Source organism: Crotalus tigris, unplaced genomic scaffold (genome assembly GCF_016545835.1).
Source record: "Crotalus tigris isolate CLP2741 ecotype Arizona unplaced genomic scaffold, ASM1654583v1 scf7180000017865.1625608, whole genome shotgun sequence".
In the NCBI taxonomy this organism is placed as follows: Eukaryota; Metazoa; Chordata; class Lepidosauria; order Squamata; family Viperidae; genus Crotalus; species Crotalus tigris.
Genome location: NW_024096686.1, coordinates 1366519 through 1510697, shown reverse-complemented (window position 1 = coordinate 1510697; position 144179 = coordinate 1366519). Strand labels below are relative to the sequence as shown.

At 40.0% G+C, this 144179-nt stretch overlaps 5 protein-coding genes across 17 annotated transcripts in view; 1 reads left to right on the top strand and 4 right to left on the bottom strand.

Annotated features, from left to right (window-relative positions):
* Positions 1-15863, bottom strand: part of LOC120308102 (rhomboid-related protein 3-like) — a 123795-nt gene extending 107932 nt beyond the window's left edge. For 2 of the 3 annotated variants that reach the window (XM_039343623.1, XM_039343624.1), the window contains exons 1-3: positions 14217-15863; positions 9691-9837; positions 1506-1529 (exon numbers count right to left, since the gene is read on the bottom strand). In XM_039343623.1, the coding sequence (XP_039199557.1) occupies positions 1506-1529; positions 9691-9837; positions 14217-14573 (528 nt within the window). In that variant the 5' untranslated portion in view covers positions 14574-15863. The remainder of the gene's footprint in view (positions 1-1505; positions 1530-9690; positions 9838-14216) is intronic. The other variant, XM_039343626.1, reaches the window with a different exon arrangement.
* A 31280-nt stretch (positions 15864-47143) lies between these two features.
* RHOT1 (ras homolog family member T1) lies at positions 47144-99030 on the bottom strand. 10 transcript variants are annotated; one of them, XM_039343613.1, is made up of 21 exons: positions 98783-99030; positions 91735-91793; positions 90549-90630; positions 88977-89020; positions 86809-86862; positions 85056-85108; positions 83337-83445; positions 80213-80314; positions 76650-76748; positions 75531-75639; positions 74683-74803; positions 73663-73747; positions 72795-72940; positions 71587-71687; positions 71312-71442; positions 69076-69159; positions 65767-65886; positions 64382-64584; positions 60934-61056; positions 49352-49495; positions 47144-47577 (listed from the first exon to the last, which is right to left on the bottom strand). In XM_039343613.1, the coding sequence occupies exons 1-21, from the start codon at positions 98817-98819 to the stop codon at positions 47460-47462; spliced, it is 2124 nt and encodes a 707-aa protein (XP_039199547.1). In that variant the 5' UTR covers positions 98820-99030; the 3' UTR covers positions 47144-47459. The 10 variants fall into 10 exon arrangements, 9 of the variants coding, with proteins under 9 accessions (XP_039199547.1, XP_039199548.1, XP_039199550.1 ...); XM_039343614.1 differs by lacking the exon at positions 49352-49495 and having other exon boundaries at positions 47145-47577; positions 60913-61056; positions 98783-99029; XM_039343616.1 differs by lacking the exon at positions 49352-49495 and having other exon boundaries at positions 47146-47577; positions 98783-99029.
* Positions 99031-104866: 5836 nt separating this feature from the next.
* On the bottom strand, positions 104867-115588 carry RNF135 (ring finger protein 135). The gene is made up of 6 exons (XM_039343612.1): positions 115046-115588; positions 111340-111546; positions 110721-110853; positions 109045-109128; positions 108074-108175; positions 104867-105571 (listed from the first exon to the last, which is right to left on the bottom strand). The coding sequence occupies exons 1-6, from the start codon at positions 115571-115573 to the stop codon at positions 105048-105050; spliced, it is 1578 nt and encodes a 525-aa protein (XP_039199546.1). The 5' UTR covers positions 115574-115588; the 3' UTR covers positions 104867-105047.
* Positions 115589-119967: 4379 nt separating this feature from the next.
* TEFM (transcription elongation factor, mitochondrial) lies at positions 119968-129099 on the top strand. The gene is made up of 4 exons (XM_039343611.1): positions 119968-120254; positions 125250-125677; positions 127716-127862; positions 128632-129099. Exons 1-4 carry the CDS (start codon positions 120218-120220, stop codon positions 129070-129072), a joined length of 1053 nt encoding a protein of 350 aa, XP_039199545.1. The 5' UTR covers positions 119968-120217; the 3' UTR covers positions 129073-129099.
* A 702-nt stretch (positions 129100-129801) lies between these two features.
* ATAD5 (ATPase family AAA domain containing 5) overlaps positions 129802-144179 on the bottom strand; it is a 35045-nt gene continuing 20667 nt past the window's right edge. For both annotated transcript variants that reach the window (XM_039343609.1, XM_039343610.1), the window contains exons 17-23: positions 143348-143441; positions 139060-139124; positions 136963-137128; positions 133839-134011; positions 132173-133005; positions 131442-131606; positions 129802-130903 (exon numbers count right to left, since the gene is read on the bottom strand). In XM_039343609.1, coding sequence (XP_039199543.1) covers positions 130831-130903; positions 131442-131606; positions 132173-133005; positions 133839-134011; positions 136963-137128; positions 139060-139124; positions 143348-143441 — 1569 coding nt within the window. In that variant the 3' untranslated portion in view covers positions 129802-130830. The remainder of the gene's footprint in view (positions 130904-131441; positions 131607-132172; positions 133006-133838; positions 134012-136962; positions 137129-139059; positions 139125-143347; positions 143442-144179) is intronic.

Genomic DNA, 144179 nt, shown 5'->3' with positions numbered 1-144179 from the left:
ATACTGCCTTTCAGCAATAAGGTAACAACAGCTCACTGGCAGAAAGAAATACTAATTCCTTTAGCTACAAGTGAGTCTCTGGTTAAACTTTGCATAAGAATCCATATGCTTCGTATATTCCTTCTAAATATTTATTGAGATGCTTCTATGGGTCTTGAGAGAAATTGTACCTTGAATACTACTTTTTTTTCCCACATGGGTATCTTTACATGTCAGTGTTAAAAGAGTCATAAGCACCATATGCCTCGTGTTACTAGTTAGAAAGGGGGGTCTCAACTCCATGGTAAAAACATAGCATACTGTAAGCACTACCCAATCTATAAATGCAAACAAGGAATATACAATATACAAAGGCACTGGATGGTTGCTTAAACACAGCAGAAGACCTTGTCTCATCCATTCTAAAGGCCAACTTGTAGCTTACCTGTGCACAGTGGAAATCTTGTTGCATTAGATATTCCTGAGAAATAATAGACTGTAGTGTGTTCCCTTTTCAAACTCAGGTTTCAAGATCCTCTGCTGCAGTTAACCAGCAAAAATACATTTAAGGGCTATTAATATGTTAATAAGCACCCTTACCAAATTTGTTATGACACCATGTTGTAAACATGCTGGTTATTATTGGAGCTAAAAGGCCCGAACCACCTCAATCCATCTCAAAATGGTATCCTAGAGGCTGCCAAATCCCCAGACTCTGACTGACTTCTTCATTTCAGAACTCCGCTTTCTGAACAGGTCACAAACTCCACTCGCTTATGAAACAATCATGGCTTGTCATCATGGGGTTCTTGTCTTGTGTGGAACCATAATATCCCTGTGATGGTGTTTCCATTTCTCCATGTGCAGACTGACCTTAACTGTCCCTCAGTCAGCTGCACACTATGGGATAATAAGGTTTAAAGTATTTACATACTGCTATGAAATATTTAGGCATGAGGTACCTGAACACTTAAGCCTGTATTGAGTGAACTCAGTGATCAGGTGGTCTGCCTGGTTAAATCAGAGTACTTAATATTGATCTGCTCCATGTATTACTGGAACTTCAAACATGGAAATTTTACCAGCCCATATTCTTGGCTTCATTTTGTAACAATTCTTAAATAATGTCAAGTTTAATTCAGTATCAGTATGCCCTATGAAAGAAACTGACCCCTGGAGGATGAATTTAGCTTTCCTTCTATGAGTTCTACCAAATAAGAATTCTACACAAAGACAAAAACAAACTTGAACACATTCAGCTCCTTGCTTCTTAAGGTCATCGCTCTGGAGGAAAATCTCAGTCAACAAAAGGAAACATTAAAGGGACACACAAAAACACAACAAAACAGAGAATAAAGGAAGAACCCAGGACATACAATAAACCCATCTAGTTGGTGTTGTGAACCAACCACACAAAAGGTCATACATCACTGGATACTCAGGAATCCCCCACCCTGAGGGAAAGATGCATTTGATCTCCCTTGTTCACAGGTGTTAAAACAAACATTTCCAAGTTGTTCACCTACCTGATCAAACAGAGCTTTCCAGTGCTGAGAAGTTAGAGGCAAGGCAGGAAGGAAAGAAAAAAAAGAGGAAAATGTAAGAACACCCAAATGAAATTCATGTCAGAATTCTGCAAACAAAATGCTACACAGGGAATATAGGAAAGGGAAGGTCTGCTTATTTTAGTCTAGCCTGGGCAGTGGGGGGGGGGATGTACAGTTGATATCCCTAGTTCTCAGACAATTATTTCCACCCCCACCACCCCCAAACCTCTTCATAGCCACAATCAGAAGCTTTTTTGGTAAAGCACGGCTTTCCTTTGCAGATTATTCTGCAGAGACTTAATTTCAGAAAAGCTTTATTGATTTTTTAAAAAATGGTTTATTTATATATTGCAGAGAGTTTTGTATCTTTCAGTAGGGACGCTGTGGTAAAAATGATTCTGTGTTTGCTTGCTTATTTATTTCTGTCTAAACCCCCCCCCCCGCAATCCAATAACTCTTATCAGCTTACATGATGTATAGTACAGCAACAAATTAAAACATTTGCAGAATTAAAAATAGTAATAAAATGACAGTCCTAAACTCCCAACCGAAAGACTCAGTAGAACCAAAATAAAATTTCAGAAAAAAAAAGAGAATAAAAAGGAATAAAGGATTGCAGAGAGCCTCAACTCAGAAATCAACAAAGAGGGATCTAGCCTGATCTTCAGTAGAAGACTTATTCCAAAGCAGTGGGACTTCTGTTTTCAGCTCCCTTCCCCTCTTAGAAGTGCGGGATGATGAATAGATGTTCTAAAAGTCATATCCAGCCAGAGGAGGTAACACCACTCCACTGTATATTTCAGAACCCTTTCAGCCTAGAGGTGCAAAGACCCAGAAGTATAGGTAGTCCCCACTTAATGACGATAATTAAGTCTGGTAACTCCATATAGGTATAGATAGTTAGCCTATAGGTATAGCTCAGGAGTAGGCAACCTTGGCTCTTTTATGACTCGTGGACTTCAACTCCCAGAATTCCTGAGCCAGCATGGCTCAGCTAGGAAACCTCTCCCTTCCCCCTCAGCATGGCTGGCTCAGGAGTTCTGGGAGTTGAAGTCCACAAGACATAAAAGAGCCAAGGTTGCCTACCCCTGGTATAGGTAGTCCTCACTTAATGACGGTAATTAAGACTGACAACTCCATCACTAAATGATATGCTCATATAGCACGATGTAATATGACTGTGCTGATTTATGACAGCAGTTGAAGTAGTTCTGGTTGCTGTCATTTAGCGAATCCCATACGGTCATTAAATGTGATGTCACGTGATCGTTATTTGAGACCTCCTGCCACCTTCCCCATTGCTTGTTGGAAGCTGGCAGTGAAGGCCACATATGGCTTTCATGGTACATGGGGTCCTGTGACTGTCGTGATTGTGAGCCAGTTGCCAAGTACCCAAATCACAATCACAATTGCAACTATGAAGACAGGCCATAAGTCTCTTGTTTGGTGCCGTTGTAACTTTGAATGGCTCCTGAACAAGTAGTCATTAAGCAAGTACTATCTGTATTAGGGGGAAATCCAAATTCCTTTCTTTTCCATTCTCTTATGTTTTTCTCTTAGTTCTGCAATATTTCCAGGGCTTTGGAAACCTCACACTTCCTCTTTCAATTCTTTATTATTCATTCTTTTTTTCTAGCGCTAACATACAACTCGTCAATTTTTACATAGCTGTGCGGACTCAGGAGGTGATAATTAAAGTATTATTTTTATGTTGGTTGCAAGAGGAATAGGAATAAGAACTTGCATCACCAATGAGAAAGGCCAGCAGATTCCACACTAAGAAGATCGTACAACATCTGCCAGTCAAATCTGCTAGGCGTGGTTGGCCTGCTTCAAAAAGCTGTTGGAGAATCCAGAGTTTACACATTCACAACGATCAAGTTCTTCCCTAAGTGAACATTCAATTATATAAAATTTCCACTTGTCGCTGTAAATCTTCTCGATGATTTACCATTCACTCTCAATTCTCTTTAATGTGCCTCCAAGAAGCTGCCAGATCAAGGTAGCAATATTACAGCTCAGCCTGTATTGAAAAATTTTCCTGTCCGCCAGAAGTGGTAGGGCATGTGCTGCTAGCATTACTGTCACCATCACTTTTAGTACATGTCCATAAGGCCATATTGTCTTTGGTGAAAATCCCCAGATATAGGGCTGGTTTTGGCTTACCCAAAACCTTCAATGATAACAGGCAGTCTTTGCTTAGCAACTGTTCAAAGCTACGATGGACCTCCCCAGAACTACTTATAACCTGATTTCAAAGCTGCAATTCCCCTCCCCACGGTCACGTGATACCATTTTGGATGCTTGGCAACTGGCTTGCATTTATGGCCGTTTGCAGCACCCCACGGTCACATAACCATAATTTTGGTTGGTTTCTGGCGTTTGCTTCCAGTTTCTGGCACATGGATTGAAGAAAAGGGGTTCATTTAATGACTGCAACAGAAAAGGTTATAAAATTCGGCACAGTCATGTGGTGACCCACTTAATGACTGCCATGACCTATGACTCTAAATCCAGGCTCAATTACATTCATAAGGCAAGGACTACCTGTATTTCATAAGCATTAATACAATTGGATACCACTTTGATAAACTGCATCAGTTCTTCAACATTCTCTCTCTTTCTCTTTCTCTCTCTCTCTCTCTCTCTCCCTCCCTATCTATCTATCTATCTATCTATCTATCTATCTATGTAGGTCTTTGGTTATTCGGGTTTTCTCCCGTGTAAAATTGGAAGCGTCTTGGCGACGTTACGACGAAGTCCCATTCGTCATCTTCAAGCTGGTGTTTTCGGCTTCATGCTTCTATCTATCTATCTATCTATCTATCTATCTATCTATCTATCTATCTATTTATCTATCTATCTCAATCTCTCACCATAGCATCCTTCAGTTACTGTTGACCCAGCTTCCAAAATCCTCTATTTTGTCCTGCATTCTCTTGAAATTCTGAGGAAATTTGGTCCTCACAACTTTGGAGGGTACTTTAATGCTGTCAACATACATCATTATCTTTACTATCTTCAATACCAACCTTCAAACTGAGGCCCTGTTTAATATAATTCCACTCACACGTCCATCATTCCCTTCTAGAATGAACGGAGGGAGGGGAAGCTTCCTGCAGCAGTCACAATTTTGCAGAAGAAATATTTTGATGGGGACAGCTTGCTACTCTGATATTACCCAGTTTCCATTTGCTTTTGCTATTAAAATCTGGCTCATTGATACAAACTGATAAAGAGCCAAATGCAAGTTACTTATTTTTATTCTGCCTTTATTATTTTTTATAAATAACTCAAGGCATCAATCAGGCCTAATACTGCTTCCTCCTCCTATTTTTCCCACAAAAACAGCCTTGTGGGGTGGGGCGGGCTGAGACACAGCGACTGGTCCAAATTCACCCAGCTTACTTTCATGCCTCAAGTAGTACTAGAACTCATGGTCTCCTGGTTTTTAGCCTGGTGCTTTAACCACTAGACCAGACTGGCTCTCCCAATTTATAAACTAAACTTATAACCTCCCAACTTGTAAACTAAACACAATTTGAGGGAAGACTGTCAACATTTAACGGGCATGGCAGCAGGTCCCAACTGCAAGTGCAAGAAATCTGTGACTTTTCAATAAAATATATGGATGCTAATCCTGGCTGCCATGTGGAATCTACCAGCCAGGTATTAAATCATTTAGCAAAGACTTGGCCCCTTTTCTTCCAATACACGTATTTCCAATACACGCAGAGAGCATCAGCCTGCCAAAAGCTTCGCTGGTGTGTCTTGTCAAGTAAGCAGAGAGACGGGCGAGTCACACCCACACACTGACCCAAATCAGAAGCTGAAATAAGTTCATATCGAATCCTTGTGGGACTTAATTCCTGCTGAGCTCCGTTGCTCATGCAAACTGGTTGTCTGAAGAGTAACAGAAGGTCAGATGTTTATCAATAATGGATAAACAATAATGGACCTAATGTCCTCTGGCAAGATCTGATTGCTGACTATAATAGAATAAATGAGTTCATCATTCTTAGGCTCTGGGAAAGTCAGAACCTGTATTCACATGAGCCATGCTTGCAAATACAGTACGAAAGGAGCAAGTGAGAAAGGACCTGCTGCTTGATGATGGCAGAGCACATGGTTCCCCCCCCCCCAATTTAACTATCATCCAGTGCTCCAATGCAAAAGACCAATGGAACTCCTGGAGGGCAAACTCACTTTTACAGATGTGACAGACCACGAGTTTGCAAGCACGAGTTCCAAGTGAGAAAAAGGATCTGTCACTACCTAGCAAAAAGTGCTGCCATGCTTGCTCTGTTCTAGTGTTTTTTTCTTCTTTACTGTTTCACACATCCCAAGGTTGTCCTGCTGCAGCCCACTGAATCTCCACCCTGGAACTCACATCGGGACACTCACAGGAAAGAGGGCAAGGTTCATTTGCATCCAAAATGTATTCCCCATCGATCGAACTTTCTAATCCTGAAAAGATTTTGATTCCGCAGTGAAATCCTTCTGATGGAAAAGGGACTCTGTTCCTCATCGGAAGATGTTAGGAAAGAGGCAGGGGGGGAAACACGTGCAAAACCATGTTGCCATCTCTTCTTCTTGCCAGGAAAAAAAGACTGGAACAGAATGCTAATCAAAAGATGCTTCTACTGACAGAACATCCTCTGGATCTGTCCCACAGAATCCGGCTGCCCTTGGGTCAAGCAGCCTCTATGGCTGGGCCTTTGACAGACTTCAGTGGAAGGCAATCTATATACCTTCACTGGATGATTTTGGCCAGCAAGGACCTGTCAAAAATTCCAAGAGCTCTTTTTTTTTTCCCCTTAGTCATTTATCAGCTCTAGCAATGAAGTTGTTGCAGATTTCATCCTACAATCTAACATGCTTTTAACTCCTTTGCAACGGAAAAGGAACATACCCACCGAGGCTAGCCAAGTGATTGCAAGATGGAATTAAAAAAAAACAAAACAAAATTGGAGACACTTTAAATGCTAGACATTCAAGGAGCTATAATTAGGGAGGGTTAAAAGCTGGGTTGCTTCTGAAAGGCTTGTTCCGGTCTCTTGTGTAATATTAAATGCAGCTTCTTCTCTCTAATTACATGTATTGTTAAACACAGCTTTCCCAGGTAATAATACCAGGCTTATGATTACTCCCTGGGAAAGAAATCCAGCAAGTCAAATATCTTTAAATATTAAAGATGGGTACAAGACTTAAGGAATCTGATACTTCCACTGGGACCGTGTAGAAAATCCTTCCATAATCACTATATTCCCAGGAAATCTGAATCCTGAGCCAACATGGATCTCATTCTTGCGGAGCCAGGCAGGGGAAAAAAATTAAACCATCACCCAAACCTTCCTTTTTTTAGCTAATATAAGCCTTTGAAAGGAGACTATGGGCTTCTTGCTCTCCAAGATGCACTGTGTGTCTTGAAAAATTTGAAAGCACCGCTGGGCTTTGGGGTCTTTCATACCTTATTTTTAAATGCTCTATGTTGCTGTTCTCTAAATGACAATTTTAGCTAAGCAGAGCAATAGGGCAAGTAAAACTCCCTGAACCACTGCAGGGATCTAAACCACTTATTTTGCTCACTCAACTAGAGGCTTAAGCCATTAAATGCAAATAATTGTCCTCTGTATTTTCTATCAGATCTTACTTAATTTGATGAAAGAGAACTTGCTTTCAATACTTTTTTAAAGGTGAAGATAATTTGCACAGTCTCTGAGCCTGCAGTGTTTCTCAACCTTGACAATTTTAAGGCATGTGGACTTCAACTCCCAGAATTCCACAGCCAGCAATGCTGGCTGTGGAATTCTGGGAGTTGAAGTCCACATGCCTTAAAATTGTCAAGGTTGAGAAACACTGCGAGGGGTGGGATGCCGCTTCCTTGCAGTTTATTTAGTTACAAGGTGGACTAACAGTGTATGAATAAATGTCTATGAAGATTCTCAGTCATCCAGATCATGGTTGTCCCAAAGGTGCTTTTTTCAAAAAGCCACTAATTGAAATCTAGGAAGCCAGGAAGGCTGGAGATGGCTGTAGAGTCAAGGTGTTTTTTTCAAAAGGTAACTGGACTTTGTTTCTCCTTGAAGACCTTTCCCTTCTCACCCACGAAGTTGTTTTTTTTTTTCAGTTCTGACTGAACGGTGGATAAATCCTTCCATCCTCCAACTGAAGAAGCTTCAAGGAAAAACAAAGTCCAGTTGTCTTTTGAAAAAAGCACCTTTGAGACAGTGTATAACCGTACAGCCATCTCTCTGGCAGGCAGCAGCCTTCCTAGATTTCAATAAGATCCCAGGAAAGCGATTGAAAGCAGATTCTTCAGGAGATACGAAGTAGCCAAGAAGCCTTCAAAAGGGGTTTAGCAGTAGCCACCTGTAGCAGCTCAGTCAAAAAAAAAAAAAAAAAAAGCGAGCTCAGAAACATCAAGAGACATTTTAAAAGTTGTTCTCAAGCTCCCTGAGGATGGGAGGGAAAAAAAAAATCCAGAAGCTGCTTCCACAGGGGAAGAAAAATGGAAGAAATTGCAAGGCAATAAGATGGCATCTCATCCATGTTTTGTGGCCCTTTTTCCTGTCAGTGAAGTAATCTCCAATCTTTCTGAAACGTTAACCTGCGATGTGATTATGGTTATAATCCTTCCATCCTATGGGCAACTTGCGGATTCTTTTGCCTGCACAGACTCAGCCACTTTGAGTGATGTACCCACACTAGAAGTGCAGGAAGAAATTTTTTCTATAAATAAAAATACCAATCAATAAAAGTGCCAGCAAGAGCAGCAGAAATCTAGGAGATTTACTCCTACAGACGTGTACTTAGGAGTAAATCCTATCAACTTCAGAAGAGCTATCTTAATCCATCTTTGAACCTACCTTCCATGTACTCACCCCTAATTCTCAAGCTTATTTAGCTGTTTATGTTTCAATATCTAGCTACGGGAGATGCTAGATATTCAGCATCCCATATGGGATGACAGGGTTCTTATTTAAGACTGTGTTCACACAACGCTGTTAGCCACAAACTTTAGCACAGAGGTCGCGCACACCCAACTAAGTTAATATCTGGTTCAGTGTGTTGTCCAAACCCTGAAAACGGGGTTAGCTGAATGAAGGGCAATTCATGTATTGATAGGAGAGATTATGCATCGCTCAGGGTTGAACTGTGGGGTCCTTGATGCTTCCTGAGTTATTCCTTCCCCCCCCCCCCGTCTGCTGGGTGGTTGCAGCAGGTTTTGGTCACGTCACATGACCCTGGGACACTGTGACCATCATAAATATGAATCAGTTGCCAAGCATCTGAATGTAAATCACAAGACCCCGGAGATGCTGCAACATTCCAGCTAATCGGCGCTTCTTCTGAGCTCAGCAGAAGCGCCAGGATCAGCCCACAATTTGTTTATTTAATTTTTTAAATCCCCCATCTCCCTCACAGACATTTAGCTATGGGATATGAGTCATGCCAATACAATCATTGTATAGCAATAGCACTTAGTCTTACATATCAGTTCATAATGCTTTACAGCACTCTCTGGGAGGTTTACGATGTCAGCCTATCGCCCCCAACAAACCCGGGTCCTCTTTTTAACCAACCTCAGAAGGATGGAAGGGTGAGTCAACCTTGAGCCAGTCAGGATCGAACTCCAGGCTGTGGGCAGAGTTTTTTGCCTGCAATACTGCATTCTAACCACTGCGCCATCATGGCTCAGTATAAGATCTTGGGGGCTAAAATTGCATGAGAAACAAATAGAGGGGGTTTCAATGAGATTGTGCGATGTCCTGTCCCTGAAAAATGCTGAACGTGAGTGTAATCCAATCACCCTGGGACCACAGATGAATATATCTCCACAGGAAGTGTTCAGTAATTGCTATGCATCATTGTCACATTCACTTGGGGCCGGTACACTTACCTTTCTTTTCCCTATATGAACCTGCCTTACGTTGCAGTGTAAACAGAACCAGGCCCAGAGTATTGTACAGTAGTTTAACTCAGCTTGTTACAGCCCTTTTGCCCAGCCTTCCCCATGATTCCCAATGCCCATATAATTGTGTTTTCCATTTGCCATTTTTGATTCCAGTGAGTCAAAAAAAAAAAAACAACCCCCACCCTCACCCAGCTCTGGAGACAGGGCTTTTTCACACTAAGCTCCATCTACTGCATCTGCACCTACCTTTCTGCCATGCTTCTGCCCTTTGCTTGGGTCACCCTGTGTTCTGGTCAGGAAAGGCTGATCTGCAGGGGGCTGATGACTTGGCAACTGTGGCTGTGGACCGCTGGTTGGAGTGGATGAACCTTGGTTCCTTCCCCCTCTCGGGTTCTATAATGCAGGAAGTAATGAGATGCATGGATAGGAAGAAGGTAAGAAACAGCGTATGGATTTTCTGTCTGCCACTTGGGCAGAGGTTAACTTAAAATGCCAGCAAAATACAGCAACTACTTCCTTCAATGGATAGATGCTGAATGCCTACACAATTGTCGTCACTCAAGATGTCTGTTGTAGGATCAAGCTATTCTCACTCTAGTCTATTGGATTAGAGAACGCCAGGTGGAAATCTCCCAGGGGAGAGGGTCATAGTTGAGATTTGGCTAGGAGGGGTATTTCTGATATGACTGCTAAAAATATCAATCCTGAATGAATAAACTGGCAGTTCAGAGAGTCGTCATGCAGGTGATTCCCATACATACCATAATCTGTAATGGATTCCTAAGTTTCATGTTTTTTTCAAATAGGCTGGGAAGTGAGACTTGGCTCTGGAATTCCAAAGTTCCATCAGCCAGGATTTCAAAGATGAAGGACCCTGTTGCTTCTCCAAGATAACAAACCAAGCCCAACAGATTCCATCTGAACATAGTTTATACCTGGTGGAGTGCTTTTTCACCCTACATCAGCAACATCCATGAATATTCATTTCTCTGTTGGTTTTTACCTGGCACCCTATGAGAATTCCCTTGCACCTGTGTCCTGCCCACCTCAGCCCATTTCTAACCTGCCATGACTCCAATCTGTGGAATCCTAGCAACTTGTGAAGTTGCTGCAGTCTATTCACAAAGAAACTCCAGCATCCCTTTGAGGACACCATAATCTGAAATTGCTTCCATGAAACAATCAAACCAGTTATACAAGCCTAAAAGTAAACTGCTTCTAGTAGGTTTGCCTGAAGATTACGCCACAGCCTGGTCTTCTCCAATAAAAGTGTTAATGGACTAGAATGCCAATTCCCGTAACTTCTCAATCAGCATTCAGGCCCCAAAATCAGAAAAGGCTGTTGGAAACTGTCTTTATGGTGTAGATATCTTTTCACACGTACAGGACATAACTACATTTCTTGAACTGCAAAAACATCTCTCAAGCAAAACACCTTCTAAACTTTTGGATAATGTTTGGTTTAATGTGCCAAGTTGGCTTCATTCATGAACAAGGGATGAGGTACAGTGCACAGAGACATACTCACTTAGCACAGAGACCTGGACTTGAACCATGGCTTACAGGCCTTCTATCCAAAAACAATATTTCATATTATTTTCTCAGCTGACCTCTCCCCTCCCCCCCCACTTCAGATAATAGCAGGGAGATTTTAGTTTGCAAAGAGGCCTCTTGGAGCTTCAGGATAAACTCCAGTCCCTAAAATTGTTTTTCCTGAGATGCCCTCCAAATATCTGGATTACAATGTCTGTTAAACCGAACACCCACTTTTCCTGCTTAGTGCACCTGAGGAGCATTCGTGAACCCAGCCACTGAGATGGGGGGGGGGCTAATGCAAAATGGTCAGCTAATATAATATGCACAGGAGGTCTGAGATTTTCCAAATGTTTTTCTTTCAGCTTGGAGGGGAGGATCTTTGGTTAGTTGTTATTTTTTTTTTAATTATGCCAAGCCATTTTAGCCTTAAGACTATCGCTTCCAAGCTACTAGATTGCTGACTTCTGACAATCCTGTTAATTTTTCTATAAGACTCTGAAATCTACAGAAAACAGGTTTGGGAACTGTGTGAGGCTTTAGAGTTCACAGACTTCACAGCCCTGCCCTATAGCCCATGTCAGACCTGCTGCACATTGCCAGGGAGAAAAAAAAAGAGCAGTTCTAAAGAACTCTAGTGGTGCACCATTCAGATAGTATAAACTTCCTTGAATCTTCTGATGCAGCCCATTTTCTAAAATTTATAAGAATTTGTTGAGGAGTTAGGAGAGTTTTTCACATCCCACACATGAGACAAATATGAGGAAGGTTCACACGGATTCCCCCATGAAGAAGCAGAATGGAATCACTAAAGGTATAAATATTTGGCTTGTTTTTTCTACTGGTCAGTTTTCAGAAATACATAGTACAGAGAAGAAAGGTCTTCTTTTAGAATCCCGCCAGAATGAGCATCCACAGAATTATTCCTGGGAATGAGGCAATTCATTGTACAGATGCTTAAATTTATGTGCGGTCTATCCCCGGGACCTCTTAGCAATTCATCTTGCTACAACAATGGGTTAAGAACATGGCGGGACATCTGTAAATCTTCCAGAACACAGTTGCGGAGATGAAGGGAGATGCATCCACAAACAAGGATGCTGCACTTGGTTAAATAATAAAGTTCTCTGTTTAAGAATCTTTAGAGATTAAAGCTTAAAACTAAGTTAGGCTGCTTAATAAGATTGGAAGTTCACATTTAATGCACAATGTCACAGTTAATGAAAATGAACATGCACACGGACACATTCTAAACAGATAAATGTAGTTTTGTCAAGAAGTTTCCAAAAATTCTAGAAGCCATTTCTTTTAAGGAACGTTAACATTAACTAAGTAGTAAATAAACTGGCAGAGATGAGATGAGAGTAATAATCTCTAGCTTAGGCATTCGGATCGAGGGAGAGAAGTGATAAAGCACACATCACGACACAAACCCCTTCATTTCTATATTGATATCGGAACACAAATATGAAAGAGTGAGGTTTGTGTCATGATGTCACTGCACACGGCATAGTGGCTTGCACTTATGACTTGCAGTGAAATCAATACAATTATACTGAGAATTCTCTAAAGCAGTGGTTCTCAACCTGTGGTTCGCAGACACTTGGGGAGGATGCAATGTCATCACAGGGGATCCACGAAGGCTTGAAAAAAAAGTTACGATTTAAATCTTAAGTCTTGGGGTTCCATGGCCACGGTCTGTGGCCACAAAATATATTTAAAGGGAGCCCACGGTGAAGAAAAGGTTGAGAACCAGTGCTCTAAAGAATTCAGGACTTACTCCAGACGACTTTCCAAATTATACTGAATCATGTGACATATTAATGTTTTCATGTCATCAACCAAAGTAAGGAAAGAACGTTGATGCAATGTGCAACAGGAAGCAGTCATTCAGCCAGAGGGGCAGAGTGGCAATGCCTGATAAACTTGAAGCAATTATCCAGCACTGAAGTAGGAAGCAACAATAGTCTTAGAACATTTAAACACTGATTTAGCAGGCTTTACACATGACATTAACCCTGTTTGTTTTAACCCTGCTTTATTGAATAAGCCATTATGGTTGGGTTCACATATCAGGTCACTCCAGAAGCAAACCAAATTATGGATTTTCATGAGGAATGAACCCAACCATCATTCTGTTTTTCTTGCAAATCTCTCTAATCAAGCAATTTAAGGAACGCGTTTGGTCCTCAAAGCAACTCTGCAAGGCAAGTAGGTGAGCCTGAGAGATGGGCTGGGGCCACTGGGCAAAGATCATCTAGCATGTTGGGCAGCTCAGTAGGAGCCATGCGTGGGGCCAAAATGGTCAGGTATATTAGATGTGTTGACATTCTTTTTCTTTTTTATTGCAGCTGCTCCTTCAATTCTAACTCAGCTGCTGAGACGCAGGGCAATAACAGCCCACTCTTGGACATGTATGTGCATCTATGTCCCAGACGGGTATTTCCCAATGAATGAATTTCCAGCAGTGGCCATGTTGACAGAGGAGCTCTGGAAGACCACACATCTGGAAGTTGCCTGGTTTGAGAAACACTGGCTATTTTAGGCTGGCGTTAGTAACAAGCATTTGAGAAGCCTGTGAAAAGATACATTCAATAAAAAGTGCGCCTTAAGCCTTTAGAAATGCATCGTGTTTTTTTTTTTTTTTTACTAGCCTTTCCTAAACCTGGTGCCTCCAGTTGTAAAGGACTTCAACTTCAAGTTCCCCAGGACGGCTGCTGTGCTGTTCGACATATTCAGAAGCACCAGTTGGGAAAGTTGAAATCGCTTAAATCAGTTTTTCCCAAACTTGACAATTTTAAGGCGTGGACTTCAACTCCCAGAATTCCACAGCCAGCAACGCTGGCTGTGGAATTCTGGGAGTTGAAGTCCACATGCCTTAAAATTGTCAAGTTTGGGAAACACTGGGTTAAATAAACGACAGAGGGGAAACACCATCGGCCATTATATTTATTATTCAGTGTCCCAGAGATTAAAAGGGAGAGGGGGAGAAATCCCTCTTCCCCACCCCGGCTAAAAAAAACTCGGGTCCTGTGCACACTTTCCGACTGCTGAATTCAGCCAGGCTACTTCCCGGCAACCTGCCGCAGGAAAGCCACCAAGATTCCCGGAAGGATCTCCCGACTTTCTCTTGCTAGAAAAATCCAATCCAATCCAACTTCCCTCTCTGGGGTGCCAAGGTTTACTTTTAAAGAGCTGGACGTCCAACGGAGGGGCGAGCGACCCCCATCGAAACTTACGTCCTCTGCAGCGCCGGGAAAGCCCTCCTCCGCGCTCTCCAGGACCTCGATGGCTTCTGCCTCGGAGCAGGCGGCCACGGCGGGGGAAGGCTTGGCGGCGCGGGCCGGCTCCGGCAATCCGTCTCCCATCTTCGGCAGCGGCAGACGAGGCCTCCTCGCCCGCCGATCCCCTCCCCTCCCTTCCCGCTCAGGCGCTCCTCTCGGGGGCGCGGGCGGCCGAGAAGTGACGGCGCGCCCAACTTTCAAAGCCGCCTCCGCAGCGCTCGGCCGCTGCTCCGCCGCCCTTCCATGCCGCTCGCAGCCCGGGGTCGCTTCAAGAGTAGCGGTAACTCTGCAAGGCCAGAGGCGCGGCGTCATCGGGCTCCCCCACGGGCATGATCGGGCTGGCGTGTCTCGGCTCCGAGTCCAAGGGCGGATCCGGGGAAGGGATCCGGGAACTTCTTACGGGCGGCTCGCTTTAAAAAGAGCCGGCAGGCTCGACCAAACTTTTTGTCCCTCGGGCAGCGTCTCGTCCACTCCCGTTCATGCGGGACGACCGTTCAAAGCACCTTCGGGCGCGGGGTACGCGGCGCCGCCGCCTTGGTCTCACGGGGAGCCGCGCCGCGCCACGCGGGAAAAGGACACCCGCTCTTCCGTGGCGGTCCCAGAGCCATCGCCGCCTTCATCCCCTCCCCTTTTCTGTCTAGGAAGCGGGGGCCGCGCTCCTTCCCGAGATTGGCAGGACGCCTCCCTCCCACTCCCCACTCGGGCTGGCCAACCCCTCGAGGCTGCACCCTGGGGGGGGGGGCACGCAAGGGATTTCCTAGCCTGGGGTCCTGGGAGAAGCTCGCCCGCTCAGAGTCGCCGTCCTTCCTGGCTGCGGCGTTACAGGCGCTGCAGAGGCGCACAACTTTCCGCCGGCTGTACCTTGATTGCTGCGGATCTGGAGCCCTCCCGCGTTAGGATGCCGCGGTCGGAGTCCCTCTCCGGCTGCAAAGCACTGCAACCGGCCCCAAGTCCGGCGAGGGCAGGCGTCCCTCTCTCCTTCTCTTCTCCGGTGACCTTGCAAAATAAGGTCTACCTCCCAGAGGCTCCCCGACTCCCGGCGTTGTCAGATTCGCAATCTCGACCTCCGATGAGCCGGTAACTCTGCGACCATCTCGGGACGACCGCGCCAAGCACGTCGCTCGCTGTTGCCATAAGTCCCGCTTTGCGGAAGGCGAGGCAGCCGATCTCTGCGAGAACTCAACGGCGATCGCCTCCGGCCCCGGCAGGGAAAAGCGATCAGCTCAAAGCCGGGCCGAAAACGCAGAGAGACGAAGAACCGACGCTCCGAGCCGGCCGGGGCTCTCAATAGCACGTGGGTCGCCCGGGCTGGCATCGCAAGCCCGAGGGGGGCGCTTAGAGCGGGCGAGCGAAGCGCGTCCTCGCCGCCAGCCCCGGCCGCAGGAGCGCCGTTTGCTGCATTGCTTCGCCGCCGGGATTTTTTTCTTCAGTCAATCCGAGCGCGGCTTGGCAAAGCGGAGGATTTGCGGCTCCCCGCAGGATCTGAGGGACGGGACGGGACCCGACGCGCCCTTCCTGGCAGGGAGCCCGGTAGCCTCCGTCTCTTTTCTCTGTACTGCGCGCTAAAAGCGAGGAAAGGAGAGAGAGAGAGAGCGAGAGAGAGAGACGAGTGATTTATTGGGAGGAAGTTTATTAATCACCCGCCAGATCCCCAGAGGAGTCCCGAGCTGGGAGTCCCGATTACTTTCGAGAAAGAGCGGGATCTTGATTAGCATAGCGCCGCCCCCTTGTTTACATAGGGAGAATGACGCGTTGCAGAGCGCACGTGGTCAATGCGCCAGCGGTGGAGAGGGAGAGTCCGGAGCGAGCGAGCGAGCGAGCGGGGGGGGGAGGGGGGGCTTTCCTTCGGAAATCCTCGGGCAGCTGGTGGCGTGGGGAGGCTCAATCAGGAGTAATCCCCGGGGGCTCGGCTTTTTTCCAGTAATCTCCGTCAATCATTGGTAAATGCAAATGAAGCTTTCCATCAGAATAAGGGACCTAGCTTCCTTCTCTGCTTTCGCTGCCCGGGAAGGCCAAGGGGCTGGATCCACCCCGTCTTCGAGCCAGCCGATGCCCGGGCGATCACAGGCCCTGGATCCAGCTGCAGTTGTTTCTCAATAGAAGATGGCCTTTGCCTCAGGTTGGGTATCTGCAGATCACTGGGCTATAAAGAAACAGCTGGTTGACTGTGCAGGCAGTCTTTAGTAAGGGTAGTCCTCGACTTAATTTCTGTTGCCCAGCCAGACATTTGTTAAAGTGAGTTTTGCCACATTTTACAATCTTTCTTGCCACAGTTGTTAAGTGAATCACTGCAGTTGTTAATAACACTGTTGTTAAGTGAATCTGGCTTCCCCTATTGACTTTGCTTGTCAGAAGGTCACAAAAAGGTGATCCAAATGACCCCAGGACACTGCGACCATCATAAATATGAACCGGTTGCCAAGCACCCGAATTTCGATCACTTAACTATGGGGAGGCTGCAACGGTTGTGTAAAAAACTGTCAAAAGTTCCTCGGTGCTGTTATAAGTTCAACCAGTCACTAAATGAACCGATAAGTCGAGGATTACCTGTATTCTTTTCCATACAGGTAGTCCTAGACTTAAAACCACAATTGGGACCCCAGTTTCTGTTGTTAAGCAAGGCAGTTGTTAAGTGAGTTGCCCCCAATTTTACAACCATTTTGGTCACAGTTGTGAAATGGCTCTCAAACGTGACTCTGGACCCATCACTGTAATTTAAAATGTCTGTGTTTCTAATTGGCTCTGTCCCCAGGATTTGGGATCAATTACAAAAATCAAGAATTGTGGGTTTTTCAGGAATGCATGAAAGTCAGCTGGGTGACCTGCAGCCAGTCCCTCTCTATCGGCGTAACCCACTCATAGGGTTGTTGTGGGGAAAAGAGGAGGAGAAAAGAGTATTAGATACATTCATCCCCTTGAGTTATTTATAAAAATAATAAAGGTGAGATAAAAATAAATAAGTCAAAACAGTGATCAACTTTTTTGGAGTTCTCCCAGACAGACATACCTATTACACTTTTTCTTTTGAGCAAACAAGTGCAAAATAATAAGCGTGCATGCATTTTTTTTTCTCCCTGCGGTCTGAAGGGGCACATAATTCCATCCTTTCCATGCAAATTACAGGTAGTCCTCGGCTTACAACAGTTCATTTAGTGATTGTTCAAAGTTACAAGAGCACTAAAAACAATGACTTAACGAACATTTTTTACACTTATGACTGTTGCATGGTCAGGTGATCCAAATTCAGGCATTGACAACTGGCTCATATTTATGAAGGTTGCAGTGTTCCTGGGTCATGTGACAAGCAAAGTCAATGGGGAAGCCAGATTCACTTAACAATTGTATTACTAAATAACTACAGTGATTCACTTAACAACTGTGACAAGAAAGACCTTAAAATGGGGCAAAATTTACTTAACAATTGTCTCACATAGCCACATAAATTTTGGGTTCAGTTGTGATCGTAAGTGGATGACTGCCTGTACTGCAATTTCTTTCTACCATGTTAATGCAAAACTTACATATACAGATAGTCTCCTTGGAGAAGTTGGAGATAGAAAAGTTTCGTGCAGAAAACAGATGGCAAGCTGCTATTAAAGTGTGTGTATATTTAATGTTTCCACCTTCAGGCTTATCGCTTCATATTATAATTCCAAGTTTGCATTAAACATCTGCCTTTTAGTAATTTGTTTCATTTTTTTTAAAATCAATTCTAACTAATTCTAATTAATTTTGGTATCAACCATTAAAGTCCATTTGACACCTGGATGATAACGTTTCAGGACTGAATTAATTTGGCTCTATGACTCAGCATCGTACAAACCGATCAGTCCTAGAAGAGATCAGCCCCAACTGCTCTTTAGAAGGCCAGATCCTGAAGTTGAAACTCAAATACTTTGGCCATCTAATGAGAAGGAAGGACTCACTGGAGAAGGGCCTAATGCTGGGAAAGATCGAGGGCAATAGAAGAATGGGAAGACAGAATGAGGTGGCTGGATGGAGTCACTGAAGCAGTAGGTGTGAGCTTAAATGGACTCCAGAAGATGGTAGAGAACAGGAAGGCCTGGAGGAATGTTGTCGATGGGGTCGCGATGGGTCGGACACAACTTCTCAATTAACAACAACAATGACTCAGCATCTGCCACTTCCCAAGTGAGGAAGGGAAAACTCACCACTGCATGTGAACCAAAAGGATGGGCTCATTTTCCCACTAGAAAATTTTTCCATAAGAACACTCCAAAGGATGGTGACCAAACCAGATGTATTTTTCCCTTCCTACGAATATTTGAATAGCTTTCCCAAATCAGAACAGATTCCCTCTGTATAAATATTGTCTTTCCACTTTTGAAATTTGCAGGTGGTATAAAGACAGGGATTTCAGTATCCCCATTCGAAAAGGAAGTGCTTAGAGTCTTGGCTAATAGTTCTTGATAATTTTTCAAAAACAACATCCCTTGTTTTATTGGTCTGTAATATGTGGTTTTATTTAGTTTATCTCTCCCCTCAAAAGTCAATTGCTCAATTTGTTCAGACTCCAGTGTGCTGCAGAAAGACTTCTGGCCAGAACAGCCCTTTCAAAGTTGTCATAGTTGTGCTCTTGAGAAAATAAGGAATTGTGCTTTCAAGATGTGGTTGATTATGTGCCATCAAGTTGCTTTGGACACCGAGTGACCGCTTAGATCAGGGGTCTTCAAACTTAGCCTTTTTATTACTTGTGGACTTCAACTCCCACAATTCCTCAGCCAGTGTGGCTGGCTGAGGAATTCTGGGAGTTGAAGTCCACAAGTCATAAAAGAGCCAAGTTTGAAGACCCCTGGCTTAAATACATTTTTCTTCAAGATGATCAGTCCCTAGCCTGGTTTTTCAAGTCTTCCAGCTTCACCATTGTAACGGAGTTCATTTACTTTGCTGCTGGTCATCCTGTTCTCTTTCCTTCTACCTTTCCCAACGTTAAAACATTTAGGTCTTCACATAATGTGCCTAAAGCAGTGGTTCTCAACCTTTCTAATGCCGCGACCCCATAATACAGTTCCCCATATTGTGGTAACCCCCAACCACTTATACATCACCGGGTGCCAGGGGCATGGCCAAAGAAAAGGGGGAAAAAAATGGCGGACAGCCTTGGTTGGCGACCCCCGTGAAATGGTCGTTCGACCCCAAATGGGGTCCCGACCCACAGGTTGAGAACCACTGGCCTAAAGTAAGATAATTTGAGGCTAATCAGGTATGCCTCATTCCTTGACACTGGGTTGTTTGATGATCCATTTGTTTGTTTTCTTGTTTATGCACGGTATTCTCAGGAGTTTTGTCCAACACCAAAGTTCAAAACTACAGTACTGTATCTTCTTATCCTGCTTCAATTTGTATTCACATCTCAAGGAAACATGCTGATTTCTGGAGGGATCTTCTGACTATGCTGCTTCTTGTGGCAGCATTGCCACACGTTCCTCCTGTTCCTGAGTCTATAAAAAACGAATATCAGGAGAAGCAGCCCTTTCCCTTAGCAACGAGGGTGGGCATCTTGTTCTCCCCATTCTCTCTTCAAAGAAGTACAACTGGTGCCCCCACTAGCATCATTTCAACACTAGTTGAGACTTTTCTGTTTGCCCAGACTGTTTCATTCTGTTTGTGAATTATATTTTAATTCCTTATTTTTTGACTGATTACCTTGTTTCTACCTAGTTTGCACTTGTTTTTGCATGCAGTGGGTTTCATTTTATATATTTTAATTCAATTTTTATCTTTCAGTGTCTTCTGCTGTAAACTTGCCAGAGAGCTTTGACTATTGGGCAGCTTAGATGATTTAATAAATTAATGAACTAAATATAACAGCCCTCAGCAATTGGCAAAATATTAAAAGGGTAGCTCTGTCCTCAAGAAGGTAGACTTGCTTTGATCTGAACCAGTCAGAATTCAGGGGATAGCTTAAAGTGTACCAGTTAGGAAACCCTGTGAACATTTTAAATATATACTGTATATATTTAAATATTCCAAACAATGGGGCAATATTCACTACAGGCGTCATCAGTCATGAGTCCCTTCAGCCCCATGAGAAATCTAAATTCAGCTCACCTTGAATTCAGTTTGCTTGGGCCATTATTTTATTTATTTATGAGACTTATATACCGCTTTAAGTGCAAGCACTCTCTAAGCGGTGTACACCAGTAAACAATGTATATATATATTTACATTGCCCCCAATAATCTGGGTCCTCATTTTACCTACCCCGGAAGGATGGAAGGCTGAGTCAACCTTGAGCCGGTGAGATTTGAACCACTGACCTGCTGAACACAGTCAGCTAAAGTGGCTGCAGTACTGCACTCTAACTGCTGCGCCACCTCGGCTCATTAGTAATTCAAATTCCTGTAGAGAGCTTAAATTTGCAAAAAAAAAATCTTTATATCCATTTGAACTGCCTGGATCTCCTGATTTCCCTGGTGCGTGACAGTTTCTTAGCACAGGGGTCCCCAACCCCAATCTGGGGACCGGCTCTGGGCCACAGCTTGCCAGAAACCAAGCCATGCAAACAAGCAAAGCCCCATCCATGGGATGCAGGCAGCATGTGAAACCATGCCCCCTCTGGTCCATGGAAAAACCTCTCTCCACAAAACTGGTCCCTGGTGCCCAAAAGGTGGGGGCCACTGTCTTAGCATACAGGTAGTCCTCAACTTACAACCATTTATTTAGGTAATTTAAATTTATAATGGCACTTTAAAAAAGCAACTGATGACCATTTGTCACACTTAACAACTGTTACAGAATCCCATGGTCACGTGATCAAAATTCAGACCCTTGGCAACGAGCATGTACTTATGACTATTGCAGTGTTCCAGGGTCATGTGATCTTCCCAGCTGTCTTATGATGGGCAAAGTCAATGGGGGAAGCCAGATTTGCTTAATGACCACATGATTCACTGAACGACTGTGACAAAAAGATCATAAGATGGGGCAAAACTCACTTAACAACTGCCTTGCTTAGCAACAGGAATTTTGGGCTCAATTGTGGCCATAAGTTCAGGACTACCTGTAGTCTATAAACATGAAATGGATTAAACAAAGATTTACTGCTCAGCATCTGTTTTTCCTATTTTTGTGCTTTGTCATCTCTGCAGTGTCTTTGGGAAACCGATAAATATACACTTAAAATAAATGTACAACACATATGCATTAGAAACAAAGGATTAGCATGAGAAAATGCAACCTTATATTAAAATAAATGAATAAAAAAAGCTTAAAATGACAGGGATAAATGGAAAAAAGTTTCAGGACTAAGTAGGAGATTCATCTGAAAAATGTTGGGCCATTTAAGGCTTTGATGGTTTAAAACAGCATTTATGCTCCAGAAAATTAGGAAACAGCTCCTTGTTAATGTAAGAGTATATATGTTTTTTTCTAGCAATTTCTTTTTTTGCTGCCTTTTCTTTTCTCCTGAGGCATTTTAATCTAACAATGGAAATATTTTATTAATCAAAATTCTTAGTATTGGTGGCAGTAAGGATACTTTTTATTTATTTCAGATTTGTACCCAATGTTTTTTTAAAATTTGGCTTACCATAATTCTTCAATTGTGCATCTGTCAGCTAATGTAAATACTTCAAGCAAACTAATTTACATTCAAGGCAGGTTAGCAACCTACAGTTTCTAAGTACTTGTAGAAGAGATTCCTACATGTAGCTTAATCTTGGTGTCAGCAGAACATACATAAAGATAATTGAATTTTTAGTCTCCAAGCAGGGAATAGCTGGCCTGTATATATATAAAACCATACTTAAGGCTACAATCCTACATAATCCTTACTATGCTTTGTAGTAAGTTCAACTGAATTTAGTGGGACTTGTTGCTGGACAAGATTGCACAGCCTAAATTGCATTCTTCCCACAACAGCCTCATTTCCAGCAACTCTGCAATAATCTCACTGTGTTCTGTCTTTATGGGTAGTGTTCCTGTTAATACTAATTCAAAGGAATTGTCTGTAAAATTGTGGGCCGATAATGTAACACCTTTGATTAACACTCAGTCGTTCTCGTATATAGTTACACCCTAGTGAGTTATTTCAGGAGGTGAAAATATCTCTGTAAAAACAGCATCAGATATCTCTAGTTCTTCAGTTATCATTCATCACGATCAAAAGTGTGTAATCCACAGCTCCAATTCTAACTAAAAAATCTGAATGATATACGAGCAACCATTTGCTTCTTCAGAAAAATTACATTTTTTAAAAATTAAGGAATTATGCTGCCTATTCACATGACCTCTTGAGACCCACTTGATTTAGACAGATTTATTTTCTCCTTACTGAATCCGAGATGATTGGAGTTTGTAAAATCATCATCAAAAGACAGACGAGTGAGAACTATAGAAATTCATAAGTCTTGCAATTCCATAAAGTTTAAAGATATTGAAGCCCTTATTATGGCTTTGAGAGGGTAACAGGTTTAATCTAACGTAATAATGCAGAAAGGTCAATTCATGAATATGCAATAATAAATGAGAGTATTAACAGCCTAAGGAAGCTTAGAGGACTGAACCCAAACAAAAATGTTAATTTCCTTATTGACAGAGGTTCAAATAAGCTTTGTGTTTATCGTAAGACACATTCCTCTTTTTTTCCTGGATATCTAATTGTCTTTTTATTTTCAGATAGAAAAAAATACAATCTCCACAGGTGGCACTTCTTCCCTGACTTTCTCTGACTTGTGCCAGCTCTACAAGGTAAGTCAGACTAAGAAACCAGTGCTACATTGATCAGGACTACTTTCATTGTGTCAGAATCTTGCAAATCTGAATGTGCTTTCCCCTCCCTCAGTTTATCTTCTTGTGAATTTAGGAAGGGCTTGTCAGAGACATTTCCTAAAGTTCCTTTTTTGATATGCTCAAGCCCCTCTTATCTGACTTGCCTTGCCAGCAGCTCTTCCTCCTGATTTCAAGGCCATTCCCCTTGCCCTCTACACCTTGTTAGTACTTAGACAGGACTCGTCTAGGACTATAGCTTAGAACAGGGGTTCTAAACCTTGGCAACTTTAAGACTTGTGGACTTCAACTCCCAGAATTCCTCAGCCAGCTTTGCTGGCTGAGGAATTCTGGGAGTTGAAGTCCACAAGTCTTAAAGTTGCCAAGGTTGAGAACCCCTAGCTTAGAAAGATTGAAAGAAAAAAAGATATCTTAGAAGGAGACAATGGCCAATCACTTCTAGATTGTGCCCTGGAAATTATGGGGATTTGGCCATGAAGTCACAAGGATGATTCAAGGCAGAGGTTTACCTCTTATTTAAGCAAAAGCTAAGTCGAAGGAACCAGACAAAATATGCAGCACCCTCATTGTAGGAAAAAAACCACTTATGGATAAAAATGCTTTACTTCTTACTCAGCTTGCATGTTGTGTGTGCGTGCGTGTGTGTGTGTGTGTGTACATTTCTTTGCAAAATGTCTTTTCTTCTTTCTCGCACATAACATTCATGAGGAAGAACTCAATTCTATTTGCTTAGAACAGGGGTGTCAAACTCAATTTCATTGAGGGCCGCATCAGGATTGCGGTTGCCCTCAGGGTGTGTGTGTGGCCAGGGTGAGTGCGGCCTACTGGGTGGGCATGGACAGAGTGGGTATACTCTAGAAGGATACAGTTGTGGGTGATAACAATCACTACTGGGAAGTCTAGTTAAGTCTATTAGAACTAAGAGGGGCACATTCCTCCCATTTAAGTTGTGACAAAGGTCATCCATCCGTCAGAGTGATCAATGTTGTTTCCATTCTATCATTGGGTCTGAATCCTAACAGAGGAAGTCTAGAAAACCGGAATCTGTTCCTGTTATGTCCTGAGCCCGTGCAAGCAGGCTCGGGGCATTGCAAGCGGTCCCGGGCAGGTGCAAGTTGCCCGGGACCAGACAGGCTGTCGCCAGTACTTGTGCGCATGCGCAAGTGCTGGCATGCCAAAAGTTGCAGATTGACCCGGGGATGGCCTATATAAGAGGCCAGGAGTTTTGCCGGTGTCTTCTAACTGTAAAGCTGAACTAAGAATAAAGAGTTCCTGAGAACTACAACTGCTTCTCGTGTCTTGCCATTTCGCGAAGGATGCAACACTGGCGACGAAGGTGGGATTGCCTTACATCGAAGAAGAAAAGGTGTAAGCTTACCCGAGTGAGTCCTGAGCGGCAGGAACGGCGTTGACTCGGCAGCTACCCGCCAATCCAGCGTGCATTCGGGGGTAGGCTGGCTGATAAACCCTTCCTTCTACAAAAATGGCAAAGATTGGAAGGCTTTCAGAATTCGACGTCTCACATCCAGAGAGGTGGGAGTCCTACGTAGCCAGGGTGGAAAACTACCTCAAGGTGAACCAAGTAAGGGAAGATAGTTTAAAGGCTGCCACCCTGCTGTGCGTTTGCGGTCAAGACGCATTCGAAATCGCTGAGAACCTTGCAGCACCTGTCCCTCTCGATTCTGTCAACTACGCAGATCTAAAAAAGCTACTGAAGGAGCACTTCCAGCCCAAGATGTCCGTCATCGCATGGCGCCACACCTTCGAGCAGAGAGATCAACGACCCGGAGAATCGGCCAAGGAGTACATCGCTGCATTGAGGAAGGCCACCAAACATTGCGAGTTCAAGGACCTCGAACAACGACTGAGGGACAGATTTGTATGCGGACTAAGGCATAGAGAGTTACAACAGAGACTTTTTGCCAAGGAGGACTTGTCTTTCCAAGATGCCTTGAGAGAGGTCACCACAGAAGAAGCAGCGAGCGGCGCCATCAAGAACATGCGGCCGATCAGAAACAGTCCAGATGCTGCATCCGTGCACCAGGAAGAAGTCCAAAGAAACTCTGAGGAGGATCCTGACGAGGAAGTGGACCGTCTTCAACACACAAAGGAAGGGAAACAAAAAGGAAGCTCTTCAGCGCTCCCCAAGTGCATCGGCTGTGGAGGTCGCCACAAGAGAACCGACTGCAAGTTCCGCTCCACTATCTGCAGGGCGTGCGGAAAACAAGGACACATTGCAGCTGTGTGCCTGGGCCGTCAGAAGGTACAACCTCAGGAAGAATTGCGCCTGAAAGGTACCAGGGGTCCCAGCCAGACTAGGGTGGGGTTTTGCGCTTCGCGAAGAAGCATCTATAGGACAGGCACACACAAGCCTATTAAGAAAAAGCTGTCACTTAAGGTAAAGCTACAAGGGGTTCCATTAACTATGGAACTGGACACGGGGTCTGCACTTTCAATCATTTCTATGCACACATTTAGGAAGATTTGTTCCGGCAGCGGAATCCAGGCCAAGTTGAGGCCTTCTGACATTGTGCTAACAGACTTTCAAAACTCCAGAGTGTGTGTTAAGGGGGAGGCCACCCTTAACGTGCAATATAAGGATTTTGAGGGTCCACTAGACCTATTAGTAGTAGGGGGTGAACGAACGAGTCTCATAGGACTCGATTGGTTTGAGGCCTTGGGGATACACGTCACAGGGCTCAACAGCCTACAAACACTCGACCTACAGGAAGTCTGCAAAGAATTTGCAGATGTTTTCAGCCCCCAGCTGGGCACATTCAAAGGACCCCCTGTGTCATTAAAGCTAGACCCCACTGTCACTCCCAGTAGAATTAAAGCAAGAAGGGTCCCTTTTGCTTTAAAGAGTAAAATTGACACTGAGTTGGATAAACTGATCCAACAAGGAATTCTAGAACCTGTTGACTCCAGTCCCTGGGAGACCCCCATTATCACGCCTCTCAAGGCAAATGGGGACATTCGCATCTGTGTTGATTACAAATGCACCCTGAATAAGGCATTGCAGCAACATGCCTATCCTGTTCCTGTGGTCAGTCATATTCTGGCCTCCCTCAAGGGGGGGCGTCTTTTTGCAAAGCTTGACCTAGCTCAAGCATATCAACAGCTGCCTGTTGATGATGATGCTGCCATAGCTCAGACCATTGTGACCCACAGAGGGGCCTTCAAGGTAAAGAGGCTACAATTTGGAGTAAATGTCGCTCCTGGGATTTTCCAAAGCGTAATGGAAAACACACTACGGGGTATACCAGGGGTTTGCCCCTACTTTGATGATGTCTTAATTGCAGGAGACTCCACACACAATTTAGCTGAAAGGCTGAGGGCTGTCCTCTCAAGGTTCAGGAAAACAGGCCTCGAACTTAAAAAGGACAAATGCAAAATTGGGGTGCCTTCTACTGATTTCCTGGGGTTCAGAATTGATGCTGCTGGGATTCACCCTGCTGAATCCAAACTAAAAGCTATTATGCATGCCCCTGGGCCAAAGTCCAAGGCCGAACTACAGGCTTTTCTGGGCCTTCTGAATTTCTACAATTCCTTTCTTCCACATAAGGCTAGTGTAGCTGAGCCTCTTCACAGGCTATTAGATAAACAGGCAGTGTGGCAGTGGTCACAGACACATGAGGCAAGTTTCAATGAGGTCAAGGCCTTACTCACTTCTAACAGTGTACTTGCACATTTCAATGAATCCCTTCCTGTGTGCATCGCTTGTGATGCTTCCCCTTATGAGGTAGGAGCTGTACTGAGCCACCTCAGGTCTGATGGAACTCAGGTTCCTGTTGCATATTACTCCAGAACATTGTCTTCTGCTGAGCGTAATTATGCTCAAATAGACAGGGAGGCCTTAGCTGTTGTTGCTGGGATTAAAAAATTCCATGATTTTTTATATGGTAGGCATTTCACGGTCTTCACTGACCATAAACCTTTGCTGGGACTGTTTACCACACGTAAGCAAACCCCCCCAAATCATCTCCCCCAGGATGCTCAGGTGGTCTATCTTTTTGTCTGCATATGATTTTTCCCTACTTCACAAGCCTGGGAAGGAAATGGGCCATGCTGATGGCCTCAGTAGATTACCCCTGCCGGTAATAGAAGCTGACCCCGCGCCAGCCATCAATCTTCTTTCTATCCAAGCCTTGCCCGAGTCCCCTCTGAATGCCAGGGATGTAGCTGCTGAATCAGGCACAGATCACGCACTTTCACGTGTCCTTTCTTGGGTTTTGTCTGGATGGCCTGAGCACTGTCCTGGTCCTCAGTTTCAGAGTTTCTGGTCTAAAAGGAACGAGTTGTCCACCTCTCAGGGTTGTCTGCTTTGGGGAAGCAGAGTTGTCATTCCCACCTCAATGAGGACTAGGGTCTTAGGTTCCCTCCATGAGGGTCATCCTGGCATTGTACGAATGAAGGCTCTTGCGCGCAGCCATTTGTGGTGGCCGGGCCTAGACAAAGACATTGAAGCTAAGGTGCACGCATGCCACCTTTGTCAACGCTCGCGCCCTGAAATGCCCCAAGCTCCTGTACATAGATGGGAGGAAACACAGTCTCCATGGTCTAGGGTGCACATTGACTACGCTGGGCCCTTTCAGGGTCAATTCTTCTTGGTCCTCGTTGACAGCCATTCAAAATGGCTTGAGGTTGTACCTGTCTCATCCACCACCACTGCAAAGACCATTCAGGTACTGAGGGGAATTTTTGCTGCACACAGGCTCCCAGACGTCATTGTGTCTGACAACGGCCCACAATTCACTTCCTCCGAATTTCAAGCTTTCTTGCAGGCTAACTTGATTTGTCATGCCACCTCTGCACCTTTCCACCCGTCCACCAACGGTATGGCTGAACGCATGGTTTGCATCACCAAGGACGCTTTGAAGAAACTCACCTACGGAGACTGGCATCACAGGTTGGCTGACTTCCTCCTTTCTTATCGCACCACACTGTCCACTTCTACAGGGAGAAGCCCAGCTGAACTTCGTTGGGGGCGCAAACTGACTACCAAGCTTGACCGGTTGCATCCGGACAGACTGCCTCCTTCTGTTTCTCACCCCAGGGCACCTAAGCAACTACTTGTGGGTGCCCCGGTTTGGACTCGTAATTAAGGGCCTGGTCATACATGGGTCCCCGCTTCTATATCCAGGCTCACGGGTCCTCTGTCTTATGAAGTGTCCCTGGACAACGGTCGTGTCCCGCGTCGGCACATTGACCAACTTCGCCCTCGACGGGACCTTCCCGCTGAGACTCCTGGGTCTTTTCCAGGGGGGGAGGGGGAACCCTTTGGGCAAAGGGAGGGGCATGGAATGATGCCCATTATCAATGGGGAAGCCCATCTCAAGATTCCGCGAGTGCTCCAAACAGGAATTCAAGGAGCCCAACTAGATACCAGGCATCAACGCCTCCTCCAGCCAGGGAGTCACCCGGGAGCATCCCAACAATCCATACCCTGCAAGAGAGCTGGCACACACTCCTTCTAGTTGGCCCAACACTACCCCTGTCCCCAGAAGGGGGCAAACACACAGGGAGATGGTCGAGGAACCAAATCCCGACTACAACACCTCTGACTTCACTCAGGGGACAACTGAGTTTTGGGACAGTACTGAAAACCACACAAGCCCGGACACTGAATGGGATTCAGGGGACAGACAGCCTCCTGACAGGTCTTGGACGGACCAAGGAGGTTCTACAGGAATGCCCGACAGTGATAGCCACTTAGAAGGGCCAGAGAGCCTACAGCTAGGCGGGACAACCAGGTCACACAGAGGAAAAAGCCCTGGCCTGACGAGCCCGGTGGGCAAGCAAGCAGGCCAGGCAGTGGAGCACAGCCCTTGGGAAACCCCAAGGCAAAATAGGGGGGACAGGCACGCATCACCCCTCAGTCAAAGGGTACTTGGCAAGCACCCAGAACTTAGGAGGTCACAGAGAGCAAGGAAAGCTCCTAAGTATTTGGAGGATTTTATAACTCTCTTGGCAAAACAGAGCTAGTAGAAAAGTAGAGCACTGAGGCTGATGGAAAACGGGGAATACCTGGTATTGGGGAGCATGGCACTACACTAAAAAAATGAGTTATGTGTTATTATGGTATGAGGAATAGTTTTAGCCCGGGGGGAAGGGGTGTTATGTCCTGAGCCTGTGCAAGCAGGCTCGGGGCATTGCAAGCAGTCCCGGGCAGGTGCAAGTTGCCCGGGACCAGACAGACTGTCGCCAGTACTTGTGCGCATGCGCAAGTGCTGGCGCGCCAAAAGTTGCAGATTGACCCGGGGATGGCCTATATAAGAGGCCAGGAGTTTTGGGCGTTGCCGGTGTCTTCTAACTGTAAAGCTGAACTAAGAATAAAGAGTTCCTGAGAACTACAACTGCTTCTCGTGTCTTGCCATTTCGCGAAGGACGCAACAGTTCCCTTGTAGCTAATCTGCTGCAGCTGATTCCCTATCCCTTTTTAAAATAGCTCCTCCCCACCCCCAAAAAAAGAGATTGGAAATCAGTTGAAAGTTATCTGAAATGGTCAGATCAGGGGTAACTTCCTTCAGCAGAGCTATCATTTCCTCCAGAGGCTTTACTCCCTCCAAGGAAGCAATGACTGTGTCTTAGATTAGAGACTGCTATCCAACCTGGCCACCCAAGGAAGCAAAGAGAAGCATCTGCCCAAACCAGGGGTCTTCAGACTTGGCCCTTTTATGACTTGTGGACTTCAACTCCCAGAATTCCTCAGCCAGGCATGCTGGCTGAGGAATTCTGGGAGTTGAAGTCCACAAGTCATAAAAGGGCCAAGTTGGAAGACCCCTGACCTAGACCTAAGGTCTCAAAGTTCCTACAACAGAGAAACTGTTAGTCTCACTGGTAAACCAGGCGAGGAAATCAACTCCACAAAAAGTCTACTATTATATTTGTTAAGATTGAGTATAGTAACATAATCTCGCATGTCTCACTGTGTTGCACCTCCTTCTCCTTTTGATACTACGATATAGTGAATCAAGGCAGCGTCTGTGTGAGTCATTTCCAGATATTTCGTTTCTTTAGACTTAAAAAATGTTTAAGCCCCCTTTGCTCATTCTCAAGGGATAAAGCCACTACATAAAGGAGGACAAATAAAAAGGCTTCTCTTGGATTTTCAGCACCAACTATGGCTCCAAAAAGGTTTTATATACACCAATATATTTTATATACAACCACAAAAACCCTAGCTTTATTGGAATTAATTCAGGTAAAGATGCTGTTCTTACAATATTGTACGATCTCTTAAAATCTCCTTACTGTGGTTTTGCCAAGGGGTATCACACTAACATGTTTCAACTACCCACTTTTGCCAAGGATTTTCTGATATCCCAGATTATATCACCAAGGGAAGGCGGTATCATTAGCCCTTCCCAGTTGGTCAGACAGTAATAGATGTAGCCTGGCCATTGCGGTCAACCTGTTTGTGTTCTGTGTATCCAGATTTCGCTAGTTAAGTGCTATAAATGGAAAGACTTGCTTTTTTAGCTGTTCTGTAGTTCTTCCCTTCAGGGGACCAGATACACAACATGGGGCTTTTGATGAGGTTTTGATGTCCCCACCATAGACTAGCTATACTGAATCATGTTTAAATTAAAATTAGCTTGTTGAGAGCTCATTGATTGGGTTAGCTGCTTGAGCCCTTCCTGATGTACCACCACACCCCATTGACCCAATTAAACATGTTATAAGAGCAGAACCAAGCACTGCTCTTACATAAACCCAATTCATAAGGCAACATTATAGGCCAGAAGATTTTGCCCTTCAGAGAAGCAAGGATTAAGAAAGAGAATAGTGTTATATAGTCAAGGTAGAGAGCAAAGGAAAAATCTGTTCTACATAGATGGTTGGGAGATGGTCATTCAAAGGGCCTAGAGTTCAGGGGTAGGCAACCTTGGCTCTTTTATGACTCGTGGACTTCAACTCCCAGAATTCCTGAGCCAGCAGGGCTCAGCTTGGAAACCTTTCCCTTTCCCCTCAGCATGGCTGGCTCAGGAATTCTTGGAGTTGAAGTCCACGAGTCATAAAAGAGCCCAGGTTGCCTACCCCTGGCCTAGACAATGCTTAGGAGCTATGGATTAGGGGTTCAAATCTTGCAGAATTCTGCTTCCACCTCGACTCCCTGATCTGACAGACAATCCAGAGTCTATATTCTCATTTTCTAGCATCTCCTTCTCCTCTCTAACAGAGGACATAACTGGGTGGACATGTCATTGAGGCAGCTGCTTCTTTCTGCCTAACAGCAGCACCAAGTCTGAGCTTGATTAATTCTGATTTTCAAGAGCGTCCGGGGCTCCCACACTTTGGGATCCGTGCAAGAGGAAGACAGATGCCAGGGACCAAACTGCATGCCTCTTTGAGGTTGAGGAGAATGGGTAGACCTCGTACCAATTCCCTGCTCTCTTGAGATGGACTTCAGCACATCAGCAGGTCTTCCTTTACCAAGAAGAGGACATTTAGCTGGATTCAGTGTGGTTCATTAAGATAGTTTTCAATCCTGGACATAATATACTTTAGAAGAGAATATTTGTAGCTCAAGGTTGAACTCTGGAGTCTTTGGTGCTCCCTGAGCTGGGTTGTTTTCTTCCAAATATTTCATTATCCTGCTAGGTAACATCATCCCTGATTATGTTACCTAGCTCAGGGCTTTTCAACCTTTTCACCCATTGTACCACTTTTAGGATATGGCAATATCCGAGTACCACTTCGCCTAGCAAAGTGTCAAAAACTTGATGACCAAAAAAAAGAAAGAAAAAAGTGATAAAGTACAGATAGTCCTTGACTTACAACAATTCACTTAGTGACTGTTCGAAGTTACAATGGTGCTCTTCCTACCGTCTGAGGTTTTCATTGTTGTGAGCATTTCTGTTGAGGATTGGCAGCGGGGTGGGGTGGGGGGTGTTTGGTTTTTATTCCCCCCATCTGCTGGGTGGTTGCAGCAGGTTTTGGTCACTTCACATGACTCTGGGACACTGTGACCATCATAAATATGAATCAGTTGCCAAGCATCTGAATGTAAATCACAAGACCCTGGAGATGCTGCAACATTCCAGCTGATCGGTGCTTCTTCTGGGCCCAGCTGGAGCCTGGCACTAATCCTGGTGCTTCCACTGAGCCCTGACAGCCCCAAAGAAGCACTGATCCTGGTGCTTCCGCAGAGTCCTGACAGCCCTGCAGCTCCAGCCATTTCTCGCTCAGGCTTGTGCAATGCTGCTACCGGTTCAGCTCATTCCCCTCTCCTGCTACCACTTTTCTAGGATGGTCGCGTACCACCTGCCAGGTGCCAATGTACCACAGGTGGTACCCGTACCTCTGGTTGAAAAGCCTTGACCTAGCTGAGTAATAAAACATCTGCAAGAATGTTTTCTTGCAGCACCAAGGAGCCTCTTTAAAATGGTTTGGGAGGCAGATCCTTAACAGTATTCCGCATTATGTCATGGATTTCCCCAGACAGGAAGCTAACTCTGATATAGCTGAATCCTGCTGAGAAGAGTCATGACTTCTAATTGGTGCATGAAAGACCCGGATTATTCTCCTTGAAGTATTTTTTTTCTCCATCACGACCCAGGACCAAATCTTTTTGTTCAGCCTGGCAAGTGAAATATACAAGATAGCATTCTCAGGAGCACTGGCTGCCTATGCCCACATGGACGCATGCCTAGGCTTTCTTACTACATGCCTGAAGCAGACTAGAGTACAGTGCCTTAGCTTGTTACTGGTCAATATTTGATGTTTTTCTGAGAAACAGTTATGAAAAACAGAGACAGGCCACCACAGCAAGCTTTCAGGAAGGAGATAGCATGGGATGACAGTGATCTAATAAGTAATGAGGCGCAAAGATATTCCTTTTCCTATCTGAATTCTAGGATGCATTACCTCCTAGCTAGATGGACTTGTTTTACTTCCTCAGCAAAATGTGTGTCGTTTATTTGTAATAAAGCCTTGTTTTGCTTACAGAATAGATGAAAATATTGCTAGAGAAATGTCAGAGCTCAGTTTGTGTTAATTTTGCTCCTTTCAGTGGGAATTCTAAATATTCTTACGTTCTGAGCTATGCCATCATACATCATACACGTCATCTATCAGACAGAAATGGAAGAAATATATTTTGGGAACTCCTATAACTCAGGGAAGATTCTGGGAGGAAAGATGGCAGAATGAGAAGACTAAATAAACAGCAAGGCAGGCAGCATCTACCTTTAAATATTATGTCCCGGGATGCCTAGACTCAAAGAGTATTATTTTAGCAGCAAGCATTTCGGTTGTCTTCTCTTGTCAGAAAGCAGTGCAATTAATGTCATTCTTGCTTGTTCCTTCCAGACTTCCTGGGAAATTCCCAGCAACTTCAGCAGAATCATCTCTTCTGTTTACATTTGAGGTTCTTTTTAAAGAGATACAACTTTCAAATTGTTGAAAGTTAGATCAGAGGAGACACAGTCTATGTGCATTCAATCTCCTCTTGGTAGGAATATTTTCCAATCTTTTTGTGTTCTCATTGAGAAAACGGGCTAGAAGGCAATAATCAGTAATGTTGAATCTGGTTTGCTAAGAGAACACCAGTCCTCAAATCCTCTTCGTCCCCTCCCTCTTTTTCTTTCTTTCTTTCTTTCTTTCTTTCTTTCTTTCTTTCTTTCTTTCTTTCTTTCTTTCTTTCTTTCTTTCTTTCTCTTTCCTTTCTTTCTCCCCCCCCCCCCCCCCGTTTCCCTTCCCTCCCTCCCTGACTCCATGATGACCCTGGATGGCTTACAAATAAAAAAGAACAGCCTAATGAGATATGAGTAACAAGCCACCCTGGCTGCCTGGAACAATACGCCCACCCATTCAGCACACATAACAAAAAGTGGCCCCTTGACTACCCTATCAGAAGGCCTGGGACAACAATCACGTTTTTAATAATTTCCTAAATATCACATAAGTGGAAGCTGCATGAACCTTTGGGGAAATGTGATTTCAGAGAGCAGATGGCAGAACAGAGAAAGCTCATAACCTGGCACTGTTTAATCAATAGGACCCAGAGCGTACCCACTCCGCTCACCAGATAGACAAAAATAACTGGAGAGGCAGTCCTTCAGATAGCCAGGCCCTATGCCATGAAGGCCTTTAAAGGTGATAACTAGCCCTTAAATTGCACCAGAAGCTAACTGATAATATTTGCTGCTTTCAGAATAGCGGGGTCCCATAAGCATATGACGCTTCAAACACTGTTCTGCACCGCTGGATTCCGGGACAACATTAGCTTCCAGATGGCCTTCAAGGGCAGCATCATGTAATGAGCTTTAGAGTAATCCAGTTGAGCAGGGCATGAGTGACCATCTGAACCACAGTCTGAAGCCCTTTCTGAGCTCATCTCATTCACGATGCAAACATTTTATGCATCCTTTGCAATGGATCACTCGGTCCCGTGCCAGTTCAGAGGGATGCCCTTGCTGAAGGAACCAAATCAGGGCACTTCCCATTAGCAGAGAGCAATTCAATTCAATTCCCATTGAAATAATGTGGGTTAGGAGGCCATGCTGGTTCCTCTCTCCCTATTGGCTTATTGTTTGCCTGTCTGAGGCCAGGATTTATCTCATTATCTTAGCATCTCTGGCTGCGTCATGGACATAAGAGCTTTGTCAACATGGACAGTCATCAGTTTTCATGAGGATAGTTCACGAAGCTCTCATAAAAACCTGCTACTACATCATCAGCTATGGGGCAGACAGGGAAGGCTTCACACATTGGAATACTTTTCCAATCAGATGTCCTCCAGGTGTGTTAGGATTACAACATGGCTGGGGGTTCTGAGAATTGTCAGGCCCACCGATATATCTGTTAGGGTAAACTTAACGTAACTTTTGTGAAGAGCAGCCCCACTTTCCAATATGTGTACATAGGGCAACATCAAAAATCTACTCTGATCACATTCAAATCAACAAGCAAGGTCTAAGCTAATTACTGCATGAGGATACCTTCAGCAAAGGAATCTTCCAAGGGAATTTGTTGGGATTTACAGTAGTTATGGGTCTGTGGTTTTATTTCTGTGTGAAGGCACAATGGTGACAGATGCTTAATAATAATAGTAATAATAATAAAGTTGGAAGGGACCTTGGAGGTCATCTAGTCCAACTCCCTGCTCAGGTAGGTAACCCTATACCATTTCGGACAAATGACTGTCCAGTCTCTTCTTAAAAACTTCCAGTGTTGGAGCAGATTGTTGCACTGGTTAATTGTTCTAACTGTCAGGAAGTTTCTCCTTAGTTCGAGGTTGCTTCTCTCCTTGATTAGTTTCCACCCATTGCTTCTTGTCCTGCCTTCAGGCGCTTTGGAGAATAGCTTGACTCCTTCTTCTTCGTGGCAGCCCCTGAGGTATTGGAATACTGCTATCATGTTCCCCCCTTGTCCTTCTCTTCATTAAACTAGACATACCCAATTCCAGCAACTGTTCCTTATGTTTTAGCCTCCAGTCTCCTAATCATCTTTGTTGCTCTTCTCTGTACTCTTTCTAGAGCAGGGCTTTTCAACCAGTGGTACGGGTAACACCTGTGGTACATTGGCACCTGGCAGGTGGTACGCGACCATCCTAGAAAAGTGGTAGCGGGGAGGGGAACGAGCTGAACTGGTGGCAGCACCGCACAAGCCTGAGCAAGAGATAGCTGGAGCTGCAGGGCTGCCAGGGCTCAGTGGAAGCGCCAGGATCAGTGCCAGGCTCCAGGTGGAGCTCGGCGCTGATCCTGGTGCTTCTGCTGAGCCCTGAAGAAGCACCAATCAACTGGAATGTTGCAGCATCTCCAGGATCTTGTGATTTACATTCAGATGCTTGGCAACTGATTCATATTTATGATAGTCATAGTGTCCCAGGGTCATGTGAAGTGACCAAAACCTGCTGCAACCACCCAGCAGATGGGGGGAATAAAAACTAAACTCCCCCCCACCCCACCCCCACTGCCAATCGTCAACAGAAATGCTCACAACAATGAAAACCTTGGACAGGAGGAAGAGCGTGGCCAGGTGGACAGGCAGGTGTCTTGCTTGGCTGTGGCTTGGGGAGCACTTTTTTCAGTGCCATTGTAACTTCAAACAGTCACTAAGCAAACTGTTGTAAGTCGAGGACTACCTGTACTTCATCACATTTTTTCCTTTGGGGGGGGTCATCACATTTTTGACACCTTGCTAGGCGACTGGTGGTACTCGGATGTTGCCATATCCTAAAAGTGGTACCATGGGTGAAAAGGTTGAAAAGCCCTGGACTAGAGTCTCAACATCTTTTTTACATGGTGGTGACCAAAACTGGATGCAGTATTCCAAGTGTGTCCTTACCAAGGCATTGTAAAGTGGTATTAATACTTCATGTGATCTTGATTCTATCCCTTATTACATATGAGAAAATTTGGATATCATAGGGGTGGTCTTTATTAGTGTCCTTCAGGGCAATCTTGACTCCTGGTGACTACAGAGAGAAGACCAAATAGTTTTCTCGAGGACACATTCCAGAAGTGGCTTGCCAGGTCCTTCTTAAGGCTGGGAGTGATCAGTTCAAAGTTACCCAGCTGACATTCATGCCTAAGGCATAAATCTGCTCCTCCTGGTTTCTAGTGTGGTGCTTTTAACTTTTACCCTACGCAGGCTGTCTATTTAAGGCTTGAGTTAGCTTGAATTCTGAAAGGGAACTCGGGGGAACACCACCTACCCCAAAATCAAGGATCCTCCAGTAGAAAAGACAAATGCCACCAACGCTTCTTCTCCCCCCCCTTTCCATCTGAGAACTTTTTGCAGCGCTAGATAAACATAACAGCCTCACGTAATGGAGAAAATAGCCATTGTCTTGCTATTGGTCAGGTAGCCGGAAGACCCACAGAGAGGAGCCTACAAGGCAAATCCTGTAACCAAAGGAACAACTGATATGGATTGCTTTGCCTGCACAAAGGAATGACAAGCAGAACAAGGAGCTAGCCAGTGTCAAGTATTTCAGAAGGACGTGGAGACAAGAATGATTAACCGGATGGCCACAGAGGTCAGCAGAAGCAATGTTCATGAGGGAAAGTGGGCAGCCAAACCAGGAGAATAAGAACCATATTCATTTCTTTTTCTGTGTTTTTTCTCTGCCAAGCAATGGGAAATTAAATTAGAGTGATGTGAGAATGGCTCTGGCTTGGGAAGGTTTCTTCAATTGGGAGTACTTGAATACACAGCCCCATCTCTGCTGAATCCTAATTTTTGACTTTTTCAATAGGGAACATCCAGTGTCAGCAAATGCTAACCAAGAAGTTGGCCGAAAATGGGAATTTCCCCCATTTTATTTCTTCTGGAATGCCACAAATTAAGACAAAAAACAAACAAACAAACCCAAAAGCTAATCTATTGTATTTGAATAAAAGTGGCAACTGAACAAGAGCTCAGGGTGAAGGATGTTTCTTAAAAAAAAATTAGTCTGGGCAAGTGTTTGTCATGATGGTTTTATAGCAGAGGAGAGCATCTCGAAAGCTGAAAGACCACACTAAACTCACCAAGCTGCAGAGCAGCAAAAACAGCAAAGAAAAAGAACAATTTCTTTGTCTCGGCTTCAGCTTCCACCTGAGTTGTTGCCAATAGTTTTCCTAAGAGCGTTTTCATTTTCTCATTTTTTTTCTCCCTTCCCTTCATCCTTGAAATAGATTGAGAGCCTAAGAGAGATGGCTTCAATATTGATTATTGTTCGTTTCACTCAGGTACATAGATCCAAATCCAATTTTATTTCACTAAGCAGTCCCCCAGCTTGTATGGTTCAGGGAGGTCAGACTGCTCTGTGCAAGCCTAACTGGGGTAGTAGTACCATCTGGCCTCTCTTTGCCAAGTGGTGAGCAAACTAGCACCCTCTGTTCCACCCCAAGATAGTTGTTGTCAAGAACGTCTTCATCATAAAGTTCATGTTGCAGACAGTGGCTGGGAAAAATCAATTCCTTCATATCGAAGTTTCATTTGCTAATCTTTGCAAATCCAACTGCTGTTCAAAACTGAGGGGTAAACCTATTCTATGAAGTCCTGAAAGCAGATTCTCCAGAAAAAAAAAATATTGGTGCCAATATTGAAAACATCTTTGAACGCTTGTTCTTATGTAGACAATTCTCATCTTCTTAGTTGATTTGGCACATCAGAATTGCTTCTGTTCCAAAATGTGCTACTTGATTGACTCCATCTGATCCTGGCTTTGAGTTAAGATCTGCCTGCAGGTTGGACATTAGGAAAAGACAAAAAATATGACCAAAAGACTATTCTGTAGTAGACTTATGATGGCCTGCAATTGATGTGCTGCTGACTGTGCTTGGTTGAAGGCAGCCTAGTGCAAAAAAAGTAAAAAAAAAATCATAGGCTGCACCAAATTACTCTGGGATGAAAGAACAACAGGTATGGTCTCTTAGTTAAACAATAAAGTCATGCATTATTGCAATCTTTAGAAACTAGGATGAACTGAGCCCATGTGAGGCAAATAATGGAAATGCAGAAAGGTACTAATAAAGCAGGAACATCTGTCTGACATGATGCTAGCTAGTTATTTCTGTATGCATTGATCAAACCTGAAGCAGGTTTGGACTATTTGTATATTGAATCTGTAGCAAGTTTGGATTGTTGAGAGAACATGCAATAACCATTCGTTTAGCAACCATTTGAAGTTACAACAGCAGTAAAAAAAAGTGTTTCAAATCTTTACAATTTCTCTTTTTAGTTTCTGGATCAAGTGAATTGTCTTTAAAAAATACACACCCCTTTATAAAAATAATTATGAAGTATTATGGCTTAAAATGCAGAAGGATTTGAATGATTGGAAGAAATTGCAATTATCTTTATTAGGGAGAATTGATGCAGTGAAAATGAATCTTCTGCCTAAATTTCTTTTTTTTGTTTCAAATGATACCTATTTTAAAGAAAGAGGTAAATTTAGAAGAGTGGCAGAGGGGGATTAATAGATTTATTTGGGCTGGGAAAAAACCAAGAGTCAAACTCAAAATTATTCAAGATGTTCGAGAGAGAGGTGGACTCAAGGTGCCGAATTTAAAATTGCATTATGATGCGGTGGTTTTGACTTTGATTAGGATTGGGTTAACTTAACAAATTTAGATATACTCTCTTTGGAAGGATGGGATTTATTATTTGGATGGCATGCGTATTTAATTTATAATAAAAAGGTGGATAGGGCCTTTAAGTCCCATGTTTTAAGAATTGCTCTATTGCGTGTCTGGAAGAAATATTATAGGGTAAATTCTAGAATACCATTGTGGGGAATTCCTGGACACGCTATAGAAGGGATAAGGAAAGGCGTGAAAATGGATAGGATTTCTTATAAGCAATTGATTAAGTGGGAAGGGAATAAGTGGCAATTAAAATCAATGGAGGATTTATTGCAAGAAAACATTATTTATTCTTGGTTTCAGTATAGGCAGTTATTAGAAAGATGGAGTATAGATAAAAAAACGGGTTTTATTGTGGAAGACGCCAATTTGGTGAAACAAATCAGAGATCAAAATCGAGCCCATATAAAAAGAGTTTATAATGCTTTGGTGGAATTGGATTCAGAAACAGAATTAGTTAAGGATTGTATGGTTAAGTGGGCTCAAAATTTTGAAGAGCCGATTCTATTAGATACATGGGAGATAATTTGGGTTAGGAATGTTAAGTTTACCCAAGCTCAAAATTTACGAGAAAATTTTTATAAAATGTTTTATAGATGGCACCTTGATCCACAAAAGATGTCTCATATGTATTCTAACTTACAGCCCAAATGTTGGAGATGTGTTGTATGGATGCAACTTATTATCATATTTGGTGGTCTTGTAGAAATATAAAGGCTTTTTGGATCAAGATTTGGTGGGATATTCAAAAATTTTTTAATAGAAAGATAAAATTCACACCACAATTATTTTTGTTAGGTATTATTGAAGATTATGATGGTAAAGAGATTATTTTAATGTTGAATTTTATTACGGCAGCAAGGTTATTGATTGGGCAATATTGGAAAAAAGACTCCTTGCCTACTTTAGAGGAATGGTTTCTTAACGTTTCGTATTTATCAGAAATGGCAAAAATATCGGCTTATCTGAAAGACCACTCACAAGAGAGATACAACTCTGTATGGAAAAGTTGGGTAAATTTTGTTCAGAACAAATATGGGATTAGAAAGTATTATTTAGCTTTTGAATAACTTATTGTATAAAGTTGTTATGTTTAGATTTGTTGATTTTATTGTAATGGAGTTAAAGGGGTTTAAAAACTTTTTAGGATTTATGTATAATTGTTTGATGTTTATTTAATTTTTTATGTTTTTTTTTTTTTTTTAGCTCTGTATTCAGCTCTGGGAAGGGGGGGAGGGTTAGTGGGAGGGGGAGGGAGAGAGGTGGGGAGGGATTTTATTGTAAAATGTTTATAAAAATTTCAATAAAAAAAAAATACACACCCCACCCCAAACCAAATTGCATATTTCCCATCACAAAAAGCAATAAAATGGTGATTCCACAAGGGCTCACTGCACAAGCCTAAACAAACTTGCTATGCACGTAGTCCTCAACGTACGACCACAACTGGGACCAGAATTTCCGTTTCTAAATAAGGCAGTTGTTACGTGAGTCATGCCCAATTTTACGACCTTTTTTGTCATGGTTGCTAAGTGAATCAATGCAGGTAAGTGAATCGCGTGGGTGTTAAGCAAAATCCGGCTTGCCCTGTGGATTCCTGGATGTTAATCTGGAATTCAGCACTTCTAAGGCTAAAGGGCCTTGAATTTGACCATCCTCCTTTAAATCTCACTTATTCATTCTGAGAAATTGACAGGTGCAGCTCTTTTGGAACAGACCAACTCTCAATGCTCCAAGTACGTCCCCAAGGTTTTAGGGATCTCTGCTCTAATTTAAATAGCTGGCAAAATCCTTGATATCGTTTTGTCTTCAGAATGATCCATACCTGGTTATTTCCACTTTTTATTCCTTTTATCATTTGTATCATGACTGTTACTGGTAAAAGCAAAACCCAGCTTGGTATTAGGATATTTTAGCAGACCCTGCCAAATATTGCATGGGATGAAGATCTTGACTGACTTTCTTTCCTTTTGTTCCTAATCAACCCTTGGAATGATTAGTTTGTCAGTTGCCTTTTCTCCTTGTGAAGGGCAACTTGTTATTAAGAACCGTCTTCCTTTGCTCACTCAGTTTCTATTAAATTTCAAAACCTATTTCCCATTATCAACCCCCCCTCCTCCATAACCTCATTAATTGTAAAAGCAGCTGCAAAAATGAGGGGAGGGGGAACTGATGCAGCACAACTAAAAAAAAAAAAAAAGAAACAACAACCAATGATCTAATGCAGCATGAGATTAATACTTTAATACTGTTCTGCCCACTGATTGGTAGGATGTAAATGAGGATGTCACAATGGATTGCTTTAGTCAAAGTAAAGACCTTCCCTCCCTTCTGCAGCAATTTAAATGTGGCAGAATAAGCTGTAGATCTGAACATTAGGACCTTGGTGCCTGTTGCAGATTTTTCTATTCCATTAGAACTGAACATTTGTTAAGAGCTGAGAAAATTCTAGCAAGAATCAGGGGGGGAAAATGCACCATTGGTAAAGTCTCAATTCAGGATACACCATAATGGAGACTTCAGCCTTTACAGGATTGGATATATTCAAATATACTGCTCAAAAAAATAAAGGGAACACAAAGGTATAAGATCCTTTATTTTTTTGAGCAGTATATAATCTGACATATGTAAATACTGTAGTCAACCAAGCACTTGCCCTGAATTGTGCATGCAGGTAACTTGATACTCTTGCAAAAAATCATCTAAAACCATTTGCTGCATTAGCAGTGCATCCGTTCTCTCTGCTCTGAATAGACCTAACAGAAGCAAGATGGAAGGCAGGAATGGCTCATGAGTGACAAAATTAAGTTCAAGCTGTGATGCAATCGGGCCAGTGTGTGCCAAGGGAATGAGCTGGGGACCGGGATGGGAAACAAATAGAGCAGTGGTTCTCAACCTGTGGGTCAGGACCCCATTTGGGGTCGAACGACCATTTCATGGGGGTCGCCAAACAAGGCTGTCCGCCATTTTTTCCCCCTTTTCTTTGGCCACGCCCCTGGCACCCGGTGATGTATAAGTGGTTGGGGGTCACCACAACATGGGGAACTGTATTATGGGGTCACGGCATTAGAAAGGTTGAGAACCACTGAAATAGAAGTTCAATTCTGCTTTGTGCAATTAAAAACGGTTCGGAAACAAGCAAGTCACCATCTTCTATAAAAGTCCACCTTTATGCCCTTGATGCAAGAGTGGCTCTTGAATTAGCATCAAGAAAGGAGAAACAAGTAGGCAAAAACTGAGAGCACCCATGCGGCTTTTGAAACCAGGCTGCCATCAGCTGGCAGTTGGTTGCCACTACATTTATTTTGTTTCTTTGGGTTTTTTTTTAAACAGCTGGCTGGCAATCTTCGCTCACACTGTCGTGGGTGCCTGTCAGTGGCGATCAAAGAAGTGTTGGTCTTATAATCAGCTATGGGCTTGAATATTCCCAACTTTGACTAGAAGCCAGGAGATGTGTATCCTCTCCTATTGCCTGCCAAAGAAGAATTGGTTATATGTGACAGAACACATAAAAACATTGTCTCCATCTGTTTCTCTCACAGTAACCATAAATATTTAGCTAATCACAGAGTTTGGGTAAGAGAACTGGTGCCTGCTGGTTGGCTGGGATTATTCCCAGCTAGCACAGACAGAAGAGTGAATATCTGTAGCTCGGGTGAAAGATGAGGGTGAAGGTTCATTCTCCGAGCTTGTGGATTGGTTTCCAAATGTTTTATTACCAGGCTAGATAACATCTTCAGCTGCGTTCAGCTAAATAAGGCTGAAGATGTTACCTACCCTGGTAACAAAACGTTCGGGAACCAACCCACAAGCTCGGAGAACAAACCTTCACCCTCACAGCTAGAAGAGTCCCAGTCCAGAACATCAGGAGACACTCAATTGCTTACTCCTATCTTTATTTTATTTTTAAAACAGAAAAACTCTGGGTGGCTCATAACAAATTTGAAACTAGAAAACCCATAAAAAGCCATAAAACAAAAACAAAACAACCAGTGCTTCAGTTGTCCTTCTAGGATGTCTCAACAAGTATCCACAGGCTCCTATCACTCTATTCAAGGTCTGGGAAAAGAGCCAGAATCTTGACATTCTGGGGGAGAAATGATAGATGTGTCAATTATGCAGTAACCCCACAGAATATGGTTATTTATGTAGACATAAAGCTACAGCATAGCCTAACATCGACCCCAAGCAGAATGTCTCATAGTTCCTCCACACAAATGTAAGATACAGTTGGTTCCTCAAAGAAAGAGAGCATGGCAGCTCTCTGAATTTGGCAGACAAAACAAGAGAAAGGGAAAAATCTTGAGGATGATTAAAGGCCATGCTTGTACAGAAAGAGAGCCGATGTTCCAGGACCACCTAATACATCAAAAACACATCTCTTGGGCCCATAAGGCGTGTAACCAATGCAAGTTAGGTCACATTCTTCCCCCACCATTACAGCTGAAGCTACTCAACTGCTATTAAGAGACGCTTCATGAAGGCAACAGCACAACAATCTAATCCAATTTGACAAACTGAAGCAGAAATAAGGGCTCAAAACATTAATTGGAGTCTAGCCTACAGCAATACAATAGTCAATAGATTTTGGGCATCCCTGCCTGGGGAAGACTTATCATGCCTACCATGGGGCACTTTCCCCAACTTCATCTAGATAATTGCCTTTTTGTGTGGAATGTGTGAAGAACATACTTGAATTCAGAGCTATAGGTATCTTGCCCAATACTATATGGCAATCTAGATAAGACATAGGACAAGATATTAAAACTTTAAGTCCCTCAAATTTACTGTACTGTAAATGACACATATAATAACAGAATATCTGCAAACAATAAATCTGGCTCTTTAGGAAAGTGTGTTTGTCCCTCATGGTGGGACTCAAACTCTTTGAGAGAAATTGGTGGGATTGGAGATATAAAAAGTTGATGGGACAAGACATGAAATATTATTTAAGATATGTCCTTTTATGTGGTTCAAATTCTGGTCCACCCATTCTCCATTTTGCTCCTTTAATTCTCCACATTTTGTATGTCAAATCAACCAGGGAAGATTCTGCAGAGTTCCAGCAAATCAGACCTTTGAACATCAATGTTACCCCATAGGAGAAAACAGAAATATCTTTATTACATTTCAGCCAATGTCTTCATACTTCCCTTCCTATGTACTGATCAGCTACTACATACCCATCTGCCAGTGCCAGATTTAGCAATCAGTCGTTTGGAAAAAGCTATTTTCATATATTACCATGGCAATATCTATATTCTTTCTTATTTCTTGCTGAAAGTAAAATCAGGTAGCATGAAGCATATGGGGTAGTAGAAATGTGTTAAGCAGAGGTGCAAGATGATAGCTGGTTTTTTTTTTTTAAAAAAAAGAGAAAATGTGATTGGAAAAGGATTCATATCTCTCTAAAGACAGCTGTCCTTCTCCCAGATTCCCCAAAAAAGATATTTAGCAAGATTTCCTAAACCAAGCCTCCACTTTTGAATTGTCACATTATTTGGGACAATATTCTTCTCTTATCCCTTTCATGGACAAACATACATACTAAAGAATATTTCCATGGAAACAGTGATGTAATACAGAATGCAGATTGCCTCTAAGTAATGGAAGGGGACCAAGAGAGATGGTTCTAATGCTGGTTTTCCATTAACAAAACAGCTTCTGATTTTCTGAACCTTATAAATGTTCGAAGGTGGGAGACGCTATGGAGCCAAGTGAAATGGAAGAAGGAAAGAGAAAGACAACATCATGTCATGAGAGCAGAAGGCTGGTTGCACAATGCTGGATTTTGCCCTTTGTAACATAGCAACTGAGGTGAATATAGAAGCATTCTGTGAAAAAGCAATCAGTAAAATCCTCAAAGAATACATGTAGCAGGTTTACTAGGGAATTGAATGACCCTCACTCTGAATTTTACTTGAGCCTGAGATGTTCAGTTGATCAATAAATAAATGCCACCTAATACTAAACACCATCTTCAGTATCTCAAATTAAAAAACACAGGTGGTAAAATCCGGATCAGACTCTACTATTACAAAGATAACGATACCTGCTATCATCCGTGAAGTAGACAATAGTTGGCTAGATGATGGAAGAAAGCATTTGTTAACACAGAGACACACAGAGTAAGAACAGAACTTTATAGTTTTAACTTGTTTTATGCCTTTTTCCACCTGCATCAGGGTCTTTTTATTCTTGCCTATGGGACACAATCAATAGAGTCTTCCTCACTCTTCTTCATTTGAGCAGGTCTTTCTTTGTACCCATGTTCTGGAAGGCCACCTTAGGGCACAGAATGCCGATGACCCGATGGCCTATTTCAATGGGGTTCTTGTTAAGTTCCAAATGTCATACAGTGCTAATCACTCACTCTGCTTTTCTAACTGAATTTTACAACTGACACATTGTGACCAAAACTTCATCTTTAGTTTGCGTAGTTTCTTCAATAGAAATTCTGTAAGGACACTTTGTTGTTGCTTATCCTACCTTGTCGAAGTATCTCTTCTCTTCCTCTCTTTCAGGGTTTTTTTTTAAAACTTCCCTTTTTAAGCTGACATCCATTTGAAGTATGGAAAGTGGCTAGCTAAGGTTCTCCTACTGACATTGATAACTGAGCCGGAATCTAAATCAAGAAGTAAAATAGTTCTAGGCTGGGAATCAAGGACAAATAGATGAATACTACAAGAAAAAGCATTCAAAACATAGCACGGTACAGTTATTTATTGAAATACCAGAAAAGGCCAGTGATGGGAAAAATAGGTTGAACTTCCATTTAGTAAACCTTCTTGGTAGATTTAAAAATGTCACCTACAGGTCATTCCAGCCACATACAAGATGCAGTACAAACCATGCAATTAATTTACGACCAAGAAGGGTAAAGCACGGGGTGTTTCTACTTCAGTTCTACCCCTGAACAGAACAGTCAGGGAATGACTTTCGAAACTAAGGGAATGAAACACAGACTTCTGGTGAATTATAAACAATTTATAATACATTGCCCGTGGGACTGGAAAAGGCTATAAAACGTCAAGTGGAAGATGAGTGATGCACAGAATGGCACATGGTGTCAGATAATGATGTGTTTCATGGATGATACTTCCTTTTCATTTAACCAAGGGAATACGTCCTTCTCTCTCTTTTCTTGAACTGAGGTACATTTAGCTGCACGAGGATTAATCAGCTCAAGCCCAATCAAATCTGCCACAGAAGAGACACTCCTGTAACATATGAGCAGGGGCTACAGGAGAAGTTGAGTTATTAAAGGGATTTTTTTTTATAAAAAAAAAATCAGTCCTCAAACCTGGTATATCCAGGAAGAACTTCCAATACCAGTGAAATAAATAAACACACAAATGCTGATTCTGAACTTATACTGCCAAAAACAAAAGTCTACTTGCAATTCTTTCGCTCTTTTTGAAACATTTACGAATGGAATTTCTAATAACCTCTGGGGACATTAGGCCTCCCTGCCTGAATATATATATATATATATATATATATATATGTATATATGTGTATGTATGTGTATGTGTGTGTATGTATATATATATATATATATATATATATATATATATATATATATATATATATATATATATATATATATATATATTCTGAGGTTTTCGCGGGTATTTGTATGTAGGTCTTTGGTTGTTCGGGTTTTCTCCCGCGTAAAATTGGAAGTGTCTTGGCGACGTTTCGACGAAGTCCCATTCGTCATCTTCAGGCTGGTGTTTTCAGCTTCGTGCTTCGAGCAGCAATGTGTGGTCTTAGCTGTTTCTTCCTTTTAACTGCCAGTGGGGGTATGAACTGATTGGGTGGGAGCTTGGCTGTGTTCTGTTTTATCAGAACACAGCCAAGCTCCCACCCAATCAGTTCATACCCCCACTGGCAGTTAAAAGGAAGAAACAGCTAAGACCACACATTGCTGCTCAAAGCACGAAGCTGAAAACACCAGCCTGAAGATGACGAATGGGACTTCGTCGAAACGTCGCCAAGACACTTCCAATTTTACGCGGGAGAAAACCCGAACCAAAGACTACATATATATATATATATATATATATATATATATATATATATATATATATATATATATATATACACAAATTATTTTACAATAATTCCCTTTTGGCTTTTACAAGTGTAGCCAAGAGTAGCCATTGTAATGCAAATCCTCTTTTCCACACCCTATGCAATACTGCAAGTTTAGAACTATTATTTAAAATAATCTTATCCATGAATTACAAATAATAAAGTACTTTGCGTATATAAATATTTCTAGCGGATTTTAGAATGTACATAAAAGATTCCCCCCTCACTTTGAATAAGCCCCTCCCCCCAAAAAAACATGCTTTCCTCCAGATCACCGCTGTTTTAATAGTGCTCTGTACATGGCGAAGCCCAAAACAGCAAAGACTGTAGCACCAAAACTTGCTCGAAGCCAAAAGGTGGAGCTCTTGAGGTCTGCCTGTGTCACATGCCTGAAATACAAAGAATATTTTTTTTAAAAAAATTAAAAAATATTGAGATGATATACAAGCATCAAAATGTGTAAGCTCACTTTCAGAGATCTACCATGTACGCTTTTAAGGCATTTGTGAACTAAATGTTTTTGATGTAATGTAGGATTGCTCTATCTCTCTTCAGAAAATAAGGCTTATATTTCAACTCAGCTAACAGGTCAATCTGACTGATCTGTAATTCCATTCACTTTTCCCAGCAACATAAAGTAAACAGATCATATTTAGGCTTATCTCACGATATTAAGCCAATTGCTTTTATACTGTGGTGAAGACTTGAGCATAGGGCAGTGCATAGCTTGTTAACTTGTAGTTTGTAAAAAGACTAACAATCTAATTAAGGAATGAATGACTGTTCCAGACTCATCTAAATAAAGATGACTTAAATGTAAATGTACACATATATTGATATAGTTCTATACGCCACCCAGAGTCCATTGGAGTTGGGTGGCCAATAAATTTCAGTCAATAAATCAATGACCCAACTGGAGAAGGAAAACCTAATATATGCTGTATTGCTTATTAGTCAGCATTTTCACCAAAGTTGTCCCTTCAGATTAACTACCCAAGTGACTTTATGTACTAGTTTCTTTGCTGTGCTGTTTCTATCCAAAGGCAGAAGGCCTAACCGCGGAAAATAATCTTGAACACCACCACACACTAAAACCATTAGGCACACCAAATAGTTAATGAAACACAGATATTAACAGGTGAAACCAAAATGCAACAGAACAGTATGGAGGATGAAAGAAAACTATAAATTTAAGATCAAAATAGCAAAAATTAAACAAAAAACAATGACCCAAGCTTGCCAGCATGCCAGCTTGTGAGCATGCTCAGTTAGCTTTCATGAAAAACACAGCCGACCATAATGCAACAGATAAAAAGCTATCAGCAAGGAGTTTTTACAATGACCTTAGTTCAAGGCACAGTGATTCTCAATTGAGTATTACAGAATTGATATAGGACTGCATTACAGAATAGAACACAAGAAAGAATTCCCTACCCTAGGCACTTTTAAAACTAAATCAGAAATAATGGGGAACCTACAAAAGTATACACCATTACCTTCAGAAGAGCACATTCCAAAATATAATTTAAAGAACTACTGTAAAATATTATTACCAGAGATCCTCAAAATTTCTACCATCCACTTAAGAGGGCTGAAGATTACTGAATCAGCCATTCACAAAATGGCAGCACATACAGAAAGACCCAGAATTGAGAATTATCCCTGAAAGAAACATAACCTGATTATTATAAGAGAAACTGTTACTTTAACAGGAAAAAAAAACCCTCTCAACTATTATCTTAAAAAATAACACTTTTTCAATTTATTTGCCTCTAGCTCTTCTCCCATCATCTGAACTGGGTATTCAGGGGAGAGCATGAAGACTTTTGAGACCCAGCTGCAACAAGACTGGGACAAAACCATAATTGGAGAAAATCTGGAAAATGGCATTGTCCAGTTTATCAGGCCAAAATGGGTGTTCTTTTCAGACATCCAGGCAACAATACAGGTAGCGTTTTGCAAATTCAACAGCCTTGCTTGATTACTGCTAGCAATCAGTGAAGCCGGCAAGTACAAAACTATCTGCAGTTAATTTCAAAGTTTGGTTCTTAAGGGATATGATCTGAAAGAGATCATTAGGCAATAGATACTGACAGGTTAGTTCTTTCCAATCTCTCACAGCAAGTCATTTACTAGATTTCTCCTCTATAAAGAGTGAGTTACCTGTCTTCCAATAGCTGTGGACCAAGGGATGACTCCATGAAGATGGAATCCTCTACCGAGCTGACGGCATGTACTTGGTGAACAATGCTGCTCTCCTCATCTGACAACAGCAAGGCACCCAGCTCATCTATGTGGGCTCTCAACCTTTTTGCACACATGCACACAGATGGCAGTTCACAGCATGGCTCAGAACAGGAAGTTACACATCAATATGGCTTACAATCAGTTTCAATATCCATTTTTAATCAGAAAGTTTTGGCTGTAAGATGCAGGTTAATAAAGTAGCATGGAAATTAGTGACAGGTCCCAAGGAGATATCAATCTTTCACCAAAGTTTCTCCTTTTTCTATCCCACGTGAGAGAAACCCCCTTTTTCCCAGAATTATTCTTCTTCTAGTTTGTTTTGTTTTTGAATTATATTTTTGTAGACATGCACTTTTGAAGACCAGGTCTAACACAATGCTGGATAGTGGCGAGCAGAATGTTATGCTAGCAAATTCCTGCACAGCACCTGTTTCATACAAAAGCCTTTGGGAAAGGGGCACTTTGATTGGAGCGTTTGACCATTCCAAAACTAGGCAATTCCTCACAAAAAACCATCTGGGATCTGGCTAGGGAGAGATAGCTAGGGGCTAACAAAGTTCTCGCCTCCCATTACTAAAGAAGCACAGGTATTTCTCTCCAATATTACATCCCATCCTGGAAGCGTAGAAGGAGGATCCTAACTACTTTTTAAAATCAGGCACACAGACTAAAGTAAAAATGCCTATGCATGCCCTATCAATTAATTATGTTCAGGGTTGCTATTAGCTGGGAAGTAATTGTTTCAAGCTCAAAAGGAAATTCACATACTTGTGATTTAGAGAGACACTAAAAAGCTACCCCACTTCCAAATGCTGTTGTTCTCGTTTTTTTCTCTCTCTCCCTCTTCCTTCCTTTTACAGGAAGTAAAAAATGTTAAAAGGTTGCCCTCCACTCGTAATTTAACTGTAATTTACCAAACTGTCAGAACTCCAAAACTGTGATTAAAATAAACAATGACCCATTTTGAACAAGCCCATTTAAAAAAAAAAAAGCAAGCCACAACTTAATATTTCTTTGTTTGCAATTAAACTCAGTTTGTCAGCCTGCATGGTCAATCAAAGCAGAAATGAGCATTTCTAAGCTCTTCTTCTCTAACATGCAGAGGAAAGGGAACCCCAGAAGACCAGCCCTTTCATATTTGCCTCAGGCATAGCTCAGCATGTCCTAATTCTGTTAATCTCTTCACACTTTGGGGATTCACCTTCAGATATTTATATATGAAGCATACAAAATAAATTAAAATTATCTATGGGCCAATAAATACCCTTTCATAAATGAAGTTCTTTATTTCAGAACTATTTTTCAAAATTAATGTGTGACAAGACTGCTGGGAATGCAATTTATCTAAAGAGATAATGATAGGGGGGAGGGGGGCTAAAGCATAATACACACACACACAATTGAGTAGAAAACCTTGTTTGAGTTGGCTCCATGAGCAAAAAGTGTATTTGCTGCCTCTCTTTTCATCGCATTAATTTTTAGCCATCTATTATTTCAACATTAGTCACTGGGCTCAAACGCATAAATTGACAAGATATAAACCAATTCCATATTGATTCAAAAAATTAGCAGAGAGGAACTATTAAGTTTGCACGGTTACTAGAGACAAAAAAAAAAAAAAAGAACACGTAGAAGCAAGACAGCTATTTGTTTGGTATATTGTTGAATTCTTATCCCATTGTCACAAATTTGCAACAGAACTCCTGAATTCCTGCACTGGAGAATTCTATATATTAAGAGATCTGGCATCAAATGTCAAAATCAGTGTCACCCTCCCCCCAGTATAATAAGTTGCATTGGAATGATTCTATCTTAGATTTTATCTTTCATTCGCTTAAAATGAAAATATGTTGGCATCTTATCTGATAGTACCAACCATAAAGTAATACATTTTAATTACTGGCTAATCAGTGCTGAAATTGTCTTTAGACAATGCTTTTTTTAAAAAAAAAATGTCTCTGCATTTGCAGCCTTTACCTATTGAATTAACAGGAACGTACACACAGATCCTTTTTTGCCAAAACCTGCCCCCTATGAAGAATGGGTACACATCGGCTTACATATGCTATTTGCAAATATAGATAGAATAGCCTTATTGCCTCCTACTCACTTGCCAGGAAAATATACCTAATGTGGAGCCCAGCAGAGTAAGAATCAAATAAAGGCTAATCCCATGATTAAGGGGACATCAAAGAAAGATCAGGAACATGGTGTGAAAGAGGCTTACACACACAAGGACAAGGCTCTTGTGGATTAAGAAGCCAAAGGACTGGAATGCCCTGATACAGGAGGAATTCTCTACAAAACTACATAGGACAAATTGTATGGGGAAAAATCAGTATGGATAAAACTCTTTTCCAGCATAGCGTGTGTGTGTGTGTGTGTGTGTGTGTGCATGTATATGTGTGTAATCCCAATATTATGTAATTAGCTGTTTCTTTCTCTCAATTATTTATAGTAAGATTCTTTCAATTATTCATCAGATTCATTTCCATGAACTCAAATTAAATCCTTAAATTAAATCATCTCACCAAAATTTGTATTTTGTTTACCAAAAATGTATTTTGGAATAAGACAATATCAGATGCACAGACTACTCTCCAATGGAGATTTCCCTTTTCGAACTGATCCAGCAACATAGCTCACTAATGTTCCCAACCTTGCAGGATGATGTTTATCCAGAGGCCTCTCAGGCTCTCTTCCCATGACTTTTTAAATATTATTGTGATTTTTAAAAATTAAACGGAAGCAAGCATTATCCAACAAACATCCGACTTCAGCTGCCATTTTTATTTCTAAGGGAGAAAAGCTGAGGCACCAAAGTCATTCATAGAAATTAAAAATTGTGGCTGGCTGACCCACTATTTATTTGCTTTCTTTGGAAGTGGGTCAGCCTGCCTAGAAAAGATAAATGGGTGCTGTGATCCTCATTATGCCCTCTAGGGGACTCAGGAGACTTAATGTTGGTACAGTGGTATTGGGCTGTCACCAGCAAGATCCAGCTTTAAATCTACCGTCACTCATGAAAACTCACCTTGCCCCTTTGACGTACTGCTCTATTTCAATGTGGAAAAATAGGAAAAAGATTATATGTGCCCTCTTGACGCCTCCCCCCAAAGATAACAAATAATTACTTTGTGAGCATGCCCATGACATATTCTAGAACTCTTGACTCTAACTGGCTCAAACATTTGGGGATTTCAACATTAAATGTCTATGGAGATTCTCAATCATCCAGGTCATGGTTGTCCCAAAGGTGCTTTTTCAAAAGCAACTGGCCTTTCTTGGTTTTTCCCGGATCTGAAGAAGCTTCTTGGATGAGGAGCTAAACATCTTCAAGGAAAGAAGTCCAGTTGTCTTTCAAAAAAGCGTCTTTGGATATTTTCACTACATTTTTAAAAACCCTATAAGAGGTACGAGCTTTCTTTCTTTTGTTCTTAAGATGATGAGGCAGAGGCAGAAATAGTAAATCAGTCTTTACCATTCATGGCACATGCAAATAGCCAAAAAGCAAAAGCCAAGCCAATGGTTTGAAAGCACACAATGAATTAGAAAATATACTTAGAAATGTAATTTTTTTTTAAAAGGATGCACAGGAATGCAGCAAGAGGAGTGTAAGTGCCAGCCAGAGAAATGAAAACGAAGACCTAGAGGAAAAAACAAATTAAATCAAAATAATCCAGTATGGTCAAATATTTTCTTTTCCTAAATTATGTGCAGTATATATTGCTTTATGTACAACCCCCTCCTTTTGAAGCCTGGGCAGTTTAAGTCAACAATCTATGTCTCTCAATGGAGTCACTTTCACAATAAATGAAATCCTAACTTTATAATGATAGATCTCTCTGCCTCAAGTGAAAGGTAAAGCCCTTGTTAAAAGTTCTAGTTTTTATCTTTAATTTTCTCATAATGACAGGAAATTTACTATTACTCTCTTATCATTTCCTGTTTCTAGTAAGTATAATATCTGATTAAATTTCTAGACCAAAGGTCAATAAATCCCTTTTTAAGTGGAATGGATCTTCTTCATTGGAATCCATTTTTAAAACATTAATGATTCTTACTCATTTAAGCTTCACTTTGTAGGGCATTCAAAATAAAATTGGCCTCTCTTAATCTTCTTGGAACTTCTGAGAAGAGATGTATAATAACTACATTGTGTTAGTGAAACCAACACAACCCTCCACCACAGCTGTGCAAAAAATGCCTAATAACAATCGTGCTATCCACTGAAATGTGGGCAATCTGGAGGGTAATGTATAAAAAGAAATTCATGTTATAGTATACTCAGCTCCAAAGAAATTGATAACAGACTGTATTTTTGACTGTGTGATCTCCTCCATCCATCCATCATGTCGTGTGCAATATTAGGACATCACATATGAAAAAAATAGGGGCTGCATCTTCCAAGCAGTGTAAGTAGCTCTAACAGCTCTAATAGCTCAAGACTGAATAGGCCCTACTGAGACTGCCACTGATTTTGTTTGTCTGGAGAGAAGGCTAGTGCTGGTTGTTAGCCTGGGAAAAAAAGCATCCCTCTAGGTTAGGTAGATGTCTCAGGGAGAACAAGGAAGAACTTTTTTCTCAGTCACCATACAAGAGAACTTACAAAGCTCTCTGCTAACAACCATCTTCAAACTAAATTAGATGCAGCACTGAGCAACATTTCTGTTGAAATACTATTTTTATATTAAAATAATCTTAAAATTATTAAAAAACACTCAAGAGCTCAAGGTTCAGAGAAGAGAGAGAGGGGAGGGGATCAATCACATCACAGGATGATGCAATGGATGGGGAGAGAAACAGAACAGATCCTATCCTTCCTTAGAGGTCATATGCCCAAGTGCCACCGTAACAGGTGAACCTAAACATCTTCCTTCTAAATCAGAAATTCACAAGCAAGCACGAAATTTCATTCGCTTTCAAAAGGGCCAGATAGCAAATACTTTAGGGCAGTGTTTCCCAAACTTGACAATTTTAAGGCATGTGGACTTCAACTCCCAGAATTCCACAGCCAGCATTGCTGGCTGTGGAATTCTGGGAGTTGAAGTCCACATGCCTTAAAATTGTCAAGTTTGGGAAACACTGCTTTAGGGATATCAGAGGAAGGGAATGCTTCTGTGACCCAACATGACCCATAATATTATTTCGCCTACAGCTACAGACTTCTGCAAGACATTTTTGAATAAAGATAATTTCTACCATTACACGGGAACCCTAAGCTAAGAATCAAGTGGCTTTTTCCAAGTCAGCCCTCAAGTCTAAGCTTTAGGTCCATCGTGAATTAATCTTAAAAAGCCTCAAACAACGTGGACAAATCTATAATTTCTTCAGTGTGTTCCACAGCTTTCTGGATTTCATATTTTTGGATGGCAATCTTCCAAAAAGGCATCTGAAAGGCTGGTTAAGGATAAGGTCTCTCAGTGATTTTTTTACTTGGTTGGTTGAATGCTTTACACTATTAAATCAGACCTTTGTATCTATTCCACGGGTGTCAAACTCGCTGCGTCACGTGACGTGTCGCGACTTTTTTTGCATTGCCAGAGTTGGCGTGGGTGTGGCCACCGCATGATGCAACCAGCTTCTGGGCTGCCAGTTTGACACCCCTGATCTATTCTATTTGGCTTAGAGAGGATGAAATTGGAATGATATTTGGATATTTCACTTAAACTGATTTGACACTGAGGAGAGTAAACTAATCTATTTTCCCCTAAATATGGTTGGCCCAAGAGAAGCTTAGAGCTAAACTGTCTGATTTATCTTAGAAAACTATGTGAAAGTTTGACATAAAGCACTTATCACCTAAGGTCCTAAACAGTTTGGACAGGTACTACTGCAGCTTGTCACAACTTATCATTTTCTAAGATGGCAGCGCCTGGATCGGCTGCGGTTGTATTGAAGGTGAAAAGTGTTTGGAGGGATATAAGGGATATGGGCCCCATGATCGGGAAGGTTTTAATGTGTTTGAGCCACGTGGTGGGACTAAGTTAACATACGGCCGACAATCTTTGCTGGTATGGCAAGTTTTTAGCTGTTTCGGAACTGTTGGTGAGACCATTAAAAGTCGTTTGCACTATTTGAAATTGTTCTGCCGGCAGCAAGATATGACTGCTGGCACAGTGACAGATTCTATTGCAAATCAGGGCTGTTTCTGAAGGAGGAAGAGGAGGAGACCTCCCAGGGCTTATGGAGTGAAGAAACTGGATGAGGCTGTCAGCAGGCCCAGAGGAAGGGAGAGAGGCTTTTGGAGGAGTTGGAGGCAGCAGCAGTGTGCTCCAGGGGCAAAAAGGAGCGAGGCCCCTTTAAGGAAAAGGTGGAAGAGACAAGATCAGAAAAAGGAGGTGAGGTTGTTGCGAAGGAATACAAGCTAATTTGAGGGCTAATCCACATGGAGCTAGGTTTCCATCTGCCCTGTTTGCCATCATTCGCTCCCTAGAGACTAAAATGGACGTTCTGAAACTTGAGCTGGCCACGAATAAGGAGTCTATATTGCAAGTGGTGACCCTTTGAGAGCTGTATGCAACAAAATTTCATTTTGATGTATGCCGATTGGTGTACATTCAAAGTGACAATAAAATTGTTTATTATCATCATCATCATCACCAAAATTGGATCAGAAAAAGGGACTTCCGGTGAAAAGATGGTCCACTAATGACACACCCAGGGAAGGATCCCTGAGTGGTTTTTCCCTGGAATGTAGCTTCTTCAACTTATCAACAGAAGGAACTTGCATTCCTTTAGTTTATATGACTCTCCTGGGTTAGGGAAAGTCCTAGAATCATCCCACAAGATCCTCCAATACAGCAAACAGATCTGCAAGTAGCTTCAGGAGCTGTGCTTTGAAGCACCTTGCATGCTGACGGGGGGGGGGGCTTGTAATCAGTTCATTGTTGAAAAAGAAGTCGTTTTGGAATTTATTTTTCAAACGGACAGTAAGTTGTACCTTTTATTTCTTAAATCATTTTTAAGGATTATTAATCTTTATTAAGCTAAAAGAGGTTTTCTTTAACCACAGCCTGTTATTTCATTTTGAAGATCTGCACCATTTGATGGAGATTTCTTCTTGTTAAATAACGAAGAAGAAAGCTGCTAAGGCAAGCTAAAATAAGGAAGTGTGGATTATCGTTTTTTAAAAAAATGAATGAAGAAATATAAGGGCAGAAAATTGTGTTTCTAGTTTATTATTTATGTAATTTGTAGCTTGGTCTGTTTTGCTGTGGGTGGCCAAAATTTTCTGCCTTTTATGTTTCCTGACTGGTCAGCAATTCTTGTGACTTACAAAAAAGCTATTCTTTGACTAAAGAGGGAGTTAAGAAGATGTTCTTAACTCCTTCTTTAGTCAAAGAGTAGCTTTTTTGTAAGACACTTAATAATTTCTGACCAATCAGGAATCATAAAAGCCAGGAAATTTTGGCCACCCACAGCAAAGCAGACCAAACTACAAATTATTAGAGCAAAGCAGACCAAGCAGCAAATTATTAGAGATATATTTGAAAATTCTTTAAATAAAACCCATCAGTTTGTAGATCAGCTATGCTCCAAGGATGTTAAAAAAACTACTCAAACTACTTCAGAGATGCAAATATGTTTAAAAAGTTACCAAACCACCAAGGCAATTTCACAAGTAGCTGACAATGCAGAGGAGTCAACTGTAATTTTGGAATATAAACCCAATACCAATTTTTATTATGATGGTTTAAATATAAACTTCCCAACACAACTGAAAGAAGAGTTCCAAGAAAATTTGCAACTTTTAAAAGGACAAGTTTGGGACTTTTTCCTCATGGACATTAAGGTTGAAAAACCCTTGAGAAAAAGAGAAGTGTATGACTACTTGATAAACATTCCAGAAAAGAAAGGGATTTTATTCTATGAAGACAAGCTGGAAGGAGTGATTTAAACTTAATGAGCCAATTTGAATTAGGAGGAATTTTCATCAGTCTGATATTTATAACTGAAATAAAGCCTTAATCTAAAGTTTCAAAATGTATTTTTTCCTTTATATATAATGCTTAAGTAATTCCTAAAGTTTGTAAAATATTATTGAAAGTATATTTGAAAATATTTATGTTAAGAGAAAGTTAAAGAAAAAGATGTATTAGCTTAAAGAAAAATTTAGTTTTAAAAAGAATGTATACAAGAAAAAAAATTCTATGGGGATAACTTGGAAGGAGTGATCTAAATTTAATGAGTTAATTGGAGTCAGTTGGAATTTTATTGGTCTGAAAGTGAACTTTAAAGTATATTAAGAGGAAGTTTAGAAATGTTTTTAAAGACAAGCTTAGTGTTTTAAAATGGATAAAAAAGTATTTTCCCTTTAAAGTTAAAGCAGACGTCCCCAATCTTTTGGGCCCCAGTTAAGTGGAGAGGTATTTCCATGGACCGGAGGGGGCTGCCTGCATTCTGTGAATAGGGCTTTGCTTGTTTCTGCCGACCGGTTGCTGGCATGCTATGGCCCGGTACTGGTCCACAGACCAGGGGTGGGGGATCCCTGGGTTAAAGAATCAAAGAATACAGTGAATTTTGTTAATACAAATGGTGATAGTTTATAAAGGTTATTAAGTGTATATTTTCTTTCCCCCTTTCTTTTTTTCTTCCTTTAATTTTCTATTTTTATTTTTATCTGTATTTTATACATCGATAAAAAAAAGTTTTAAAAAATGGATCAGAAAAAGAAAGCTGTTTGAAGTGGTTGAATGGTCAATTAAGTGAAGAGTGATGCATATGGTGGCCTAAAACTGATGGGCTTTAAGCGGCTGTAATATATTAGGAAGAAGATCTGAAGGTTGTAAAGGATATTTCAGTGAAGTTGCTGACCTAATGTTTCACCTGTGAAAAATGCCAAGAAGGATTCATTAAGAAAGGGAATGAAAATAAAACCATCAACACTGAGCCCTAAGATAAATCTATGGTGTGCCAGCATCTGGCAAACTTTGTATGGTTCTCCTTACCATATTTGAAAGAAGGTATGAGCAAATGCAAAAGGCAAGAGAGGGAAGCCAAAATGATCAGCCAGCTAGAACACCTTCCTTGTGAGAAGGAAGTAGAATGTTTGGAGTTCTTTAGCTTATAAAAATGATAACCAAGATTGAGAAATATGTGATCAAGGTGTATAAAATCATATATTACATAAAGACAGTAGACGGTCATTTTTCTCCCTGTTAGGACACTAAGATCAGAGATCATATTCAAAACTGACTGGAAGATGATTTAGGAGAGACCAAAAAAAGTACAGTCCACAGTGGTGAATGGTCACTAACTTGGATGGCTTTAAAGGGGAATGAATACATTAATGGAGGATGGAGTTTTTGCCTGATTCAGCTGCTCTAAGATGGATATTAAATTACTATTTTATGTCATATTCAAAATAATGAGTAGGAATCATCTTCAAGTGCAGATCGTTTTTAAAACATAAGCACTCTTTTTTTACCATAATTCTACTCCAATGAAGAGGCATAGAAGGCATTTTTAACAGTATGGTATAATTCCTTTCAGCCATTTTACCTATGATTTTCTTGCATTTTTTTATTTCAGGGATATATTAGCATCATACAGATTCTCTAAAGAAGTGATTCAGAATAGTGGGAAAGTACCAAATAGCCTCTTCACTCCTAATTGAAGCTTTCTCTAGGGCCACACAGCTGCGCTGGATGCTGTTCCTAGCTGTGTGCATGCAGCTCCTTTGCTGAGGGAAAAATGGAAGAAAAATATTTTTCTAACAGCCGCCTCTCTCTCAGGATGAAGACAGGACATTAAGCAGGGATTGATGGGAAGCGGCTTTTCTTCAAAATTCAGTTTCTACTTATCTGACTTGGAGAGATCCATCTTTCCTGACTTTCTGTTTTTGTGGATTTTCTGAGTGCCTACCATAAAAAATGGAAGGATTGCCAAGATCTGAGGACCTCTATTACAATATAATGCTATGTCTGCCTTTCTGTCAAGCACAGTACAGGGATCAATGTGATCTCCTTATCAGTCTGCCTAATTTATAGGGGAGACTAAATGGATAGCCCCTGCCCTTAAACAGACAAAAAATATAATCCCTTAATATAATTCCCAGCCACTGGTGGAATGAACAAATCACACAGTGGAATCTTACTTGAATGCTTTTACATTCCTCCACACATAGAGGAGCAGACATTAATGTATTCCAACTTTATAGTTCAAAATGCATAATCACAGGACATAAAATAATAATGCTGGCATAGAAGGAATTGCAATATCACTGAAAAAAAATTTCCTTTGAACTCTCATTCATTTCTTGGGCAAATTTGCCACAAATGGAGCCATGCATTTAATAAAGGACCCATTAAACCCATTTTTGTTTGTATGAAAACATTGAAATAATTTGCAATGTGGTATTAGTGCGATGCAGTACTGTTTCAGACAAGGAACATTTTTAAACTAAGTATTTCTTTATCTTGAATTTCCTTTCCAATACACTGGAATATCCTGAGCAGAGAATCATTGTGCATTCTTAAAATGAAAAAAAAAAGTAGCATTTTGTTAAAGAGGGTTGATTTAGTTGTTAAAATGCCACAGATCGTATCACACCATATTCATTTATAAGGACCAAATGTATATATTTTGAATGCTGGAAGTAAATGTAATATCCAGAATGTTTGTGTCATTGTGTATGTGTGTGTGTCTGTCTCTCTCTGTCTGTCTCTCTCTCTCTCTCTCTGTGTATCTTTCCCCCAAAAAATCAACTAATTTTTTTGATTGTCAACTTAGAGGCAAAGCCATGGTTTCAGAGATACGCGTTGACTCATTGACTAGTTGATTTTATGGATGGAGAAATGAGGCTTGACTCCTTTCTCCGAGTCAGTAAGAAAACTATAAGTTGATGAAGACTCCCCTGGCAATTACTTCTGAATGACTAGAAAGATTATTGCTTTCATAAGCCAATTCTCAGCTCCTCTAACTGATGCCAAGTGGTCAAGACTGATGTGCTTCAAGATTTGTTACCTTGAAGAGTACAGAAAAACTATTATTTACAAAGGGAGTGTGTTCTCCCAGCCATTTCTATCCACCCAGTAACTTCTAGAAAGGAAGGCCCCCTTGAAGTCACATCCTTGAGAGCCAAGGACCACCAGGACCTGCCCATCTGCTTTGGAAGATGCTCCAACCAAAGCCAAGGCCACACCAACATTGTTGGTGGTCGGAAAAGTGGACCTGGTTATTTTAGAAAGCCTTTAAGGCTTGATGATATAGCAGTTCTTCCTTGCAATAAGCAATTATTATTGTTAGGACTATTTCCCTCGATGTGTTACTGGCTGCTATTACTGGGGCCTGGTTATTTTTTTTCTTTTAATTTTTCTATTTTTATTTTGTGCTACCCATAAGCCACCCAGCATTAATAACTCAATAAATGGCGGGACATTTGGCTGCTCAATGGATATGGTGTGACGGGTCTGTCGGTTTACAAAGTTCAGCAATCGGTTTCATTCATGTAATTTCCAAGCACAGCTGGTTACCTAGTAAATAAAATCAAAGACCTGTTAAGAACTGCAGTGAAGAGTTTGTTCTTTACAGATTGCAGCAAGTCTGAGTTGAGGAGGTTCTGACAGATGCAAAATGTACACCTGTTGCAGGTGCACATACAGCGTAACCGGGCATGGCTGCGAAAACACACAGAAGGACAGGAGTTGAGACCTTGGGCAGAAACCATGAGAAATCCGAGCCAAAACCAAGAGAAATAGGAACCGGGAACATTTGGGGGAATCAGGACGTGAGGCAAGGGTAGAGTGAAGCTGTGCAGATTTCCAGGAGGAGCGTATTTTAAGGAACTGTGCTGATACGCCAGCATCCCCATAAGCAAAGAAAACAATCCGTTTTCCACTCACATTTGGACTTAGAAATGGAAGCCTAACAGAATATGCAGAGCAGAAAGCAGCTCCTCTTAATCCACAGCAAAACTGGAATTCAGTTTCCTTCTTTAACTGAAAGTCATTAAGCAACAGCTACCCTTACCTCTGGCATCCCAATCAAACATACACATGCTTAAGAGAATCAAGGGAAGAAAGTCAAATACACTACTGCTTAGATTTCTCCAAATATTTAAATATTCCAGGTTGCCAAAAATAAATTAAGAAGAGCAGAATTTCCTGAATTTAGATGTTGTTTTTTCCCCCCTCAAAACTGGACTCTCCAAGCACAGAAGCAACTTTACCTTCACTAAACAACTGAAAGCTTCCACCCAGCAGCACTGATCTTTGCACCTTCAAGATGCTTCCCTGTGCTCTAATTGAGTACAGAAAGATGGTGGTGATGGCTTTTTATTTTTAAAGAAGAATTTAGGTCAATAGCTATTTATGAGAGAGCTATAAATAGAAAGTCAATATTTAAAGGCAGCGTATTTCCAATTCCTGGCTACAAGAGCAAACTCTTGCCATGTAAAAAAAATTTTGGGGGGGGGGGGGTGGAAGGCCTGAAATAGAGGTTGCCATGCATAGACTTTTCCTTTTGCAGAAACAACTAGGAAGCCTATATTCTAGCAGAGCCATAGTTACCCAGGGATATATACAATGTGGAGCATACAATGTGGAGCCTTAGGATGCACTTAATATCGGCCTATGGCACCATTCTGAATCTGCCATCTGAAGGACATCTAAATTGAATCCTGCAGGAAAGATATGTCCTGTCAAATGCAGAGACTGCAGAGTGGGCTTGCTTGGCAACAGAGCGAGATGCTTAGTGAGTAATAGCAACCTTTAAGATCATACGTTTCAAGCTTGACAATTCTCTACAAGGCACGAAACACCGACTGTTCAATTTTACCAGCAGCATGTATTTTTGAGAGAGACAAATAAGCAAGAGACTATCGTCTAGCGGTTCTTCTCTGGGTGACTGGAAAGAAAGGAGAGGAACATTTCAAAGGAAAATTAAAGGTTTCCATTTTAGCAATGATACATGTCAATTTGCTTTAGTATAAGGATGCCTTGAAAAGAAAGGATCCTCCCTCCCCCACTTTTTTTAGTATATTATGAGATACTGTTAAACACATAGACTGCGATAGCATTATTTTATACAGCTTTTTGTAGCTAAGTGAACTGAAAGGTATCTATAAAGTTGACTGCTAAAAAGCTCTAATCAGGTAACACGTAGTGTACCTAGTCTACCTTGTTATGAAGCTCATCACAGCAAGTTCTTTAATTAGAATATTTGTACCTTTCAACAATTTTAAGGGAATGCTAAATTCAAATACACTTTAGAGGGGTTATTTTTCCTTGTAGTCAGTTAGGGGCTGAAATTCAGAAAAGCAAGCAGAATCATTCAAAGCAGAAGCAACTCCCTGAGATGAAACAGATTGTTAATTAATTGTCTCCAGGGGAAATTAATCCATTTACAATTCAAATAAGAACTGTCCCCTAGAATCATGCTGCTATCGTTCATCTTCACTATTACAAAATGTAACCAGCTGACGGAGAGCTGAGCAGCATCTTTTTATCCATTTTTTTCTGATTTTTTGTTTTTTGCTTAGAATAGCAGACTCTAATGCAGAGGTGTCAAACTCAGTTTCATTGAGGGCCGCATCAGCACTGCGGTTGCCCTTGGGGTGTGTGTTTGTGGTCAGGGTAGGTGTGGCCTACTGGGTGGGTGTGGATGCAGTGGGTGTGGCCTACTGGGTGGGCATGGCCAGCTCTACATCGTTCACGTCAAGGGTGCCTGTGGGGGCCTGGGCAGGAGTGGGACAGATCTGAGGGTCTCTGGCAGAAGGGGGTGGGACCAGGGCAAGCGCCAAGGCATGGTCCATTTCTTTATTCCTCACAAAGGGTGACACCTCCCCAGCATGCACCCAGGGGGCGGGGCCGACACGGCAGGGGCTGGTTCCTCACTGTTTCTAGGTGGCCTTGTGGAGCTAAGACTGAATGCGTTTCAGCATAGATGACCACCACAAAATTGTACATTGGCTCCTGGCTGGCCTGGGCTAGGGCCAGGGCCAAGGCAGCGGGGGCCGTTCCCTGTTTCCAGGATGGCTTCGCGGTCCACATGAAACTACTTCGTGAGCCGCATCCGGACCCCGGGCCTTGTGTTTGACATGTCTGCTCTAATGCCACATTTCCAAAATAGCAGCAATTTAATATATAGAAGCGCTTTGCCAATCTGCAAAATGTTCCATCATGCAATGTCCCAAACTTAAAACGAGTTCTTCCAACATGGGCCTGTTCCAATGTTAGAACACTCAAAATGGGCCTCAACGTGGGCCTGTTCCAAAATCAGAACACTCTGAGATGAAACATTTCACATAATCCTCTACTTTGTCATATGGAGAGAGCTACTTCTCAAACCAAAGACCTAGTGGGCACATAGAACCAATTTCACGATCCTTTCGGATCCTGGATCTTATGTAAAAAGACTTACTAAGGAAATGGGCACAGGCCGAATAATAAAGCATGCTGAGGAATAAGCTGATGAGAACAAAATGATCCATATTTATACGTATACCTGAAAATCAATTTCTTATCTATTTAGGAAGATATAAATATTTATTGATGAATTTTAAAAAAATATTAATACTTTACACAAAACTGTTATTTCTATTTTGTTTCAGCATGTAAAGGTCCACTCTTTTTGGGACACAGACTCACAATTTTGCATTAATGGATGAGTAATGGTAACGAGCAATGCAATACATGCGTATATGGAGAGAATCGAACCCCATGTCTTTTGAACTAAATCTAATTCGTCCCAGTCTTCAAAGATTCTGTCAAAAGATAATATGTCAAATCTTGTGCATACAAATTTTTTTAAAATTTAAATATGTACTTATACTTTTCTGCCAATTTTAGGTCATTTCCCTTCATTTATATCCATCACTAACATCTCCCTCTGTTGCTAAACACAATTTCATTGGGGCACAGAGTTCCATCCTTATGGCAACCACAGCATGCAACACTGTCATGATCCATGCAGTATGAATAGAAGGGTGCTCTGGATACATACGGATACATGGCCATTGTTGTCAGTTTAACAAAGATATCTTTACTTGGTGCATCAACGGTGTTACAAGTAAAGGCTTGGGGCGGAGGCATTTTGTGTTTTTTGCAGAAGTCAGCTGGAGAACTGCTGTATTCCTGCCGAACTTCGTGTAGGTCTGACTTGGCAGCTATCACCAAGCAAGGGATCCTGCTGTCCATGAAGTGTTGCTAGGGATTTAAAATAAAAATGAAATAAATGGTATCTACCAACTTCCATAAAATACATAGATTTAAAATCTACAGAGCTGTGATTAGTAAATTCAACAGTCTGCCATACCTTCAGAGGACAGGGCGCAATCTATATTTTTTAAATGTACATGCCATCCTTCTTTCATTCGGTTCATGTATACCACATGTAGTTATCGTGGGTCTTTTTTCCTACTATAGATTCACAGCCATTTTGTGAAGTAAGTAACCCAGAGTGTGAAAAAGATTGGCTTGGTGTTAGTCAGCCCAATGTGGAATTTAACACTCCCATTGTCTAATGGTGAATGTTTTAAGTATCAGGATCCAATCTGGGTCAGTCACCAGCCCCAGAGGTTTTGTCTTCCAAGTTTTTGGACTCGTGCCACCCTCAGAGAACTCTTCTCCAGTATGCTAGAAATGGAAGCCTAATAGAATATATAGCAGAAATTAGCTCCTCCTTACTCCACAGCAAAATTGGAATTAAGTTTCCCTCTTTAACTGAAAGTCATTAAGCAACAGTTAATGCAGCTAACAGATAATGCAGCTAACAATAGAGACACACATTCTGCTAGAGAGAAGTTCCCTGAGGATGGGGTCTCCTGCACAAGTTGGAAAGCTCGGAAGACAAAACTTCTGGTACCTATGACCGACCCAGATTGGATCCTGCAACATTATCCTGGGACACATATATTCGCCCTTCATTAGTTTTAAGTACTATCCCACATGGACTAAATATACAGATGTACATATTGTTGTATGTCACCCAGAGTCACTTCTTGTGAGATGGGCAGCCACGTATATTTGATTAATAAATAAAAATAAAATAAATCTTAAAATTCTGAGCAAACAGAAATAGCCTTGTCACTACCTTGAACCAAAATGGAATAAGCAAACTGCTGGTTTTCTCTGCAGGTGTGTCCAATTTTTTTTTTTTTTTCAGATGTTTAAAAGATCTACACAACTTTCACCATCAGAATTAATTTCTCAGAAAGATAGTTGCTTTTCAAAGATCCTTGGATCTAGTAAATAAATCCACTTGTCATGGACACTTTAATGTGATTTAATGTGGATTCTCATACTGACCGGGGTGAATTCCATAGCCAATACAGCTCTTCCCAAAATCAGTGATTCTATGGCACAATTATTTTCTATGAGGATACAAACCTTGAATATTCTGGCACAATATTCAAATGATTTGGGATTGCTGACATCGTATACTAGGCAGACTACATCACACATGATTTCAGCATCACATAAGAAATCAGATTCACAAACACTGTGTAACTAGAAAGAAAAAGAAAATCAATGTCAAACACTATAAAGTTACAAACACTGTAACAAATTTACTTTTTTGTACTCATTCCAACACATAACTTTTTCCAATTTAATCTGTCGGATACAAATAGGTGCTGTATTAAAAAAAAATCCTAAAAACCCAAAGTGGTACTGCAATTTTTTTTTATTGGATTATATCTGTGTCTACCATCACACACAATATTGCGCAGATACAGGCTTCTCAACATTTTATTGCCAGTACATACACTGTTCAGGCAATGTACAATTCATTTAACAGTCTCCAAAGACATACTATTAAGCCAAAACTAGGACAAGCAGAGTGAGGATGTGCCAGCTTCAACCTCAACTTACGATACAATGGGCAGAAATGATCTGGCAAGCACAACAATGAGTTCGGATGATGTTTGTATAATATGCCCCCAATCTAATATTTCAAATTATGTATCTTCTTTATTACAATACAGATCCATTTTATGAATATTTGCTACCCTGCTCTCTATATTTTTAAATATTTATATATTATATATTAATTATTCTAAAACTTGTTTAAAGCTTAAACTGTTATGAACAGCCCTAGGAAAATCTTGTCATGAACAGGATATGTATTTTTAAGTAAATAATACTATAAATCTGCTAAGCTCTTCATTAAACAAAGAAGATGCCTATTTTGACTTCCGGTTCCGGATCGCGGTGCTCGCAGTTGTGCGAGGAGACGGCTCTCCTCACCAGCTGATTCTCCGCTGCCGGTAGACCCTTAATCAGGTCGAAAAGCCGCCTTGGAGGGGTAGCTACCGATGAGGAGGTCCTCGTCATCTTTGGGAGAGCGGCAGCTTCTTCCAAGGACTGAGATAGCTCCTTTGGGCCAACAGTGGAAAAGAACGGCCAGTAAAATGGCCATTCATCTAGCCGCTGCAACCAGAAGTCAGAAGAACATCTAAGCACAAGAACCACCGTGGCTGAGCCGGGTGAGACTTTTTTTTCTCCCCTCTTGGATTTCTTTTTTCTTTTGTGCCTGGAAAGAGCACTTTTCAAATGATTTCCCTACTCTAAGAAGGCTGAGTTTGTGAGTGTGGGGAAAAAGAAGCTTAAATGGACTGAATTAATTTAAAGTGATTTTTTTTCTATTCTTATTTTTTTTCTCCTTCACTTTGGGGTCTTGGAAAATTTTGTGAATATTGAATCTGCTATTGGACTTGAATTCCTCTTTTTTCTGTGTTTTCTGATCTTGTTTATGAGATTCCTGGTCTCTGGGAGAAGATTTTACATTGTACTGAGGACACCGTGGAAAAAGTTAAAATTGCAACTTTCTCTTATGAGGATTGGACTGACCTTGATTTTCAGATTACCATAAAAGGGAAAATACAAAAAAAATTAACAGCTGTACTGGTGGGGGTGGACATTGATTAAATGTTTTCTGAACATAGCCTCTACTAAATGATACAGACTGTTTTTAATTATCTTTGAAATGGAGCTACCTTTGGTTCAACTTGACTATAAACTTATACTGGAAAAACTTTATGAAGCTACTGATGAAATACGTTTGCAAATAAAAGAATTCACGATGGAAATAAAAAACAGAAATTCTGCTCTGAATTTACAAACTTGACTCCCAGACTTTGTCTGAGCACTCTATGGACCAAGAAACAACAGAAGCAGGATTAACTAAAAGTAAAGAAAATTCCATTTTACTTCATATGCAGGCTGATGAGATCTCTGGGGAATTAAAAAGGACTGTAATTAAACCACTTACAACCCTAAAACTAACAGAAATGGACAGAAAAGCCCAACGAACTGAGAACTATGGTAGCTTGGATAAACAACTATTAGTTACAAAGTTGGACGTAAATGACCGGCCATTCAACAGTTTCAAACGTGGAGATTTGATTTTTCCAAACAACAAGGGGTTATTTACAAAGGAGCTAGGTCTCTAAAACAGAAAAGAAGACGTCTTTGTTTGTTTCAAAGGATACTACAAGACATAAAAAATGATTTGTTTATTGATATAGTGGCGTTGTTATGGAAACCTGTTTGGCATAAAAGGAAAGCTAGAATAAGATTTAAGAATGTGATTTAAGGTTTTATGTAATGAGTTTAAAAGGCTTACTAGATATGGATTGATTTATGGCTTAAGACAGTTAAATAAGATGTTAGATTGAATAAAAATTAATTAAAAGTCTGAACTTAATAAGGTGTTTGTCTATTTATTAATATGTTTTGGATATAGTAACTTTGAGGAGGTTAAAGAAATGTGATATAGATATTGAGGGATTGATTGTTAGATTATAAAGTATAATAGAAATAGAAAGGTACTTTTTTCACTTTTTTCTGTTTTGTTTTTATTTTTTCTTCTTTGTTCTTTTTCTTTTCTGATATGAACTAATATATATATATATATATATATATAATATATGTAGGTCTTTGGTTGTTCGGGTTTTCTCCCGCATAAAATTGGAAGTGTCTTGGCGACATTTCGACAAAGTCGAAACGTCGCCAAGACACTTCCAATTTTACGCGGGAGAAAACCCGAACAACCAAAGACCTACATACAAACACCCGCGAAAACCTGATAGTCACTTTGTAATGGAAGAGGAATAGGGGAAAAAAAAGAAATGATATTAATAAATGTTTATTGAATATGTTAAGGAAAAAGGTAATGGGGAGACTCCCAAAGTGTTAGCTCTGTACTTAGATTAGAAATATGGAATATAGTAATTGAAATAGTAAGCTTCATACAGGATCTGGATTTGTGGATCTGTTTAGATGAAAAGTTATTGAGGATTGATATGATTGATCTAGTCGTATTGAAATATATTAATTTGAATATAATATGTTATTAGAGAGAAAAGAGAGGGGTTTTTAATGATTTAATCTGAACTCTATGAGTATGACTTTGTTGTGTGAATAATTGATTGCCCTGCCACCACGTTGTTTCTTAAGCACTTGTCTGTAAAATGAAAAAAAACAATAAAACTTGTTTTAAAAAAAAAGATGCCTTTTTTGTAAAAAACTCAAATTGTAACAAAAAGGTTCACAATAAACATTGTGCATCTGAAGCATGCTTTTGAAAACTAATAATGGAAAACTGGGGGGGGGCATGTATACCATTAAAATACAATGTCAATAGTCCTCATAAGAGGGGAAAAGTCAAATTTAAATGTTATGTTATGAGTAACTTACCAATAAGTATTTCTCTTGCCCATACACATAAACGGTATTAATTGCATAGTAGGATTTGTGCTCTGGACGTATATGTTTCTGCTTCTGAAAGCATAAAGGAAGAAAACTATAAAAAAACATATAGTTTTCTAATACAGTGTATTTCATACATCCATTTAGGCCTTCCCCAGACTATAATACTAGATTAGGCAATGCTATGCCTCTCAAATGTTCTGAAGTGAAACAATCTCTTCCTCACTGACCATGTTGGTTGTTCAAAGTGTAGCATAAGGGGTTGGCAAACTATGTCCCATAGACCAAATTCAATCTGCCACTTTTTTTTACAGTATACAGCCCACAAGTTAGAATGAGTGGGTAGTAGATTTCCAGGCCTGAATTTCTGCTGAGCTGGAGCATCAGAGGTCTTTCAGCAAGCTCCTTACTTGCAGGTTCGTGCGGTCCAAAGGCTGCTATACTGCTTGGCTGCCACCTGCCAACTATGCTCACGGAGGTGCACTGTACTACATTAAAAAAGAACAAATATACTGGTATTTTGGTGTATACCAATACAATATATTGGCAGCTAGGGCTCTTGGTGGTGCCAAGAGTGAAGGCTGAAGCACTGTGGGAACTCATGACTATCCCTGGGGTGCTAATTGGAGGTCCACAGAACCAGAGTGAATGGAGGGATCCCTAATCAGAAGAGCCAGTAGGTCGCAGTTGGAGGGGGAATGATTCTGGGGAGCTTGGGACAGATTCAATCATTCAGGTAGTGATGGGCATTTTGATGGGAGTCAGAGAGTAGGCTGCTCCTCGAAAAGATGTCCCCAGTTTTTGGTACCGCTGTCACGTTCTGACTCCTGTGTATTCAAACCCAGGCCCGGATCAACAGACAGACAGCGGCCGGGCTTTCAGCTGTTGTTATTTAATGCCAGATTAATTAATAACAAAGATCCTCTAATTTGTGATCTCATCAGTGAGGAGCAGCCAACCTGGCATGTATTACCGAGACCTGGCTAGGCCCAGAGGGGCAGAGTTCCCCTCTCTGAAATGTGCCTGGCCGGGTTTAGGATATGGCACCAGCCCAAGACCCCAGGGCAGGAGAAGGACAGGAACGGTTGTCTTCTGGAAATCCTGTTGGTCTTCAGGAGTGCTGCTGCACAAGTTGCTGGTTGTGAGGCTGTTTCTGAAGACAGGCTGGCAGGATCAGCTGGTACAGACCGTGGTGGCACAAGCATACTAGGGCATCCCCAGAGGGGGTGCATGTAAACCCTGTGCTATGTAAGCTACATTGGGTGTTGGTCTGCTTCCAGATCCATTCACGGTGTTGGTTATCACCTTTAAAACCTGTCATGGCATGGGACCAACCTACCTGAGAAATCACCCTATCCCTATTTCATCAATCTGTCCTACTCAATCAATCAGGGAGGGTTTGTTGCGGATCCCGTCAACTAAAGAATTCTGGGATCTAGGAAAAGGGTCTTTTCTGCTGTTAACCCTGCCCCATGGAACATCTTTCCCCCAGAGGTAAGGTAGGCCCCCATTATCCCAGCTTTCTGGAAAACCATCAATATCTGGGGGTCTAAGAGTAGCATACAGCCTTGGGGGTGGTTGGTGGCTTGAGGGCACTCCCTCTGCCTTTAAAATTTTTTTTTAACCTGTTAACTTTTAACTTTTAACCTTTGTTTTTACCAGTGTTTTTAACTATGTCACTTTTCACGGTTTTCATTTGTAAACTGTCCAGAGTCACTTAGGTGAGATGAGCAATGTAGAAAAAGGATAAGTAAATACTGCACTCTGGATCTGTATAGCAAAGCAGCATTGCCTGAACATTAAATGCTGGTACATGACTAACTTAACAGTACATTTCCTTTGGGCCCCAAAGGTCCCATAGCTAATTGGTTGTGCAGCTGTCCTGCCTCAAAGTTGCTGGATCACAAATAAAAATAAACAGTGAATGAGAAGAACCACGTGGGGTGGGGAAATGTGCGAAAAATAATTTTAAGAATATACTATAGGTCTATACATATGTTGTATATAAATGTGTGTTATGTATGTGTACACTTTGAGAGGAAGCAACTAAATTTCATTTTTAATGTGTGCCATTGTGCCCACAGGAAAAAATGACAAAGATTAATTTTTAAAAAAACCTGTAAAAGCAGTGACCAAATGCTATCAACAGGTAATTCTGACCCAATTCTAACCTTGGTTTAAATGTCAGAGATCATCGTTTTAGAGAAAAACAGAAGAGTCTTACCAGGAGATTTCTTCCAAGCAGGGCATGGAGAACTCCATTTTTCCCACAGCCTTTCAACCCAATGAGATTACATCTGAACACATTCCTCTGAGTCTGTCTTTTTTGAAGGTCAATCTTTTTGTCTCTGGTTACTTTAAAACAAGAACAAAAACAGACATATAGCGAGATATATTCCCTAAAATCCCAATGCTTTACGGTAAGAATTCTTCAATTGCTTTACCCTGCAAGTATCCAAATTCTTCCCAAAATAAGGTGGGAAGAGTGCAAGCCAATACCTGTAATTGCTGATGCCTGGGATTCCTGTTCAGTCAATATCGAATATCCTAAATAGCCCAGATACTCGAGGCAGCGCTGTACATCCAAGTATGTAGTTAGTCTATAAGATAAAATAACTATGTTTCCCAACTTCTCAACACCTGTTGTAGCCTTAAGGCGTCCCCAACCTTTCTGGCTTGGCAGACAGGGAAGAGGTGGGGGAGCGGAGAGAGAGAGGATGTTTTGTGCAAGTGGCAGGTGCGCACGTGAATGTGTGCATTTGTGCAAGCGGTGGATACGCATGCCCGCTACTCACGCAAAAGGAGCTTTGTGCCGAGCACGAGTACCCGCACAAATGGAGCTTCATGCACAAGTTCCTGCAAGTGGAGCACGTGCAGGCTTTCCCAACGCTTGCGCAGCCCAGTTCCGAACAGGCCGCATCTTGGGAACCATAGCCTGGGGGGTTGGGGACTCCTGCCTTAAGGCACTTTGCAAAACAAATCTATCGGTAAAATCCAGGACTGTTTTATATCTGTACTCATGCACTGGAATTCGCACCTTCCCTATTTAGGAACCCCCCTTGAACGGATTTTTAAGCTATTGAAAGCAGCAGGAAGCAAAATTAGTAATATTTGTATCAGCACTTATCTACTACTTCTTAGGTAGTATGCAGTTAAACAATATTGGATGACAGCTCGAGATATTATAATGTTAAGGTAGGTTATACATTTTATCAGGTTGCATGCCATGTATCAAAAAAGGCAAGATGGTGCAATGGATAGTAGAAAGAAACATCCCTGCATGTCTATTTCTAGCCATAGTAATGGTTCTCTTGGGCAACGTGCTTGTTGTGTGAAACAAGCATGGCAAACTTTATTAAGCAGGTCTCCGAGAGAGCAATTGGCTTTTAATTCAACACAGGATTAATTTGTGACACTTGCCTGGGTTACAATCATAAGATTGCTGCAGTTCCTTCCTGATTAAATCATAGTATATGAGAAAAGAGTACTTTGGCTTCCTTTCTTTTTCAAACGTGCTTGTTCTTACAGTGCTGGGAGCTTTCAATAATAGAATAATATATTTGCAGTTTGAAATAGTCATATCCAAAGAAACAACCAAATGGTATCAATCACCTAAACTGTCTTTGAAAGCAGTTTGTATCATTATTAAAAGAATAGCTGTTTCTAAACAAGTCGTGAGCAATCTCTAATTTATATGCTACACTTACGTCCACTGAGAAAGAAATCCCTGATACGTTATCCAACCCCTTTCATTTGTACAAACAGTGCTGTTGACATCTGGTCCCCATGGCATGTAAGGGAAGATTTTGAACAAATCCTTGAGTTCTTCAGGAGACAAAGCACAGTCTCGGTCCTGAAAACAGATTTATATTTATTTATAGCCAATTAGCTTTGTTTAGTAACTCAACTGACATGGCTTGTTTTTCTACACTTCATTTAGTTGTGCCTCAGGTGGCGTTGATTAAGAACTTCTGGGAAAGAGAACGATATATAAACAGAGAGCAAACCCCACACTCTTCTAACACTGAAGATGTTACCTAGCTGGGTAATGAAATGTCTGCAAGAAAACAACCAGGCTCAGAGAGAACCAAGGATACCCCCCAAAAAAAAACCCCATATATTTTTATGTAACAGAATCACTTGATTGGCAAATCCTAAACATACACTATGCAATAAAACAAGTTAAATATTTAATATATTTTAATTATTTCAAGTGCCTTCAATAGCAAAGATAATGTTTGAAAAATGTATTCAGGAAGTAACTGGGGTGGGAGCTAGATAGCAGGCCTCTCTGGTGCAGCCTCCATGTTTTGGAATTCATTATTCTCAGACACTGATGAAGCACTGTTTCTCCAGGTGTTTCATAAAGCAGTTAAAACAACTATATTCCACTGGTGCTTTCAATTCTATTTAATTATTTGCGGACATTTATTTTGAGGGTGTGTTGAATAGTTGTATTTTTTTTTAATACTCGCCTTTTTGTATATTGCCAGGAATGTTCAGTTCAATCAATCAATCAATCAATCAATTGTGTGTTCATCTTAAAACAGTCCCAAAATCAGATGAAAAACTTACCAAATCATGCTTATCAAACATGCTTTGAAGAAACAAGTATGCATGATGGTTTAACTCTGTTGTGCAGTCAGAAGGTATTTTTAACCTGATTGAAAAGAAAGTAATACCTTTGAAAAAGTATATTTACCGAACATAAAACGAACAGGCAAGTCTTATAATTGGGGGTGCTTCATTCTGCAAGTTGTTAACAGACTAAGGTAAGACCCCCCCACCTCCCCTTGTGCATCTTGCTCTCTTTCCCCCCATCTTTGTCAATTTTAAACTAATTTAATGTTACTATTTATTGCGTTAATGTTTTAAGATTTTGGGTTTTTTAATGATTGTAGACCACCAAATCTCACCTCCAGGTGAGATGGGTAGGATACGTTGAATAAATACATACATGCATACAGACAGACCAGAAGCTTATCAAGCCCAATATTCCCTATCCCTAGGGCTAATCTGATGATCCTATGAAGCCCATAAGCAAGACATGAGCAGCTACTCTTTCTGCAGCTGCTCTCTAAGAGTTAATATTGAGAAGTGCAATATTCAAATTCTGGATGTGGTATAGATAGTCCTGAAGTTACGACCACAAACTGGAGCAGAATCTCTGCTACTAAGCAAGGCAGTGGTTAAGAGAGTTGCATCTGTTTTTACAATCTTTTTACCAAGGTTGTTAAGTGAATCACACAGTCATTAAGTAAATCACAGTTGTTACATGACTCCAGCTTCCCCCACTGACCTTGCTTGTTGAAAGTCAGCTGGGAAGGCCTTAATTGGCAATCACATGATCCCAGGACACTGCAACTGTTGCAAATGCATGCTCATTGTCAGCTCCCAAACTTTGATCACATGACTGTGGGAATGTTACGATAGTCGCAAGTGTGAGAATCTGTCATATGTAACTTTTTTCAGTCACCAGAACATCAAGTTCTAGAAAGTACCTAATTTTCTGCAGGGAAACCTAGATTTTAAATTGTATAGGTCAATAATACCAACTAAATTTAAGCCAAGTTTTAAAAATCAATTGATACATACAGGGGAAATAAATACTCTGGTGTGAGCTCTAGGTCATCATCATAGCCAAAACGCCGCAATACTGTCCAAGTTGTTTCGTGCCTCCCTCGCTGGATGAAGAGTGTATGAAGAAAAAGAAAGCCTGAAAAGACAGTTGTTTAATTGGCAATTCTAGAACACAGGCCAGGGAGAAAGGTTAGAACTGAAAACAAAAACAAATGCTATGAAAGCATCATGCTCTTGTAAAACTGGCTGATCATGGTCAGGAGGGCTGAGCAGCCCTCTAGGGAAAAGGTGAATAAAAACATGTGGGCCCAACTATCATTTCTGTAACAGCATCTTAAGAATCTGCATGCGAACTCAAGAAAATAGGTTTTTAAGAGATACCAACAAGTATTACTAGCGGACATAAGCACACTCTACATCATCTTTTCCCTTTTGGAGCTGGAAAACTACACATTCCAGATTACATTTTCAGTGCAAAAATATGGTACCAGCAGCCCACTCTCTCAGATAAGAGGAATTGCCACTACCCCTCCAGCCCACCTGCAGATGCCGACAAAGCAACAGACCCAACTGTTTTGAGCCTAACAAAAATGCATCTGGACTCTGGCAAAGAAATATACACATAAAATGAGTTAATAAGCTGCCTTTTTGACTAATCAATTCCATACCCAAACAATTGGTCTATGCAGAAAGGCCAAAGTATAAACATCACCTCGGCATAGCACATTTAAACCCATTCAATTCTGTTGGCTTCCAAATTCATAAATAAGAGATCAAGTCATGGTTTCTGCTATAGTTTCCAGATTATCAGCAGATCCCCTTCCCATGTTTCATATAGTAATGAGAAAGAACGTCGTCCTCACCCTTCAGCGTTAATCCATTGTCTACGACTCCATCGCTTAGATTTTTCCTTACTACATTCTTTACATCTTCCAATGCTTGAGATGCCAGTGGTGTGTTAAAGCAAATTCTCTAAAGAGAGTAGAAATATTTGAAATCAATATTCGTTGATAAAAGATTCAGTGGGCTGTAAACAGCTTGGTCTCATGTCAGACTCATACAAGTAGCAGAGCAAGCTACTAGCCCCATGGTTAAATGTGCAAAAGAAGCATATTGCAGCTTCTTAGCCAGCCATGTGGTCAAGCCACTTGCATCTGACCGACTCAGGGGATACGTCACCACTTTTTTTTGCAAGAGTTCTGAATACAGAATCCACAACACTGTTGGTAATACAGAGTGACTACATTCTGGCATCTTATTCTTCCATCTCTCTATGCAAAAATTGGAGAGGGTGGAGTGAATCTTTAGAGCAGTGCTATTTCCCCCCGCTTTTCTTTAGGAAGAACTGAAAAAAGTAGTCCAGCCATAAATGCTCCCACCCTTTGGAATATTCTCCAGCTGGAGGTGAGCCCCCAACTCTCCTAGCTTTCTGGAAGAGCCTTAAAAATGGGTTTTGCTGGCTGGTCAGGGCCCCAATAGGCGTACTCTATGCTGGGAGTGGTGGATGGGGTAGAGAAAAGATCCGTAACCCCCACGTCGCCTGTCCTCTTGGTTTTTAACTCTTATTTAACCTTCCTAATTTTAATCCTTCTGTATTACTTTTTAAAAACCTTTTTATCATTCTATATGCTGCCCAGAGTCACGGCAACAGTGAGATGGATGGCATATACGTGTAATAAACAACAAACAAATAAAGAATTGCTGTATCTTTGCAGACGCAGCTCACTGCGCCCATCTCTCTGAAAGGAGAAAATGAGAGCAGAAGTCTTGCAACATTTTCATCCTTCCTTTCTGCAGCAACTCCCTCCCCCTCCCCCCCCTGTATCACCACCACAATTAAAGTCTTCTACAGTGAGTTCAGTACCCTGAGCCTGAATGAATGGCCCAAACCTTAAAGTATCAGCAATGAGTTCAAACTGAGGATTTCTCTTGAAACGTAATGCACAGTTCAGGATGAAACATGGCAGAAAATGGAGGAATACCTGAAAGAAGTTGAGTTCTGCATCATTCAGGGTGCCATCATTATCTTGATCAGAAATTCGGAAGATCCGAGTTAAGGCTTTTATACAGGCAGGTTTCATCTACAGATTAAGGTGAACCAAGGAGTGATAATGACTGCATTTTATTTCCCTGCCATATTTTGCTTCAACCTAAAAAACTCTGGTTTTCACAAGACACAATCAACCAAAAGAATCTGAATATTCTTGCGCCTGCTACCTTCCTAGGTCTTTCAAAATCCACAGAGACATTTTTGTTTAAATATAAATCAGTCCTCCTAAACCTGATTATTTTTTGGAAGCGTTGACAGATAATTCCCACAACTGCAGACCCAGATCTGCTGAGCTTCATGTGGTAAAAACAGCAGTATATAATCTACCAACAAGTTTTAACAAGAAAAACAAGTTAAAAAAAAAAACAAATCTGGTCTGAATTCTTAATCTTTACTCCTAAAGTATCAAAGGGGTGAAGCTTGTATGCTGGCATGGTCACGCCTGGGACAATGAAACCTATGATTGAATTAAAAGGTTAGGATATCTTAGGGGCCAATCTGGCACTAGATTTGATAGAGATATACAAGCAAACACAGAGGATATTAATATAGGCCAATCTTGAGCCACAGGCATGGTAATAATTTTTATGTATTATTAAATTAATTTGCTATCCATCTTGCTGTGTGGCTATCTGCACAGCTTACAACAGTTGAACATAAAATTATACTAAAAAAAAAATTCCTGGATGGGTTCAAGCTGCTATTCTTCTGGATTGACTAACAAGGTTACAGTACAGACCAACACAGAAGAGGACTGGTTAATAAGGTTCCAAACTATTGGATGGCTGACGAAGTTGCAGTTCAGATTCACAAAGTTATGTGAGTTGAAAGAAAGGGAAATAAATAAAAATAAGTTTCAATAGAAAAATAGCTAGCTTACAAAACTCCATGTTTGTAATATTTAAGACCATGCAAAGCTTTGTATTTCATCTCTGAAATGGGTCCTCCCTCTGAAGCATTGTAAATTTTTACCTATCCTGAAATAAAATTCAAAAGTGACATTTTCTAGGTTACATTTGGTTTAAGATAGATGGCTTTGATTGTTTTTTGTTTCAGGGGTTTGTTTTGTTTTTGCCAGACTGGCCTCATAATGTCACTCATAAATTAGCAAGCAGGAATAAGGTACCTGAATTTAGCCTCTTTTGTAAATCACATTTCTTAGCCAAAAGCTAACTATGCGGATTACATTTCATCTATTAAGTCTTTAAAGTATAAGAATCAATATTAATTCATCCCCCAGCTTGCAAGCTCAAAGTATCAGAACACAAGATGTAACCATTATATGAGCGGTCTCTATTGAGTTCTAAATTAGTCCATTGGTTTTATTTAAGATTATTCTGAATTCACAGTTGACATAAATAGAAATGAATTCATTAAGCTGCCCAAAACTATAAAGGAACACTCTGTGGCCCAGTGTCAAATTAATAAATATTTACGTATGTCTGACAAATGTACATTTTGTTTTGAAATTAGTATATACAACTTTTATTTACTTAAAATGATAAAAAATGGTTTCTCCTGAATTGCAAAAAAAAAAAAAAAATCACCACACAAAAAAACAGAAAACAGGAGGAAAAAAAAACCCACCAAAAGAGAAAAATAATATAAGGAGAAAATAAAAGCACAATGGATTGAAAAAATGCCTGAACCCTAAATGCTTGTTAAACCAGATAATTCCTCCTCTCTAAGTGGGAAGTGGACTTTTAGAGCTTAGATGCAATTGTCAGAATGCCCCACATTAGTGTCCAAAATACAAAGCCAATATAGCCATCTGAGAAGAACACGAAAAAGCTGCAAAAAAGTAAAATAACAAACAAACAAACCAGAACAATAGGCCTATGATAATGATAAACTGCTGTATATCAAATATTGCAGCAACAATTTCAGTCAAAAACAAGACCAAAAATCTGAAAGAATGGAATCTGCATCAATCAGGTCCAGAATCACCTGGAATTGATCACTCAGAAATGATGATCAGACTGATAATAACTGAAATAATTACAAGTGTCGTCAACTCTCCTGGCAGGATCCTACCCATTACTTCTTTCTGACTACAGACATCCTACCCTTCTTAAGATTATTTCAGAACAGGCAAATATCCAGTGAGCAGGCACTGGGCCTCATTCTTCCAAATAGTCTGCCAATGTATTTAGGAGGCACAAGCTGAAAAGTATCTACACTGACAGGAAAAAAGTGGGGTTGTAGCAACATCCATTATAATACCGTATCTGTAATCAATGTGGAATCCAGGTCACAATAGATTCTTCAAGTTTTTATCCACAATTTTTATAAAGTAAACATGGAAATTTGGAATGTTGGATGTTTTCCACTTCTCCCTTCACAAGGAGCCTGTATGTCTTTGCCACTCAGAAAGGGAACATATATTGCTACTTTGTGATCACGTTATCGTAGCAAATCTCTTTGCTAAGTAGACCCTAAAACAACTTCTAACTCATGCTCAAGCTTGTCATAATTTTTTCTCTATTACAGTAAAAGCCGTCAATCCTGTCATTTTATTATTCCCATTTTGTAGAACATCAGGAAGTTAAATCAGCTTTTACAAATAGGAGAGACAGAAATCTTTGTGGACATGCTAAATCAAGGGCCTTCAAACTTGGCCCTTTTATGACTTGTGGACTTCAACTCCCAGAATTCCTCAGCCAGCTTGCCTGTGCTAAATCGTGGTTCAATAAACCACAATTAGCTAAGTATATACATTATGCTAAACCAGCACCAAATATATAATGGCTCAGTATGATGCACCAACTCAGCTACTGTGTTAATCGTTTGGATCTTTTCCTTATTTTAGGGAACCAGTATTGTATTCTGACAGTATTGCTAGATAAGAGAACTAGTCTCTAGAAAGAACCAAGAACTAGTCAAGAGCTATCAGGAAATCTTCTATTTTATGTGATCTTTCAAAGTGACAGGGATGCCAGCTTAACATTAAACTTTATAAAGTGAATTGATTCTTGTGCTTATACTTGATTTTCAGAACAAACACAACTCATCAAGAGAATGACTTGTTATGCAATCCTTAGGAATGGTAAAGAAGAGAGGCTCAACGTCATAATGAAGGCTTGTAAAAAAAAACAGTTTGTAATTTCCAATAACATCTTGGTCTGCATGGGAAAGGAGACTACCCGAGAGTAGAAGAAATTATTAAAAATAGGAAGATAGGTGACACATCAATTCTGAACTATTTGACTTGTAGAAAGACCAGAAGAACGGAAGGGTGAAGATATTTCTATCTTCTTAAAATGGTATATCTGTTTCCAACCACTATACCTTTCTACCTTAAATAGCACTCAGGTTTCCACCTTGGATTTTTTTTTCTTCAAACACACTGCAGATAATAAAGCAGAAAATGGCAAAACACTGAGAACCAGGTGCTGAAAGATCACTTCAGAATATTTTGAGTGTCACTCTTAGCTTTTTAAGACTGGGGAGTTAGTGACAGAGATGAATTTTATAGCAGAAAAGTTATCAATATACCTCTTTTTCCTCTGGACAATAGAGGGGCCCTGTAGGGTGTAAAACTGCTTTCTGTGCATAATAAAACAATTCAGATATATTCTTCAAATTCTTTGCTGAGCACTAGAAAAAAAATGAGAACAGTTTTGAAACCTTTACCTCAATATGGAAGAAAAAGGCTTAATATATAGCTATTGGATCGAAAGTCTATTCATCCAAGCACATTCTGCTTAAGGAATAGTATCATGATGGAAGAGCTTTGTACAAATATCAAATTGTAATTTTTTTTTATCTCATTTAGTGTTTAAAATTTTAGTTCTGAAGCCTACTGTTATCTTGGCATTATACCATATGTAGCAGTTTTATTTTTATTTTTAGCTGCCTCAGTTTTATTTTTAGATGCACATCCTTGAGATTAATTAAAATGGAAAATGATTTCCGAATACCTGGGCAGTAAAAACAGTCACATTACTATTTCCTTTAATTATATTTTAATCTAATTTCCAAATAAATACTCTTCCCCAAAGCAGCTTACCTTTAAAAAAGAACTTTCAGGTTTATAAGTTAGAAAGACATTTTAAAAAAAAGAGGAATGGTCGATAAAAATGGCATTTGTATTCAATTGAGAACAGATTTCTTTTTCTTGCTGTTGCTAATGATAAAAAAGCTAATGGTGACCCAATTCTTCATTTGTGCAGCTAATGACAGAAAACAGAATGTCAAAAAAGAATATAAACTAAGAGCCTTTGCAGATGATTTGGTGGTTACACTGTCCCAATCTACTTATTCTGTAGTAGAGTTATTACAATTGATATACCAATATGGACGGGTTTCGGGTTTTAAAATTAACAATAACAAGACTAAAATACTACCTAAAAATATGACTAATATGGATAAGCAGACTTTGATTAATCTGACAGATTTTGAGGTTGTTGATAAGGTAAAATACTTGGGGGTTATTTTATCTGTCTCTAATGTAAAATTATATAAAAATAATTATGAAAAGTTGTGGGTCAGGATACAAAGAGATTTGAAAAATTGGGAGAAGTTGCAATTATCTCTTTTGGGAAGAATTGCGGTGATCAAAATGAATGTCCTGCCTAAGTTCCTTTTCTTATTTCAAATGATACCTATCTTAAAGAATGAGGTCAATTTAAATGAATGGCAGAAAGGTATCAATAAATTTATCTGGGCAGGGAAAAAACCAAGAGTAAAGCTTAAAATTATACAAGATACTCGTGAGAGAGGTGGACTCAAGGTACCGAATTTGAAATTGTACTATGATGCTGTGGTTTTAACATTAATTAGTGATTGGGTTAATTTAACAAATGTAGAAATACTCCTCTTGGAGGGTTGGGACTTACTTTTTGGATGGCATGCCTATTTAATTTTTAATAAAAAAGTTGATCGGGTTTTTAAATCCCATATTATAAGGATTTCTTTACTTCGGGTTTGGAGGAAATATTATAGAAGTGATTTTAAAATACCATTATGGGCTATACCTTGGCATGCGATAGAGGGTATAAAGAGAGGAGTTAAGATGGGTAGCGTTTCCTACGCACAACTACTCAGATGGGATGGTAAAAATTGGCAGTTAAAATCTTTGGAAGATTTAGCACTAGAAAACATTATATATTCATGGTTTCAGTATAGACAAATAGTGGATAGATGGAAGATAGATCGTAATGTGGGCCTGCTTAGAGAAGATGAAAATTTTTTTAAACAAGTAAAGGATCAAAGGCGAACACACATTAAGAGAATTTATGGGGTGCTAGTAGAATTGGATTCAGAACCAGAATTAAAGATTGTATGATTAAGTGGGCACAAAATTTCGGTGAACCAGTTCTACTAGATACCTGGGAAACCATCTGGGTGAGGAATGTTAAATTTACTCAAGCCCAGAACTTAAGGGAGAATTTTTATAAAATGTTTTATAGATGGCACCTTGATCCACAAAAATTGTCTCGTATGTATCCTGACCTACAGCCTAAATGCTGGAGATGTGGTTGTTTGGATGCTACTTATTATCATATCTGGTGGTCGTGTAAAAATATTAAAGCCTTTTGGATTAAGATATGGTGGAATATTCAAAGAACTTTTAGAAGGAGGGTTAAATTTACCCCACAATTGTTTCTGTTAGGTATTGTTATTGATTGTGACACTAAGGAGGTTATATTGATGTTAAATTTAATCACAGCCGCAAGGTTGTTAGTAGGGCAATACTGGAAGAAGGAATCCTTGCCTACTTTGCAAGAGTGGTTTTCTAAAGTTTCTTATTTGGCAGAAATGGCAAAGATTTCGGCTTTTTTAAAGGATCAATTGCAAGAGAACTTCTTTGCGGTATGGGAAAAATGGATAGATTTTGTACAACACAGGTTGGATATAAAAAATATTATTTAGTTTTTCAATAACTTATATATAAATTTTATATTTTATAGATTGTATTTTTTTTCTTCTTTTTTTTCTTCTTTTTCTTTCTTTCTTACTTCTTATATCTTTTATGTTTATTTTATTTTTTATATTTTTTTTCCTCTTTTTTCTCCTTTATTCTTCTTCTTTCTAAGCATTTTCTTTTTTTCTTTTTTCTCTAATAGTTATGCTTTTTACATATATATATTATTGTTAATTATTTTATAAGTTGTATAAATATTGTATTTAGACTTATTTATGGTTTATATTCTTCTTCTTAAGATTTTAAGAAATTTAAGAAATTTTAATTAAGCCTATATTCAGCTCTGGGAAGGTGGAGGGAGGGAGTGGGAAGGTTGGGGTGGGTTGGGTAGGGTTGTTTTTCTTTTTCTTGTAAAAATTTTAAAAATTTTCAATAAAAAAAAAAAAAAAGAAAACAGAATGTTCTTCTCCCCAATTCAATAGTGGTAGGAAAAAACTACCAGCCAAAGCAGTACTCATTCTGGAAAAAAAGGAGCTCCCTGTATCTGCCCCTTTTCCTAATCAATAGCTGAAGCCAAGCTGTTCTCTTGGTATTTTCTAAGACAGAAGAGACACAATCTCCCAACAATCTCTATTCCTCCAGCTGGTATAGCAGGTGCTTCCCTCCACTGCTGCAAACCTAGATTTATTTAAAAGTAGAATTCTGATTTCTATTAAATAACTAGGAATGCCCACAAACATGGTTTTTCAATACCTCTACACAAGTTTCAATCTCCGTGTACTGGTTCATGATGGGAAGGATGGTTTCCATGCTACTGTACTCAACCAGGTCTGACTTGTTTCCAACCAATATAAGCGGAAGCCTGAAAAAGAATTAAATGTTCTCATACTGAAAAATAAAACATTAGATAGCTCATAAATGCACAATAAGAAAAACTAGTGTTTGCTGTTCAAATTGGTATTTAAATTCTAGCCCCAATATTACAGTAAGGGAAGATAATTTATAAAGTTATAGGAACATCTCTCAAATCAACCATGTGTGGTTTTATCGTTTTAATACTGTAAGCTGCCCAGATTTACCCTGTGATAAAATGGATGGCCAATAAATAAATACATCTGTGAGACTGAAAATTTTGGTTTTCTTTGGCCATAAAACACAATAGTTTTAACTAAAAAATCAGTTACATGGCTGATTTGAAGGCTATTTATGAGCTTTCACTACCACAGCAGGGATATATTCCGATAAACATGGCTAGGACAACAATTATGTTAATTTAACTATGCACAGTAAATATGTTAATTAAAATATGAGGAGTGGTTTTCCCTTACATGAAAATCACACTTCAATACAGTAATAAATTCTGGATTCTCTGGAGGGCTAGGGAGTGTCCATGAATGTAAATACCTTATATAAAAGAATGCCACACAGCATTTCAGTTATGTTTCAAATGTAAGTTAAGCAATAGCAATAGCACTTATATACTGCATAATAATGATGATGATGATGATGTTGACGATGATGATAGTGCCTTGGGTGCAATCCCAAAACAACTGGAGCACCACCTGGACACTATTGGCATTGACAAATTTGCCATCAGTCAATTGCAAAAGGTGGCCTTACTAGGAACAGCTTCCATCTGCGACAATATCTGTAATACCATCAATTCAAACATCCACATCTGCCTATCCCAGATCCTTGGTAAGGACTCGATAGACAAAAATGTCAAATCCAGTCTGAACATCTGATTGACTGCGTGATGATCAATAATAATAACAAAGTTGGAAGGGACCTTGGAGGTCATCTAGTCCAACCCCCTGCTCAGGCAGGAAACCCCATACCATTTCAGACAAATGGCTGTCCAGTCTCTTCTTAAAAACTTCCAGTGTTGGAGCATTCACAACTTCTGGAAGCAGGTTGTTCCAGAAGTGCTTTACAGCCCTCTCTAAGCAGTTTACAGAGTCAGCGTGTTGCTCCCAACAATCTGGGCCCTTATTTTACTGACCTGGCCTCAGAAGGATGGAAGGCTGAGTCAACCTTGAGCCGATCAGAATCAAACTGATGAACTGCTGGCAGCCAGCAGTTAGCGGAATTAGCCTGCAATATTGCATCTCTAACCACTGCACCACCACGGTTCTAATATTTTAAGATTACCAGTTTGATTAGAAATGTTTGATATATTCACTGATGGTTGTGAGGAAAATTACAGAAGAATGCTAGGTATACTACTCTGAACTCCTGGATGAAAAATTAGATATAAATCTAACACACAAATAAATATAATTATTTTTTAAACTTCAATTCCAGAAATCTAAGCAGTTCCCAACAGTGCAACAACAAGCAAGCTAATTAAAAGCTCAGGAAATATACCTTGAGCTTATAAATAATCTTCTTCTAAAATATAATTATAATTGGAGTCTCAATAATATTCCTTAATATTTCACTATTTGAGCTTAAACAGATCTTAATGTGTACCTGCTGTCTTTGTCTGTTCTTTCATTGATGAGAGGGATCCACCGGCTTGTTACCTAAAGTAATAAATCAATATTCATTTTTAAAAGTTAGGCTGCACTATTCATTCCACTATATATTTCTATTTTGCTATTAGTTTTCTGAATGTTTAAAATACATTTGAAGAAGTGTGAGAGGGCAAAGACTATGAAGAAATAGGCAGTGCAAGGTAATCCTTATGGTAGTTACAAAAATTAAATTTGCTTTCGTTCACTAATAATTGTGAAGTGATAAATCCCAGTGTTAAATGAAGGGGGTAAAAATAGAACAAAAACTCTATTCAGCATAACTATATGCACAGAAAATACATAACCTGCTTCTGTATGTAGGAACTGCACATTTTCCTCATTGATATCCACTAAAACCGCAACCAATTTTCCCTCACCCAAAAATTATGCAACTTTCTAATTCAAGGGTCCTCAACCCCCGGTCTGTGGACCAGTACCGGGCCGCGGCATGCCAGCAAGCTGTCCACACAAGCAAGCAAAGCCCCATCCGCGAGATTTAGGCAGCACACAAAACCATGCACCCTCCAGTCCGCGGAAAAACCTCTCTCCACTGGAACCGGTCCCTGGTGCTAGTTGGGGACCTCTGTTCTAAATAATTGGATCTTTTTCAGATTCCAATATAATTACCTCATGCAAATCCATTGAATTCAAACTACATTTTCATTCCATGCTTAAATATTAATGTATCAACACTAATAATATAGATAAGTTATTCTAAAAGAAACATCACAGGATTACATCGGAGAAACTAAAAACACTGTGGAGTTCTTGGTGCTCTCTAAAGTTGGCTGTTTGCTGCAGATGTTTCATTACCCAACTAGGTAACATCATCAGTGCTAACGAGTGCGAGATTTGCTCCCTGTTTATATACATTAGCTTGCTCTGCCAGAATTGGTAGGAATGTGGTTTTCTCCTTAGTAGTTCCTTGATTATTTTTTGCTTGTTTCTCTGGTTTGCTTGGTGTTCAGCCAAATAAAAAAAATGCTAGGGAATTCAGACAATTGGCCATTAATAGACACATAGAAATTAGCCATATTTGAACATCATTTAAAAGAGACAACAAAAAGCTAAGGAAACCAAAAAAAACAGGACATATTACTCTCCAACAGTCAATACTCAGATAAGCAAAGATTAATCAAGAACTCAGACAATTAAGCAGAAAACAATGCCTAATCAAGGAACTATTCCACTATCAACACTGGCAGGGCAAGTTACTGTGTGTAAACAGGGAGCAAACTTTACACTGGCATTGGTGTTAGCACTGATGAAGTTATCTAACTGGTAATGAAATGTCTGGAAACAAGTAATCAAACTCAGAGAGAATCAAGGATTCCACAATTCAGTCATAAGCTGCATTTATTCTTTTCTATTCGAACTAAAAAAATTGCATTCCATGGCATTTAAACTTTGTTTGAATTATTTTAAAGATCCCTACTTTTCTCATCTGGAATATTCAATATGTTGAAATAAAAAAACAGTAAAATATGCCCTTACAAGTGAAAGGGCCACACTCTGTCTATCAAGAAAACAATGCAATTCTTTTAGGACTAAGTCAGAAAAGACCCATTTGGATTGATAGAAAATTAAGAAAAGACAAATTCATCATGTCTTTCAAAAAGACAGTCTGAACACCTGGAAACAAATGTATTCATGGTCAACAAGTATGCTATATTAATATCTGGACAAAATAAAAAACGCTTTCCTCATACCTTATCGATTGAATTCTTGTTGTTAACTGCATATACTATGCAAATTACATTTGCCTGGGACAAAGAAGAAGCAAATGGTTTATAACTGTAAGGTTTTCCTAGCAAATATGTTAAAATACATTATTTAAGGCCACTTGATAGTTTCTTCTGATATTCAGTTAAACATAAGATATTAAAACTGTGAACCAACAATTTACTTGTAGATTTTGTACTGTGGGCATAAAGAATAAAAATACAAATACCTACATACATCTATTTTTAAAATCATAAACTGGAAAAATCATAAATAGTTTTGCAAGGATGTGGAATCATATTCCACAAACAAATTCACTGACTTTCCCACCAAAATTTATCAGTAAAAGTTTCAGCATCTGAAAAAAGCAGCCTGTTCTTATAACAGAAACTCTTTTGCTTCTGCAAAGGGCATTTCTTCCCCAACTTTTCCCTATCATATTCTCTCATTGTTTCATGGATAAGTGTTCAGAGGTTAGATTGGCAAACTTCAGTCCATAAGATGAACTTTGCTCATTATTCATCAGATTAAGACAAAGATCCATTGGTTTATTTTTAAATCATCTTATAACCCATTCTAGTCCAGGAAAGGCTACCTGTGATCATTCATGCCTTAATCATTTCCCAATTGGATTACTGCAATATATTCTACAGTGATATCCTTGAAAAATGCTCAGAAGCTTCAACTGGCAGCATATCCCATTCTAAGTGCCTTGGATGCAGTTTGGACTATACCTGTGCTACCCTGCTATTGAGGGTGTTACACTGGGCCCCAGAACGATTCTGGATATAATTCAATGTGATTATTGCATTCAGAGCCTTGCATGGCACAGGATTAAATGACTTGTGGAACTGTCCCTCCCCAAAGGTTTCAGTTTTCCCACCCGTTCTGATAAAGTGGGTGTGCTTCACGTCTCACCTATTAAACGTCATCTGATGGGACCTAGGAGATTCATAGTGCCGGTCACATGTAATAAGTTCCTCAAGATCAGGAATGTCCCAACATTCCAAGAGTTCTGGAAGGTCATGAGGACCTGGTTCTTCCCTCAGTTGTTGGGATGTCAGCTGAGCCCATCGTAGACCTATAGCTGCACTGTGAGTTTGTTCTAGCAGCTGCCTATGGTATTGTGGTTCTTTTTAACTTAGTTTGTATCTATATTTTGAGGTTTTGTTGTTAGAAACCCAGGGTTAGGTATTTAAAATCAGTGGCCACGTAAAATGTCTAAATAAATTCATAGAAAATATTTTGTTTATTTTTTTCTCCCCCATCATTCTGGCGTGCAGGACTTTGCACACCTGGACCTGTTCTTGACAACCACACAGCTGCAAGGATATACTTTACTAAACATCCACTCCAGCTAAGACATTTCAACTGACAGTCTAATGGGAAGAACAGAGAGTGAGGATGCTTTATAGCCTGAGGATAAATTCATCATTGTACAGCTTTCCTCATTCCTACATCAGTGATCAGATAAATTATGTCTTTAAAATGATGATTCTCCAGGTGCCAAAATCCTGGCTCACTTAAAGCAACTAAATCACTTTGAAGATACAACATAAATGTACTAAGCATGCAAAACAAAAACAAAAAACCTGAGTACACTGGGCTCACAGCAAAACACTGGCAGCTTACAGAGTAGCCTTGGGCAAAAACAAAGTCAGAGCTTATATATCTTTGACCTAATATATTTCAAAGACAAAACAAAGGGAAAAAGCAGACCCAGTGTAAATTACAGCATGATACTGGAATGCTTTTGAAAATCCCATCTGGATGGCCTTCTCATTATTTATCCTTTCTTACTACGGTAGGTAGCATGTCAGCTATACTAAAGTTGATATAAGGTAAATAGAAACAATTTAATTTAATGGGCCTCTTGTTCCCGTTTGATTTTTACCTGTCACCACTCAGGGTCAATCCAGCTTGCTACAAATGTTTCCCTAAAAGGTTAATTTAAGTAGTTCACATATAGGGATGGGCATCAGTTGGTTTGGTATTGAATGCAGCTCACATGTATAAGAAGGGGGGATATTTTTACCACCACAATAATTTCATAATAATCAGAATGATTCTGGCTTTTCTTGTGGGAAGAAATTCACTTAGGCACCAAGATAGGTAAAACACAAACATTTCAGAACAGAAGACACATTCCACTCACTTGAGATATTTCATGATGGAGCTGTTCGTCGCTTTGCTGAGATTCTGTGTGAAACAGAATGTAACAATTACTATTGATCAAAATGATCGAAGAAAGGCCAGTAAGAATGAAGTATGACCTGGTCACTAAATGTGGGTTAAACTGTTTGATAAATTGGGGTGAAGTCTGGATTAAAATGTTGTGTGCTAAATGTAAAATCTGTTAAATCACGCTCTGTAAGACTAAGGTTTTATAACAAAGTGTCACAACAAAGACTTATGAGAATGAGAACGAAAGAACTTCCATCCAGTTATTTTCTTGACTCTAATCTTAAAAATAATTTGACAAAGAGGAACTTTCCAGGTTTACTACATGTTACAATTAAATTCAATAGAAAAAAAATACAAGGTCACTTCTAAGAAAGTGATTCTTGATAAAGTAGTGCTTCTTCCATTGACTTTGCTTGTCGAAAGCCAGCTGGGAAGGTTACATATGGTGATCACATGACCCCAGGACAATGCAACTGTCATAAAAACATGCTAATTGCCAAGTACCCGAATTTTGATCACATGACTGTGGGAATGCTGCAAAAGCCGTAAGTATGAAAACCAGTTATAAGTCACTTTTTTCAGAGTCACTGTAACTTCAAATGATTTCTAAACGAACGGTTGTCAAACAAGGACTGAATTTTCAGTTCAGTATCTCAGTTTTCAAGAAAAATCCTGAACTGTGCTGGCACATTGCATGACAATGCACATATGTATGGTTAAGGAAGCAAGTTAGGATTTGTCTTTATGCTGAGTGGTACCCTAAATGGATATATGGCTCTTAATTTGGATGTTCCTCCAGACTAAAATGCAGAGAATGTTTATCACTATTCAACAAAATGTAGTTATTCTTCCCCACGATGAAGCACCACTTTCAATAATAAAGATGCAGATCATTATAATAGGCAATTCTAGGTTTGTTTTACATTGGGTAGAACCTAAATTACTTACACTAGAACCCTAAATATCTAGTGCTTTATAGTTACAAACAAATGGCACCTGGCCATTTTACAGTTATTTCATAATTTAGCTGCCATGCATCTTATCCATTATCTTCCTATCTAAAAAAAAATCCCCATTTCATTTGTTTCACGACATTTAGCAAGCTGGCTCTGTTGGGAAAATGTCAGAGGAAATGGCTCCATTTAACAGAAGCAGACCTTATAACCCAATGTATTATTTTATAAAGGACTCAAGCAGAGGTAGGCAACCTTGGCTCTTTTATGACTCGTGGACTTCAACTCCCAGAATTTCTGAGTCAGCATAGCCAAGGTTGCTTACCCCTATTACTGTTGCATTTGTGAGACTAAGAAAGTAGCAAAGAGACTGATTTCCTAAAATCTTGGTTATTAGAGGCATAAACTGTAAAGACAGAGAAGCACTATTAGTTGGGTAGAAGAGAGGATTTTTGATACATTAACCTTTGAGCTTTATATGCCGGTATTCTTCCTTTCTACAGCTGATGAATTGTTCTTTCATACCTCCATTCCCAGAGCAGCCAAACCATAATGTATATCTTTTTAATTTACAAAAACAGAGGCATTACCTGAATAATCCACTATATGGGTTGGCACTCTTTCTGGGGTAACATCAGCCGGGATAGTGATTTCTTCAGCTCGTGGAGGAACCTCGGTGTATGAAAAGCAGAAATGTTAGTTAAATATTCAATTCTTACATAAATTGCAAAGCTTGTAACCTGTAATAGCAGAAACTGAGCAATTATCTATGATACCCCCTTAAGCAGGAAACTAGAAACCAAGTAAAACAAGTTTTTACCATTTGCCACCTTATTTGATTTCACCAGTCTCTGTTAAAGAAATTCAACATTGCGCATTTCTTACCATAAAAGATTCAGTTTGTTCCCAAGTCATTACTATTTCTAACAATTCCAAGTACATCTCCTACGCAACTTTCTAATCAATGAATCCCATCTAATAAGGTTTATATGAAATGACAGCAAACAACTAGAACACTATATTCATTATCATTTTTTTTCACAGAACATAATGGTTAATAATGGAACTCTTAGAGCTCTCCATTCCATTCTCAGACAATCAATGATTTTTACCAAGTCATTCATCACAGAAGTCAGTCTCATATATTGGCATATTTTAGCCTAATGGGAATTATGGCAATAAGATCTTGTGTGCTAATGACTGAAAATATATTGTATACTGTGAGAAACTTTGTCATTCATAATATCAATTATGAACAGAAATGGCAGCAATATATTCTAGTGATTAACGTGTTGAATAACTTGTACATGTTAAACTTGCACATTTCTTTACGTAATTTCACAAATGTTTAAAAGCTTATAAAGAAATCACTCTTTTGTGTATCTAGAAAAAAAGAACATAAAATGCAAACTTTTAGAAGCAATTACTTGTCTAAGCTTATGCTTTTGGAGTTCTTGTATTTCTATTAAGGGCTTCAAAAATATAGTGAAACATGAATAGATTAACCGGGGGGAGGAGTATCTGCTTCTAATGAACATCTGGTATATTGACCAGTATGCACTTATTGTGATTTTATATAATTTTCCCAATGTGTGTAAAGATATCCTTTACAGACGATGGCAATGATGTATTGTAATTTGCATCAAACATCATTAACAAATGTAACTCACAGCAGAACGCTGTCTACTATATGTGTAATCTGTTACGTCAAAGTCCAGCAACTTGAAATTTAATTGCACAAGGATTTTTTTAAAATCAAGTGTCATGAAACCTTACCTCTTCAGGGAATTCTTCACTGACAAGAGACATGATAAGTGATGTCTTCCCAACTCTGGCTGTGAAATTGAGAAGATGAACATTCCTGAAGGATTTCCATAGGTAATTCTTGGCTGGGGTGGGGGTGGGTGAGGGGTGGTGTCAGAAAGAGTACCAGCAATATTACTGCTAACCAGCAATAAAACTGTAGATAAACCCTTATATATATAAAAAAGGCATGGTTCTTTGAAATGACAACTACAAAAGTAAGGCAAGTACAAATAGGTGATTTCTACAAAACTTTCTCACTTTTTTTTTTAAAAAATCTTAATATAGGTCACGTAATAGGAAAAGTACATCCTTGCATGAATATACAGCAGTGGTTCCCCAAACCTTTTGGCACCAGGGACCGGTTCTGTGGAAAACAATTTTTCCACAGACCGGAGGGGGAAATGGTTTTGCATGCTACCTAGATCACACACATGCGTAGATGAGGCTTCACTTGCTTGTGCAGCCCGGTTTCTAACGGGCCATGGACTGGTACCGGTACATGGACCAGAGGTTGGGGAATCCCGATATACAGCAACTCTTTTCAAACAAGATTAGAACTACAACTTCCTCATAATAAAGAATTCTGGGACTCAATTTAACTTCAGCGAATTACTGCAGTGATCAATGCTTTTGACTACTGGATTACTATATGCAAGGATAGCAATTGATTGTGACTTTCCTTCTACAACACACTTAACTAAGTCAGTTGTGGATTGGTTGGAATACCTGGGGAACATCACAACCAGATCAACTGATCTAGTCAACTAAATACCAGGTGGTCAAACATAACCCAAATCATACCTAGTGTTGCACTCAAATTAATTACACCTAATCAGTTGTGATATAAGCACACATAAATGAGTAATATTAGTATTAGTTTCCTGTCGTAGCCCAACAATGCTTGCTGCTGGCAACGCCATCAGGAAAGGGCTACCAATCAATGGAAGCCTCATTGGTCTCCTTCTGTTTCAAAGGCTCATGGAATTGATGGAAAAGGGGTCCAGGTCTCATGTAATTCCAAAAACGTTTGGTGCAGTTTTTATGATTATGCGCCACTTTCATTTTTAAGGAAATCTGATTAGGTTAGTGGCTGGATAGGTTGTGTGTGTTGTGGAAACAGGGCTCAGATTTATACCAATTTTCTTTTTGAATAAAAAGCAAATTATATTTACTATAAATTAGTTTGAGAATAGATTAAGAAGGTCAGAAGAAACACTCCGAATAATGATCCAGAATTGTTACTACAGGTAGTCTCTGATTTACAACCGTTCAAACAACCGTTTGAAGCTACAAGGGCACTGAAAAAGGGACTTATGACCATTTTTCACACTTACGACCACTGTAGCATCCCCATGGTCACGTGATCAAAATTCAGATGCTCGGCAACTGGTTCATATTTATGACAGTTGCAGTATCCCAGGGTCATATGATCACCTTTTGCGATCTTCCGACAAGCAAAATTAATGGGGAAGCTAGATTCACTTAACAGCTGTATTACTAACTTAACTGCAGCGATTCACTTAACAACTGTGTCAAGGGAAGTTGCAAAACTCACTTAACAAATATCTCACTTAGCAACAGATATTGTGGGCTCAACTGTGGTTGTAAATCAAGGGCTACCTATATTTAACTATGAAACATGGTCATTTGAAGTAAAAACTGCCATTTCAATATATATTTTATGCCAATATATATTCTACGCCAATTAAGTAAGAAAGGAGAATGCTAAGTTATTTTCCCTCTGAGCCAAGAAAACTTTTGATGGTGATGCCTTGGAAGATTTTTTTTTTAAAAGCCTTTTTAAGTCTTTGTCTGACAAGAAGAACTGAATGAGCATAATGACTTCATGCAAAATGACTGCTGGCTAAATAGAATATTCAAATGACTCTGGGCATCACCTAAAGTTAGGCCTTGTTGAATCTTGCTATCAGAAATAAAAGTGCTATTAATACCGTACTCTTAAAACTGGTACAGCACTGAATCTTCTTGTGGATGGGCATATAGTTCCCTAGGAGATACGGACATCTTGTTTCATGTTTTGATTCGTATATAACTGGCATAAAAATTTAATAAATAACAGTAATATCTGAGCTTGTCAATTCAAACTTACTTTTTTACTATCTGAAATCATAACAAATAAAGGAGCATATTTTTTGCCTGTGAAGACTGAATGAGAATAATTTTCCTTTCTTTTTAAAAATTTCCTTTATTTTCTTCTTATATATAAGTCTGGACAAAATCAACCAATAAAAACCCAGCAAATACTCATCTCTATTTTAATTTTTAGCTTAGTATTGATTTTGTATGGCTTAAGACAAAAACATTCTGGGAACTGCTTTGTGGAAAAGCAGAATTTTAGTTCTTTTTTACTCCACATAAAGGCACATCTTTATGTGCTGTACTGTATATATAAGCCCGTATGTGAAAATGTTCCCAAATTTGAGGCAACTGCAGGAAGAGAATATTCAATCTTCCATTAGTATTTGTTCCACTATCACCAGACACATCACTTTTTTGCTTTAAATTTACCCAATAAACTACCTGTAACCAACAAACATAAATGGGTACAACCTTGCTATATTGTAAAAATTATAGGTTTATAAACTTCTGTTGAGCATTTTTACCGAATGAAAATTATAAAATTGCTTTAGAAATGTAAATTTAGATTCACATTCACATATATATTGGTAGACATGGGTGCAACTACCACCACATATCAATCCAAAGGACTTTGATATCACCAAACTGTATTTTTCTATAGTAGCAATGCACTTGTTCAGATTCAAGTCAAGTACTGTGATACAGAAAGATAAAATTACTCAGAGTGTGATTTAGCTTTCCGAATTTTAAATTTAATAAAAGTTATTAAAAATTGTCCAAACACTCTGTTATGCAAAAGTTTACATTGAGACATTTTAGCTTTCTAAAATGCTAAAGTGGCTGTAATGTTGCTGAAATTGAAGCACAGGCATTTCCAGAAAGTAGCCCATGTCCTAATTCTGTTTTTCAAAAAAACATGAGTTGCCCGGCACAAGTAAACTTCAAACACACCAAATGCATCATAGCACACAACTAAAAATATAGTTTAACAATTGGTATATTTCTGGTATCCTTTCATGCCAGAATCTTAAATTGTTGACAATTACAGGTAGCCCTCAACTTACAACCACAATTATGCCCCAAATTTCTGTGGTTAAGTGAGACATTTGTTGAATAAGTTTTGTCCCATTTTACGACCTTTCTGGCCACACTTGTTAAGTGAATCACCGCAGTTGATAAGTTAGTAACAACAGTTGTTAAGTGAATCTGGCTTCCCCATTGATTTTGCTTATCAAAAGGTTGCAAAGGGTGATCACATAATCTTGGGACACTGCAACCGTCATAAGTATGAGTCAGTCTGGATTTTGATTACGTGACCATGGGGATGCTGCAACAGTCATAAGTGTGAAAAATGGTCATCAGTCACTTTTTTCAGTGTCGTCGTAACTTTGAACGGTCACTAAATGAACTGTTGTAAGTCGAGGTCTACCTGTACATTAGTAGACTACCCTCTGTATCTCTCTGTGTGTAATCCTTCACTGCTATATTTCAATTTTATACTGAATTTATGGAATATGGCAGAGAATGCACGCAGGAACATTTAAATTAATGATGTGCAAAGTACTTCAAATAAAAAAGATCCTCTAGACATTCCAATACAGTTCTGATCATTCTGGAAATATTCCAAAACAATTTCAGCTTAAAATACTTCCAGAATTGTCAATCTCCTAAATAAAAAAACCCGTAGATGTGATCTTGATATGATAGGACTTGGGAAGAGAAGAAATATATACTACATATTATGGGGATTATAAAAAAAATACAAATGTATACCTGTCCATTGCAGTGAAGCAAACCCCAGTTTTTCTAGAATCAAACTATGCTATGAAAAGTATGAAACCAATCTGGCTCTTAAGAGGACACATCTCTATATCAATGTCAGCATGCAAGGTTTTTTGAAATATTATTTTCAGATTATACTGTAAAAAATAAATAATATATTCAAAAGATAAGGATGAATGACACTACTCCTGTCAAAGAATGTTTTGGAGTTTTTTTTTTCCTGGCAAGCAACATTTCCCTAAATAAGAATTCAATTTTCTAAATTTAGGCTCCTAATTTCAACAGTCACTAGATAAATCAAAGCACAGCTAAAGGACAGCTTGAAGATTTTGGTCTCAGACCAATCTTCTGAGAAACAACAGTCTCATCACATGTACGAACATGAACCATTTCTGACAGTATTGTTCACAGCAGCTAAAACTCCGAGAGAGTCAGTTTGGTGTTGTGATTAAGGCACTGGGACAGAACCCAGGAGAACATGAATTCTAGTCCCAACTTAGATACAAAATCAGCTGGGTGGTCTTGGGCCATTCATTCAGCCTTAGGAAGAAGGTAATAGCAAACCACTTCTGGAATCTTGCCAAGAAAACTGCAGGAATCTGTCCAGGAGTCAACACTGACTCTAAGGCAAATACATGCAAATAGACTTACAGACATAGATTTCAATGGTTTTAAATTCAACTTCCTCATGCTTAATCAGATAACACTGTAGTCTATTGTCTTTGTACTAATCAACATAGTTGTAAGAGAAGATACGCATTTTGCTTTGATTTGTGGACAACACTCTTTGTCTCAAATCGTACTTTATTGTCACCCTGCTTCCCAGCTTTTCTGATTTTAAAAGTTGTTTGCAATCAGCATAAAATGAATAGTGAAGCAGTTCAAAATGCCACCCTATCTATGCAAATCTCAGTGCTTGCTTTTAGGAAACATTTTTCAAGGTCACACAACCAACAAAGCAAGTCAGGAGACAGGATAGATAATAATCTCTTTAAACAAATCATTCTTTATTGAAATCTTCTAAGAAGATAAAATCCACTTTTCATGGCTGAATTCTCAAAAATTATTTTTTACACCACTGACCTGGAAATTCAACCTAAACAGAAATGAACTAATAAGCTAAATTTGTACATTCTCAATGCAAGACTATGTCATCCTGCATAACCAAATAAATGACCTAATGCCCTCTGGATATTTTGGACTTTACCTCCCATCAGTCTCCCTACAGTGGCTAGCAGCAAGAAATATGATTGTATGAGATCGAAACCTCTGGAATGCATCAGGTTGCTATCTTAAGAAGAAAACATTGGTTGGAAAATAGGAACTCCTTCCGATTTATAAATATTTACCAGTATCTGGAAGGTACATATGCAACAGTCTTCTAAGTAATTTAAAAGAAAAAATGATGGGGTCAACGAAGAAAACAAACAAAATTATTATTCTCAAATCCCACCCAACAATCTCATCAAGGCACTATTAGAGCTTTAAGGGGAACTACAAATTCTCAATTCTTGAACTATTCTAAATATAGCAAATCATTCAAAAGTATTTTAATTCATTAGTCCCTCAATCAAATTTCAACAATAATTCATAATTGCTAGATTCACAGACATCAGACTCATTAACATTCAGAGCAATCTTGGTAACTTTGCACAGTATTAACAGCCAGGCCTCTATTTTCTGACACTATTCACTGTTCACACATCATTCTCAATTAACATAGAACCCAAAAAGCCACATTCAATGATCTACTAATCAGAAAATAAATCTTCCCCAACTTCTGCTATGCAGATTAGGTTGCTGCTGCATTCACAAAGATTTCAATCTATAAGTAGCATGCCACATATTTAAATTACAGACCTATTAGTCTGTATTCCATATACAGTATAATTCCCCAACCTTTCAGGGTAGGTGGCCTAGAGCAGGGATGGGGGGGGGTGGGAAGGGGGGAAAGAAGGGATGGTTTTGTGGTGGAGGGAACACAAGCGCGTACATGTGCACACACAATTTCTCGTGCAAGTGGGGCTGTAAACGGCCACAGCAATGCTCGCATGAATGGGGCTGTGTGCATGCACCCACACCCACACACGGGCCATCCACTCATGCAGCCCAGCGGCCAATAGGCCATGGCCCACAGGTTGGGGACCCCTGGTATAGAACACTTAATAACATGCATGCCAGAACATAGATTATCAAAGACATGGAATAGTTAAGTAAATAACTAGATCTGGGTTAATTGTAGCCAGATATTTTGGCCTATAACTTCCATAAGCCCCTAACAGAATAACCAATAGTTAGAGATTGAAGAATTTACAATAACAATAAGAGAGTTGGAAGGGACCTTGGAGGTCTTCTAGTCCAACCCTCTGCTCACATTTCTATCCCCATCTGTCCTCCAAGGAATACCAAGATCCAAAAATTAAAATAAATCTAATCCCATAAGAAATAGTTTCTGGGTGCCCATCAAAATAAGTTTTGGATAACATTATCTAATGTACACTCCCTCAGCAGGTGTCCTGATAATGTATTTTAGAGCAAACTTCGTGACTATACACAAAGAGTTCCGTTTTCCATTGAGATAAAAATATATTTGCAGAATGTATTTTTATCCCTTCACTTTTGCTCTGCCTCTTCGTCTGCCCTTTTTACACCTCCTTGCCAGATTTCTGCATCTCCTAAAACCGGTTCCCCTCTTCTTCAGCCTGTCTCCCCCCCCTCCCCAACATCCTATAAAATCCCATTACTGCATCCTTAATTCTCTGTTTTCTTCTTGCTCTCCAATGTCCTGCCCGTTGCCCTTTCCCTCTCCTACCTTCGCTTAAATCTCCCCACCTGGTTCTTTCCCCCAACGCTTTCTCCTTCTCCCCAGCCACCTTTCCGCCAGTCAACCCGACCCCTTTCATTCCAGCAAAGGAAGACAAAACAAGACACACGTGTAATCTTACCTCCGCAACATCACTCTTCCCGTCCTCCCTGAAGCTCAGCCAGCCAAACCTCTGCCCCTCACCTGGTTCATTCAGCGGGGCGAGCCGGCTTCCCTTCTCTTCGGCCCAGTCCCCGCTTCTCTGCCTTCCCCCTCTTCCATGCTGACCTTCCCAGACGCTCCCTCCTTCCTTTCCTTCCTTCCCTCACTCACGTTCTCCCACCAGCAGGATCCTCACGTCCTTCTTCATCGTGCTGTTCCTCCGCCTTCTGGGCCCGGCGATCCGGCACCAGCTCACATCAGGGCTTCGCTAAGGCGGGGGAGAGAGAGAGAGAGAGCTACGGCCTACTACGCTTCGACCTGCTCGTGCCGTCCCGCCTCCAACAGCCGGCGCGAGCTCGCTCTCGCGGCCACCCCGCCCTCCCCAAAGCGCCTGTTCTCAACCTTTCCCTCCACCAACCATAGACCGGAGGCTAGAAGGACTGACGCCTTTGAACTTCCGGAGCCAAGTTCGCAGCTCTTCAATGGCAGAGAGGGTTCTCTTCCAGGTTGCTCTATGTCGGTTTGCTCTTCTAAGTGAGCGCTCTAACAGGGGCCCATCCGCATTTCCTGGTGGTACGAATCGGAGAGGCGGTCCGATGGGAAGCAAACCGGAAGTGTAATTAATGCGTATTAGTTTAATTATTTTTTTAAAAAAAGGACGCGTTCAGGAGCACAGAAGCGCCTTGGGTGTTTTTTTTCTGTAATTGTAATTTAATTTAATTTGGAAAATAATACGAAAGTAGCATGCAAGTATTTAGGGCTACAATATACATCTGCATTCAATAGGTTGGGAGAAACGGGTTGCTGGAGAGTTGGCCGTAGATTTATCGCTGATATCGCTAGAGGTATTTGTTGCATGGTATAAGATGTGTGTTTGAAATTCATTTTAATTTCATCTATTTTTGAAATGTCTATGCTGCCCTACAGAAACAAATTTTCTAAAAGTTACAACTACTGCAATTATTGTACAATTTAAACCCCTAAGAAGAGCATCTGGATCTTGTTCCTTTGCTACCCTCCCCCCATTAGCGTTAAAATCTTATATCCAAAAAGTTTTTACCTGGCAGATATAATTGATTGGTGTGATATTCTTGTTGTGATTATGGCATGGATACATATAGTCACCCAGATAACTGTCATTCATTGACTGATAATCCTAACCCCTTTGATGGGAAAACACTAGCACAAGGCCACCTAAACCGGTGGTGGCGAACCTATGGCACAGGTGCCGGAGGCGGCACTCAGAGCCCTCTCTGTGGGCACGTGCACCATTGCCACAGTCGTAGGCCTTCGGCTGGGTTTTATAAAACCTTTTTGCTTTAGGCCTCCGCCGCCGTGTGCAAAAAAAAAAAAGGTTCAATCAGTCAATTTCAACTTCTCGCGGGGAAAAAAAAGATCTTGCAAAGTTGGAATTGATTGATTGAACTTTTTAGTCCCACCCAGTCTGCTGTTACCACTGCAGCCACGCTCACCCAATGGGCTACACCCACCCGGCACCCGACGATGCATAAGTGGGTTTTGGGTTGCAGTTTGGGCACTCAGTCTCTAAAAGGTTCGCCATCACTGACCTAAACCATCAGATATAAATCAATTGGTGCATGAAGCTCACTGGCAGGCAAAAAAAAAAAAAAAAGAACAAGAACTTGAGTGCTATTTATTTTAACTTCCAAGCTATCCATTACAGCTTTCAAGTAAGGTCATCTAAATCATTTTTTATGGACTTCTCAAAATATCTAATAGCCTTGTTCTTCCAATTATGTATCTCAAAACAAGAAGATATTGAAAGGTGGAAATATGTATTTGCCTAGTACATTATCCCAAAACTAATTTGGGCAGAATCTCAATTTATAAAGATGCCTCTACAAAGTTGTGTGTTCAAACAGAAGACAGTACATAGTGATGCTCTTTCTTCTTTTGGTCTGTCTTTGATCATATTGCAATCCTGATGGCAGATCTGTAGGCCTTGAAGGAGTTGGTAAAAGTCAGATCATTTAATGGAAGAATGTCCTTTATAAATAACATCATCTAAGATTATCAACCTGGACTTACCTATTTACAGTATTCTGAAATTTGATTATACGGAGAGGGTAAACAATTTTTAAGAAGAGCTCATGGGGAGATCCTGGAAATTATATGCCTGTAAGCTTAACATCTGTTAAGATAGTTAAGATAGTGAAGTGTTAGATAAAATGTGAAAGGATGCGCAACATAGCTTTGGTAAGAAAAGGTGTTTTAAGAATGTTAAAAAAAATGAGGATAGGACTGAGCCAGTAGACATCATCCACTTAGATTTTCAAGTCTAAGATTTTCAAGTCCCTCTTCAAAAACTTCTCAGCAAGTTCAACAGTCATAGAATAAAATGGCAGAACTTCTTGTGGAAAAACAATTGACTAAAAAATAAAAAAACAGTAAGTGTGAATAGACATTTCTCACAATGGAGGGATGTAACTACTGCGATCCTGTGGTTCTATTCTTTCTTAAGTATTTATAGGTTATTTGGAATTGTTTTGATTAGTGGAATACCCAAGTTTATCTCAGAAATTTACTTCCTGCTTTCAACAAAACTGGGTTCATTTAACAACTGTGACATTCGTTTAAAAATCACTGCAAAAAAGGTTGCAAAATTGGGTTGGTCAGATGGTGACCCAGCCTATGACTGTTATGACTTACAACTGTAATGGGCAGGCTCCAGTATGACCATAAATTGAGGACTATCTGTAATTCAATTTTGGGATTCAGTACCACAAGCTACCAGCTTGGCTGATTTCAAAAAGGTGCTGGGCCAATTCATGGAAATCATGGGAATCAATTGCTATTTGCTTGGATGGCAGTCAAACTCTGCCTCTTATCCAGGTTATACGCTGAAGAAGCTGCTTGGATAAGCAGTGAAATGTTTCAAACCAACAAGGGAAGAAAAAAAGTCCAGGTGCCATTACTCAACTTTCAGACAACTCTATTTGGATGAATGAGACTCTTCATTGACAAGACTGGTAGTGGTTGATGGGATTGGGGAGAGGTTTTCCTGTGTGTTCAAGCCCAACTCTTTAGTCTGGTTTAGATAACATTTTTCCTTTGTTTCCTTAATGACCTCCTTCCTTCTTATCTATCTCCTGAAGGGATTTTTTCCCTGGCTTTTGTCCACGCTGCTGAAGTACCTGCTTTATTTTTAGGTATGGCAGCTTCATCCTAGTCTCAAACTATCAGGATGCCAAAACAGGGCCAGGTCTCAGTATTAAACTCAACATAGATTAGACCAGTATACTATGGACTTGGTGTTCAGTTTCAAGCAATAGGATACTTCTTCAGCTTAGGAAAAAAAATATCAATAACTGTTGTTATGGACAGATTATTGTCTATTTCAAATGGAATTTAAAGTAGGAAGCAATATATTGCCAATGGACTCATCCTCTGGCCTTCCAGGAACCCCATCAGAGTTGATTTTAATTAAAAAAAAGTTTTAGTTTTTTTTAATTAAATTAGACCCATAGATGCCAAAAAAGGGGGGAATCAGCTTCCAGCACTGAATAGCATTAAAACCAGGTTACTTAAGAAGTTCTTTCACTGATTGTTAGGTGTCTTGCTCTCAGAATAGCTGTGTAAAAAAAGTAAAAAGAGCAGATTTCTTTTTTCAATCCTTTAGTTATAGAACTCTCTAATGGTTTTTTTTTAAACTGTAGTTTCTCAGTTTCGCAAGGAAGCTGGCAAAGAGAAGGGGAATAGAATAGAATAGAATAGAATAGAATAGAATAGAATAGAATAGAATAATAACTTTATTGTCACTTTGAATGTACACTAATCGACATATATTAAAATGAAATTTCGTTGCATTCAGCTCTCAAAGGGTCACCATCTCCGATATACACTACATAAATATGACAAAAATAAATAAATACAGAATTATGCATATACCTATATATATTATATGACACAGAGAAACAACAGTCTAGTTTGGGTTGTGTATACATTTACATGGTGAGAAAAACGGATCTTGCGATTTTACCAGATGGATGGCATAGGGCAGGGCTTTTCAACCAGTGGTACAGGTACCACCTGTGGTACACTGGCACCTGGCAGGTGGTACGCGACCATCCTAGAAAAGTGGTAGCGGGGGAGGGGAATGAGCTGAACAGGTGGCAGCATCACACAAGCCTGAGCAAGGGATGGCTGGAGCTACAGGGCTATCAGGGCTCAGCAAAAGCGCCAGGAACAGTGCCGCTTTCTAGCTGATCAGCGCTTCTTCGGGACTGTCAGGGCTCAGTGGAAGCACCAGGATCAGCGCCAGGCTCCAGCTGGAGCTTGGTGCTGATCTTGGTGCTTCTGCTGAGCCCTGAAGAAGCACCAATCATTGGAAGGCAGCACTGATCCTGGTGCTTCTGCTGAGCTCAGAAGAAGCACCGATCAGCTGGAATGTTGCAGCATCTCCAGGGTCTTGTGATTTACATTCAGATGTTTAACAACTGATTCATATTTATGACGGTCACAGTGTCCCAGCAAACGGGAATAAAAACCAAACACCCCTACCCCACCCCTGCTGCCAATCTTCAACAGAAATGCTCACAACAATGAAACAGGAGGAAGAGCGCCGTCGGGTGGGCAGGCAGGTGTCTTGCTCAGCTGTGGCTTGGGGGGGCACTTTTTTCAGTGCCATTGTAACTTTGAACAGTCACTAAGCGAACTGTTGTAAGTCAAGGACTACTTGTACTTTATTACTTTTTTCCTTTTTTTTTTTTTGGTCAAGTTTTTGACACCTTGCTAGGTGACCGGTGGTACTCAGATGTTGCCATATCCTAAAAGTGGTACAATGGGTGAAAAGGTTGAAAAGCCCTGGCATAGGGAACAAAGCTATTACAGAATCGGGTAGTCCTGCTATAAATACTTCAAAATCTCCTCCCAGAGGGGAGCAACAGAAACGGAACATAAAGTGGGTGTGCGGGGTCTCTGACAATGCTTTCAGCTCTAAGCACATAGCGCTTAGAAGCAGCATCCTGAATACCAGGAAACGAGCTTCCTATGATGTTCTCGGCTGTCCTTACCACTCTCTGTATGGACTTTCTATCTGAGGCACTGGGACATAGGGTGCTGCAGGAGTACAGTGAGGGTCAGATGAGCAGGGATGTATGAGGTGCAATATAGGATGGGGTAGGTACGCAAGATGTGCCAGGTGGATTGGGGAGTGTGCCTGGTGGTGAGGGTCAGAAAGGATATGGCGTGCAGTGTCAGGAAGGGTGTGCAGGTTGTGATGCAGGTCGGGGAGGGTGCACAGTGGTGCGACAAGAGTCAGGAAGGATGCACGGGAGTGCAACACATCTTGGGATGGGTGTGCAAGAGGTGCCATGTGGTTGAGGAGAGTGCATGGAGGTGCATCATAGGTCAGGGAGGATTCATGGAGATGTGCAAGTGACGCAAGCCCAGAAGGGTGGGGAGGAAGCATGGATGGGGAGACTTATCCCAATGACTTGCAACCTTCCCTGCTGGTTTCCCCATTGACTGTGGTGAAATTGGCTGGGAAGGTTGCATATGGCAATCACATGATCATGGGATGCTTGGCAAGTAGTCATTAGCTCAAACGGATTTCGAAATGTCCAGTTTATGATCACATGACCATAGGGGTGCTGCTACAGTAACTTTGGGCACCAGTTATAAATCCTCTGCTCAGCACTATCATAACTTTGAATAGTTGTTGAATGAACAATTGTACATCAAAATCTGTAACTGGCTATGCAGGGATTATGATAGGTAACAATATTTATACATCCCAAACCCGAAACCTCTTTTGAAACTTGTGTAAGACTCATTCCTATTCAGAAAGTAGAAAATAGATAATTTTTAGAAAATAAAGTAACATAATTGAATAGGTAAGATGTGTAATAAGACTAACAGACTTTTGGTTTAATATGGTGGAAAATAGATAACGTTTAGAAAATAGAATAAGATTATATGCAAATAGATAAGAAGTGTATTAGATTTTGTTATGAAAAGGGAAAACGTAGAAGTTGAGATAAGGGAAATCTAAAGCTTGGAAATTATAAATACCAAATGTTAATTTGAATATTGATGGGAAATTAAAGCCTGGGAAAAAAGCAATAACAGGACATTGATTGTATACAGTATAAGGATTGAATGCAAACACAATTAAGATATGTAAAAGCTAAAAATTAAGGGAAAAAGAGAGGAAATATTTGATGTTGTAACTTGAGATTTGTGTGCCAAAGATTTATCTATTCTATGTTATTATTGATTATCCAGTCACCACGCTGATTTTTAAATGTTTAATTGTAAAATATGAAAACTAATAAATATTGTAAAAAAAAAAAAAAGAAAGCAGGAACACATGAAGCACTTCATAATTCAAACAACAAAATATTAGAATCTTAAAGATTCTTTAGAGGGCAAAAGCTTATTAAGGCAATATAGAATTGTGGCATAAAGTTAATTCCTATTTATACTCATTTATACTTAAACACTCACCAAGTTTTAAACCATAAATCCAAAAAGCAGGGTAAACTGGATTTGCTGCATTGATTTCAAACTTGTGTAAGCATGTTTCTTCATCAGCAAGAGAATAAAAAGACAAACTTTTGGTTGGGAAGTCAAGGTAAACTCCAACCCGCAAAGGTCTGCCTTTGTCAATTTTGGTTTCTTGACTGTTGTGCCATGCGGAGATACTTTGAGCATTGCATTCTATGCACCAGGATAATTCATTTCTCCCTAGTCGGTCGTTTCTGCCAATATCCTCACTGGCAACACCAATGGCCCATGTCGAAGATTCCTCGGTGTTTATTTCCCAGTAATGGCAGCCTTCAGAGAAACCTGGAGAGCCCAGCACCTGACTGCTGCGGAATCTCTTAGAGGAACATTGATATTTTTTGCGATTACGAGACACTCTCACTTTCCTTTTATTGCCCGTGAGCTCAAGATTGCAACCAAGTCTTTCATCGTCGAATGTAATGATGGACGTCCCTAAATGAAATAAAATTAAAAACATACAGATCTAGGAGCCTTAAATCAGGGAGATATGTTCACAGTGCAAAAGCCATTCAATTTATTGACCAAATTGGGCCGAGTACATAAATAAAATAATAGCACAACATGCAATAAGCAAGTTTATAGGAGATTAAGACTGCCTGATCATATGGTGAAGCAAGATTGTTATATCCAACACAGTTTTGCGAATAGCCTGGGTATATATTCAATTATCCCTGTCGGCGCATTTGCATTTTTTTTTCTTGAGAAAATAGCAATAGCAATAGCACTTAGACTTATATATGTCATCACAGTGCTTTACAGCCTCTCTCTAAGCGGTTTAGAAGTCAGCATATTGCTCCCAACAATCTGGGTCCTCAATTTACCAACCTTAGAAGGCTGGAAGGCTGAGTCAACCTTAAACTGGTAAGGATTGAACTCCTGGCAGTGAGCAATCAGTCAACCTGCAATATTCCATTCTAACTATTGTGCCACCATGGCTTTTATGGGCATTAGAAGACATGGACTTAACAAACATTCTAGTCTTTCCTAACCTGGGGTCTTTCAAATGTGTGGACTACAGCTTCCCAAATTCCACAGGTTCCATGGCCACTGTATAGGGGGCCTTGGGGATGACCCTGAAGGAATTATCCAGAAGTCATTAAAATCCAGAAACATGTTGCAAGTCTGCTTGTGTTTTCCCATTTCTCCCTCATATCCCCAGGGAGTCAGGAGGAGCCAGTCTGAGTCTCTTTCTCATAACCTCACTTCCCTAGGATTGATATCAGCCATATAGGGAAGACCAGATCAGGAAACTGACTGCATAGGAAGACTACAGGCAGTCCTCGACTTGCAACAGTTCGTTTAGTGACCAAGTTAGAATGGCACTGAGAAAAATGACTTATGACCATTTTTCACACCTACAACCACTGCAGCATCCCCATGGTCATGTGATCAAAATTCAGACACTTGGCAACTGACTCGTATTTAAGACACTTTCAGTGTCCCAGGGTCATGAGATCACCTTTTGCGACCTTCTGACAGTGATTCATTTAACAACTGTAGCAAGAAAGGTTGTAAAATGGAGAAAAATTCACTTAACTGTCTTATCTAGCAACAGAAATTTTGGACTAAATTGTGGTCGTAAGCTGAGGACTACCTGTATTCCTTCCTGACTCGTTGGACTCAAAACTTGCTTCTGAACCTGCTGTCCTAGTGACTTCTGAATAGATTTACTACGATCCTCTCTATGGCTCCTCACACCACTGAGTTGAATCTTTTGCTTGGAGCACTGCCTAGATCAGGGGTAGGCAACCTTGGCTCTTTTATGACTTGTGGACTTCAACTCCCAGAATTCCTGAGCCAGAATGGCTAAGCATGGAAACCTCTCCCTTTCCCCTCAGCATGGCTGGCTCAGGAATTCTGGGAGTTGAAGTCCACGAGTCATAAAAGAGCCAAGGTTGCCTACCCCTGGCCTAGGTCTTCTTTGGTAATACATTAAGGTTTAAGTCTTCCCTTTTCTTCTGATGATGCGGAGGAGAGGTATGCTTTTTGATTACAATTAGGATCGTTAAAGGGTTTAGCAGACAAAACATCCATTTGTGTCAGTGTATTAAAAGAGACAGAGCATTAGTCAGAATCCGGTAGTTTTGTTTTCAGTAAAATAAATAAATCCTATACGTACAAGGAGAATCAATAAGGAATAAAACACTAGATGCATAGCTGGGGTAATGGAATTGTTGGTTGTCCATGGCATTTTCATTTGATTTTATAATTTACAAGAATATGTTAAGTCATCTATCAAAAGCAAAGTGTCTGCTCTATGGACCAGTGTTTCTCAACCTTAGCAACTTTAAGATATGGAACTTCAACTCATGCCAGTTGCAGAATTCTGGGAATTGAAGTCCACATATCTTACAGTTGCTAAGGATAAGAAATGCCACCATGGTGTACGGAATAACAGAACAATGGATGCCATTGATGTGCGTCAGTTTCAGCTTATTTCAGGAAAAATTGGAATTTTGTGGGAGGAGGGGAGGAAAGCCAATGCACTTGTCCATATCTATCTGTTGACAGTTCTGGGAAAGATTCTATATTAGAAATATAGATATTTTGCAGTCTCAAAATAGCCATCTGATATTTCTCCAGCAGAGAAAAAAAAATTGTTATAATAGTCCACACAGTTTTCGAAAACCTACCAATGCCGTGTGTTACATAACCAAATAAATTATTGCTCAAAACCTTTAAAAGCTAACCTCATTTTGTTTCATTAATACTAGTACATTTATTTAATAAATACTATATAGACATGCTTCTAAAAACAGCAAAATAAAATGCTGCACTCTTAAATGGAATATAAATCATCTGTTTCAAGAAAAAAAATGTAAATACCAACAACAGCTCTTTTTCAAATTATTTTTGAAAGGAAAAGTTTGAATGTTTGAATTTCTATATAGCTTAATACCACTATTTTGTCTAGGCAGCAATGTATATACTTACACTGAGAAAATCTATTTGAAATCATTGGCAATTCTCTGCCCCTAGTAGATGGCAGTGCTGATGAAGAGCTGCTTGCTTCCTGAACTGAATCTTGGGACAGGGCTGATCAAGGGAAAAAAATAAATAAATAATTATACAGAGAAAATTTTCTTGTTAAATTTTAATTAAATTGGTTTCAAGAAAGAGATGCTGAACTGATAACAGGGACATTCTGCCAGCTAATTAGCTATTCCAGAAATGTATATGTTTTAGCCGCCAGTCCCCTGATCATCTTTGTTGTTCTTCTCTGCACTTTTTCTAGAGTCTCAACATCTTTTTTATCGTGGTGTGGTGACCAAAACTGAATGCAGTATGCCAAAGGTGGCCTTACCAAGGCGTGTGTAAAGTGGTATTAACACTTCATGTGATCTTAATTCTACCCCTCTGTTAATGCAGCCTAGGACTACGTTAGCTTTTTTGGCAGCTGGAGCACACTGCTGGCTCATATTTAAGTAACTGTCCACTAGGACTCCAAGATCCCTCTCACAGTTACTACTACTGAGCAAGGTACCACCTGCACTGGTACCTTGAATCAGTATAAGCATGGTGTTCCCAGGCCAGCCATGAATGCTCACAATATTTCTCCTTCTCATATAAAATGTAACAATGTAACAATCAGAAGATGACCAGACAAGTAAGAAATTAAGAATATTCTATTATTTTTACTCTAAATGATACTTAATGCGTATATTGATTCCTGTATATTAATCCCATGTTATTCCTGTAATCATGATTTGAGCTAATTGTGAAAAACTACACAAATCTGTACTTTAATTTGTAACAATTTGTACTCTTAAAAAAAGAACTAGCAACTAGACCAGGAATGTCAGAACGTCAGAACGTGGATAACCAGTGGAATGTGGGAAATGATTCCCGAGTGGAATAATGAGTATGCTCTCCCCAAAATCAATTAAAATTAATAAACTGCCTACAGGAATCACAAGAAAGGAATGTTTCTTCTGCTCCATCAGCTGCTGTTTCATTACTATTGCTGGTTCCTGGAGAAGGCTCTACGTCTACAGCAAAAAAAAAAAAAAAAAGCCAAGCTGTTAAATCACAGAGACTAGAAATTGGTCTAGCACAGTGGTTCTCAACCTGTGGGTCGGGACCCCATTTGGGGTCGAATGACCATTTCACGGGGGTCGCCAAACAACGCAGTCCGCCATTTTTTCCCCTTTTCCTTAGCAGTGCTACTCCCTTTTATTCTATTGGCTTTTGAAAGCCAATAGAATAGACTCTCTTGAATAGAGTCTAATTCTATTGGCTTTCAAAAGCCAATAGGAATTGTCCAGGCTGTCTCTGCCCTGCTGAGCCCGCCAAAAGTCCCATTCTGCAAACGGTGCTGCATCAGTTGAGTAGTCCTTGACTTATGACCGGTTGAGTAGTCCTTGACTTACGACCGGTTGGGGGTCGCGGCATTAAAAAGGTTGAGAACCACTGGTCTAGCAGAACACAAGTAGCTGCTTATATTTCAGCCTCAATCTCAGCTTAAGGAGATCTCCCTGATCCATTTTAGGAGGTTCCCATGTCAGATTGATAAGCATTTCAGAGAAAGCTCATTTTCACAGGAAATAGGACCGCCCATATGTTTTCAATTCAAATTGAATGGAGGAGCTTATCACTGTCCACAGGTTGCATAAGGAATGAGGGGATTCAATAGCATCCAGAGCCATTTATTTTATCTAAAAAAGAGTTTTGGAAATATAGCTACTATTGCTTAAGGAGACACATCTCAAATTGGCAGCTGCTAATTCCTATTGCAAGGATAAGACATTGAAAAACATTCAGCAAAAAAGAATGTATCATGCATTGGAATTCCCCAAACTGAGTACAGTATATAGGCCAGCACCTCTGTATGCTGAGGATAAAGTCTACAGCTGGCAATCGGATCGAATCTGTGCTGATTTGTCACTGACCAATTGAAATTTAAATACATTTTTTTCTTCCTATAGGAAATGCACATGGACCTATTTCTTTGAAATATTACAAGAATAAGTTTTTTAAAATACTTGTATATCATAATGGAAGGTACTATTCATTGCTGAGCAGAAAAATCCTTTTATTTATAAAACTTCTAGTACCTATAATAATCATTGTAAAACTCTATCTAAGTAATTCCATGTCCATATTGCCAAAGAGTTCAAAACATGCCTGCCAAACAACAGAAAAAGAACGCACTTTAGGGATGCTTACAAGTAAGGTCTGTTAAATAGCCATGGATATAAAGGATCAGAGGAAGGAACAAAATAAGATTCAATTACCAAAAAGCAAAAACAGTGGCATATTCAAAGACTTACACAGAATGAAGGTATGAGGACTCCTGCCTTGAGCAGAGAGTTGAATTAGACCTCCAAAAGTCCCTTCTAGCCCTATGGTTTTATTTCCATCATGCCTTACTTATTCACTACCCAGAAGAATTTGGTAGCTACAGAACACCAGTCATGGTAAGATCTGATCCAACCAAGCCATCTTTCCCGTGTTTAGCATCAGATTAGAATAACAATGCCAGATCATACTTGTTTTTGTTTCCCAAGCAATATTCAAAGCTTTGTAATAGGTCAGCACATGTTTACTTTTATTGTAAGAGGGCAATGAAAATTCTACCCACTCTGATATGGCTGCCCTGGGAAATTCAAACTTGATGCTTCTAGCTGTCTCCTTAATTCTTCAACAGCACTGGCAATATTTCTGATCTTCTGAATGGGATCGCCAATATAAGCTTCTTGTCCTGATGAGGTATTCTAACAATTAAAAATAAATCCAGAATTAAGTAAGATATCGGCAACATTTCAGTGTATTTCTATCAACTACATAATTAGAATCTGAGTAATTGAACATCTTGTGTTTCTCTGCAAGTGCGGAAACTGCTGGTTTCTTTCTTTTTTTGTTGTTGTTTTTGTTTTTTGGACTGAGCATTGATCCATTGGTTGTGACAGGAACTGACAAACTGGCTAGTCACCAGAATCCAACATTGTGGGCTGAGAAAGAGTGACTGGCCCACAGACAACTTTTATGCCTAAGGTAGGGCTAGAATTCACAGTCTCCTGGTTTCTAGCCTAATGCTTTAACCACCAGATTACCAAAGCACATTAGCACCCAGATCCTACTCTTGTTTGTTCAGAAATAGTTTTAAATATGTTTACAGTTTTGTAAGTGAGCAGCCATATAAATAGGATACATTAAGAAATAAAATGTAATATTTATGGCGCTGTTAATGCAACATTTACCTTCATCGTTTCTTCAGATTTATTCTGCAAATCCAAAATTCCGTGAATTTTTCCATTGACCTGCTTATCAGTGGAGTCTCTTATTTGTTGAGCTATTTTCCATTCTTCCTCAATAATCCTTAGTACCTTTTCCTCTTGATCACAAATGTACTTCTTCATAAAACTGAAGGCTGTTGAAACGGAGCTTCTGGTTTTAAATATATAATCCTAAAATCAGGAAAGAGACTGTTGCTGATGAAAGACCACTATACAGAAATCTGCACGTTGTCAACATTTAAATTTTTGCCTCTGCAATTGGCACCAAAAAGTTTCAACAGTTTGAGAGCTAAGCCAGCTCCTCTCACAATCCAGCATCCTCTTTACTACTTAAAAGTAAATACAGTACTTTTTGGATCAAAGTCGAGTCTGACTCACCCTCGACTCCTGCTGACTTCACAATCACATCTATGTAGTTTCTGGGCACACCATTCTTCCAGAAATGGTTTCAATTCCCAGTCTAGACCATAAGCTTGGAATGTTGTGATAATTTCCTACCCATGTACTAACCAGGCCCAGCCCATGCTGAGTTTTCTGAGATCAGCTAAGAGCAAGTACCAGTAGGTGGCTTCAGCTGGCAATTCTCTCTCTTTGTATGTTGCTTCCGAAGCTCACAACGGTCTCCTTTTCCTTTAAGGACTGCTCTTCCAGAAAATGCAGAAAAGCAGTTCAGGAAATGCGGAAGGGAACAATTTAGTAACCGAAAGAAAAACGGAAATAAATACTGGGCAATGTCCAGGCACAGTGTCTGCACTCTAATAAAGGAGAATATTTGTAGTTCAGGGTTGAAATGAGGGGGTTCTACCCAGAAGCCGGAGCTTCTCTTGGTCCATTTCTCTAGCATCTCCTGAATGGGGGAGGGGGGGTTAAATGCCTTGTCTAGTGCCATGTTGCTCTAACTGGTCTGCAGGACAGACTCCCACTTGTAATGAAGCACAGAATCTGGGTACTCCTCAGTGCCATCAGGGCTGTCTTTCTGGAGAGCAACCTTTAGTGTCAGCTGGAACTTGACTCCTCTGAGAGCCTGAATTTCTTCTGTGAATTTCTAGAAGATCTGCAGGATGCACACCCTTCCAAGAAAACTTTTCTTGTGTCTACATTGAGGGGGTGGCCTTGATACACGTCCATCTGCCAACCCTGAAGTTAGTTCCCTATTACCCACGGCATCTGCCTGAAGACAAGCTTTTTGTTTTTCTTCTGGATCAAACAGATCCAGGATCTCCTTCTGATAGTCCTGGGTAGTTCAACATTTTGGAGATGGGGATGTGGGTCAAACACCTCCTGAATGGCCTGCCTTCTCTCCTTTATATGTGGGGGAACAGAAGGCCAGTATTTCCTCGGAAGCAATGGCTTAAGCAGGTGTTGCTTCACTGCTCCCGGAACGGGAGCTCATCCAAGATGTTGTGAACAACACTCTGGAGTGGCCCTGGTGTTTGCATTTCAGCCAATAACTGGCTGATGTAGTCATCTGTATTCAATATGTTGCAGATATACATAATACTAAAGTGTCTCTAATTGGAGAGTTCAGAGTGGATCAGTTGCAATCAGACTGTGGAACTCAGCCTTGCTTTTTCTGCCAGGCCTCAACCATCTCATTTACATACCTACAGCCCTGACTCAGTTAGAAACAGTTTGTCACACCTATTCCATACCTAATGCAGGGCTTTGTGCCACCATCCCTCCGGAGCTGAGAAAGGTGTAGTTTACAATACTCTCCCAGACAACTTCAACCACAGAGCTCCATAGAGCTCAATGTAAACCTCTGATATGTTTGTTTACCCTTCATTGTATCTATCTATCTATCTATCTATCTATCTATCTATCTATCTATCTATCTATCTATCTATAAAATACAGTATATTCTTTGATTTGGGTATGTCTAAATGTTAATGAAATTGCTGCTGCTTGGGTTCTTTGCACAAGCCCAGCTTGTATTTCCTGTTCATGTATCCTACTGTTGCTTGTCATGCCGACTACATTTGCAATTGCCAATAGCAGGGACCACAGAATTTCCTGGTGTGGTTGCATCAGCGTGCTGACACTCTCACTGTGACAAATTTCTCTGAGTGTGACAGGATTAGTTCAGTGTGAGAGGATTTTTGTTCAATGTCGCAGGTTGGGGCTGGGGACCAACCTGCGGGTGGGCAGGTCCTATCTAGTAAACTGCCAGGCTGTGAAGTGGCACAAGAGGAAGTGGTCCAGAATCCCCAGGGCAGAGTTAAAAACATGATCAGTTTGGACTCACTCCACTCCGACAAGAGAAAATGTTTTACTGATTTTAGATTCTTAAATATAACTTTTAAGAAAACAAGGCACACACTGCACAATTTTTCACCAAGCACCTCGAGATCTAGACTGTTCATTTTTTTCCCTTTCTGTCATTAGCTGGTCAAGTCTAACCTTAGCTATTTAAATTAGATTCATATCAGCATATCACAAACCATTGTTTCCTTTAGGAATAAAGTATATTAAATAAATAAACAAACAAACAAATAAATATTTTAGGGATCTGTGCATTATCTTTCCAGTTCCTTCAGTTCCTTATCAAAAGTTTTTGTGTCAGCAACAGTAAAAGTCTCACATTTCTTGATCACATTGTTTTCTGATGAATGTTAACAAGAAAAATGCAACTTACATGCAACCCCCCCCCCACACACACATTTTAGGATTCTACTTGGGAAAAAGCAAAAAATGGACTTTTAAAAAAAATTATCACTGATACATAACAGCTGTAGATTCACACAGAATATTAAATTAAGCAAAAATTGACAAATGTTCACACACAGTGATTATAAATCATGGCTTGTAGACTACAGTTAGCCAAGCTAAAACTGCATTATGGCTCAGTACCATGCATATATCCAGCTAAAGTATTTGAATCCCTCAAAGCTAAAAACTTTTTGCATCATAAATAAGCCTCTTTATAAGGGCCTGAATCGAATAACAGTTTTGACAGTTGATACTTTAGAGCAGGGGTCTCCAACCTTGGCAACTTTAAGACTTGTGGACTTCAATTCCCAGAATTCCTCAGACAGGAATTCTGGGAATTGAAGTCCACAAGTCTTAAACTTGCCAAGGTTGAGGACCCCTCCTTTAGACCCATGAAAAAAAAGACATAAACAATTAAAAAAAGCTGGAAACAAATAGCCTGGCTGGTGAACAGAAGACAGATGGGAATAACTAATCATTTCCTTTTTGATTATTCATTTACCAAGAATGAAGGTTTTCAAGCACACTTCAGGGGTCATCAATGCAGAAGATCCCAGGTTCAAATTTAAGCCCTGTTCACACTGGTTAATGCAACAAAACCTATTACAGTCTAGGAGTAGTAACCTTTTCTCCAAAAATGCCCATCCTGTCAACAGCAAGCTCTTTCTTTAGAATGCATGTGTGTGTGTGTGTGTGTGTGTGTATTTATACACACACACACATACACACACACACGTATTACATACACAGAGATTTAAAATGTGTCATGGATATAATACATAATAACCCTTTCTTAACCAATCTAAATCTGCATTTCATACTGCAGATAGAAGGGAGAGATCGGCTTGTCTAGAAGCTCAGAATAACAATGACAGGACCGAAAGCCACCCAGCTGGTCAACCTCCCAAAGAATCAGGGCTAGACCCCAATATTAGAGCCGCCGGAGACCATTCCTTCTCACCTGAAAAGCGGGCCTGGCAGGGGAGAAGTCCCGCTTGCATCTCGGCCCGTCTGGGAAGGCCGGCTCCGCTGCCAGGCGCGAGGTTCCCGTAGGAAGCGGGTCGCTGGAGGCTAGGCAGTTATATTTTTTCAGGACCAAGTCCAGCAAGACGGTGCGTTCGGGCAACTTGTCGCTCAGACAGCACTTGCACAAGGGACATTGGCAGTTTCCCTGCTTGCCGTTCAGCCACTCCTGGATGCAGCTCAGGCAGAAGCTGTGGCCGCATTGCACCGTGCCCGGGTTGCTGAGCAGACTCAGGCAAATGGAGCACTCCAATTCCTTCGCTGTCAGCCACACGGGCATCAGCTCCTCTAGAGCAGAAGCCATGGCTACCATCCCCCGAAGGCGCCCGGGGAAACGCAGCTTATTCACCCCGCGCTGGCCACGCCCGCTTTTTCCGGCGGGCGGAGCAATGCGAGAAACAAAACAAAAACTGGCGGCTTGGCGGAAATCGCTGTGGCGGGCTCCAAAACAGAGCAGAAATGACATGGATGAAGTTCTTCTTCTCCCTCCTGCTATGCTGTTTCGCGTGTTCATTTCATACTGCTTAAAACTACGGGTAGTCCTCGACTTACAACAGTTTGCTTAGTGACTGTTAGGGTTAGGGATCCCCATGGTCACGTGATGTATGTTGACAAGCTTGGCAACTGACTCACATTTCTGATAATTGCAATCTCCCGGGGATCCCCTTTTGCGATCTTCTGACAAGCAGTGTCAATGGGGAAACCAGATTCATTTAACAACCGTGTTACTAATTGAACCACTGCAGTGAGTCACTTAACAAATGTGGCAAGAAACGTAAAATGGGGCAAGACTCACTTAATACATTTCTCACTGAGCAAGATAAATTTTGGGCTCAGTTGTGGTCATAGGTTGAGGACTACCTGTATTGTTATCGCAGAGATTAAAAAAAAAAGGACCTCCTGGTCAGTTTTGGACTCCTGATTACTACATACCTGGTCTGATCCTAGCAGTTTTCCTGGCAAGGTTTTTTGGAAGTGATCAGAAACGGAGAGAAACCCGAATCTAGCTGGCTTTGTGCCTAAGGCAGAATTAGGACTCTTTTCTTTAGTACAATAAATATTCATAGAAGAGGTTATTTGTAGCTCAGACTTGAAACTTTACAGTAAGAAAAGCATTTGTCAAGTGTGCTGAGACATTTCAGGGCAACCAAATTAATGAAAAATATTAGCATAATTCAACATGGGAAGGCAGCTAACTGCATTTCTACATTAGCCATTATAAATCATCCAGTAATTGTAACAGCAATTTATTACAAAATTGGATACTATATCAACTCAGGGTAGGCATGAAAAGTCAGGATTATACAGTACAGAGTCCCCACAAACCAGCTCATTCTAATTTTTTTTTGAGAACTAACATTACAACTAACACAGGAATAACCTTAAACTCTGTTGACGGCTAAAAGTTGTCAATGCTGGATCAACCGATGGAATCTTTTTTTCCCCAGTCTATCTCATAGTCTTGAGCACTTCTTCTCTTCCTGGTTGTTGTTGTTGTTGTTAATAATAATAAAATGATGATATGATGAAAGGGACCTTGGAGGTCATCTAGTCCAACCCCCTGCTCAGGCAGGAAACCCTATACCATTTCAGACAAATGGCTGTCCAGTCTCTTCTTAAAATCTTCCAGTGTTGGAGCATTCAGAGCTTCTGGAGTCAGGTTTCTCCACTGATTAATTGTTCTGTCAGGAAATTTCTCCTTAGTTCTAGGTTGCTTCTCTCTTCGGTCAGTTTCCATCCATTGCTTCTTGTCCTGCCTTCAGGCACTTTGGAGAATAGCTTGACTCCCTCTTCCTTGTGGCAACCCCTGAGCTATTGGAACACTGCTATCATGTCCCCCCTCATCCTTCTCTTCATTAAACTAGACCAGTGGTGGCAAACCTATGGCACGGGTGCCAGAGGTGGCACTCAGAGCCCTCTCTGTGGGCATGTCACTGTCGCCCCAGTCCTAGGCCTTCAGCTGGGTTTTATAAAACCTTTTCGCTTTAGGCCTCCGCCGCCATGTGCAAAAAAAAAAAAAAAAGGTTCAATCAGTCAATTTCAACTTCTTGCGGAAAAAAAACATCTTGCAAAGTTGGAATTGATTGATTGAACTTTTTAGTCCCACCCAGGCTGCCGTACCATAGCAGCCACACCCACCCAATGGGCCACACCCACCCAGCACTTGACAATGCATAAGTGGGTTTTGGGTTGCAGTTTGAGCACTCAGTCTCTAAAAGGTTCGCCATCATTGAACTAGACATACCCAATTCCAGCAACCATTCCTTATATGTTTTAGCCTCCAGTCCCCTGATCATCTTTGTTGCTCTTCTCTGCACTCTTTCTAGAGTCTCAGCATCATTTTTACATCGTGGTGACCAAAACTGGATGCAGTATTCCAAGTGTGGCCTTACCAAGGCATTGTAAAGTGGTATTAACACTTCACATGATCTTGATTCTATCCCTCTGTTAATGCAACCTAGCACTGTGTTGGCTTTTTTGGCAGCTTCAGCACACTGCTGGCTCATATTTAAGTTTATCCTACTTCAGATACATTATGCAAAGAAGGCTCTAATTTTGGAAAAGTGGAAGGAAAGAAAAGAGGACGGCCAGTAACAAGCTGGATGGACTCAGTTACAGTGACTATATGAATGCTATTGCAAGAGTTGAAGGACCAGGTTAGGGACATTTTTGTCATGAAAAAAAATCTATGTGGTTGTTGGGAGTTGAAAAATGACTTGATAGTACATAATAAATAAAAACAATATTTGGGCAAAATTGCTCAGAAATGAAAAAGAAAATTAAAAGTGATTCTTCCCATTGCCACTGCAAAAGTGGACAATATCTACATTTCTGGTTCTGTTATACACTATCAGTAGTCCTTAACAACAGTTCATTTAGTGACTGAAGTTACAACAGCTCTGAAAAAGTGACTTATGACTGTTTTTCACACTTACAACCACTGCATCTTCATGGTCACATGATCAAAATTCAAATGCTTGGCAACTGGCATGTGGTTTTGATAGTTGCAGTGTCCTGGGGTCACGTGATCACTTTTGCAACCTTCTGACAAACTCAACAAGGAAGCCAAATTCACTTCACACTCGTGTTATTAACTTAAGAACAGCAGTAATTCAGTTAGCAATGGTGGCAAGGAATGTCGTAAAATGGAGCAAAATTAATTGAACAACTATAACACTTAGCAACAGAAAATTTGCACTCCATAGTGGTTGTAAATCTAGGTCTACATGATTGCCAATAATTTACTTTTCTATTGTGTGGTTAATCTTGGAATGTTTATATATGAAAATAAAAGGGAAGCAAATGGAAAAGATTTTCCAGCTGCAGCTGTGTATCAAGACATTTTATTTTTTTACTGTTGCTTCTAGGGGAAATGTAAATGGAGGAGGCTGTTTCCCAGGGGACAAATCATGGCTTTCTATTATTTTAGTATGACAACATCCACTCTAATCCACTTAAGAGGTGTGGTAGAACAAAGAGAAAATTCCAAAAAATAACTCAAAACGTACAGGCATTTGGAACATTGTGATAAATATGCTTATAGTACCAGATTAAGATATTTTTGCTCCTCAAAACACTCAAATTAATTCTTTCTAGACGCTTTAGAAATTCTTGCTGTACCTTTTAGTCAAGAATTCACATTTTCAATTTTCTGTACCCCATTCACAGTACCAGCTGAAGATGGCTTGCATGTATTCTTTTCACTTTGAAATATCTTATGAATCAGACTTTTTCAACCTGGTGCCCTCTGCATACATTACAGATCTCATGTGGCTGCTGAGTAGAATTTTGGAAGCTGGAATCTCAGTCAATTGGGCATATGCATAAAAATGTGCGTGTTTTATAGAAAGCCAGAAATTTCTATTTCTACCTTATTCTTAAGTTTAGGATTTTTTCTAGTTTTTCTATAAAATGGAGGCCCTCATATTTAATGCCACTAGAGCATATCATTTTAATATTCTGTGCATTTTTCTTTGAAGACAGAAGAGCTGGAGCATGTGCAGTGCAACCTATCAGGAATTGGAAGAAGAAAAAGGAAAACAAAGCAAGTTTTGACTTTGGCATTTGAGGATTATATCTGATTTAATTAGATAATTATTCTGGATTTTTAATTATATTATGATTTATAGTTGATAGGTTTGTTATATGTTAGACTAATGTTGAATTAGAAATATATGAATATTGGTTTTGTGAACAGTAATGGTTTAAGAGTTTTCAAGTACTGATATTATTTAATTAATCTTAGAGGTTGTCATATTGTATTACATAAGAGAATATATAATAAAGTAATAAAGTAAGAGAGCCAGTTTGGTCTAGGGGTGAAGACACCAGGCTAGAAAGTGGGAGACCCCGAGTTCCTGTCTTAGCCATGCAAGGCAGCTGGGTGACTTTGGGCCCGTCTCTCAGCCCAACCCACCTCACAGGATTGTTGTTGGGAAAATAGAAAGAAGGTGTGTTGCATAGATTCACCACCTTATTTTAAAATAATAAAGGTGGGATATCAAACAAACAAAATTATGTAGTCATAAGTCATCCTTATAGTCTCTTTCCCTTTTCTCCCTTTAGATTGTATTTTAATATATTTTGGAGCTCCTGCTGACAACGGACAAAACCGTCTTTGCAGCCTTTACTGTTGCTTGCAGAGCTAAAGGGAGTCAGTCACAAACGTTACAATTTCCCTTTTCAGCAAAAAGGGTCGCAGAACTTGGCAGACACCGGTGTTGAAGGACAGAAAAACAACACGTCCTCTTGTTTAAATCATGCAAGGAACAGTGTCTTTAGCCAGGCTCACAGTCGCTTCTTAGGTTGCTCCGGGCACACACACACACGGGCATCTCGCCTCCTTGTTTCCCAGCGATTTAACGACTGGGGTAAAGAAGAGCACTCGCTCCGAAGCCCCTCTTTCGAGGGGTTTGAGTAGCCCCTTCCGACTGTCAATCTGGCAGAGAGCGACTGCAAAACCTCCGTGCACGCAGGAGCCTTTTTCCACTGGGCCGGAACTATCCGCCTTAACTTTCAATGCAGCCGGTACTTTGCTTTCGGGGACCGGGCAAACAGGAAACGGGCAGAGGAGGAAAAAGCGCGTGGCGCCGGTTAAAAGAAGGCGAGGATGAGTCTGAAGCGCCTACCCGAGCTCGTCTGGGGCGGTAAGGAGGCGGCGTGGGGAAGCGCTGCCCTTCAAGCGGCCGCTTGTGCAGGCGGTCCTCGCAGAAGGACCACGGAGTTTGCAGAAGGCCTCGTCTTTTAAAGTGGGAAAGCGAATGCTGCCAAGCTTAAGCGATCAGAAAATAACGTTTTGGCCGCTGCTGCCGCCCAGGAGATCTAAGTGCAGGTAACCCTAGATTTACAGCAGTTCATTTAGTGACCAGAGTTACAAGGCCACTGAAAAAAGTGACTTATGACCGTTTTTCCCATTTATGACCATTGCAGCATTCCCCGTGGTCACGTGATCAAAATTAAGATGCTTGACCACTGGCTCATGCTTATGACGGTTGCTGTGTCCCAGGTTCATTTGATCCCCTTTTGCGACCTTCTGACAAGAAAAGTCAGTGGGAAGCCAGATTCGCTTCACAACTAGGTTACTAGCTTAACAACTGCAATGACTCAACAACTGTAGCAAGAAAAGTCATAAAACGGGACAAAACTCACTTAAATGGACAAGAGTGGTGGTGACACTGGTAATGCATTTGCATGCAGGAAATGGAATTACCGTAGTGCAGCGGTTCTCAACGTTTGTGTGACGGCGACCCCCGTCACACAAACGTTATGCACATGCGCGGGGGGCTGCCCCCATGCGCGGTGCGCATGCGCGGTGTGCCCCATGTGCGGCGTGCATGTGCGGCGGCGCCCCTGGAGGCGCGCCGGCACCCCATGCACGGTGCGCATGCATGGCAGCGCTCCCGGAGGTGCGCTGCCGCCCCATGCATGGTGCGCATGCGCGGCGGCGCCCCCGGAGGGGAGAAAATGGCGGATCGCCGCCTTTGGCGACCCCCGAAAAATGGTCAATCAACCCCAAATGGGGTCGCGACCCATAGGTTGAGAACCGCTGCCGTAGTGTCTGCCCTGTTAATTGCATACTTGTAAGATATATAGCAGTGGTTCTCAACCTGTGGGTCGGGACCCCATTTGGGGTCGAACGACCATTTCACGGGGGTCGCCAAACAAGGCTGTCCACCATTTTTCCCCCTTTGGCCACGCCCCTGGCACCCAGTGATGTATAAGTGGTTGGGGGTCACCACAACATGGGGAACTGTATTATGGGGTCACGGCATTAGAAAGGTTGAGAACCACTGATATATAGCGATCCCAAGAAATAAATGAAGATATGCCAGGTTTTTTTTCAACTTGGTGCCCTCCAGTTGTGTGGGGAATTTGTAATCCATCACAACTGGAGGACACCTTTGGAGAAAGCTCCCTCAATATATTTGGTCTACTGCAGGGGTAGGCAACTTTGGCTCTTTTATGACTCGTAGACTTCAACTCCCAGAATTCCTGAGCCAGCATGGCTCAGCATGGAAACCTCTCCCTTTCCCCTCAGCATGGCTGGCTCAGGAATTCTAGGAGTTGAAGTCCACGAGTCATAAAAGACCCAAGGTTGCCTACCCCTGGTCTAGTGGTTAAGGCACTAGGAAAGAGAGTGGGAGACGGGAGTTCTAGTCTCCTTAGGCATGAAAGCTCGCTTATGACCTTGGATCAGTTTTATCTCTCAACCCTACCCATCTCACAGGGTTGTGGTTGTGGGGAAAATAAGAGGAGGAAGGAGTACAGGTAGTCCTCACTTTATGACAATAATTGAGCCCAACATTTCTGTTGCTAAGTGAGACAGTTAAGTTAATAACGTTGTTAAGTGACTCTGGTTTCCCCATTGACTTTGCTTGTCAGAAGTGACTAAAGAGAGATCACATGATCCTGGGACACTGAAACCATCATAAACACGAGTCAATTGCCAAGTATTGAATTTTGACCACGTGACCACAGGGAATTCTGCAATGGTTGTAAGTGTGAAAAACGGTCATGAGTCATTTTTTTCAGGGGCGTTGTAACTTTGAACGGACACTAAATCAACTGTTGTAAGTTGAGGACTACCTGTATTAGGTACGTTTGCTGCCTTGAGTTACTGTACTTCTAAAAAGAATAAAGGCGGGATAAAAATAAATGTGGTTTTAATAGGAGACAGGAAATGCATTCTGTGCATGTGCTTCTGAGGCCTGCACATATTAGCAGCATGTCTTTTATGGATTATCTGAAAATGGATGTTAGGCAATGGGTCTAAATTTTTTAATTTAACAATTAGAATGGAGCAAATTGCTTGGATACAGTTTTGTCTGGTAGGTTCACTTTGCTGTGAAAAAGCCTGTAAAATCTTGTTCCTTGGTAGGATCAGTAATGATGGATAAACTTTCCCCAAAATCATAGAGAACTGTTCATTTTTACTATTGAATGCATTTTGGAGTGTCTTTGAGAATAGAGCTTGGCAGAGATAAAAATCGAAGGGCAAAATATAATTTGGAGCACATGTACATATAGAATCTTTGGGAACTACTTAAACGAAACAGTTCCTTGCCTGTGATCGTATATCAGCTGCAAAGGGCACTTATAGGAGCCCAGGAAAAGATGCACCTATTTTAAGTTGTTTCTTGAAAAGTCCTATGTGCTGTTCCATTAATGCTTGGAATCACATTTTGCATTTTCAATCCAGAAATTTGCACAGATATATTTATTATCCTTTTGCATATGGTGTTGAGGTTTACTTGGGTTTGGGCAAAGCTCAGTATAAACTAGTGGTTCTCAACGTTTGTGTGACGGCGACCCCTGTCACACGGACGTGCCGCGCATGCGCGGCGCCGCCCCCTGAGGGGGAAAAATGGCGGATCACGTTGTTTGGCGACCCCCGTAAAATGGTCGTTCGACCCCAAATGGGGTCTCGACCCATAGGTTGAGAACCGCTGGTATAAACAGAGATGGGACATACCATGACTTATTTTGGAAAATACTTACCCCTCTTTTCTTTTTTAACTGGCACCTTTTGAGATTTAGTTGAACAGATTAAATTGCTTTTTATTATCATAGCTTTACCATTTGAACAAACTTAAGCTGAATGACTGTCTGTTGTTACTTGACCTAGTAGCATTTATCAAATATCGGAGGGGAGAGAGAGTATCTGGTAGCCACACATTTTACATTAAGTGATTTGCTTAACTATAGTTTGTTCAATAAATTACTGTTGGCTGTGTTTGCAGGATGTGCTCAGCTAAAAAGTATAGTAAATATATTTGTGCTTGCACTTTGTAGTTTCATGGAGTTCCCTGATTGCAAAATGATTTAGCAATTGAGGTTTGCAACCAAAATTGAGTAACTAGAAATCTTAAATAAGGCCTGTTTCAGGTTCACACAGTATTGTGAGTTAAAAAATGGGGCATATAACATTGAGTTTTTAGCTTTGCACATCAGACATATACAGGTAGTCCTCGACTTCCAGCAGTTTGTTTAGTCACTGTTTGAAGTTACAACGCCACCAAAAAAAGTGACTTATGATTGTTTTTCACAAACTGTTGCAGCATCCCCACGATCCTATGATTAAAATTCAGATTTATTTATTTATTTATGAGACTTATATACCGCTTTAAGTGCAAGCACTCTCTAAGCGGTGTACACCAGTAAGCAATGTATATATATATATTTACATTGCCCCCAACAATCTGGGTCCTCATTTTACCTACCCCGGAAGGATGGAAGGCTGAGTCAACCTTGAGCCGGTGAGATTTGAACCACTGACCTGCTGAACACAGTCAGCTAAAGTGGCCTGCAGTACTTGTTTGGCAACTGGTTCATACTTATGACCGTTGCCATGTCCCAAGTTCATGTAATCATTTTTTGCGACCTGACAAGCAAAGTCAGTGGGGAAGCCAAATTCACTTAGCAACTGGGTTACTAACTTAAGTACAGTGATTCACTTAACAACTGAGGCAAGAAAGGTCGTAAAATGGGGCAAAACTTACTTAAATGTCTCACTTAACAACAGAAATTTTGGGCTCAATTGTAGTCATAAGTTGAATATTACCTGTGCAGCCTAAATAAACAAAGTAACTGCTGGATTCATACAACGGTAGTTAGTATTTTAGCCTATTTAAAAAGGGAATTTTAATTTTAAAGATTTCCAAATCTTAAACTCCCTCTTGCTGATAATTTTAACTTCTGTTTTACAGATGATCCCTTCAAATAAATAATTAAAAATCAAAGTAATAATTTTAAGAAAAATTATTTGTTTATTAAATTAATATCTCATAGAATAAATCTGGGTGGCTTATAGTGGCATAAAAGCACAAGTATAAAAACTTTAAAAGCATTAACAACAATTAAATGATTAAAACCCAACATTTGCTATCAGTAATCCAAATCCAACTGATTTCAGTAGGATTTGAAAATGGCTTATTTGCTCCAATTGAATACTAGAGGCTAATCTTTAGGCAAAACTCTAGGCTTTTTACTAATAGGAAATTAATTTCTGAATTCTCTTTAGTATTTTAGTATTAGTAAATTCTCATTTACCGTAGTATTTTATATGAATGCAGACAATTGTGAATTATTAATAGACTATGTCTACAGTAGATCAGCTTCAATGGTAGTGTGTAAAGTCTTTCCTGAATGTAGAAAGCTGATCACTTTCCCTTCCCCCATGCCCCCAAGAAAACAACATAACTTTTGGGGCTTTTGTAGTAAAAGAGAGGATGAGTAAGGACAGGTCTAAATACAATAGTTCTGGGGGAAAAAAATCTCTTCTCATAAATGAACAAAAATTGAACAAAGAAATGGGATAAAATGGTTCAGCTTTTGGTAGAATATTTAGGACGTGCTTTCAAGCCTGACCCTTTTATGACTTGTGGACTTTAACTCCCAGAATTCCTCAGCCAGGCATGCCTGGCTGAGGAATTCTGGGAGTTGAAGTCCACAAGTCATAAAAGGGCCAAGTTTGAAGAGCCCTGGTTTAGGATGGGTAATACTTTGAAGAATTCACATAAGAACTGAGAAAAGTGCCTTAGCATTTCTAGTAGAATAACTAGGAACCTGACTTCATCAGTAAATGCTTGAACTAATTTTGTTATGATGCTAGTGGAATGACTGAAATCTCCCTTTATCTTCAGGAAGGAGATGCTTCCTTCAGGTTCTGCTTCCTTCATCTCAAGGTCTTTGGTATCATAAGAAATCTACCTGTGCCACAAAACAGATCTCTCCACCAGGAACCGAAGCAAAAGATGGAATAGACGCCTTGTTTTCTTTTGAACAGCAATCTGTTATTTTGCAGTTTCTCAATTCAGCATCCGAAGAAGAACTTTCTACCATTAAACTATTGCAAGGGAAAAAGTCTCTTAATGTAATAGAGTATAGAAACAAGCATGGGCCATTTCAGGAATTACAGAATTTACTGCAAGTGCCTTCTTTTCAGTATAAAACAGCCGTTAAAGTATGCAGCTTTATTCTCAACCCTCTAGAAAAGGAAGAGAAAAAAACATGCACTCCCATGTCTGCAAGGAAATGCATCAGTCCTGCAATTAAAAAAAGCAGGCTGAAGGTACGATTGTCAGCAGGAATCAGTATTTCCCCTACATCCTAATGTAGAGTTCATCTTTGTGTAATTGAGAGTTGTTCTTTCAACATAGCTTCCTTTTCAAAGTTTAATAATTGAATATTATTATATAGTGTGACTTATTTCCAAAACTCAAATAGATTTGATTGTGAGAAAAATCACTTGTGAATTACTTCGCATTTTGAGGTATGTTGGTAACTGAGAAGAGGTTGGGCAAGATAAGAAAAGCTCTGTAATTCACTCAAAATCAATGGTGAGTAGGCAGCCTTAAATAACAAATAAATACATTAAAAAATGATGCCAGGGTAGAAGTGGTTGTTAAGAAAGCTTTAAACTCCTTGGCAGAGGCCGAAAACCAAAAGCAATTCTTTTTCAAGCAGGATTCTGAGTTCTCTTTAATACGTTTTGCTTGACACTTCCAGTTTCCCTTGCCTGCTTATAAAATAACTCCTAACACTGATAAATACCTGAGATTGTAGAGTCGGTAAACACCAGGCTGCATACCAGATTTACAGTATTCTTCAGTTAAAAGTATGAGGCTTACGAAAAAACCTAGAAGTTTGTCTGCCTTCCTTCTCTGAACATGACTTTTTTTGCATGTTAGATTGGCAAAATTATATGAAATGATAGGAACACAAAGAGTCATTCTAGAACAGCGGTTCTCAACCTGTGGGTCGGGACCCCATTTGGGGTCGAACGACCATTTCACGGGGGTCGCCAAACAACGCAGTCCGCCATTTTTTCCCCCTTTTCCTTAGCTGTGCTACTCCCTTTTATTCTATTGGCTTTTGAAAGCCAATAGAATAGACTCTCTTGAATAGAGTCTAATTCTATTGGCTTTCAAAAGCCAATAGGAATTGTCCAGGCTGTCTCTGCCCTGCTGAGCCTGCCAAAAGTCCCATTCTGCAAACGGTGCTGCACCAGTTGAGTAGTCCTCGACTTACGACCGGTTGAGTAGTCCTCGACTTACGACCGGTTGGGGGTCGCGGCATTAAAAAGGTTGAGAACCACTGTTCTAGAAGAATTGAGACTTCTTTAGTAAAGTTATTTATTCATTTATTTAGAGAATTTTTATGGCTGCCCACTCTGTGACTCTGGGCGGTTTACAAAAATATGCCTGGGGTTTTTAGGTGTTTTCAGTAAATCCTTCTGCTCTAACACAAACTAATATTTAAATTTCATTTCCAGAAATAGCTTACTCGATACAGGCCAGCAATTAGAAGCATAAGGAAAAGTTCCTCAAATGTGTCCCAATTCACAACTGGTCTTTCAGGTTGGGAACTTTAGGAGGGGTAATCGCAGTTCTGGAGTGTACAGGTTTAAGGAGTGCTACATCAAAAGTGGTGTGCCAATGGCTAAATAAATACATTTGATTTTTATGCATGAAAGTTCTCAACCATTTGAGTTTATGATTGATGACCATCTTTAGGATTAATATGCCTTTACGATTAATAACCATCCTGTCTTTGCTTTGTATTAAAAATCCAAATAAATGTAAATAAATTTTATAGCTATGTTCAGGAGCAATTCCATGTTCTCTAGTAAGTGAAGGAAAGGAAAAGCAGGTAGTTCTTGACTTACAACCTTTCCTTTAATGACTGTTTGAAGTTACATCGGCAGCGAAAAAAAATGACAACTTTTTCACACTTATGACTGTTGCAACATCCCCAGTCATGTGACCAAAATTTGGATGCTTGGCAACTGGCATGTATTTATGACAGCTGCAGTGTCCCAGGGTCATGTGATCACCTTTTGTGACCTTCTGACAGGCCATGTCAATGGGAAAGCCAGAATCTCTTTACAGCCATATTACTAACTTAACAACTGCAGTGATTCATTTAACTGTGGCAAGATAGGTTGTAAAATGGGACAGATCTTGCTTAACAACTGTCTTGCTTAGCAATAGAAATTTTGGGCTCAATTGTGGTTGTGAGGACTACTTGCATCTTTACTTACACCAGAAAACCTGTGGCTGTAAATAAATATTTAAATGCCGATACCTCTTTTTCATTTTCCCTTTCAGACTGCCAAGAGTATTGTATCTATTGTTTTTGGTGTGCAAAAAATTTCATGGGCTCATGTTAACAGAGATTTGGTTGTGCAGAACTGGCATTTGGAAAACTACAGAAATAAGGAAGAAACATTCACACCAGCAACCTACCTTGATAGAGTAAGCCATCTTATGTTGTCTTGGTGGGGGTCCCCTTTTTCATTCTTGAAGTGTTTTACAGCAACCGGGAGGTCTGTATGTCACACGTGAACTCATGATTTTAGTTTTGTCACAGCCACCCATTTTTATAGAATTGGCATCCAATAGATAATATGTGTCTGAAGAACTTTTGTTAAGCCCTTGTGCGACCCGGTTCCCAATGGGCCTGGCTGCAGCCCAAGGTTTGGGAACCCCTTGTTCTGGAGTGTACCTTACGTTTTTTGCAGCGACACGCACAAAATAGCATGTTTAGCTAGCAAAAAATCTGCCAGATCTGTAGCCCACTTTTGAGAAGAATATTAGATAGATAGATAAACCTTGTCATTTTTTCCTTTGGGCACAATGGCACACATTAAAAATGAAATTTAGTTGAAATTCCTCTCAAAGTGTACATAGCACACATTTAAAACATACTATATACAACATATGTATAGACCTACACCCTTACATATAAGTAACATATAAATATTCCCATCTAGAGGCAATTTTTGATGGTCCCAATTCATTCTATACCAAGTAAATCACGAGTTTGTATATTTACTCATTCAAAACTGCTTTTAAAGTACAGTTCAAAATAATTTCATTGTAGAATATTTTTAGGTCATTACTTTCCGAAAGTTATTTGGGGAACATATACATACGTTTCTCGTTGATTAATGTAACCAATGCATGCTTTAGGATGTGTGGTATTCGGGTTGGATAAAACTGACTTATACTTTCTTTGTTTCAGGTATCTACTATCATATCCAAGATTCCTGAAGCAGACTTTTACATTCTGGAAAAAGTTGGACTTCCTCCCACAAATGCTGCCTTGTTTCCAGTAACATTGCATCTTCGTATAATGGAAGCTGTACTTTATGCATTATTGCAAAATAGTTTTGGAAAGGATGGACAACCCCAAGTACTGAGCATGGCCCGGAATGCTGTAGGCAGATATTTTGGGCTGATGTTGGGAGAAGCACGAATTAGTGGAGTGGACCTTGTAAAACAGTTTCTCTTGGACTCCGCTAAAGAAACATCCCACGTGAGCTTTGCAAACAACGTAGCTACCAGGCAAATGCATGCAATGTTGAGTAATCCATGGAGAAGAGAGGAGGAACTATGTGATTCATTATTGCAGGCAATAGCTTTTTATGAGCTTCTGGTATTGGACACCTATGAAATGTCTTAAGAATTAAATAAATTCATGATTGTGCAACTTCCGGATCGTATAGTAGATCTGTGACATTTGACGTAACGTTACAAAAGTTGAAGTAATCTTGAGGTGTTAGTGTCAAAATTATTTTCTATTCTCAGCTTATCTTGCCCTCCCTAGCTTTAGATAACAATTAAACACATTCAAAATGAAAACAATTATATAATTAACATGTTTTGGATCAGTGACAAATAACAAATAAGCAACCTGTTAAATGTTTCAAAGCATATTGTATGTTTGGTAGAAGATGCTAAATCAGGGGTAGGCAACCCAAAACACTCGAAGAGCCACTTGGACCCATTTCCCACCGAAAACAAAATACTGGGAGCCCCAAAACCCTTTTGATATCTAAAATGAAGATAACACTGCATATATCCTTTTTTATCTTTATTATAGGTGTGTATGTATATGTATGTATGTATGTGTGTGTGTGTATGTGTATGTATGTATCATACAGGTAAAAAAGGATATATGCAGTGGTATCTTCATTTTAGATGTCAAAAGAGTCTCTTTCTGTCTCTCTCCCTCTTTCCTCTTCCTCTCGCTCTCTCTTTCCCTCTCTCTCTCCCCCCCCCCCTCTTCTCTCCTTCTCTCCGATCTTCTGCTCACCTGGCAAGCTGGCCTCAAGCTGTTCTCCAACAAGCTGACACACATTTTTATTGGGCTAGCTCAGGGGTAGGCAACCTTGGCTCTTTTATAACTCATGGACTTCAACTCCCAGAATTCCTGAGTCAGCATAGCTGGGCTAGCTAGCTCCCTCCTGCCCTTCCTGCTTCCTGTAGAGATGCAGCAAAGGGAGGAGCCCCACCCAATAAACTTGTCAGCTCGTTGGAACAGGGTGAGGCTACTCTTTTTACACACACACACGCACACTGCAAATGGCAGAGGAGGCTGGGAGCCGCAGGGGAAAGCTCAAAGAGCCGCATGTGGCTCCGGAGCCGCAGGTTCCCGACCTGTGTGCTAAATGCTTAGCCACATCTTACCAAGAGCTTTGTTTAAAACATAAGAATGGTTTTAATGATTACTTTTCCATACAAAAAGAAGTCAGAGAAATGAGCAGTTGGAGCCCAAAATTTGCATTTTTACATCACAAAATCACCATATAAAAAGTTAAGCCCTTCCGTCAGATATTTTATTTTATTGTGGGGATAGAAACTTTTAAAAAACAAGTGTTGGTACAACAATAAAATAGTATAAAAAGATTTACAGAAATACATAAACAGCTGCAAAAAGCTGTCAATGTAACAAAGGGATTTATAAAATTTGCTGTTTTCTTCATAGCCTTTTCCTGCTAGAGACAAATGTTCAGGGTATACATTTGCAGATGCATCCAACACACCAACCACGTCAATCTAAAGCAGGGCAATTGTTGAATGTCCCCTGGTAACATTTGGTTAATCTGGATCTATTGCTAGATAGATTAAATAGATGCTTTTTTAAAGTTTATCACTGCATCAACTGATGGACTTGAAAATGATGTGGCTTTCTGATGTTTATTAACATCAGAAAGCAACATCTTTTTCAAGTCAAATCAGTTGGTGTAGTGATAAGCTTAAAACTATTTTTTTTAAAAAAAGAATTTATCTGAATTGATCTATTGTTCAAATTAAAAGCTGACCTGGAATGCGGAAAGTAATTAATTGGTACATTTGCATCCTTCATAAATAAAGATTAAAAATATAATTGTCTTTTGAATATACATTTCTATTTACAATGTTATTCTTGGCCACTGTTTTAAGGAAAGTCAGTTGCCAGGCTGTTTAAAATTTCTTTGGGAAGATGAATTCCTTCCAGGTAGTGAAGAAACCTGTTTGGGGGGGGGGGGAAATAGCAGTTTAGATGTAAGTATCAAGATGAAAACATTTTGATCATTTTTAACCATTTATAATTTTGTCTTTTGTCTGAAACTCAAGATACATGAACACGTTGTATTCCAACACACCAGAAAGTAAACCCCTTTGAATTCAGTGAGATTTACTTCTATAGCAGTGGTTCTCAACCTTTTTAATGCCGTGACCCCCAACCGGTCATAAGTCGAGGACTACTCAACTGGTCGTAAGTCGAGGACTACTCAACTGGTGCAGCACCGTTTTCAGAATGGGACTTTTGGCGGGCTCAGCAGGGCAGAGACAGCCTGGACAATTCCTATTGGCTTTTGAAAGCCAATAGAATTAGACTCTATTCAAGAGAGTCTATTCTATTGGCTTTCAAAAGCCAATAGAACAAAAGGGAGTAGCACAGCTAAGGGGGAAAAAATGGCGGACTGCGTTGTTTGGCGACCCCACAGGTTGAGAACCACTGTTCTATAGAAATCTGTCCAGAACTGAGCAACTATAGATACTTACCTCCTTTTTGTCTTCCCTTGTTCTTTCTGTTTCTCTGATTTACAAATGTTGCGAAGAATTGGCAGATATTCCATTACATTGGCTTGTCTGTTATTAAGACTTAAAGGCGTACTGGAAAACACAGTTTTAATTAATTCTATCCTCTTCTGTGCATTATAGTGAACACTGTAAAAGAGAAGTACATAATATATTTTCCATCACAGTCATATTTTTAGAAGTGAGTATCTACAGCAAATTGTTGAATTAATATCTTAAGTTTCCTGATCCTTTCCTTGTGCTCTGTAAGAAAGCTGGAATATCCTTTTTAAAAAATAAAAGTCTCAGCAATATGTAATAAGCAGAGATATAAGACTGGATGTTAAACGTAAAAGACATACAAATGAATGCTAAATCTTCCATTCTCATTTTACTACTTCTAAGCCCTTATCTAAGTTAGATGAGACATAGTATAAAGAGCAGCAGTTTGGATAAGTGTAAAATTTTTCTCATGTATTAAACAAGTTTACTTCTAAAACAATTTTGTTGATAAAACTGCTCTCCACCTTAGAAATTAATGTGCCAATGTGAGTCTTCAGTTTCAAACTCAATTTCTCCTAACAAGAGCATTTTATATCCAGGCCTTAATCAAAATAATATAAACTCTTTGTTCTCTTTAGGGCTTCTGCTTTACCTATTAAGGACATCCTTTTGCCATTTCGTTCTGTAAAACTTAAGAAAAGTTTTGAATTTACCTGGAATTAGCTGCTGACCGGCCAAAGTATAAATCAGCTCGTTCTTTTGAAACATGGAGAGTGAGTTCTTCAAATTTATTCTTCCCGAGAGTTTTACTACAGTTCAAGCAACTTTGATTTTTCATGATTTTTGAAATGCTCTTAGAGCATTTCTTAAAACTTAATGCCTCCATTGTTGCTTTTAGTTCCCCAGAGCTTTGAGAACTCCACCAGTCAGTGTACTCCGCACTAAATTCATCAGAGAGACCATTTTTTATTTTCCCTTTAGTCCAAATAAAATCTTCATATTTACCAGCCTGCTTTGATGCCTGGGTGGGCTCAGTGAAACAACAGTCCAAGAAAGACATATTGTCCAAGAATTCAGTTAAGGAATTTAAACACTGGAATATAAATACAGAATCTTTTGCATTGACTGATGTTCCATCCTTCAGTGCCATTGTGCCAACATTCGTAGATTCCACTAGGCCTGCTTCTTCTAAGCATGAAGTGCTTGTGTCGGGTGATAGTGTTACAAACCCAGAGTAATTTAATCCACATTCAAATAAATCGCTATCGTCCAATACAGCCATTTTTTTGGGACATTTTGATCGTTTAGCCTTTTTCATAGGAGGGGCTTCCTCTACGTACTCAATATCAATGCATGTACGATTTGAAGCCTTTTCTGCAATAAAGCTACACGCCGGACTGGCTATTTCAATTGCTTCTGGAATTATATTAAGTGGCAAAGATGAGATGATTTCAAAGTTGCTATAAGTAAAATCTGTATTCCTCATCTGGAATTCTGTGAGCAGATGTATCAGTTTGTTCCAATCTTCTTTTGTTCTAATTTCACGCTGTAGAGAAATCATTAGTTCATTATCATTCACGAAAAGAGAGATTTGGAGCCTATTTAGATTTTAAACGCTGTCTTTAATCACGCCAGAAGTAATTAATAAAATCAGATACATTGAAATCTATCAGAAAAGGACAATTTGTGTTTTGAAAAAGTAATTTTCTAAATGTGGTTGCTTAACTCTGTAGAATTAAGTTTCTTATAATTTCTGTCTTTTAAATTACCTTTTTATTCATACAGGTAGTCATCGACTTACAGCCATTCATTTAAACACCTTTTGAAGTTACAACAGTGGTGAAAAATGACTTACAACCAGTCCCCTCATTTATGACTGTTGCAGCATCCCCAGACACGTGATCTAAATGTGGGCACTTGGTAACTGACATATCTTTAGGATGGCTGCAGTATCCCAGGGTCATGCGATTACTATTTGTGACTTTCCTGGGGGGCTCCCACCAACAAGTCAATGGAGGAAGCCAGATTTGTTTGGTAAATCTGTGTGATTCACTTAATGACTATAGTAAACGGTTGTAAAATCAGGTGTGACTCAATGACCGTATCACTTAATGATGGAAACTCCAGTTCTAATTGTGGTCGTAAGTCGAGAACTATTTGTACTAAAGCCTGGGTGGATATATAGCACTTGTAGGTTAAAAAAAAAAAAAAAAGTCCAGTGAGGCTTCCTTGTTCACTGACCATGTAGTACAGCTGAAGGAAAACAAATCCAAAGACAAGGAAGAGCAAATGGACTAGCAAGATTCCTGGACAGGAACATTCCATGCTGCAACATTTGGCTGAAGGTTCATTTCTTGTTAAACATTTTAGTAGATGTACCTTAAGAAACGAGAACAAATCTTCGGAAGGCAAAAATATGTTCTTAAGTCCAAGCAGATTCTCAGTGCAGCCAGTACTACATTGTGGAATATTCTCAAGAATAGATTTCTTTGAATTTGAGCTAGTTGTTCCTTTGATGTTCTGCTGTGTGCCATTGATCTCTGTCGTGTTCCCTGTACAAAAGAGTTTTAAAAGTTTAAGGGTGTTAAGCCATGGTATCTGGATATACCTGAAGATACGAAACTATAGATCAGGGGTAGGCAACCTTGGCTCTTTTATGACTCGTGGACTTCAACTCCCAGAATTCCTGAGCCAGCATGGAAACCTCTCCCTTTTCCCTCAGCGTGGCTGGCTCAGGAATTCTGGGAGTTGAAGTCCACGAGTCATAAAGGAGTCAAGGTTGCCTACCCCTGATATAGATAGTCCTTGGGTCAGTCCATTTGTTCAGTGACCAGCCAAAATCATGATGGTGCTGAACAAGTGGTGCTTACCCTATAATCTAGCTGTCCCTATGGTGACGTAATTGCAACCTGCCAGTTTCCTACAAGAAAGTCAATGGGGAAGCTGGTAGAAAATCAGAAATCAAGGACACATGAAGTCCTCCTTTAATGACCCACACAATCCTAGTTTAACTCTGGCAACTGTGACTACCAGAATTGCAGTCACTATGGAGCGTGATCATAGGATGTTATACTTTGTGACTTGTCATACAACAGTGGCAATTCCACCCCAACTGCCATCATAAGCCAAGGACTTTCTGAATCTAAAGTACGCGCAAAGTAAGATTTTTAGCAGATTTTTCAAATAACACTGATATTCTTTTTGATACTGATAACAGTATCAAAGCTTTTTAATGTTGTCATTAATTCTTTGTGTATTTCCCATATTAATATAGCAAGTTTTTCCCGGTAAGCTTAAAATTCACCTTTTAAATTATGCAATTCATTAAATTCATTTAAAATGTCTGTTGCAGCATAGAAGTAGAATAGAGCCATGGTGGTGCAGTGATTAGAATGCAGTATTGCAGGCTAACTGCCGACTGCCAGGAGTTCGATCCTGACTGACTCAAGGTTGACTCAGCCTTCCATCCTTCCGAGTGGGTAAGATGAGGGCTCAGATTGTTGCGGGCGATATGCTGACTCTGTAAACCACTTAGAGAGGGCTGTAAAGCACTATGAAACAATATATAAGTCTAAGTGCTATTGCTATTGCTAAATGTTATTCTTTAAAAACATTGTACCTAGCTAAGGTTTCTTTTTGCACTTGCGTTCTATTTGCCCATTTGCTCTTGCATTCATTTTCTTCAATACAATGAAGGCGTTCTAGCATCTGCATTCAGCTTCTATGAGATGAGTTTTCTTACTACGCCTGAAGTAGATGGGCAGCATCTTCTGCAACATGGCTAATATTCTCATGCACATGCGCAGAAGGGAAGAAGAGAAGGCACTATGAAGATTGTAATGGAGGTTGGTTGGATATGCCACAGTAGGACAATGGTGACTTAAGTGGAGGAAAGCAAATAAAGCACTGTGATGACTGGGGGCAGACGGTTATGAAGTGTCCCGAACCATTTGGTCTAGAACACTCAGAACTTCTGAAACATTATAGTTTATTTCCAAGTAATTTTTTCCATGTTACATGTGTCTCTAGTTTCAGAAGTAAGGGGACTAGTGTTATAACAGTTAATAAAGTAGTGCTTTGTAAAAGCACAACTGTAGACCATCACTGCATTAAGGATTAAGAATGGCAGGTACCGATCTGGGGCTTTGACATGTAGATAGAGGAGAAGCCCTTAAAAAATGGGTGGCACCAAAGATGCAAAAAGAAGTCAGAGTATACTGTATAAAAGTTGGAATCAAGTTTGTAGCTGACAACACATTAAGACATTGACTGTTTTTGTGTAAGGCGTAAATATTCCTACCACTCGATACTGAGGATCATCAATTTTCTTAAATTCCCAACAGACTGTTATATCAGACCTCACTTAACTATGCAACATAAATATATCAGAGCTAAATAAAAGATCAATCAATCAATCAAAATAGAGCTGGAAGGGACCTTGGAGGTCTTCTAGTCCAACCCTTTGCTTAAGCGGGAGATCCAATGTCATTTCAGACAAGTGACTGTCCAGTCTCTTCTTAAAAACCTTCCGTGATGAAACGCCCACAACTTCTTGACAGCAAGTTGTTCCACTGGTTAATGAGAATGTGCCATTCTCTAGTCAGAAAGTGAATATCCTCTCAGTTTTGACGTCCTGATTTTGGAAAATTATCTGGGGACAGATCCTGAAACAACTACTTCAAAGTAACTGGAGGGAGCAGCATAGTTTGCATATATTATGTTATGCCTACAAATACAGTTCTACCTCTACTACCAACTTGTTACTAGATCTGTAATCACATAGTCAGGTACATTCACGCAGCCCACACAAAGGATAATCTGGCCCTCAGATTCATTGCTGTCAGCAACGTTGTCTACTGTCCTTTCAGTTTGGTTATATATATCAGTGATTCCATCCCATATTCATACTGTCGCATTTCTGCAAACTTCATTCTATTCCCTGCTTTTTCTCTTCTCATAATCTATTTAGGGGCCAACACAGTAACTCATGCCTTATATATAGCAATAGCACTTAGACCTATATGCCGCTTCACAATGCTTTACAGCCCTCTCTAAGCAGTTTACGTATTGCCCCCAACAATCTGGGTCCTCATTTTACCCACCTCGGAAGGATGGGAGGCTGAGTCAACCTTGAGCCGGTGAGGATTGAACTGCTGGCAATCAGCAGAATTAGCCTGCAATACTGCATTCTAACCACTGCACCACCACGACTTCACTTTGTACTGGAATTTGATACTATAAACATGTTTAAACATAAAAGCCCAAACCAGGCGCGTCCAACCCATGGCCTAAGAGCCGCATGCAGCCCTGGACAGCCAGTCTTGTGGCCCCACAAGATCATAAACTTTTAACATTATTATATGATTTATTTACATTAATTATAGTGTATATTTCATTTGCAGACCAAGACAATTCTTCACACAATCTGGCCCAGGCAAAGCAAAAGGTTTGTTTATGTTTCATTCAGTTTTAAGTGAGTTGTAATTATGATAGACTGTCATACCTTTTTCTTTCAAGTAACCAGCACCACTCTGGACCCAAAACTGTAAGTATAGAATACTCTGCCTGATGTCACAGTTATTCACAGTTAACAAGGCAACAAAGTCTCTGATATTGGTTCTTAAATTCTCGGCCAAACACAGAACTTGGAGATAGCTAGCCACATTTATCTAAATATAAACAGATGAAAACATTAACAACACTTACCTTTAGTAAGCATATCAAAGAATGCTCTATCACAAGACTACAAATTGTATTTATTTGCTAGTGTTGTTAAAAATAGGTAGTAGGCCAATTAGAAAGTGTGATGTTAGATGTTCATTCCACGTTTCCATAATTAATTTTGTTACACAATGCATTGTTTTTAAATTCTTAATATGCAATAGACAGCATATACTGTACATTATAACTAAAAATGGGAACATTTATTGTATGTAGAGTGCTGAACATTACAATGCAGATAAATAAAACCTAGTTTCATACCACAAAAACTGGATTTCATTTGGAAAACCAACCCAAAAAGACTTTTAAAGCAGATGAGTATTAGGGTTTTTTTTGGGGGGGGGGGGTTGGCTTGAAGGCCACACAAGTGACTAGCACCTTGAGGCTGCCTATGAATATCTTCTGTAACATCTGCCTTTATTTTATATCTACCAACTTTAAAAATAAACTTCAGCAATGTGGAGAGCTGGAAGATAGAGCGCTCTAACCCAAAAATGGAGAAACATCAGAGGAAAATATAGCAGGAAAGATGAAAGGATATGATGTGAGAAAGCCAATGCACAGTAAAGAGACAAAATGAAAAAAAAAAAAAAAACTAGTGGGGAAAATATAATTGGCACAAATCATACAGAGATGGGAAGAGCCTTGTGGGGTGTGGCATAGGAAAGGACAGAGGATCTGATAACTGCACCTTCCACTTTCCTATTTTAAAGCCATTATTCTATGGGGAATACTATGGAGAATTTAGATTTCTGACGAGGGGCCTCCTCAGTATACCGAAATACTCATATTCAGGTAGTCCTCAACTTATGCCCATTTGTTTAGTGACCAATTGAAGTTACAATGGCACTGAAAGCAACTTATGACCATTTTTTTTACACTTACAACCACTGCAGCCTCCCTGGTCATGTGACCAAAAATTGGACGGTTGACGGCTGCAGTGTCCCAGGGTCACGTGGTCACTTTTTGTGATCTTTTGACAATGTCAATGTCAATGGATAAGCCAGATTCACTTAACAATCAAGTTGCTAATTTCATAACTGCGGTGATTCATTTAATAATTGGAGCAAGAAAGGTCGCAAAATGGGGCAAAACCCATTAACAACTGTTTTGCTTAGCAATGGAAATCCTGGGGTCAATTGTAGTCATAAGTCAAGGACTATCTGTAAAAATAGTCTATATAACGTCTTTCTGCGCATTCATGAAATGAAGTCCTTTGAGTGGATGATATTTCCTGGGTAATGTCATAAAATGGTTTTGTTAAATTGTTGCTACAGTTCTATCTGATACAGGTTTTATCATACTAAGAAACTGTAATCACGGATCGCATCACTGTTACTGGTGGAAAAACAAGATATAAATGAAGCAAAAAAGGAATTGATTGTAAATTTGATAATGGCAGCTAGATTAATGATGGTTAAATATTGCAGACGGAATTGGGATATTCAAAGAAATGAGTGGTATAATGAAATATGGAATATGGCAATAAATGATAAATTAACAGAAATTAAATTTAAAAAAAGGATGATTAAAGTAAATCATTATAATGAAATATGGGATGATTTTATAAAAACAGTCTTGGTGAAAGGCAAAGGGAATAAACCTGCTCAAGAATATATGCTGTTTTGGAGGGGATAAAGGCACAATTGAAATATATTGTATATTGTTAGTTGTTATATGAGAAGAAATATAGGTAATAAAAATGGTCTCCAGGGGTGTGGGTGCACTGTAGTATTTGTATTTTTTATATTGTTTTTTATTTAGATTTATATGTGTTATGTTTGTATTATTTGTATTTGAATAAAATAAAAACATTTTTTTTTTTAAAAAAAAACTGCAATCAGCAACATTTTTGGAATTCTAGAATTGAAAAACTTACCAAAGAAGGTACTCTGAAAGTGATTTGCTCAAAGCAGCCATCAAACATTTCACTGAACAACGGATCTGCACAAAAGATTCACAATAAAGGCTTTTACCATGTTGTCATACAGAATTATTTTTGCTTTTATAGTACAGATAGGAAAATATTTGAAAGCCGGCATTAAAATACCTTCTTTATAGTGGTTATGTAGAAATAGTCAGCACGCTTGGGAGCACTGAACTTACTAGAAGTATTTGTTTATATCAATATTATCAATATAAGGTTACTTCTTGGTTATACAAAGTACAAAATTCAACGTAGGTTATTACTATATTGCCCAATAAATGGAAGAAGCACAAGATTCACTGCCGTAACTTGTTAATAACATAACAGCCATTTGTCTGAAATGTGCTCGAGCAGAGGGCTGGACTAGACGTCCTCCAAAGTCCCTTCCAACCATTCTATGTCATAAATGGTAAAATGGGATAGATAGAAATCTTGGACCCTTTGAGTGCATACATATCAGCATAAGTATGTTTTCCATATATAATCTTTTCACTCAGATTTTCCTTTCTTGGACATACATACAAAAAGAGAATACCCATCTTTACTCACACTTATCTATATGGCCATACGGATACCCAGTTTCCTCTGTGGGCACAATTGTAATTCTTCTCTCATTCACATCCAACTGGATACTCACACCCCCTGCCTTCTCCATCCTCCAACAATAAACTTAATACATGGATCATCTCTGACCACTCATTAACCAACTGTTCGAAGTTACAACAGCATCGAATGAGTGGTACTTACGACTGGTCCTTCAAGTTCCAGCTGTCCCAGTCTGCCCCTCAATGATGTGATCGTGATCTCAGCAAACAGCTCCACCCTTATCATGGCTGCAGGGCCCTGCAGTCATATAATCACCATTTGTGATCTTCTCTGCCGACTTCCCATAAGCCAGTGGTTCTCAACCTGTGGGTCGGTACTCCATTTTGGGGTCAAACGACCATTTCATGGGGGTCGCCAAACAACGCAGTCCGCCATTCCCCCCCCCCCTTTTCCTTAGCTGTGCTACTCCCTTTTATTCTATTGGCTTTTTTTTATTGAAAGTTTTTTAAATTTTACAAAACAAATCCCCTCCCCAACCCCCCCACCCTCCCATACCCTCCCTAAACCTCCCAACCCCCCCCCCAACCTTCCCAGAGCTGAGTACAGGCTTAATTAAAATTTTTCAGAAAGAGAAAAAAAAACTTAAAACACATATAAATCCTAAACAAATCTAAATACATTAAATTAAATAGGTTATCTTCTCTAAAAAATAATAATTGCAATCATTAAACACATTATAACATACTCTAAACATTTTCTAGTATCATACTTATATTATTATCCATCATTCTGTATAAACTCCCTCCAAAACACAAATTTAAACATTACTTTCTTTGAATATCTATACCTACAATATAAAATCTAATCTCTCCCTCTTTCTTTATCCTAGAACACAAAAATAAACATATAAACCTTCATTATACCATTAAAACTAAATACTCTTTGAATACTTAAACTAAAACTTAAACTTCTTATCTAAGATTTTCATTCAATCTCCATAATCTTCTCTCCTATCAAAAAAAACCTTAAAAGACATATAAATCCTAAACAAATCTAGGTACATTTAATTAAACAAGTTATCTTCTCTTAAATAATAATAATAATAAAAAAACCCCAATCATTAAACACATTATAATATACTCTGAACCTTTTCATATCATACTTATGTTATTATCCATCATTCTTTATAAACTCCCTCCAAAACACAAATTTGAACATTACTTAAAACATTAGAATTCCCTTATACACATTTAAATCTTTACCAATAACAAATTCCATCCACAATAAACACATTCCTTATCAGTCTCTCTTGTCCATAAACCATTAAAATTCCCTTATACACATTTAAATCTTTACCAATAACAAATTCCATCCACAATAAACACATTCCTTATCAGTCTCTCTTGTCCATAAACCTCAAAAGAAGTGCTTTGAAAACTGCCCTTAAAGCTAACTCCAAAAAGTTTGTAAATCTTGCTTCTCCACAGACTCAGTACTCTTTTGAATACTTAAACATCTTATCTAGAATTTTCATTCGATCTCCATCCTTGTCAGTCTCTCTTATCCATAAATCTCGAAAGAAGTGCTTTGAAATCTGCCCTTAAAGGTAGCTCCAAAAAGTTTATAAATCCTGCTTCTCCCACAGACTCAGGAGCCAATACTTGTGAGGCTTCCTTAAACTCCTTCTTCTGTTGCTCTTTTTCTTTACGATTATATGTTGCACGAGTTGTCCTCTGCTCCTTCATCTCGACTTGTTGAGGCCCCTCAAACTGAGATTTCCCATTTTTCATTAATATAGGCTCTTCAGACTGCAATTCCACCCCCAAAGGTTGCTCCCAAAAATTTATAAATCCTACTTCTCCCACAGATTCAGAAACCAACAGTTGTGAGGCTTCCCTAACCTTCTTCTGTTGCTCCTTTTCTTTACAGTTATATGTTGCACAGGTTATCCTCTGCTCCTCCATCTCAACTTGCTGAGGCCCCTCAAACTGAGGTTTCCCAATTTTCATAAGTATAGGCTCTTCAGACTGCAATTCTACCTTCTTTTCTTCCAAAGCTTTAAACTTAATAGATGGCGATGAACATATCCCCAGGACCGAAGTATAAAAGTCTTTTGCTTGAGAAACAGTATTAAGTCTATAACACATCCCCAGGTAATTCACCACCATTCCAATCGGAACATCCCATCTGAACAAGATTCGTCTCTTTTTAAGTTCATCTGCTAAAAAAGCAAACTCCTTTCTGCAAACGGTGCTGCACCAGTTGAGTAGTCCTCGACTTACGACCGGTTGAGTAGTCCCCGACTTATGACCAGTTGGGGGTCGCAGCATTAAAAAGGTTGAGAACCACTGCCATAAGCAAAGTCAGCGGGGGAAGCCAGTATGGAAGTCTGAAAGTAGTTCCTGGCGCTTTCTTGTACGCCCTCCAAACACCCACCCCGCATCTAGCCACAGCAGTTACTGCACTGCCTCCCTACACTTTCCATCAGATTCCTCCAACCCAGCTGTGCTCATGTATAGCAGTCACTTATCCACTTGCCAGCCTGCTTGTGAGCCACCGGGAACTTGCAACTTCCCGCCGGCTTGCCCATTGACTTTGCTTATTGCAAACCAGCAGCACGTCGCAAGCGGGTCCTTGCTTAACTGGCTGCAATCCCTACTTAAAGTTGGCAACAAGGATTGCCCTCACTAGATGATGTGATGCCACACTTTATGACCACATTGCTTAGGGAGAGAAATCCCAGTCGCAATTGCTGCCGTTAAGCAACGACTACCTCAATGTTCAGAAGAAGGAAAAAGAAAGCCCACAAAGCCCCCATTTTCTCCCCGAGGAAACAGATTAAAATTTTTGCCCGTTTTTGCTAAAGAGGTCAATGAAAATTGATTTTACAACACTGTTTAGGGGACTCTGCGAGAAAACCGACAGTATGCAGGAGGAAATTAGTTTGCTGATAAAGTTAAAATAGTTTGAAAAATATTGAACAATCAACTTACCCTACAGCAAACTGTTTCTTATTTTCCTTAACTAGCCCTCGAGGACATTGAAATGTCTGTTTTGTTCCAGATAATTCCCTTAGAACTATACTAGTAATGCACTCTCAAAATTTTGTACTATTCTTGAGGGGGAAATACTTGGTAATCAGTGCCTCCTGGGAACAGCATACCCTCAAAGAAATCTGTTCTTCAGAGTCCTTGGAGCCCAAATAAAAATAGATAAAGAAATTTAAAAAAAAAAACAACACAGATAAATGGCAAAAACTGCAAAGATCATCCATTCTGAAGGGATTCTGGCATTCTTGTCCAAAATCTCAAAGCATCTCATGTGGGATAACATGAGGTAGCATTTTGCAAACGTTATAGTTATTTTTTAAATTTAATTTGGGGACCCCAAAAACTCCTATGGGAGGGGGACAAGTTTATGCTCTGGCACCCACAGTCACCCCACGCGGCCGATTACTTAATTTATGCACTAGACCTCAAAATTTACTGATGATGCCACAGAAGGAAACTGAGGAACTCTAATATTCTTTCAATGCACAAAACAGTAGCTAGGCAGTTTGTTTCTAGAACTGTCCTCTTGAAGTTAAACGATTTCAAACAATTGTTTTAATTAAATTCTAGAACAAACTGGATATTTAATGGAAGATTAAAGCAGCTACGCAGCTGCAGAATTACAGAAAATAACAGTTTCTTACCATTGGTGGTTAGAATGACAGGTCTCTTGGTAGTGCTCATGAAGGTCTTTACTGCGTTTAGGAATCCAACGTCTTCATCAAGTATTATATCAACCTAGGAGAAGTGAAACATGTTTCTAACTGTTGTATATATAGATAGTCCTCGACTTACAACAATTCATTTAGTGCCCAAAGTTACAATGGCACTGAAAAAAAGTGACTTATAACCATTTTTCACACTGTAGTATCCCCATGGTCATGTGATCAAAATTCAGATGCTTGAGAATTGACTCATATTTATGACGGTTGCAGTGTCCCGAGGTCATGTGATCCCCTTTTGTAACCTTGAGACAAGCAAAGCCAATGGGGGAAAGCCAGATTCAGTTAACAGTCACATTACCAACTTAATAACTGCAGTGATTCACTTAACAACGGGGAAAGGTCATAAAATTGGGCAAAATTCACTTAATTGTCTCACTTAGCAACAGAAGTGCTGGGCTCAGTTGTGGTCTTAAGTTGAGGACTACTTGTAGTTATCTCAGTTTTATGTAAGATTTTATGGATCTGTGTTGATCTGAAATTTTGGGACCCCGAAATTAGTAGTATAGTAGGAAGCTACCTACTATAAATATGGGAGTAAAAAAATTAATATTTTCAGTTAAATATAGGACCTGAAAAGTAAGAAATGTGCAGTGATATATCAAGCAGCGTAATATTTAGAATCACTAAGATTCTATTTATTGGAAATAACAAAAGTTGAGTGGAATCTACATTCTGAACTAATAAATATAAAATGATACTAATTATTATATTAATAATTAAAAATGTTGTAAGCCACTCAATGCCACCCTGT

Excerpts from the sequence above, each read along its gene's own strand:
- TEFM (XM_039343611.1), top strand. The coding sequence starts at position 120,218 with ATGAGTCTGAAGCGCCTACCCGAGCTCGTCTGGGGCG. Across the intron at positions 120,255-125,249 it reads ACCCGAGCTCGTCTGGGGCG|GAAGGAGATGCTTCCTTCAG; the intron begins GTAAGGAGGCGG and ends CTTTATCTTCAG. Across the intron at positions 125,678-127,715 it reads TTAAAAAAAGCAGGCTGAAG|ACTGCCAAGAGTATTGTATC; the intron begins GTACGATTGTCA and ends TTTCCCTTTCAG.
- RHOT1 (XM_039343613.1), bottom strand. The coding sequence starts at position 98,819 with ATGAAGAAGGACGTGAGGATCCTGCTGGTGGGAGAAC. Across the intron at positions 72,941-73,662 it reads TGTTTGATAAGCATGATTTG|GACCGAGACTGTGCTTTGTC; the intron begins GTAAGTTTTTCA and ends ATCTGTTTTCAG. Across the intron at positions 71,688-72,794 it reads GGATTTCTTTCTCAGTGGAC|ACTAACTACATACTTGGATG; the intron begins GTAAGTGTAGCA and ends TTTATCTTATAG.
- RNF135 (XM_039343612.1), bottom strand. The coding sequence starts at position 115,573 with ATGTCATTTCTGCTCTGTTTTGGAGCCCGCCACAGCGATTTCCGCCAA. Across the intron at positions 111,547-115,045 it reads CTGCCAGGCCCGCTTTTCAG|GATTATATATTTAAAACCAG; the intron begins GTGAGAAGGAAT and ends TCCTGATTTTAG. Across the intron at positions 105,572-108,073 it reads TTCAAATAGATTTTCTCAGT|GGACGTCCATCATTACATTC; the intron begins GTAAGTATATAC and ends TATTTCATTTAG.